The 124,907-nt window shown below is 39.9% G+C and overlaps 1 protein-coding gene across 4 annotated transcripts; it reads left to right on the top strand.

Annotated features, from left to right (window-relative positions):
• The first annotated feature begins 3,339 nt into the window (after positions 1-3,339).
• Positions 3,340-60,932, top strand: GPAT3 (glycerol-3-phosphate acyltransferase 3). 4 transcript variants are annotated; one of them, XM_082653353.1, is made up of 13 exons: positions 3,340-3,402; positions 4,327-4,613; positions 12,198-12,264; positions 41,221-41,491; positions 44,728-44,802; positions 45,333-45,422; positions 47,973-48,066; positions 52,457-52,572; positions 53,420-53,475; positions 54,022-54,107; positions 54,969-55,097; positions 55,598-55,677; positions 59,684-60,932. In XM_082653353.1, the coding sequence occupies exons 2-13, from the start codon at positions 4,473-4,475 to the stop codon at positions 59,793-59,795; spliced, it is 1,317 nt and encodes a 438-aa protein (XP_082509479.1). In that variant the 5' UTR covers positions 3,340-3,402; positions 4,327-4,472; the 3' UTR covers positions 59,796-60,932. The 4 variants fall into 4 exon arrangements, with proteins under 4 accessions (XP_082509479.1, XP_082509477.1, XP_082509478.1 ...); XM_082653351.1 differs by lacking the exon at positions 3,340-3,402 and adding an exon at positions 3,638-3,721; XM_082653352.1 differs by lacking the exon at positions 3,340-3,402 and adding an exon at positions 3,692-3,741.
• Positions 60,933-124,907: the final 63,975 nt, after the last annotated feature.

The following is a 124,907-nucleotide window of genomic DNA, read 5'->3' as shown; positions in this document are numbered from 1 at the left end:
TTCCTACCCACTTTAAAGTTTGAGAAGCTCTGGACTACCTGCTAATCCCTCTTCTTCATTCTCCTATACAACTTCATTTGGCCTCAGATGTTGACAAGGGGTCATGCATGGACTTGACGGTTTTATCAAAAGTCTAATATTTTAAGACTGGAAGGGATCTTAGAAATTATGTAAGAATAAGGGAACCATGTGATTTTTCACTCAAACCAGGACATTTTTGAGAGTGAAAGGAAGCGTCATTAAAAATATATGCCAGGGACTTCTCTGGTGGCTCAGTGATTAAGAATCCGCCTGCTAATGCAGGAGACATGGGTTCGATCCCTGGTCCTGGAAGATCTCACATGCCGTGGAGCACCTAAGCCCGGGCACCACAACTACTGAGCCTGTGTAGAGCCTACGAGCCACAACTGCTGAGTCTGCGAGCCACAACTACTGAGCCTGTGTGCCACAATTACTGAAGCCCGTGCACCTAGAGCCCGTGCTCTGCAACAAGAGAAGCCACTGCAATGAGAAGCCCGCACACCACAACGAAGAGTAGCCCCTGCTCGCTGCAACTAGAGAAAGCCTGCACACAGCAACAAAGACCCAATGCGGCCAAAAAACAAAACAAAACATATATATATATATATATATATATATATACACACACATATGCCAGGACAACAGGTGAAAAACAGGATTGTCTTGAACAACCTCATTACTGAGTATATACTATCAGCTAAAGTTTAAATGTATAATCTCAAGTCCCAATAACAACCTCTCCAGGTAGGTGTTATTATCCCCAGTTTACAGATATGGTAAGAGTAGGGGGGTTGAACTGTAGCCTCCTAAAAGATATGCCCAACTCCTAACCTGCGAATGTGACCTCATTTGGAAAAAAAAAATTCTTTGCAGATTAAGTATAATTAAGTGAAAAATCTCAAGATGAAATCATCCTGCATTCGAATGGGCCCTAAATCCAGGGTGATAAGTGTCTTCATAAGATAAAAGAAGAAAAGGCCATGTGAAGACTGAGGCAGTGAGTATGCTGCCACAAGCCAAGCAACACTGGTAGCTACCCAAGAAGCTGTAAGAAGCAAGGACAGGTTCACCCCTAGAAACTTTGGAGGGAGCTTGGCCCTGTAGGCACCTCCATTTCAGACTTCTGGCTCCTAGAACTGAGAGAATCAATTTGTGTTGCTTAAAGTCACTAAGTTTGTGGTAATTTGTTATGGCAGCCCTAGGAAACTAATAAAATGAAGGGAGTTGTAAGTGCAGGAAGGGAGGGAGGATCCTTCCTAGGTTTAAATGAAAGAGCCTTAAGGTGTGCAAAAAAGGGCAGGTGAGGTGAGTGAAAGGGAGCCTGGGGACCACCACCATTACTTCTTCCCTCTCCCTCCCTCATCACTGTAGAGATGAACCTATCTTGGCTATCCTGTGTTTTAGGTGAGATAAAGATGGAGAGCTTGGGCTTCTCTGGTGGCGCAGTGGTTCAGGGTCTGCCCGCCAATGCGGGGGACATGGGTTCGAGCCCTGGTCCGGGAAGATCCCACATGCCAAGGAGCAACTAGGCCCGTGTGCCACAGCTGTTGAGCCTGTGATCTAGAGTCTGAAAGCCGCAACTATTGAAGCCCATACACTGCAACTACTGAGGCCCCAGTGGCTGGAGCCTGTGATCTGTGGCGGGGGAGGCCACCGCAGTGAGAGGCCCGCACACGGCAATGAGGAGTGGCCCCTGCTCGACATAGAGAAAGCCCACGTGCAACAATGAAGACTCAACGCAGCCAAAAAAAAAAAAAAAAAAAGGTGGAGAGCTTTTACACTTGCACCAAGCTGCCTTCGATGTTTGCACAGAGCTTTGTCCTTAACAGAGCAATTTCAAACTCATAATCACATTTGACACTAAAAAGAATCCATTTTACTGATGAGAAAGCTGAAGCACAGAAGACTAAACGAATTGTTCAAACTTACAAGTGTCTGTGTCAGTCTGGAGTCAGTCTAAGACTTCAGACTCCACGTTATTACCATTCCACCATTCCGTTATGGGACAATAATTCTTTTCTTTTTAAAATTTTTATTCATTTATTTATTTTTTGGCTGCATTGGGTCTTCATTGCTGGCGCGACCTTCCTCTACTTGCAGCGAGCAGGGGCTACTCTTCGTTGCGGTGCGTGGACTTCTCATTGCAGTGGCTTCTCTTGTTGCGGAGCACGGGCTCTAGGCATGCGGGCTTCAGTAGTTGTGGCACATGGGCTCAGTAGCTGTGGCTCGCGGGCTCTAGAGCACAGGCTGAGTAGTTGTGGTGCACGGGCTTAGTTGCTCCGCAGCATGTGGGATCTTCCCAGACCAGGGCTCAAACCCGTGTCCCCTGCATTGGCAGGCGGATTTTTAACCACTGTGCCACCAGGGAAGTCCCTTATGGGACAATAATTCTTACATAAAGAATAAACCAAAACCAAAACCAAAGAAGTAAACCTCGTTCATGAAATTTGGTTATGAACAACAAGAAATCATTGGAGACTGTGGGCACTCAGCTCCTGTCTGGATGGGCAGAAAAAGGCCATCCTTAAACGAAATTACCTGCACTGAGACTTGTTGGGTAAACTTTGGTACAATCATTCAGCATTCCTTAGTCATCTTCCTTTGAGGAAATAAAAGGAGGGTAAGAGCTTTGCCTGAATGTATGGTGTTAAATGAGTCAATATAACCTTTGAAGTTTTGTGCTAAATATTTGTTTGTTTCCAGCAAAGACTTTGGACGAATTTTGGCATGTGTTTTTTTGTTGTTGTTGTTTGTTTTCGTAAAATGGCAGACTATGAAGAGGTTTAATTTTGAGAAGCCAAGCGCCTGACACTTCTTCATTCTCAGCTTGGTTTTTAGGACCAAGTTACAGTTTTTTTCCCTTCCTAGTGGGGTAAGGAGTTGTGATACCTGCCTTGCAGGAGGTGCAGAAGCCAAACATTTACATTCTTTGCAGGGGGTTCTCCTCTCTTCCGCTCTCCATTTCCTCCACACCCTGGGCCGAGGCAGCCTCTTTCGCAGTATTTGTTGTCAACACTCTTTGAATTCAGTTTGCTTGCCGTCCCAGTTTTTCTAGCTTGAAATTACACCCGAAAGAGACCTGTACGAGATTTTGGTCCCATTCAGTGACGATCTGGAAACGGGGGGAGCCTGATTTTCTTATCTACTACATCTCAACATCCCTTCTTATGCTTACTCTTAAAAACAGATCAGGTTTCTAAGAGGCATGAACCGCAGTGAAGTAAATACCCGTACAAGCTTTTTGCCCTTTACTGTTCTAAGAAGGGCTAACGAGGCAGCGATGCGGGCACTGAATTCCCTGGAAGCGCGCGTCAGCTGGATGAAGCTTGCGGGGGCCTGGTGTTTTTCTGTGGCTTCTGTGAGAATCGTGTTGGGTGAAAGGTAGGGGAAGCTGTAGTTGGAATCTTGCCCCAGGAAGAGAGCGACCCTCGGCGGAAGGATTTCTGTGCCAAGGGAACGGCGGCTGAGCCGGGAAGGCGACTCGTGGAGAAAACTTTCCACTTTCAGGAAGAGCAAGATCTCGCCCGGCAGCTCCGTAGAGTAGGGAGGGGAAGGAGGAGGGAGAAGAGGGAGTGGGAGACCTGGAAGCGGAGGAAGCCGCAGCTCAGTAGCGCCGCGGGCATTTCCCTCTCCTTGACAGCCCTGCCGAGAGGTCGTTTTATACACACGCAAGCAGGACCTTCTCAAGCGTTCCGGACACGTCAGTAGTTCATTCCGGGGGTGAGAAAATTCTAACGTGTTGCAGATGAAAACTCTGTTCCCTGAAGAACCTCCGCTGGGAGTGCTGGCGAGGCGGGGCGCGGGGAAGACTGGAGGCCGCCCGGGAGGCTGCGGCGCTTTCCGTGCAGATCCCTACTAGAGCTCCCCGTTGGGTGGCGGAGGAGGTGGGGCGAGGGCAGGGTGCAGAAATTGGGCGCTGAGCGTCCGAGCCAGCCCACCAGCAGCGCAGTCCTGGACCAGGCGTCAGTTCCGCCAGCGGCTGGTGTGAGGTGGTGCGGTGCACGGCGCCGCAGGGATCCTCGTTCCGGGAGGGCCTCCGTGACTCAACGCTGAGTTGCCCCAATCACCACCCAACTGAAATCAGGCACAGGGTGGGACACGTTCCCCGCTGCGCTCGCGTGTCTCCACGCTCACCCCCAGCCCTGGTCGCCTGGCGGGCGCTACCAGGTCTGCGCAAGCGGCAGCAGGGGGCCTGGGCCTCCAGCCCAGAAAGAGTCAGCCGGCCGCGGCGAGGTGGAGCCCTTAGAGGAAGGAAATTGCTGTCCTCCTGAAAGTTTTTCCCGTCCTCTCTTGTTTTCCCTGCAGAGGTGAGAGGCAGGCGGCGGCGGCGCTGACTCCGGGGAGCCGGGCCCCGTACCTCTGCTCCCGGAGCTGCCAACCGACTAGCTGGGGACAGGGAAAGCTGTCGCGCTCGGACCTCCTCCGTGGACCCCTTCTGGGTGCGCCAAGCCATGGATAGCGCGGAGCTGGCCGGGAAGATCGTTTACACCTGGCTGACTCTGGTGCTCGGCTTCATACTCCTGCCTTCGGCCTTTGGGTTGTCTTTGGGCATCTCCGAGCTCTACATGAAGATCCTGGTGAAAACTTTAGAGGTGAGCGCATGGGGGCATGCCGCGGCCCCTCCTCCGAGGGCTTTAGGGAGATCCTGGGGCGATGCGAAACGAAGGTAGAGCTGAAAGACGAGTAGACGCGAGGGGACCAGTAAGTAAAGTCAGTGGTCTGGAGGGGTGTGCGTTTTAGTTTATTCGCGGCTGCATCCCTCCTCTCCCGCAGAGCTGGAGGGATTCGGACTAAAACCACTGGACCACCCTGTTGTTGCTGCGGTTGGAGGCAGAATTACCTCCACCCCCTGCTGTTGTTATTATGATTTTTACTGATAAGAATATCAATGCAACCACCTTTTCTATCACCGAATTTCTTTATATCCTTTCTGCGGGGCAGCTGTCACCTCAGTGTCCTTAGTTTTTACAGCCCCAGGTTTCAGAGGTCCTTTCGTGGACTAAGGCATCCTGTCCAGAAAGGCATCATGTTGTAGTGTATGCTCAATATAAGACACCAATTGCTGGATGGTAGAAAGAAGTCTGATTATATTTTAACAGAGTCATGGAAATTTAATCTAACCAATGGCACTTGAAATGTCATTGAAAATCTACATTCCTTGACCTCAACTCTAAGTGGGCCTGATGGGGAACAACTACAGCTTACCCTTAATACAGGGCTTTATTAAATCACAGAGGGTTCCCTGTTGATCCTCTCATCAGATGCTCCCCAAAGCCTTGGAAGGCAGGGAGAGCAAGTGTTATTCCCCCTTTTACAGGTAGGGAAACTGAGACTCTGACAAGTTCAGTGGTTTGCTTGAATTAAGTGGTGGAGACAGGAGTCTTAACTGAGGAGAGGGCCTGCAGCTATTGGTTAATAGTGCAGACTTTGGATGCAAATTTGCTTTGATTTGGTACCAAAATCCCAGCTCTGCTTCTCAGTATATGACCATAGGGAAGTCACCTACTTCTTGTGCTTCATTTGCCTCATCTATAAAATAGGAGTAACAATAACAACTATTTCCATAGGGTTGTTTAAGTGAGTTAAAATATGTCAAGCATCCTAGAATGGTATCTGTATGTGTTTGCTACTATTAAAAGAATAATATTATTCTTATTATTAAAGTAATAATAAAGTAATAATATTATTACTTAGATTCTAGCATCCTTGTTTCTGTAGCTACTAAAGTACCTTCTAATACGGTTTGCAGTTTTCTGCCCTTATTCTATGTCTGCCCCCAGGCGTGGCTTTATTTGCTCTTCTCCCTCAGGCAGGAGGGTGGCTCCCAGATATACATCTCTAATCTTTTATCTCTTACCTGGAGATTACCAGCAGATCTCCCACCAGCTAATCTCCTGCAAATCTATTCTGGCTGCTTATCTCCTGTTTTACCCCACATTTTTGTTGTACTTCTCTTTGTGGCTATTTTTCTGTCTAGTCTTTGAAGTTATATTTGATTCTTCATCCTCAGCCCTCATGTTTTAAAAGTTCTGTTGTTTCTACTTGGGAGATATTTCACAGTCTTGAACTTATCTTGTTGATGTCACACTCTGAACTTGGTCACATTCTACTGTGAATTTCTTAGCTACCTCTTACTGTTAGATCTTCAGAATACTCTCCCCGTAGCAGTTGATCCTCTTCAGCTGGTGTTCACTCTTTCTCAGAACTGAAATGATTGAACTGTTCTCCCATGTAGCAATGTCTTTTGGAATTGATACCCCAAGTGAAGATAGAGTAAAGTAAGTTGCACACCTGTCTGCCAGCTGCTGACTCCTATATGCTTGCTTGAGTAAGTCAGGATACAGCTAAAGAGATGTCAGGGAGAGAGGCCTGCTAGTTGCTGTTAGCCTGGCAAATAACTATTATACTTTGAAGGGATGTCTCCAGTCCAGGGTCTGGCTTCAGTGTGGCAGGGCCTCAAGTTTTAATTTTTGTCCATCTAGACTTGAAGAGACTTAGAGGTGCACTCCTTGTTAATCAAACTCTCAAGAATGCTAGTTTTCTAATTATAGAGGGAGATACACCACCTAGCTTGGAAACCAGGTAGATGGCAGCATAAGGAACCATCTTCTTAGCTCAGACCAAAGTTATTAGGTCAGAGAGATGCTTGGCATATATGGAATTAGAATGGAGATTCATTTTGTGAGCCAACTCTGACTTGGTGGTAGCTGCCTGGAGTGCCTGTGTTTGGAAGCAGCTGGGCCCCTCAGGAAAGAGCTATCATTCCATAGCGATATCTGCTTTAGGCACAGAAGGGGGAGATGGCAACCCAGGGTTTTCCATCCTCTAACCAGAACAGCGTTAGATGTTTCAGAGACATTTCTGTTAGGCAGAGGTTGGTACAGTGGATTGCTTTTTTTTTTTGCCAACTATGGGGATAATTCTCTTAAAAAGTGTGCTGGTTGTTTAATATTAGAACATCTTTAGATCTGGAAACATACCCTGCCTTTTTGTAGAGTCCATTCAAGGCCCCGCCTTTCTGCTACTCATTATTCTTTAGTATGTTCTCAACTGATTTGCTTCTTTCTTTCTTTTGCATTCCAGTCCCAAGAATATTCTTTGGGCTCTTTGATTGGAATTAGCTATTTCACAGGTTTCCTTGGTCACAATTTACACACCATTTTAAAAGGTCATTTAGTTTGGTACATGATGTGTTTACTTTGATAAGTTTTCTTGACAATGGTTAGATTTTTTGTGATCATAAACTCAAATTCTGGAAGTTGCAATGTGTGTGGGGTACCTTCAGAATAGCTGACTGTGGTAACTGCTAATTGTCAAGTAACTCAGCCAACTATATGCTCTTCTTGGGGCCCTTTCTTAGCTCATCAGTTCAGGTAATAATTATTTATTGAGTACCTACTGAATGCTGCCTTCTGCATTGCTGAATATCTCTAGATGTGTTCATAGGTCCCTGATATGGCAAGCTGCTTGAGGGTAAGGCTTGAATTCTTAGCCTAGAGTAAGTGTAGTGATTCTCTAAACCAGTGATTTTCAAGGGGTATATAACAATTTCTTAGGAGTATATATGCCAATATGGTAGCAGTATATTAGGGAAAATTGTTTTAGGAATACAAACCATGAAAAGTAAAACTTTTGGCTGAGAGGATTTGTAGAGGGTAGTCCATCTGCATGGTGGGATGTATATATCTGAATCTCTGGGAGAGTGTGTGTGAATTTTTTATGTTTGTCAAACAGGAGCATGGATTAAAGGTTGAAATATGCTGTTCTCAGCCCTGCAAGGTTAATGATGCTTCCTATTGATTGACCTAAGGATTGCTATTCATTGGCCTAAGGTTCATAGAGGGAAATAAAGAATGGGAAGAGAATATAGGATTGATGGAGAAGAAGAAGGCAGGGGAATGATATGTAAATTATCTAATCTAACCAGATAATACAAACAATAGACAGAGAAGATAAATGTTAATGGACTGATTTTTCCCTCAACTTTTGAGGAATAAGTTGGATGCATGAACAACTTACTCCAAATTTCTGGCATTGTAACCTTGGGCAAATCACTCAACATCTCCACCTTAGTTTCTACATGTGTGTACAGGAATATGCCTCACAGAGTTATTGTGCAGATTAAATGAAGAAAGGTGAATAAAAGCACTTGATACATAGTAGGTGCTCAAATCTTAGTGGAGTTTGAATTGGAACACTCTTTGGTTGTATTTTTTTGGGGGTTTTTTTGCTCCTGTGTGGCTAAGGTTTAACCTACCTTCAGATCTTTGATGGGTCAGCACACATACATACTCAGAATAGCCTACTCCTGCCTTTTATTTTAGTTATTATTCTTTCCCTTACCATTTCCTCCATCCACCAATTAGTTTTCCGTCATTTTAAAAAGGCAGGTCAATAATTTTCAGGTGATAAACACCTCTTATTATAACACTCAGGTATTATCCCTGGTGTTGGAAATATAATAAATCTGCTAGAAGGCCATGACTCTTTATGACAGAAAGTAATAATAAAAGCTACCAAAGCAATATGCTTTTCAGATAACTTAATTCTACAGCAGCTCTCTGGGTTAGGGTCTGTTATTATTCCCATTGATAGACTGGAGAATGGAGGTTCAGAGAGGTGATTTGTCTGGACAGTGGCATACAGCTGTCAGTGGTAGAATCAGGATTTTAATCTGAATCTGAGTTCTACTCTGCTAAAATGACAGACTCTGCTGAGAGACTTTTGTTTTGCTACAGATGATGGCCAGCTATTATTTGAGTAAGCCTAATATTTTGAATTTTTATATAATTTTATACATTTTTCCTTTCCCTCTATTTAGTCAATTCTTAAATGTCTTTTTAGTGTGAAAACTGAAAGTTGAATTGTCTAGGTGACAGTGTCTCGTTTTTGCAAGCTTTTGGCCTAAGCTTTAAAAATTATACTTAACCCTTTATTTTGGTGAATTGTGGACAGCTACTTATTTTCTTCCAAGAGGATTTTGAAATTAAGTGGGGGTGAAAACCGGATTGAAAGTTGTCATCCTTCTTGGTAGGCGTAGTGAGATGGGGAGTGGTAGCCAGGATTGTTCGAAGCTGCTATCTTCAGGGCCCTTTGCAGACAGAGCTGCGTCTTTCCTGGTACCTTGAGGTAGATGTGTCCTGAGATACCTCAAGAGATTTAGAACCTCTAAAGAGATATTCTTCCTCTGTATTTGGGCTTACCTGATCAGCTAGAGAAGCTGGCGTGGTGAAAGAGAAATAGCTATTTATTGGGAGATGCACTGATGGTCTGGAAAACAAACTGATCATTTTGGCATCTATATAGATGTAGGGAGGGAGGAGAAAGCCAATGTTTTTCTACCTTGTGGCCGATTGTGTGATGGTCGTTGGATAGATTATCTCCTTTAATCTTTACAACAACCCTTGGTATTGTTCAGAGATGATGAAACTTAGACCCCAGGAGGTTAAAGTCTTGTCTGAGATGATTACAGCAAGGAAGTGGCAGAACTGCAGTTCATGTGTACTTCTGTCTGTCCAGCTGCAGAGCATAGGCACTTGGTCATTTTCACTGGAGAGTTAGCCCAAAGAAGAAAACCGTTTTCCAGCACAAATTCCTTTTGGCATTAAGTGACTTCTCCTCCAACCTTAAAACTTGCTAATCTTGAACATTGTAACTACATTTTGGAGGATAGACCTCAGAGTTAGCATTTCAGGAGAGGGTCTGTCTTCTGAAACTTCTGATGATGGCACAGGGAGCTCTTTGGAGCACATCATGTCATTGGAGGAATGCCCCCATATTAGTTTGCTGCCATAACAAAGTCCCATAGACTGGGTGGCTTAAACCATGGAAATTTATTTTCTCACAGTTTTGGAGGATAGAAGTCCAAAATTAGGGTGTCAGCAGCTTTGGTTTCTTCTGAGGGCTCTCTCCTTAGATTTAGATGGTGCTGTCTTGCTGTGACCTCACATGGTCTGTCTTCTCTGTACATGACCCTGGTTCTTTTCCTCTTGTTATAAGGACACCAGTCATACCGGATTAGGGCCTCACCCTAAGGGCCTCATTTTAACTGAATCACCTCTTTAAAGGCCCAGTTTCCAAATATAGTCACATTTTGAGGCACTGGGCGTTAGGGCTTCAACACATGAATTTTTGGGGTGCTTTGTGTGGGACACAATTCAACCCATAATAGCCAAAGAATACTAATGTTTTCCATCTTATAAGCATGGACTAATTGTTCTAGTCTAAGGTAATTACCATTTATATAAAATATAAAATCACATGCCCACAATGAAAAAAGTGAGCTCCAGGATAAGGATGATTGATTGTTGACAAAGTTTTATCTTAATCATGTCTTAGGTCTCCTTACAACTGATAATAGGTAACAGGGCTTTAAAGTGAAAAACTGTGGAAATAAACCTTTACCTCTATTGAGAAGAGATGGGAGGTAAAGTCTGGAGTTTGAGAATTCCTGCCTAGATCAGCAAGGAAGAGAAAAGGACGCAACCAGATTAAGACTCTGAGCCTATTATCATTTGTGACTTGCCACTTGAAGCTGGGAAGATTAAGCCTCTATTCATAGGCTGTTTTCTAAGCACCCATGGCATGTTCCTACTTTGCTCTTTGGGATGTTGTGCAGGGGTCCTGACGTAGTCAGATCATGCTTTGCTCCTTGACCTTCGTGTACATGTTTTAGGTTATTTATTCTCTACTACTTATTTTCTTATTTATTTGAGAAAAAAATGTTTACCTCTCTGCTTGAGCCCTTCAAACCCAGCAACAACTGGGTTTTTGCCTTGACATATTTAATAAATTCTGTCTTTTTGCCCCTTCAAGAGTGCCTAAGTCGTAATTATAATTATAGTGCCTTTTACCTCTTGTTTTGCTCTTCTCCCACCTCCCCAAATAAGGTCAATTTAGACATTGTTAGCTTCTAGAATTGTAGTCATCTACATAATATATATATAGATTTTTAAAATTAAGTTATTTATTTATTTATTTTTGGCTGCGTTGGGTCTTTATTGCTGTGCGCGGGTTTTTCTAGTTGAGGCGAGTGGGGGTTACTCTTTGTTGTGGTGTGCAGGCCTCTCATGGCGGTGGCTTCTCTTGTTGCGGAATACAGCCTCTAGGCGTGCGGGCTTCAGTAGTTGCAGGACGTGGGCTCAGTAGTTGTGGCTTGTGGGCTCTAGAGCACAGGCTCAGTAGTTGTGGCGCTCGGGCTTAGTTGCTCCATGGCATGTGGGATCTTCCTAGACCAGGGCTTGAACCCGTGTCCCCTGCATTGGCAGGCGGATTCTCAACTGTGCCACCAGGGAAGCCCCCACATGTCTTTTTAACTTTTTGTTTGTTTGTTTTTAAAACTTTTATTGGAGTATCATTGATTTACAATATTGTGTTAGTTTCTGCTGTATAGCAAAGTGAATCAGTAATATATATATATCCACTCTTGTTTAGATTCTTTTCCCACATAGGCCATTACAGAGTGTTGAGTAGAGTTCCCTGTTCTATACGTAGGTCCTTATTAGTTATCTATTTTATATATAGTAGTGTGTATATGTCAATCCCAGTCTCCTGGCAGATGTCTTTTTAGTTAGTGATTTCATGGATTCCTTTCCAGCTTTCCCAGTCTCACACTGCTCCTTTTGAAAGCTTTTGTCTGATACAGGCAATTAGGCATCTTTGAGTGTGTCTCATCCTTGAATGCCTAATTTCTTATGAAAATAATATTCTTTGTGCCCTGTGTTTATGTCTTTACATGTGTTAATCTCATTTAATCTTCATAGCAACCCTATGGAATAGGAACTATTATCCTCATTTTACAGATGAGGAAACTGAGGCTGAGAGGGATTAAGTAATTTTAAACCCAGATAGACTTGATGCCATAGTCTATGCTCTTGCCCTTCATGCTTTCTGACTTTTCCAAGGAGTAATTTATTGGGGTACCAGGTGTGTGTGAGGGTTTTTTAATAGGGTAAACATGATCTTTTCCTCCTTTTATTTGGGCATTACCAGTAACTAATATAAGAGTATACCTGGGATTTGGAATACTATTTATATCAGAGATTCAGTGGGGTATCTCTTCAATTCACATAACACCAGGGCTTAATGATTAATTTCACGTCTATATAAGCATGGTTTAAATATCTTGCATTGTGTCTGTGGCACAGTTTACATTAATATTTGTTGTTTTTGAACAGTGGGCCACGTTACGAATTGAAAAAGGAGTCTCAAAGGAATCAGTTCTTAAAAGCTCAGCTTCTGTTGGTAAGTCTTCCTTTTCATTTTAATGGTTAAAGTATCCTTCAAATATGCATAGATTAGTACATTTTATGGGCCTTGGATTGTTCATAATTCTGACCTTTATGCAAAATAGCCGCCTTCTGACTTTTGGATGAGTTTTTACTGTAAAGATGTAATATGTGCTGGTTCATCTACATGTTCTTATAGGGTATTTCTAAAGGTATGTATTTAAAGGTGGTTGCCCATGGTAGTTAATGGTCTTAAGAAAAAAAAGGCTAATCGGACCACCTGGTGTTAAGTTAAACCTATGTTTGAGGTTTCATTAGCACCTTATAACTTGTGGTTCTCAAAGTATGTTCCTCAAAATATTCTTTCCTGCTAAAAACTAATTAGTAACGCATGAAAGAAAAAAAATAACTCCCTTGTGAAATAAGCTTGGGAATCACCACATGCTACACATTCCTTTTGGAGACTAATAATGTATAGTAACAAAGGCTCAGAAAAGTCCTGTAGTAAAGAAACTCACTTAATTTTTGTTAGAAGTGAGTTAACAAGTCAGCCGAGCTAAGCAGTCCCTGCTTCTATATGTGTGCTTTGCCTTTGTCCCAATAAACCCTTTCACTTGGGTTAAGAATTTTAAGAATTTTTAAGACACTGGGTTCAAAGGGGAGTAGAATTCTGTGGAAGTGCTGGCTGTGAAATTAAGGAGAAATAAACCCTTGATTTAATTAAAAGATTAAGGCTTTATGTGTTTTTCAAAAATAATATAGAAACAATTTTGTGCCCATCTGATTTAGGGTTAAAGATGGTCAAAATGTCAAACATTTCACTAGAAGGAATTTATCTTCTGAAGGCTTGTCTAAGAGGAATTGTAGAAATTATATGCTATAGTGCATTTAGGAAATAAAGAATCTGAGTGAAAACATCTGTGCATTTTTGTGTAATTAGATTGTTATGTTCAAATGATTAAAGCAACTAGTAGAGCTTCATGGTGTCCACTTAAACACCAAAGGGTTAGCACCAATAACATGTTAACCAAGATTGGATATTTCTGGCTCTACTTGGTCCTCTTCTTATTGACCTGAGAGATACTTTCTCTCAGGTGTAGCAGATCTACTAAATTTTTTTTCTGGGTTCTTTTTAAATGTGTGCCCTTGTGATTTAAGGAGAGAACAAACTTTATTGCTGATTTTTTGTTGTACTTGGTGAGATTTTGGGCTGTCATTGTTCTTGGGTGAAATTCTATGGGACCCTACAGGTTGGGGTGGTGGTGGCGCATGTCTTGGGCCATGAATTTAAAAGGGCACAAAGTGTTTCAATTTGGTAGGTTAAGAGGATTAAAAAACCACTAGCTGAGGGTGTTTGTAGCGTTGTTTTAGGTTTTTCAGCCTAATGAGAGTGAATATTTCCACTTGTTGGATTTTTTTTTTTTTAATCATGCATCTGTCTTTTCTATTTTTGGTCTTTGCCTTTTTCTTGGTACCTCCAGGAAAGAGTGGAAGTGAGTAGGAGGAGAAAATATATATAATAATGGTTTAGAGTGTGGCTAATGCCTACAGAATTTATCATATTTCATTCAGAGTGGCTGCTCTCCCTTTTAGCCTGTGCAGTTGGGAATTGACTATTGTAGTTACTGAGCATTTGCTACCTGTGAGGTTGACAGGGGATCCCAAGATGATTAAGACATGGCTCCTGTGGGGAGACAGGCATCTGATAGGCCACTGTGATAAATGCTAAAATAGTGGCATAAGCAAAGGATGAGGTGAGATCTCATTTAGGCTCTGCTATGTGCTGCTTTCATCTGTATTAATACCTCAACTGTACATGGTATGCACCTCTACTCCCATCCTGACTTACATCCTGCTTGAGTCGCCCTGTGGCAGGGTGTGTGCCCTGTTGAGAGTCAGTCTCAGCTGACTCTAAACACCTGTACATTCTGGTGTTTAGAGTCAGCCGAGAGGTAGTATCACAGTCCTAGACAGAGGCAGAGGGTGATGAAACACTGAGCACCTGTGTGCCTGGCTGGTGCAGTCGCCTGCCCTCAGAGCATCGTGTCTCTGTACCGCAGCCAACCGAGCACAAGTCAATGTTGAGCCGGCCAAAGTTTAGGCAAGGGTCACTGGCAGACCATGGGTCCCAGGGGTGTGGGTGCAATTTTGAGATGTCGAATGATACAGTGCTGATGATAGGTTTAGGGAATTGAGAGGGAGAGATGAGGTAAAGAGGGACAAGAGTTATGTTTATTTTCTGCACCAGAAAATTCCTTTTGCTGCTCTTCTACTTGGTGAAGCACATTTCTGGAAACAGTTTTCAAGTCTCCCTCTCCAGTTAAACCCCTCTTGTGTTGTACTTCTTCTGTGCTTTTATTGAATAAGCCAACTGAAAGCTGAACCTCGGGAATTATTATCTTTGTGCTTAAATACTTCTTCGCTGTCCTTGGCTGTACTCTACCATGTCTTCGGTTAAAACACTGTCCAGCTCATTGAGCTTCAGATATGATCATGAATAAAAGCTCTTTAAGAAGCTCTATCATTGTACCTTCCTCTTCTGGGTTTAAGGACTTTTTCTCATTGTTAATACAGTGGTGAATATAAATTTTCTCCTCCCTTCAAGTAACTGTGTTATAGGTAAGCATTCAACTTCAGTGGAGAATACAGAGTTACCCTCTACCCTAGTTTTTGTTCCCTGAGAACTGTGTGGTAAAACAAGAAGAGAGAAGGGTATTGGGTCTTTTGCTTTGCATCAGCTGTACTTTTACCACTCTAGCCATAGAACAAATGCATCTTCTCAGACCCTGGCTTGTGGTCTGATGGAGATTTTAGCAGCTTTCATTTTCCTCTGCTGTAACTAGTTCAAGGGACCGTTTGACTCTAAGAAGCCACCAGTCTCGCTCTTTGGGTACCTGATTTCCAGAACTTATGCTGTCAGACTTGAATGAGTCACTAATTTTAATTGTGATTGAAATGAATGTAATTAATTATGTCATTTTCATGACTCAGGATTAATGCCACTGTAATTGCATTACGATGCTAGGACATCACAGTGATTAGCGACTATATGTCGACAGGCAGGAGTTAAGGCCTGAAGGTGCCCTTGCCCGGGGAGTGAGTCCTAAACAATACAGATAAGTAGAGGCCCTGGCTCAGTCCTTCCGGTGTTTTTCCCTGGGTTGTGTTGCTGGCCGGACTCGGCATTGTTGGCAATGGGAAATGCACTTGCTTCCTCAGGTCCTCCACGTTGCCCTGTCCCAGCAAGGATTTGGGGTCACCTGGCCCACCGTTAATTAAGCCCCTGGGCTAAGTTTCTCTTCTGCCCAGTATCTCTTGCCCTCAGCCCCCTCCACCTCTTCCTCCCCTCAAACACACACAAAGGACAAAATGCTACGGTGAAGCCTTTGATGTTGTAAGTGTCCAGAGAGAATTCAGGCTGCCTAACGTTTCTCTCTACTTTTACATTTGGGATTCTTTTTTTTTTTTTTTTTTTTGCGGTACGTGGGCCTCTCACTGTTGTGGCCTCTCCAGTTGCGGAGCACAGGCTCCGGACGCGCAGGCTCAGCGGCCATGGCTCACGGGCCCAGCTGCTCCGCGGCATGTGGGATCCTCCCGGACCGGGGCACAAACCCGTGTCCCCTGCATCGGCAGGCGGACTCTCAACCACTGCGCCACCAGGGAAGCCCTACATTTGGGATTCTTTTGTGAGAATTGACTAGCCATGTTGATGCCAATACAATATTAGTTGCATCAATATTAAGCAGATCTGTGAACTTCACAGAAAGTGTGGGATAATACGTTGTAACAGAAATTTGAGGAGTGTCATGTTCTATACTCATTTTGTCTTGGGCGGGCCGTTTTTGATAGTCTGTTTAAATCAGCTAAGTTGATTTCGTACTATTGTCTTGGTGTAAGTTCTCTGAATATAAATCAGTGTCTGCTGTCCTCAAGGATATGGACTATAATGCATTTAATGGGGTTATCTTGCTCATAAAATCCTAGAACGTGTCTGACTACTTGCAGAGAGAAAAATAATCCAGTTATGGGATATGGAAGGGTTATAGGTTGAGATTTTCTTTATCACAGCCAAATGTCTACCTGCTTTTATTAGTCTATCTGCCTGATGGTGACGATGATGATGATGACAATTTTCAAACATAAGCAAAAGTAGAAAAATAGTATAATGAGACCCATATAGCCAACTTGTTTTTTTTTGTTTAATTGAAGTACAGTTGATTTACAGTATTGTGTTAATTTCAGGTGTATAGCAAAGTGATTTGGGTATACATGTATATATGTGTATATCTCTATCCGTTTTTGCTTTGATTCTTTTCCACTGTAGGTTATTACAGAATGCTGAATATAGTTCCCTGTGTTATACAATAGGTCCTTGTTGTTTATCTATTTTGTATATAGTAGTGTGTATCTGTTAATCCCATACTCCTAACTTATCCTCCCACCACTCGCTGGCTTCCCCTTTGGTAAACCATAAGTTTGTTTTCTATGTCTGTGAGTCTATTTCTGTTTTGTAAATAAGTTCATTTGTGCTAATTTTTTAGATTCCACATGTAAGTGATGTCATATAATTGTCTTTTTCTGACTTATTTCACTTAGTGTGATAACCCGTATAGCCAACTTTTGTCAAGATTTTGCCACACTTGATTCATCTATCACTCCTCAGTTTTTGCTAAAGTATTCAGTGCAGATATAAGATTTCATCTTTTTATACATTTTTTAAAAAAGGACTTTAAAAAAGAACCACAATGCTTTTATCCCTTTTACAAGCTTAATATTTTCTTAATATCATCTAATACATAATCCATATATAAATTTCTCTAACAGTTTCAAAATGGTTTGATAACTGATTGTTTGATTTGACATTCAGTCATGGTCCACAAATACGTTTGCTTATTTATTTATTGACACTGCCTTTATTGGACATATGGAGTACAGTTTCTCTTCTTGGAACAAAAATTACTTGATAGAAGGTGTTTCTGAAAAAATTCACTAGCATACCATGTATTTTAATCCTAATATGTTAATATAGTTCTGCAGAAGGCAAAGGTTTGATTCTTTTTTGTTTGCTTGTTTTAAAACCGTAAGATCAGTCATCTGCATTTCTAAGTGCAATATAATGAAAACTTAGTTCAGGGACACTTTGGAGAGCAATTTGGCAATTCGTAGCACTGTAACCCCACAATTCCACTTCTCCTAAGGTACCAGACCTACCCAAACTCTCAGCATATGTGTGTTAGGAGACGTGTTACAGGTGCATACAAATAGTGGCAATGTGGAGACGACCCAGTCACTCCTTAGGAGGAAAATTATGTAAGCTGCTTTATTTGTACTGTACAGTGATCAAAATGAACTAACTGGATTTACAAGAAGAAAACAAAATGGACAAACATTGAGAGAGAAGAAATGTATAGTATAATAACATTCATTTAAAATTTAGTACCTTAAACAGATAACTATATATTTATGTAGAGGTATGTAGATAAGTATAAAATACATGTGGAAATGATATATCTGCTAGGAGGGAGGAGAACAGATGGGGAGGTGGGCTTTAACTGTACCTATAATTTTTTTCTTCAAAAATATCTGAAGCAGATATGACAATGGAATTTTTTCTTTGTTGAACTCATATTTTTTGGTTAAACTTGTATTTTAAACATAAACATTAAGAAAACCAACCAAATAAAATATCATTAAGCCTTCAGCTAGAGTCTGTAGTCTGATAAATGGAACTAGTTTCATATGAATAGAAAATAGGTACCTGTCTCAGGGGTGTGATTGATGCTTACATGCTCCAAAATACATCTCTAGTCAGCATGCCTAGTGCCTGGAATAGAAACTTAAACCTGTGGAACAAAGGAGTTGTTAACTGAAATATATTACCTCTTAGAGCTGGGTTTCACAACCTCAGTACTACTGACATTTTGGGCAGAATAATTCTTTGTCACAGGGAGAGGTCCTATGTGTTGTAAGATGCTTAGCAGTGTCCTGGGTCTCTACTCACTAGATGACAGTAGCACACCCCTAATGTGACAACCAACAGTGTCTCCAGATATTGCCAACTGTCCCCTGGGGGCAAAACCCTCCTCTTTCCCACCCCCCCCCCTCCTTTGGGACCATTCCTTCGGGAACCACCTCTCTTAGTGAATAATGCATTAATCTATTATGCCACTCTCACTGGCATAATTATGCATAATTTATTCTAGCTTTCTAACTAATAGCCCCTTGAAGGAGCAGAACTTGATTTCTACAGTTTTTGGTGGCTGGTTTGGGGGAAGATAGAATGCAAGGTAAGGCATGGGAATCACAGTGTTAACAGGGTCTCTGGATGGTGGCAGAGGAGGCATGTTCCTTAAGGAAAGGTAGAGGTGAGACAAACTTCAAACTTCACCTCGTAATCCGAGGAAAATAGACTGCTTCTTTAGGAGAAACTTTACTTTAGAGTGGGTTAGAGACTTGCATATGAGTATGTGCTCTCACCTCTGAAAGTAGATGACTTAGCATGTAATTCTGGCCAACAATGAGTAAGCGAGATGGAGTGGTTCTGGCAGGAAAGAGGAAGGCAGAATGTCAGAGCAGCCTAATACTTTTAACTGCATTGTGAGGGATGGGTGGAGAAAGAGCAATTTAAGTGGTAAGTCACAGAAAGAAAGGCTCCCATGCTAATAAACCAGGTTTTCCGGTATATTTTAGCCCATAAAACATACTCTCTACTGTTTTTCAGATTGTTTTTCTTTTCATACAGCTGTAACAAAGTGGATGACTTGCCCTGTGCCCTGTCCCTATTTTCTGTGAAATTAGTTTTTAAAAAACTGTACCTAATATAAACAGGTTTTAAATCTTTCTATCCTCAGCAGTAACTAGTTGGGGATCTTGTTGGTGATTTAGCTCTCTTAGTCCCAAATACCTCAGTAGTTTAGAAGAGGGTACCTTCATCTCAGAACTGTGGAGGTTTGAAAAAGCTGGGTGAAAACTAAGACACAAGGATTCTTTGAGAGTGAAAAGATAATAGGATCAGATTATAGGACAGTCAACTTGAGAACACATCCCCTGTTTATTTAGAGTTGTCCTTACTGTTGGGAGGAGCAGACATCTCCTCAGGTGCCCATCAAATTCAAAATCCAGTTTGTCATTTTAGAAGTGTTCCCAGGGACTTCCCTAGTGGCGCAGTGGTTAAGAATCTGCCCGCCAATGCAGGGCACATGGGTCCGGGAAGATCCCACATGCCGTGGAGCAACTAAGCCCGTGCGCCACAGCTAGTGAGCCTGCGCTCTAGAGCGCATGAGCCACAGCTACTGAGCCCGCACGCCACAACTACTGAAGCCCGTGCTCCTAGAGCCCATACTCTGCAACAAGAGAAGCCACTGCAGTGAGAGGCCCGTGCACCACAATGAAGAGTAGCCCCCGCTCGCCGCAACTAGAGAAAGCCCGTGCACAGCAACCAAGACCCAACGCAGCCAAAAATAAATAGATAGATAGATAGATAGATAGATAAATAAATAAAAAAGTGTTCCCAAAACCAACCTCCCATTCACCATACCGCTTCTGGCCACCCTACCCCACAGAGAAAACCCTGATCAAAACTCCAGAGCTTCTCCATTTTGTTTCTGCCTTATAGATAAGAACCTATCAATAATAATAATAATCACCACTATTTCTTATACACCAACTCCACTGTGCAAAATTAATTTACATTATTTACATGAGGATAACATCTTGTTAATCCTCATTTTACTGATGAGAAAACTACAGGTGAAGAAGGTCAAATAACTTGCTTCAGATCACATCGCTAGTCAAAGATAGCCTGAAAAGGAATCCCAATTTGTCTTTCCTACTCAGAATCCCTCGCCATCACTTCCTACCCTAAACCATGCCTTCCTTACCAGCCCCTCTGGCCAGTGTCTTCTAATTCTCCCTTTGAAGGTTGAGGTGACTTTTCCACAAATGGAATCTCCTCTGCTGAGTGTTGGCTTTGTCACATCCTAGGAAACTCATAACATTTCAATCCTAAATCATCAACAGAAATTTTAAAGAAAACAAATCCATTAAGACTATCCAGCATTATGATCAAAGATACTGTACATAAATGCCAAACCATAAGGTTGACATTTTAATTGAATTGATGGTTCATTTGATGATGAAGTTTATGGACTCTTCTGTGTTGTGGGATTTCTTGTTTAATCAGACTACTTATGTCCAAATAAACGAAGTTAATGTGGATGTCAGTCAAGATATGGGTCAACAGTGTATTGAATGAGATGTTAAAATGTTAATTGTTAAAATGAAACTCTGCCTGTTATTCTAAATGCCTGTTGGTTTCTCTGCAGTGTTGATTGGCAACTGATTGCAATGTCCATACTTCCACCCCACTTATGCTTTAAAATGGATATACACACATATTTAATTCTGTGATTAGTATTTATATCTGGGGCTAAAATCCTCCCATTTTATAATCAGCATTGATTATTTTATAAGTTTCTGGAGAACTAACTGGGGTAAATAATGATGAAAAAGAAGGTAGATTTTCTCATCCACCTTTCTCAAGAGACTAAAAGTACATCACCAGTACTTCTAGCTTAGTACTTTTAGTCTTGATAACTGAGAGACACTAATAGAAAATTACTCACAATACAAAAAAGGCAAATTATTCTATTATAGATATATAAACCATGTAGAAATCAGGAAAATAGAAGCTTTATTTCAGTAAAGCTTTTGCTTTTATCTTAATCCCAAATAACACAGTCAACAAATCCATTCTACCTGTTACCCTTCCCATGGCCCTGACAGACATCACTAATTGATGACGTCTTTGTCACTGAACCAAGATGTGACCTCAAAAGTCCTCTTTAGCACAAACCTGCAGACAGCTTCTCACTACCAACTGACCTGGGGTTGGCCTTCCTGATGAAACCTTGTCACACTCCTGATCTGGAGATTAGATGGGGCTTCTCACACTGCTCATCAGAGGACCACTAACTGAAAGGAAGGGAACCTGTTGAGTAATTGGGTTTGGCTTAGATTTGGTTGTATTGTTTGAGGTTACATTGATGACTTTGACATCATTGAAGTGCAGTATGGTGGACTGAATACTCTTAAATTAGTCAGGTTTTAAACAGCCTAGGAAACAGGAATAGAATTTAAAGTAACCTTGATGGTTTTGATGAATGAGCCACCAGAGAAAAGGAAAACATTCAAGATCCTTTACCCAAGGAGGATGCTCCAAAATGGGATAAGAAACCAGGCTTGGTTACATACATGATAGGAACTGGCCCCTTCAGAAAGCCACAGGCAGAGTTTTAGATAAGCAGGCAGTGGAAAGCAGGGCACAGAACCTAGACTGATGCTGCAGTGCATAAAAGAGCCAGCATGTTTAACTACACAGTGATGCGCTGCTTTGAATCACTAGCCCTGGTCTTGGCCATGAACAGTGATTCCTGCGTGTCTTCCGTGTGCCTATGTTATATTCGGAACTATGCCCACAAGCAACCCTTAGCCTAGTTAAGGAGATATCACCAAGATCCGGATATCCATGTGGCAGTTGAGAATCAGGCAGCACTGGTGTTATTGAAGTCCACAAACATAGAAATATAATAAATTTGAGGAAGAAACTTAATGAGTGTAGCATGAAAGGAGATCATTTTGGATGGGGGACATCAGAGAGGGTTTTTTGTGGATGTTTGGTGTTGAACTGGCCATGTGGAGGTGGATTGAGGTTAACTAAGGTGATGGCTTTCTAAACTGGGAAAATGAGGGAATCATTTAAATAACAATGGGAGTGAGCTTCGTTTATAGAAGAGACAAAAGATAGAAATAAGATTAAGTTATGAAGGGCCTCAAATGCAAAGCAGTTTAGATGTGATATAAAGGCACAGGTAAGTTGAGGTTTACTGTTTGTATTAAGGGTGGTAAAGAGGAAATTCTGAAGCCTGTATAAAGGGTTTAATGAGATCTGTGAGGGTTGATTATTGAATTTAGAAAAAGAAAAAAAAAGCTGAGGGATTATACATTTTTCAGTTGGTTAATTATTAGAAGGAGGAAGCCATCTCACTTTTCTTCCATATCCATAAAAGATGGAATAAAAAGATTGGCTTAAATTGAAGTCAAAAAATTGATAGATGTAAGAAAGAACTTCTCGTTAGCAAAAAAGGATATGAAAACTGGACCAGACTAGTAGGTAGATTACATATAGATTTTTTGCAAATTGGATAGATAATTGAGAAGTTGGGGAGAGGTATAAATTATATAACAAAACTCTTCATTTTTTAGCAGTGCCTTTTTGTCTTGGTTGTAACAAATTCCCTATAAATATTTTAAGTATTTCAGTTTTCAGTCTGTCTTTATGTGGTGTTTATCTCTGTAACATTGGTGTCTGCTTGTGGGTCACTGGCTCTATGGGTAGAGAAAGCTCTTCATCAGTTCTTTTATTCTGCCAGAAAGTAGCAACAGCTCCTCAAGCCCTCTTCACCTTTTCTCCTTTCTTCAAGAGATTTTGTAATAGCATTTCCCAATTTTCTGTTTTTTTGCTGAAGCACTTGGGGCAGCATAAGTTTTCGAACCAACAAGAAAGTGAGGGGCAAGGGCACCAAAACATGCCTCGTACACGCAAGTTGGGGGAGATAGGGAGCAGATAGTGTGGGTTCTACATTTGTTGAGAATAGGCTCTTGGGCTCAGAGGAAGGAGAGATCCCATTGGACTTGTGATTAGACAGTTTTTCTCACGGGTTGGAGTAGGAAGAAGGCAGTGATGTCTGGATGCCCTGGGGGTGAGCAAAACTCTTAGGCAGGGCCCTCCTCCTTGGTGTGCCAACCTCAGAACAGTGTGATGAAAAGCTCTACTCTGGACCCCTTCCCTCGCTTTTCTAGGTCAGGTGCCTGGTATCTCTGCTTCTCTTCCTCAAAAGCTCTGTTTCCGCCAAAGCTTGGGCTGGCTAGAGAAGAGCTTCTATACCCTGGAGCCCTAGCCCATCTTCCGAAGGTTTCTCAGGGAGCAGAACCAGTAGACCCCTTATGCCTCCTGTAACTTCTGGGATACCTGGTGAATGAGAGTAAAGAACGGGACGCTTTTCTCTTAGGGCTTTAGAGCCTTCTTCCTTTCCAGGTGTTTCTCTCTGGAAACAGGATTTGCCTCTGTGCTTCTCTGGTGTTGAGCACTGGGCAGCCTGCACCTGCTAATTTCACTTGGGAAATAGAAGTGGACCCTGATGCCTGAGGGTGCAGGGGATGCCATGGACAAACTTTGTCGGTGGATCATTTGGCCTTATTATCTTTGGATACCTGGAAAAATGCATTGTATGCAGAGGACAGCAACTTGGAGGAACATGGCTTCAGGCCTTTACAAAATTTAAGGTACTCTGGAGACAGTGCATATACGTAACAAACGACAACCTTCTTCAAGTTGCAAGAGAAAACAGCATTAAGGGCAATGATTTCAGGTATCCCTTTGAAACCAGTGGCATTCTCTTGATTTAAGCAGTGGGGAGGGACTTCCTTGGTGGTCCAGTGGTTAAGACTCCGTGCTCCCAATGCAGGGGGCCCGGGTTCGATCCCTGGGGAACTAGATCCCACACGCCACAAGTAAGAGCACGCACATCACAACTAAAAGATCCCGCATGCCGCAACTAAAGATCCCGCACACAGCAATGAAGATCCTGCGTGCCACAACTAAGATCCGGTGCAGCCAAATAAACAAACAAACAAACATACATACATACATACATACATAAATAGCTAACTAGCAGAGGGGAAGTTGATAATGAATTTCAGAGACCATCCCTTAAACAAAAGGAGAGAGAGAGAAAATGAGATTAAGATTGGATAGAGAGTACAGACGTTGGCTATGTGTGATTAATTCAAGCGTTCACCTGCTTGGTAGACTATGTAAAGTACTCCAAGCCTTTGCAAAGGGTAGGTGTATGTTCTTTTTTTCAAAGTGTGGTAAGTTTTTTGTTTATTAAATTAAGTTGGTATCTGTTAGTGTATCATGCAGATGAATCCTTTCCTCTTCCTGCTTCTGCAACAGCATTAGCACAAATTTACTTGACTAAATGAATGTCCTCATTTTCAGTGACTCATGTTCTAAACGGTGAATTTCCTTGCCAGTCAGTGGTCAACCCGCATGACCCTTGACAACAGACATTGTGTGTGATGCCAGCAGGCATTGCGAAATCCCAGCGTGTGACAGTGCTCAGCCTCTGATGCTTATCTCAATGAGCCTGTGCCCAAGATTGCTAATCAATACAGAGGCATGTGTATCAGGGTATGTGCACAAGAGAAAAACAGGCATTTTGTAATCAACAAAAAAGAACTAACATCTTTTTTTTTTTTTTTTTTTTAAGGGAGGGCATTGCCTTGCCATTTCACCCTCACCCTCATAGGACAAGTCATCCATTCTGTCTTTTAGTGTAAGCCTGATTTAATTTTAGAAACTTATAAGTGATATTTTGTAAGTTTGATGTAACATGGACTTTTCCCCTGTCTTTGCTGATAATCAGTTAAAACAACTCCTGCATCATATAGTGAATGGGGTTGGTGGTTCATGGGCTCAAGGAAAATGAAAAAGGGGAAAATGGAGGTCTGCTGATGTGAAGAATCTTGAGTAATTTTAGAAAAAGGGGTATCAGGTGGAAGAAATTGTAAGCAAAGGCAGGAGAGTAGGAGAGCCTAAGAGATATTAGGGGCCCAAGAACTGATTTAGTCTGGTTGGAGCTAGGATGAGTGAAGATGAGTTGGAGGTGCAAAGTGTCGAGATTGGATATTTCAATCCTAAAAAGCCTTGAAATTCCAAGCCAAGAAATTACTTAATTAAATTCAGGACAAATCTGGTAGCTTTTTGGAAGCAGGTTAGGAAGAGGGTGGGGAAAGTGGAGAAAGGAGGGTGGTAGATGGAAAGCCATTTTGGAAGGTATTGGGGCCTTGAACCAGAGCCATGGGGCTGGTGCAGAGGTGGAGGGTCTGTGCAGCCATATAAAAATGTGACCCTTGGGGCTTCCCTGGTGGCGCAGTGGTTGAGAGTCCGCCTGCCGATGCAGGGGACGTGGGTTTGTGCCTCGGTCCGGGAAGATCCCACATGCTGCAGAGTGCCTGGGCCCGTGAGTCATGGCCGCTGAGCCTGCGCGTCTGGAGCCTGTGCTCCGCAACGGGAGAGGCCACAGCAGTGAGAGGCCCGCGTACCACACACACACAAAAAAATCAAAGCAAAAAAAAAAACATGTGAGCCTTGGGGAAGACGTCAGGACTATAGATGTACATTTGGGAATTATTTGCCGAGGGTGGAAGTTGAAATGGTAGATTGAATGAACTCACTGAGTGAAAGACATTTATAGAGGCTAGAGAAAAAAGGGGGGCAGGAAGAGATAAATGAACAAGATGAAGATCAACCAGGGAAAAGAGAGAGAGTGGAAACTCAGAGGAGAGAGAGTTCTAACTCTATATTTTCTCTCTCCTCATTCCTCTGTCCACTGATACTCTTTTGTGCTATATTTTTCAATAGATGTTTTCTATCAACTCTTTTTCAGAAATAAAAACAGTGAATACCTTATCTGTAAACTGCTTTTCTGTGAGTGTCTACACATGTGAGGTGGTGGTGGGGTTATTAGGGACTTCTAAAGCTAACGTAGAAATTACGTATTTTAGGGTAAGATTTGAAATGCAGGGATGACACTGGTTTATGTGGAAAGTGATCGTAGTACGGTTTCACTTTCTTGCATCTTTGCAGTTCTGCATAGGCTGAGCCATCAGACTGATGGGATTCTGGGAGAGCCAGCAGATGACACACAAAGGATATGTGTGTGCAAGTTCTTGTGTAAACATTTTAAATTTGGGTTTACACATCTTTTAAAAACTTTCTGGCATAGGTAGTATTTACATTCACATGGTACAAAAATCATAGCAATTTAAAAACATGTGCTTTGATACGTGTAGCTTCTAGCCGTTACTTTCTACCTCTATGCCATGTTAGTGTCTTATGGATGTTCCAGTGGTTCTTTATGTGACCTCAAACGTGCTATTGTAATGGAAATGTTTGTTATTTTCTTCAGTTGCTAATACCAAAGATGATGTACAGTAAACACTACTCTGAGCCAGTTTTTCACTTATAGCCTATAGTCCTTTCCATATTATTACTTAGAAAGTTTCTTTTTTTTTAACAGCTACAAGAAATTTCATTACATCAATGCAAATGGTTTCTTACCTGTAGTTCTCCACCTCTTGCTATCAAAAAATATGTGGCGATTCACATTATTTGTAATATGAAATACATGTAACATAAATCTGTGACATGAATGGGATTGCTCTGTCAGAGAGCATTTGTAATTTTGATTGATGGCCAAATCACCCTTCATTAATGGTTGTACTATTTGTACTTCCACTAGGGATGTATGGAAGTGCCTCTTTCCCCACAGCTTCACCAATGCTGTAAATGTATGTTAAACTTTTGGGTTTGTACCAGTCTGATGGGTGAGAAGTGGAAACTCATGTTACTCTTAATTTGCATCTCTTTTATAGAGAGTGTGATTTGGTACACATTTTATACTTAAGGGCCATTTGTATTTCTTTTTCTGGAAACTGTCTTTTGGCAATTTTTCTTTTCTTTTGCCCATTTTTCTCTCTCTCTTGATTTCTGTTTCACTTTGATTTCTGGGACCTTCTCATATATTAAAGTGATTAATTAGCTTTTGTCTGTGCTGAGATAAAAATACTGCTTTCAGTTTGCAATTGTTTTTTCCCCTTTGCTTATCATGCTTCTTACTATGCAGATATTTTCTTCTTTTAATAAATTTATTTATTTATTTTTAGCTGTGTTGGGTCTTCGTTGCTGCACACAGGCTTTCTCTAGTTGCGGCGAGCGGGGGCTACTCTTCATTGCGGTGCGCGGGCTTCTCATTGCAGTGGTTTCTCTTGTTGTGGAGCACGGGCTCTGGGCATGCGAGCTTCAGTAGTTGTGGCACGCGGATTCAGTAGTTGTGGCTCGCAGGCTCTAGAGCACCGGCTCAGTAGTTGTGGCGCACAGGCTTATTTGCTCCACAGCATGTGGGATCTCCTGGGACCAGGGCTCAAACCCATGTCCCCTGCATTGGCAGGCGGATTCTTAACCACTGAGCCTCCAGGGAAGTCCGATATTTTTCATCTTTATGTAGTCAAATTTATCAATATTTTCTTTCTATAGCTTCTGGATTTTTAGTTTTTTTAGTAGAAAAATCTTCCCTCTGCCAAGTCTTAAGGGAATTCGCCAGTGTTTTCTTTGACTACTTTTATGGCTTTAAAAAAAACAATTTAAATATTTGATTCTTTTATTCTGGTGTATTTGTCCAGATGGCTATCCAGATGTTGCCACACTGTCTATTAAAAAGCCCATCTCTACCCAGATGATTTGTGATGCAACCTTAATAAGTTCCTGAATTCTAGTATAGTTTTGGATCTATTCCTGAACTGTCTATTCTGCAGTGTTTACTTGTCTTCTCATGTACTGGTACGTTGTTTTAATTATTGACATTTTAATATCTGGCAGGGATCGTTGTTCTCATTGCTTTTCCTTACAGAACTGTCTTGTGAATTCTTGCTTATGATCCGTATGGTCTTGACATTCAGCTTGTCTATGTTCCAGAGGAAATACAACTATCTATTTTTATTGGCATTGTGGTAAATTTATAAGTTTACTGAGGGTGGTTTGACCTTATCTGTGTTGAGTCTTCTTCTCCAAGAACATTACATCTTTCCATTTGTTTAGGTGTTTCTTTGTACCCTCCAGAGGTGTTTGAAAGTTTTCCTTAGACAGTGTCCATTTCCTCTTAAGTTTATAATTCCAGTAGATATTATAATTGAAGTCTCTTCTTCCATCATATCTTCTAACTGATTGTTGTTTGTATATTGGAAAGCTTTGATTTTAGTAAGGCAGAAGGATATAAAAAAGTAAGAATTCTACTTATGTAGGTTTCAGATTTCCTTTTTTTTTTTTCAGGCATGCAGCTATTTTATCTTAGTAGTGATAGTTTTACCACTTCTTATTCAACTTTAGTTTGTATTTTATTTCTTTTCCAGTTTATACTTCATTTCTTTCCCTTGTCTAATTGTGCTGGCTGCTACCCCAATACAGCATTGACTAGCAGTGGTGTTAGCTGCTGTTCCTGCTGGGGACAGGCTGTAGTGCCTGCAGCGTCTTCCCTGTAAGCGTCAGGTTGGCTTTGATCTAGTTTTCCATCTTATGGGAAATACTTCTTGATGCTTGTTTTGTAAATCAAGAATGAATGTTGAATTTGTCGTGCTTTTCAGCATATTTGGTGATGAGTATTCCTCCCACCCCCTTAGGCATATTATGGTAAATTACATTAATAGCTTAATATTAGAGTCATCTTTGTGTTTATGGACTAAACATTGCTTGGTCATAATATGGTGCTGGAAACTGTGCCAAAATTGGAGTTAGGATTTTTGCAATTGATCCTTATATTTGAGATTAGTGTATTACCTACCTACTTACTTCCCTCCTTCCCCCTTTATGCCCTTTCTTCTCAGATTTAAAGGTTTGGTAAAATTCCTTGTAAAACGGTTCAGGTCTGGGACAGGTAAAGTTTCCTTACTCCTCACAACATTACTGCATTTGTGAAAATGGTTCTCTTTAGAGCAGGGGTCCCCAATCCCCGGGTATGAGGTCCGTTAGGAATTGGGCCGCACAGCAAGAGATGAGCGGTGGTCGCGCAAAGCTTCATCTGCTGCTCCCCAGCACTCACATTACCGCCTGAACCGTCCCCCCCATCGTTTAGAGCATTCATCTCTTGGTGTCAGTATTAGTAATGTTTTCTTAGTTAGAAAGCTATCCATTTTGACTAGCTTTTTATTATATTCATTTGCATAGGACTTTGTGCAACGTTGTTTCTTAGGATTTTTATACTTTTCTGTTTATGTTATTTCTTCTTTGTAAATTCTTATTTTGTATTATATGTGGACTTTCTCCCCTGTCCTTATTTTGTTTTTCTTACTTGGATTAACTAGTGGGATGTGTAGGTGTTTAAAGTAAACTTTACCCCTTTCATGTGAAAAAAAAAAGTTGAATGTGACTCTTAAATGTGCCAACTGGGGAAGCATTACTGGGGGGGGGAGCACGAGTAGTTTCATAACTCTAAAGCTTTTTTAAAAACTAGGCAATCATGATTGAGTAGCTCTTAGGGAACCAAAGGAGATGCTAAGTCAGTATTTATTTTGAGCACATTTCATGTATATCATGGGTCATGATAGTTCTGCTGATTTTGCCCCCTTTTCTTTTTATGGACCTATTATATGGTACATACAAGTCTCATTCTAAAGCAGGGACACTTGTGAAACTTTTATGTAGTGAGGTTTTTTTTCCTTCAGTTTGCATTGTATTCATATTTTTGTTTTTCATCCTTACCGATCTCTCTACTTCCAAGAAGAGATAAACTTCAAACCTTAAAACAGCAACCAAAAAATGACCTAGCCAACAGCAACCCCTCTTACAAGTATATTGCTAATTTGACAATCAAATAGATAAAATATTATCAATAATAGGTGAAACTAAGCAGAAAGATGTTAATGTGTGTCTGTGAACTCTCAGTGTTCTAATACTTGCTGGTAATAACATGTTTCTCTCATCCTAAGTATTTCTTCTTCTAAATCATTTTAGGTTGTAGGGTGAGGGGTTAACATAGATCTGTCGCTTGTAGCAACAAAATGATATTTTGATTCAGAGGTGGGGACCAATCCAGGTTGTGGGGGCCTGAAGCTTATACAATTTGGAGACTCTCTTTAAGAAAAAGAATACACAAAATTAGGTGTGGGAGCTTGGAAGGGGCCGTGCAGGTGAGGAGACTGAAGCTTAACCTTCTTAGTTTTACAGTCAATCTGTCTTTGGCTCAGAGACCTTGAACTCAATGTAGAGTCATGGCTGAGGATATAGCAGGTTGTATAGAGGCTGTTTTCTACAAACCTTGGCTGGGTGACAGTCCAGGATAATGAGGATATAACAGAGGTAAATGACTTTAGAATAAACCCTAACAGTGACAACAATAAAACGTCAAGGGTGATTATCCCTTCTAAACCTTGACTAGCCTGCAAGATGCCTGGGGCAGCTGCTTCTGCCTCAGAGAGGACTTGAAGAGGAAGGATACCGGCAGGACATCTGTGTGCTGAATCACAGATTGGACAGAACAGCCTCCTTGGGCAACTTGGACCTGGCTGAACTACAAACTGAGGGAGTATTAAATGGACCACTGCCCAGGGGCTGTTTTCTATTGGGCTTATTGTAGGAAGACCTAATGGGGTGTGCTCCAGGCTGTAAAAGATTCCTGCCCCAGATGAAAAAAAAAAAAACCAGTGACTTGAGTTCCTGCTTCCTGGGAGGGATGATTAAGCCTAAATCAGTCAGTGACAAGTGCGTGTCCAGATTAATGACAGGTGGAGGCCACTTATAGGTTTTCCCATATCAAAGTTCCATTTCTTCCTTCAAAGGTAGGACAGATACTCAGTAGAAGTGCTACTCAGGGCTTCTCTTTAGCAAGGAAGAACTGGAGCTGATGTGGAGTTGATGGGAAAGATCTTACATCTTTGAGGTTTGTCAAAGAGCAACTGTTGGACAGAGTGACATGGAATTTGAAGGTTTAGAATATGAGAGAACATTTGGTTTTGGAGTCACAGACTTGGTTTCAAATGTTGGTTCTATTCCTTTCTCTCCCCATGGCTCCAGGTAAGTTACCCAATCATCCTGAGCCTTAGTTTCCTAGTCTGTAAAATGGGGATAATAGACAATACCTCATAGGATTATGGGGATTACATGAGTGTACATGTCAAGGGTTTAGCACACAGTCTGGCATCAGGAAGCATTCAATAAATGTCAGTTGTCTTTTTAGTTTAGGAAGGAAGACAAAAATTATTCGTGGGAAGGGTAGGTAGGATTGGCTAGAGCCTCTAATTGGGATTATAGCTAAAAGTTGTGAAGACGCTTAAATGTAACAGTTTTCTTTAAAAAAAAAATTTTATTTATTTATTTAGGCTGCACTGGGTCTTCGTTGCGGCTCACGGGATCTTTGTTGCGTCAGGCAGACCCTTAGTTGCAGCATGCGGGATCTAGTTCCCTGACCAGGGATTGAACCTGGGTCCCCTGCATTGGGAGCGTGGAGTCTTACCCACTGGACCACCAGGGAAGTCCCTGTAACAGTTTTCTGATTTCCCCCCAAAATTGAGGCATAATTAACATACATTAAACTGCACAAATATCAACTGTTCAACAAGATGAATTTTTACATACTTGTAAACCAATGTGACTACCACCCAGATTCAGCCGAACATATTCATGATCTCACAGTTCTCTCAGGCCCTGCCTAGTAGGCGTGACTCATCCCTCAGTCCTCATTGTAACCTCTCTTTTGATTTCTGTCATTATCAATTAGTTTTTCCTATTTTTTTTTGAAATTCACATAAATGAAATCATATAGAATGGGCTCTTTTGTGTTTTTTTCAAGCAGCATAATGTTTATGAGATTTCTCCGTGTTACATGAATCAGTGGATTTTTTTTTAATTGTTGTGGAGTATTTCTTTATATAAATACATAAAAATTTGTTTACCCATTATTGTGTTGATTGACATTTGGGTTATTTTACATTTTTTAGCTGTTAGGAATAAAACTGCTATGACCATTGTTGTGAACCTGTTTACTTGTTTTTCTTGGGTACATACCTTGAAGCGGAATTGCCAGGTCATAGGGTAAACGAGTGTGTTTAACTGTTGGAAACTGCTAAATGGTATTCCAAAATGGTTGTACACTCTCAGAGCTGTGTCTGCATTCTATAGCCTCTTCAGTGCTTGGTGGTTTGGGCCCTTTTAATTATAGCCATGTGGTGGGTAAGTAGTAGTACATATCTCATTTTGGGTTTTTTTGTTTTTTGGTTTTTTTTGCGGTACGCGGGCCTCTCACTGTTGTGGCCTCTCCTGTTGCGGAGCACAGGCTCCTGATGCGCAGGCTCAGCGGCCATGGCTCATGGGCCCAGCCGCTCCGCGGCATGTGGGATCTTCCCGGACCGGGGCACGAACCCGTGTCCCCTGCATCGGCAGGCGGACTCTCAACCACTGCGCCACCAGGAAAGCCCTCGTTTTGTTTTTTAACAATAGCATTTTTAGTACTTTTCTCTCACTATGTAAAATAATACATATACTTGACTGAAAAATTAGACGTTGCAGATGTATAAGAAAATTAAAAGTTACCCACATGAAATCCTATTACCCAGAAAAGACCTAATATTTTGATATCTTTCCTTATAGTTTTTCCCCCATTCCTATATATTTTAAAAAGTGTAGTTATTTTAATTTAGTTGATTTGGGGTTGGACCCTGATGTCTTTACTTTTATAGATTCCAAAGATATTCTAATGTGCAGCCATGCTTGAGAATTACTGAGTTAGTTCAACTCCTTTTTTTCCCTCTCCCATCTGTGTATTGAATATTTTAGTGCCTGGCCTGGAACTCTCTCTGTAATGACTGAATGAACGAATGAATGAGATTTAGATGAGGAAATTGATTCCCAGCTAAACTGACATTTCAAATGAGTTTCTTAAACAGATTAAAAAGAAAATACAGTATTCAGTTTTAAAAAGTAAAGAGAATAGTACAGTTAATTCCCTTATAGCCATCACCCTAATTCAACAAGAATTTGCTTTATCTATCCTTTTTTTCAGTTTTTTCTTTGTGGAAGTATTTTATTTAATTAAAAGTTTAATTACAGATGTAGTATGTGAGCAATGTCGAAAATCAGAGAATACAGATAAGCAATCAGAAACATTGTATTCTCACTTTTGTGTGTGTGTGCTGTCATGTATTTTAATGTATAATTGTAGTGACTCATTTTAAAAATTTTTATTGGAGTATAGTTGCTTTACAATGTTGTGTTAGTTTCTACTGTACAGCAAAGTGAATCAGCTATACATATACATGTATCCCCTCTTTTTTGGATTTCCTTCCCATTTAGGTACCCAGAGAGCACTGAGTAGAGCTCCTTGTGCTGTACAGTAGGTTCTCATTAGTTATCTATTTTACACATAGTATCAATAGTGTTATATGTCAACCCCAGTCCCCCAATTCATCCCATACCCCCATCCCCCGTACTCTCACCTTAATGAATGTCCTTTTGTGGGAGTATTTTAAAACTAGATATTATGTCATTTTGCCTCTAAGTACCTTAGTATGCATCTCAAAAATCTGACTTTTTAAAAACATAATCTGGATACCATTATTACACTTAACTAGTTAATAACAGTAAACTGGATTTTTAAAAAATACTTAGGAAGGAGAACAGTGGTAGTCAGGAACACAAAGGATTCACTGTGAAATAAGCATAGTCAAATCGCCTAATTTATGTGCTGGAAATTGTAACTTGACTAACGGCCCAGGGAATTTTTTGCACATGGTATATCTCAAGCTTAGCCTTGCGATGGTAAATTATTTTGAAAAAAGATGGCAAAAAGTGGACTGGAAACCTGTGTAGTTGGGGGACTGCGTAGTTGATGCGCTCATTAGTGTGTTAATATCTATGATGATTAATGAACTGGAGAAGAATGAGGACAGAGCTCAGTGGTCTGTTCAGGGATCTGTCCTTCGCTCTGGCTTGTTAGAATTGTATCAGGACCTTGAACTATGCCTAAGGGATTGAACATGGGTCTTATCTCTCCGGAGGCTGGCACTGAATATTTCCGCTCTTTAATCCCAGCTGCTCTGATCCACCCCACTCCCCAGCCCCAACCGCATACAGTTAATCTTTTTTTAAAAAATAAAGTTATTTACTTATTTTTGGCTGCGTTGAGTCTTCGTTGCTGCGCGCTGGCTTTCTCTAGTTGCGGCGAGCGGGTGCTACTCTTCGTTGTGGTGCGCGGACTTCTCATTGTGGTGGCTTCTCTTGTTGCAGAGCATGGGCTCTAGGTGCACGGGCTTCAGTAGTTGTGGCGCACAGGCTCAGTAGTTGTGGCTTGCGGGCTCTAGAGCACAGGGTCAGTAGTTGTGGCGCACGGGCTTAGTTACTCCGCAGCATGTGGGATCTTCTTGCACCAGGGCTTGAACCCATGTCCCCTGCATTGGCAGGAGGACCGTCAACCACTGCGCCACCAGGGAAGCCCACATACAATTAATCTTTACAGCTACTTTACCCTGGTCTCTTTAATCAGGCCAATCACATTTATGGATCAGGAAGGATATTGGGGCATGGGAGGGAAGAATGTAGGCCTGGCTTTCTTGCCAAGAACCGGAGACCCTCAGAGGAGATTCTCATAGCAGAAAAAGGACCTTGCCACCACTAGTTGGAGCTGGGACAGGTAAACTCCTTCCTGCCCAATTGCTTAATAATTGGGTAGGGGGATATAGAGTAAACTTTTTTTTTTTAAGGGCCGTATTTATTTAAGTATTTATTTAATACTATTTAGTATTTATTTAATCCTATAATAGGTAAATCATGGAAATAGGGGATTAACAGATATTGTCTCCTTCAATTCTTTTTTCTTCTAAAATTGTGGTAAAAACACTTCACATAAGATCTACCCTCTCAACAAAATTTTAAGTGTACAATACAGTATTGTTAACTATAGGCCATACTGTACAGCAGATCTCAAGTACAATTTTTACAAAATTGAAGCATAATATACATAGACAAGAGTATAAAATTATAAATGTACAACTTGATGGATTTCCCAAAGTAAATGTACTCATGGACCTCTCATCTAGATCAAGAAATAGAACATTAACAGTGTCCCAGAAAGTGCCCCTAACGCCCCCTCTAAGTCACTACAAGACAAGGAAGTTTTTTGTTTTGTTTTTGTTGATTCCAAGCCAGATTTAATTTTTAAATTTCCTGTGGAAATAGTGCTAAAGGAGATTTCTATTTCATGGTACTGCTACTATATGATCACGTATATTTTGGGTTAATTAGGCTTATCATTGGATAGGACTCTAGCTCAAACAGACTAATTCAAAGTTTCCATGAGAGAGTGTGTTTTAAACTCTGAGCTTCTGACTTTTGGAATATAGCCTATTGGTAGGTTAAGGATCAACTTCTATACATAAGCCTGCTGTATCCACCTTTGGTCTGTGGTGGACCCTGATTTTCCGTAATTGCTGACCTAGAAAGCATACTTTACAGCTGGAAGATGGAAGAACTAGTGTGATTTATAAATGGGCAGTTATTCCAATAGTTCACTCAGCTAATTTAGAGTTAATTATATTTGAGATGGTTTTAACTTCAGCCTCCATTTCTTTTAACAGGCCTTTCATAGCTGGTATTATTTATGTACCAGTGACTTGCTCAAGGCAGGTGGCACAGGCAGCTTGTGCAATTCATCTCTTGCATTAGATATAATTGTTCTAATTTTATTTTCATCCAAGCATGAACCTTGTCGTGTTGGCCAAAGCACTGGTTAAGGACAAAGTTCAAATGTTTATGGCTTTCCCTTTTTGAGGTTAACTTGCGAAACAAAAGGAAATATTTTCTAGAATCAGGGTTTTACCAATTTAAGATCTGTGGGTTGCTCTGAAGGATCAGGATTAATTTATTAATAATAACGAGTTTTCCTTAATGACAATAAAACCAGTATAGAAACTGTCTGTGCTAGTTAAATCTGATATGTACTTATATCTATATTTTGAAGACTTTTGGTCTACTTATGATCATTTTTTGGTGTCAAAAGAAATATTTCCTCTTTTTCTAAGGTGTATTTTGATGCCTGATACATAGTGAGTATCCCCTATACGTGGAGTGAATTGAATATTTTTTCCTGTTAGAAGTTCATACTTAGGGTGAATTCAGTCAGTATTTCTGACCCTCCAGTAGTCAATATTTAGGAAGGAAGTAACATTATAAATTCAGTAGTGCTTCTTTTGACATCTAATTTTATAATACCTAATTTCAGATTTTGTGTGCCTTATTAAAGAGCTCTTAAGCTAGTACCTGCTCTCTTACAATATAGAGCTTCATCTTGGGAACAATTGTCAGTTCCATGTAACTTTTCTTTTTCTTTTTCTTGGTTATAGCACATGTGTAGCCACCACCTAATTTAATAAATAAAGCTTTACAGAACAAATTCTCCTGTTTATCCCTCCCTGATTCCATTGCCCTGCCAAATCTGAAACTACTACTCTGATTTTGATGTTTATTATTTTTATGCATATTTTCATACTTCCCCAATACATGTATGTATTCTTAAACAATACATAGTATTTATTGTTTTGCATTATTCAAACTCTATAAAAATATCACCTTTCACATATTACTCTGAAATGTTTGTTCCTTCTGATATTTGCGTATTATCTAATTTGGTAAATTTTAGTTAATTTCTTTTAACTGCTGTGTAGTATATACTTCATACATCCATTTTTAAAAATGAGCTTCCATTTATTTACGTATAATTGACATATAACATTATTTTAGTTTCAGGTGTACAACATAGTGATTCGATATTTGTATATATATATTTTAAATTAAATTAAACTAAATTTTTCTTGGCCACGCCATGTGGGTGGCATGTGGGATCTTAGTTCCCCAACCAGGGATCAAACCCGTGCCCCCTGCAGTGGAAGCACAGAGTCTTAACCACTGGACCTCCAGGGAAGTCCCGATATTTGTGTACATTGCTGTATATCCACCTATTGAATGAACCTTCGTATTGATTCCACTATTTTGCTATTATAAACAATGTGGCAAGATGTTCTTATATATGCCTGTTTGTGCACAATTTTATAAGAAACTCTCTAGAATATAAGGAAAAAGCTCTTCCTTAAAGTGGAATACCAAATAATAAATGTGGAAGGAATGAAGGAGAGAGAAAATACTATTTTAAAAGACACATAGGGCTTCCCTGGTGGCGCAGTGGTTGAGAGTCTGCCTGCCGATGCATGGGACGCGGGTTCGTGCCCCGGTCCGGGAAGATCCCACATGCCGCAGAGCGGCTGGGCGTGTGAGCCATGGCCGCTGAGCCTGCGCGTCCGGAGCCTGTGCTCCGCAACGGGACAGGCCACAGCAGTGAGAGGCCCGCGTACCACAAAAAAAAAAAAAAAAAAAGACACATAATACCAATTTATTTGGGGTGAAAGTGTGAGGAACAGGGTATTTCCGTAGTTTCAAAGCATCTCCCTTTTATAGATACCTATAGGTAATAATTATCCATTTATTAATCAAAAAGAGAAAAATAGTAACTTCACAGTGGGGGAACCTTGTAAGCACTGACTACCTTAAACCAAGTGGTCAAAATTAAACGTCACAAATCATGGGACAAACTGACATCAGTGCCTCCCCATGGGATGCACTGAGAAGGATACAGCATCACTTACATAGTATTCCTGCCCAAAGTGTACAACCTGCATCTAAGCATGAAGAGACATCACGTTAACCCAGATTGAGACATTCTACAAAATAAATGACTTGTGCTCTTAAGAAATGTCAGTATCTTGAAAAACAAAGAAAGGCTGAGGAAACTTTTCATATAATAGGAGACTACAGAGACGACATGTAAAGGTATTGTACAATCCTGGGTTGAATCCTGGACCAGGAAAAAAGTGCTGTGAAAGATATTGGTACCATTGTTAGAATTTGAATAAGGTCTGTAGATACTAGTGTTTCAGTAATGTCAACTTTCCTCATTTTGATAATTGTACAGTGGTTATGGGAGTTCCCTGGTGGTCCAGCAGTTAGGACTTGGTGCTTTCACTGCCATGGCCCTGGTTCAGTCTCTGGTTGGGGAATCAAGATGCCGCAAGCGCCGCGGCAAGGCCAAAAAAAAAAAAAAAAAAAGTACTGTGGTTAAATAAGTGAAGCTCCATGTCCTAAGTAAATCTATGCTGAAATATTTGGGGGTAAGGGGCATGATGTCTGCAGTTTATTCTCAAGTGGTTCAGAAAATAGTATTGTTTTATACATACAGAGATATGACAGTAAAGCAAATGTGACAAAATGTTGGCAGTTCGTGGATCTGGGTAAAGTGAACCATCACTGCAGTTTTTCTGTATATTTGCAATTATTAAACGCAGATCTTCCTGCGGTGTACCTGGAAGTAGAGTTGCTGGGCCTTGGGCTGTGAATATCTTTAAATTTACTAGACAGTGCCAAATTGTTTTCTAGTGTGGTTGTGCTAATTACATTCCATTGTCCCAGGTCTTTACCAACACTTGATATTATTCAATTAAAAATTTCTATCGGTCTTCATGGGTATGAAATAGTATCTCATTGTGGTTTTTGCATTTCTCTGATTATAGGGAAGCTGAACATCGTTTTAAATGTTTATTTAAAAGTAAGTAAGTCATTAAGGCTTACTCTTTTTATGAATTCCTTGCCATATACTTAAGCATTTTTTAAACTGAGTTCTTTGACTTTTTCTTATTAATTTTTTGTATGTTAATATATTCTGGAAATGAATCCTTTGTCAGTTACCCACATTGCAGTTACCCACACACTTTTCAAAAGAGGCTTAAGGAAAATATAAAATTGAGTTATATTTTATTTGAGTTACGCAGAATAAAGTAGGTCAGAGGGCAGAGAAAACATTGCACATCAAATGTGTAGTGGCTAAGGGGTTGGCTTCTGTTTACAGATCTCTTCTCTCTTGGCTCAGTTAAATAATATTAGGCAACTTGAACTTGTATTTTTATCTCTGGTCCTTCTGAAAAAGGTTATTTTTTTAGAAGGGCAGTCTCCTGTCTCCAGTGTATTTCATTCAGCGATTTCCCAAGTAACTGTTCTTCTCTTCCCTTCTAGACTTAATAAAAAAAAGTCTATACATTGCTAAATAATGAAACTCTTGCACTGCTAAATATTGGCCAGTGCTTGGATTGAGTAACCTGCTCTCAGTGGTACTACATTACCTACAGAGCAAGAGGGTAATTCAGTAGCAAAACTATTTGGTTCATTTTCTAATACTGATTAAACCCTTTGCAGAGATGAGGAGAGATTAAACCACTTGGAGTACACTACTGAAAAAGATAATCTAATGATCATTCAAGAACTTACTTTAGTGCTGGCCTTCTTAAGGTGGTTAGGTATTAGCTTTGCATGTGGGCAAAACCAAACAAAACCCACCAAAAAACTCAAAAGTAAAATCAGAAAACTTTAGCCTTTGTAAGGACTTTCCCAGCCCCCTGCCCCCCATTTTATAAAGGAGGACACCAAGTGAGGTGACTTATTGGTTACCCCTGGTCATAGAGCAAGCTGGTGGTTGTCCTAACAGAACTTGACTTTGGATTCCAGATCCTCTTCACTTTCTGCTCCAGTGCATTATGCTGCCATTCCTTCAAAAAATGGGTATATTACAGCTCCTCCTACAGAGGCACATCCAAGTTCTCCAGAGGGTAGATAACATAGCTGTCTCCACTTTCCTCATTGATTTCCTAGTAAACTGAAAAATGAGAAAATCAAAGGGGATCTTCTTTCAGGGAACTTAATGTCTTAAGTCTTGACTTTTCTAATTAATGTAAGAAGTAAATTCATTTGTGATATGCCCCATAGGGACAAATGGATAGCCATGTCACTGTGTATATAGCTACTTTTTATTTTGAAGATCTTCTCATCTATTATTTTTATTCAGTGGGTAGAACTGGGTGGCAGTAGTCATTTTTCAATCTACTAAACTTATGCTACTTTAAAAAATCTTTGAATTATTTTCTTTATGGAAAATATAATAACAGTATAAAGAGGAAAACCTAGTCCTATTGCCCAGAGATAACCACTTAATGTTTCCTTCTGGACATTTTTACTATATATATATTTCATAGAGTTAAGAGTAAACCATAGTTTTAGATCCTGACTTTTTTCACTTAACATTATAGTTTTTATTAATGGATATACTATATCTCATTGTCTGGGTCTATTTTTTAAAATTAATTAATTAACTTTTGGCTGCATTGGGTCTTCATTGCTGCGAGCGGGCTTTCTCTAGTTGCGGTGAGCAAGGGCTTCTCATTGCGTTGGTTCCTCTTGTTGTGGAGCACGGGCTCTAGGCATGCGGGCTTCAGTAGCTGTGACTCGCGGGCTCTAGAGCACAGGCTCAGTAGTTTTGGTGCTTGGACTTAGTTGCTCCACGGCATGGGGGATCTTCCCGGACCAGGGCTCGAACCCATGTTCCCTGCATTGGCAGGCGGATTCTTAACCACTGTGCCACCAGGGAAGTCCCTGTCTGGATCTATTATAATGAAAATGCTACAGTGAACACTCTTGCCTGCGTTTCTGATTATTTTCTTATGACAGGTTCCTAGAATTGGAATTATTGACTCATCAGCAAAACTACTTTTAGTTTCTTCATGCCAAACAGATTTTGACAAAATTGCTTCCAGTTCCACACTCGTACAAATTGAGTATGAGAGTACCTGTGTCATTTCTGTCTTTGAACTTTATCATTAAAGAAACATGTTGCTGATTTGATCATGCAAATAGGCCACTCTTTGTCTGATTCATGTTTCTTTGATTACTAGTAAAAAGGCTTTGAAATATTTATTAACTATTTATCTTTTTTCTATGAATTCAGTTCATGAACTTTGCTTACTTTTTTGCAGGAGCCTATGTTTTTCTTATTAAATAATTTTTACATATTAAAAACATCAAACTTTTGCTATTTGTGGTAATACCTTCTGCCATTTTGGTTGCTTTATGGCTTTATAGTTTTTATCTGGGGAAAACATAAATTTGTTTCTACACAGTCTAGATTTATACTTGGGGAGAGTTTGTTTCTGTGAGTTCTTTTGCTAATGATTCGTAGGGAGAAGATGCAAGCAAAAGGGTTATTGAGGACCAAATTCCTCTGTAATGAATTGAAATCATTGGGTAGAAGCCATTTCATGCAGACTCAGGGATTTTTACCTCTTTTCCCACTTCAGTTGCTTGTCTTTTATTTCTGAAATCTGCTTCATGTTACCCATTAGAGTTATTTGTCTTCTGCACAGTTAAAGTAGCCTCTTTGATCAGTTGTTCTTCTGTCCTATGGCATTTTCTCATGTCCTGATGCTTTCTTTTAAGGTATTATCCAAAGAGATGAGTCACCCATGGAAAAAGGGCTGTCTGGTCTGCGAGGAAGGGACTTTGAGCTGTCTGACGTGTTTTATTTCTCCAAGAAGGGATTGGAAGCCATTGTGGAAGACGAAGTGACCCAGAGGTTCTCCTCAGAGGAGCTAGTGTCATGGAATCTCCTCACAAGGACCAATGTAAATTTCCAGTACATCAGTCCGAAGCTCACCATGGTGTGGGTGCTGGGCGTCATAGTGCGCTACTGTGTCCTACTACCTCTGAGGTACGTCTCCTGCCCAGTAACTTGATGGTACAGTTGGTTCAGCTTTCTTTTTAAATCATGTATGTAATGGCCACCTGAGAGTATTAATGATACTAACCCACCCCTTCCCATTTAGAAAACACCACTAAACGTGACCTCCACAAAAACATATTATTCTCTCACATTTTTCCCAAATGGAAGTGTGTATTCAGAATCCAGTATATGTTAACTGCATCCATGTTGCTCTTTCAGTCATGGAAAATTTGAGGATGGATAGAAAAAGGAAGTTAGAAAAAAGAAGAGAGAGTATTTACAGTTTCACATTCACCAGAGTGTCATCCAAACTGTGACTGCCTCTCTTTGCTGGTCTGTAGCCATTCATAGCTGCACAGGAGAAAAAAAATTCCTCAGAGTGGTTACCACACAGGAGAGGGATATTTGGAAAGGTGAATTTGTTCCACCTAGTTCAATTTTGATCACTCACTTTTCTTATTAAAAGTTCACCAGTTGGGCCCCGTTTTGGTTCTGAGTTTGCATGCTCCCTCATGAGGAAGTAGCCTCAAAGCCCAGTTTACTGGAGCCACAGTGTGGATTGTGAGTTGAAGAGGTGACACTGGGCAGTGGGATGAAGTGGTTATGGTCTGTTTAGCGTGGTGATGGCAGGTAGTAGCACGGGTGCCAGGCATGATATTGCTGTTGATTGTCTTGCTTCATTTCCCTGGACATGGCCTTGGTGTGCTCTCAATACAGCCTTCCAGGCAGTTGCTTCCAGCCGACTAAAATTGGCACATGAGTTGAAACCTCTTTACCATCCCTAGGGTGGCCTATCCTTGCCTCATTCCGACTTATTATGCGGAAAGAGATTGCTTAAGTGTAGGCAAAGGCACATTTTTAAGAAGCTCTCTCTCTTTTCTTGTGCTCATGTTGCCACTGTGTAGATGTTGCGGTATGTCTTTGGAGAATCATTTCAGCTGTGATAACAAAGTGAAATTAGGACACACTTGCTTGAACATTAAGCCAGTGTTCCCAAAGTGGGGTTCATGCACTCTGGGGATGCACAAGATTATCCATTGTTGTGTTTGGGAAATGTTTCAGCTTTTATTTATTAGAAGTTTCTAGTCTATTTATAATTAGTGCTTCCATTGATTTTATTTTTATTCTTATAAAGAAATGAAATTTCAGTAAAGTTGAATATATAGATGAGCTCTTACATCTTCACTTGGTCCATGGGTCAGGCACCGTATCCAAGGCAACCTGAAGAAAGAGTGAGGATTTTACAGCCCAGAGTACTTGAGATGCCCTCATATGTTTAGCTTTCACTTGCTGGGGGTACCCACCAAATAGTGATATGATTCTATTATCTAGTTTAAATTAATGCTCATGAAATAGATACGTGACATAAAAGATTCTTGCAAAGCAACCACAGATTTAGGATAATCCAGTAATATAAGCAGCCAAGAACAAGAAGAAAATGGCAGAATTGAGGCTCCTACTCTTAGTACATACTCTTCATGGGAAAGAATTGCTTTGTAAATGCTTTTTAAAAGAAGCAGTTGCTGCAAAGTGAGCATTTAAAAAACAGATTGTGCTAAAATTGTGTTGATGGTTGAATAACTCTGTGAATGTGGCAAAAACTATTGAATTGCCACTTTAAATGGTGAATTGTATGACATGTGAATTGTATCTCAGTAAAGCTCTTAAGCAACACAGATTGTGGCAGAAAACTTGTGTCATCTGTGAGAACTCTCATGTTGGCTCACTGAGACTGGAAAACAGAATTTTCTGTTAATTTAGCAAATAAAAATGTTCAATAGTTTTGAACCCAGTTGTTAAACATGTTAAAATATATAACCTCTTCTGATTTAATGTGTAGGAACAAGTGATTCTCATTAGGACAAGATGGCACAACATTATTTTAAAACTTTTGTGTAATCGATGGATGAGATTAAGCAGTCATTTAGTTATTGCGTTAGTGACTGACATGAAAATATGGCATCCAAAGAAAAACTGAATCAGACCTTCAAATCGCTGTGTCAAAAGGTGTTAAACCAAGACTTTAACAAGGTTTAACAACTTAACAAGGCCTTTATAAGGAAGCCCCATTTATTTTGAAAGGTATAAAATCTCAGCTTTTTCTTTTTGAGTAATTCTATTTACATTTCTAAGAATGACTCTTTCCTTTTGGAAGTAAAAGCATTTTTCAAAAATGAGAAAGTGTCTGTGGAAATGAGAGATATTGTCTGTCACCTTGTTTATTAACTTCTGAGCTATCTAGAACCACACAAAGGAACCACACTTAGATTTGCATGGAAGGATTCCTACATGGTGATATAACTTGGTGCTCTTATTATGAAAGAGCCTTTAAGTAAAACTTTCTCGTCATTTGCTATAAATTTCTTTGAGAAAAATTTGAATTGTGCCCTTTTCCCCCCATCATTAAAAAGCATAGAAAAACAAGTTATTTTCAGACCTTTGCAAGGTATTTTCCTTTTACAACCTCACCATGCCACACCAAAGTATCTCAAACAAAGTAAGTTAACTACTTTCAACCTGAAATGACTCCTTTATACAGCATAAAACTCTTTTATTATATAAGAAGTTAAGGGCTTCCCTGGTGGCGCAGTGGTTGAGAGTCCGCCTGCCGATGTAGGGGACACGGGTTCGTGCCCCGGTCCGGGAAGATCCCACATGCTGCGGAGCGGCTGGGCCCGTGAGCCATGGCCTCTGGGCCTGCGCGTCTGGAGCCTGTGCTCCGCAGCAGGAGAGGCCACAACAGTGAGAGGCCTGCATACCGCATAAAAAAAAAAAAAAAAAAGAAGTAAATATGTGTATATTTTTAAAAATTTTTAAAAATACTTCAGAAAAGCAGAAGGGCAAGACTTTTATTCTCTTCACTAGCCCACTTAACCCTTTGATGATTGCATAGATTGAACGTGGCAGTTTTGTGAACAAATTTCCAGGCCTGCTATATGCATCTATAGACTGGTTATGTGCTTGGTGTTATTTTGAAAATGGTATCATACTCTACACATTATTTTGAAGTTTGCTCTTTTTTTTTTCCTCAAAATGTACAAAGAACCATTCTTCCATGTCAGAATCTATAGATTTGCCCGATTCTTTGAATGGCTGCATCATATTGCATAGCGTAGATGCTCCTCAAGTTATTTACAGTTTAATTTTTTATGAACTTTATATTCCTTCCCTTTTCCCCCTACTGTTCAACTAGGTTTTGCATTACTGTTTCTTTTCCTTTTCAGGGTTACCTTGGCTTTCGTTGGGATCAGTTTTTTGGTTATAGGAACTACCCTGGTTGGACAGCTGCCAGAAAGCAGGTGAACTGTTTCCTTCCTCCCAGCCATTAATAGGATTGTCCGTTTTCTTAGCTGTGTCCACAAAGAGAATATTTGTGTGATTCCTATGTACTGCGTCAAATTTATGGCCTCAGCACGCGTATTAAAATGCCACTCACTTCATCTTCATAGTACTTATTTGATTTCCCATGATGCTTACATTTAAATTGACAGAAGTTGCTTTTCAAAAGGGGAAATGAAGAGAAGGAAGCAAATGGACTGAGGGACTCAAGGAAAGCAAGAGAGTCTTGTAGTATTGTCAAGCTAATGAGGCTGAGACCAAAGAAGCTTCAGCTTTCTTGGGCAGGAATTTTATCATGCTAGTCCTTGGTCAGGATTTATCGTTGGTCAGGGTGGAAGCTATTTTCCATTAGAGTTTTGTCCTAAATTCCTCAGCGAGACAGTGAGAATTGAACTGTATGCTGCTGTCAAGGAGCACATTGAAGCTTTTATTGTATTGTTTCTTAGGAGTGCCCAGAGCTGCACAATAAAATGTTTTCTCTTTCCTTCAGTCTCAGAAACCGGCTGAGTGAACTGGTGCACCTGACTTGCTGCAGGATCTGTGTTCGTGCCCTCTCTGGTACCATTCATTATCATAACAAGTGAGTATTTGCTGGCTTCCTGCCAGCCTTTCTCTAGGTAAATCAGCATGTGATTGACAGTAGTGGGGGGGAGGAAGCAGGTGAAATAAGAGTATTTTCAGCGTGTTCATCCCTACTGCTTAGAGCGTCACAGACATAACAGTGCACAAAAACACTTTTCAAGGTTGTGAAGAACCTAGGGCCAGGACAGGAATAAAGACGCAGACGTAGAGAATGGACTTGAGGACATTCTGGGACGAAGTGAGAGAGTGGCATGGACATATATACACTACCAAATGTAAAATAGATAGCTAGTGGGAAGCAGTTGCATCGCACAGGGAGATCAGCTCGGTGCTTTGTGACCACCTAGAGGGGTGGGATCGGGAGTGTGGGAGGGAGACGCAAGAGGGAGGGGATATGGGGATATATGTATACGTATAGCTGATTCGCTTTGTTTTACAGCAGAAACTAACACACCATTGTAAAGCAATTATACTCCAATAAAGATGTTTAAAAAACAAACCAAAAAAACCCCTACTTTTCAAAAGCAATCCATTTGCAGAGGGAACATAATAATAAACATGTAGTGACCTTAATAAATAGGCATTTATGGTGTGCAGGCCAGGCCCGTACTTCTCATAGGTCATCCCTTTGAGAAGGCGCTGTGTTATCCTGTTTTACGGGGTGAAGAAATGGAAGCTCTGGGTTTGCTTGTCTAGGTTCACGTGGCTAGTAAATGGGAGAGTCAGGTTTTAAACTGGATCCATGTAAAAATTTTTAAATGGTGAAGGTGACAGGCCTGCAGAATGGTGGAAAGAGGACTAGACTTGGGAATCCTGAGTCTGGTTTCTAGTCTCAGCTCTGCCACTTCTAAAATCCCACAACTGAGCCTTAAAACAGAACCCAGCATTCTGCTTACCTCACCCCTCATCAGAGAGGAGAAAGGTAGTAAGTGAAGTTATTAACTACATGGAGGTCATTTTGATTGTTTTTGAATTACATTTCTGGAAACTAAATTTTATTTTTTTATATTTAATATCATTATTTAAAAAGTTCTAGGACAAGCGTCTCTTTTTTTACTGACTGGATCTTTTAAAAAAAATTTAAAAATTTTTATACAACTTTTAAAGATTACTTGCCACTTACAGTTATTATAAAATATGGGCCATATTCCCCGTGTTGTACAGCACATCCTTGAGCCTGTCTTTCGCCCAGTAGTTTGCACCTCCCACTCTCCACCCCTGTGATGCCCCTGCCACACACACTTTTTTTTTTTTTTTTTTTTTTTTGCGGTACGCGCGCCTCTCACTGTTGTGGCCTCTCCCGTTGTGGAGCACAGGCTCCGGACGCGCAGGCTCAGCGGCCATGACTCATGGGCCCAGCCGCTCCGCGGCATGTGGGATCTTCCCAGACCGGGGCACGAACCCACGTCCCCTGCATCGGCAGGCGGACCCTCAACCACTGTGCCACCAGGGAAGCCCAACACACACTTTTAACCACTCGTTTGCTCTCTATATCTGTGTGACTGGATGTTTGTGTCTTTTTTCTAGAAGGGAAACATTTCATCATTTGGCTTTACCATGTGTTACCAACATAAAAGGCCCCTTAAATTTCTAAAATTACAGGATTTGTGATTGGGCTGTGAGTTTTGGGGTGAGGATTAGAAGAAAATGGTTTGTGAAAAGTATGATTAGAGGAAACATCTTCTACAGAAAAGGAGCTTTAATTACACGGAGAGGAGTTCACAACTTATTGTAGAATTACTTCTAATTTTAAGGAAAACATACTAACATTGTTATGCATTTGGTTCGCTTTCTTCTCTGTATGGGTCCAAAGAAAACCACTTTGCTTCATTAGTGTGAAATACCATTTGAACTTTAGGACAGAAGTTGGCACACTAAACTATGGGCTTGTAGGCAAAATGTGGCCTGCCATCTGATTTTTGTAAATAAAGTTTTATTGGAACACAGCCATGCTCATTCATTTAGGTATTATCTGTTACTGCCTTTGTGCCAAAACCACAGAGTCCAGGAGTTTTGACAGGGATTGGCTGGCTTGTAAAGCCTAAAGTATTTACTCTCTGGCCTGTGATAAGAAGAGTTTGCCAACCTCTGTTTTAGGGGGATAGGAGGGAGGAAACTACAGTGAATTTACTCTGGATCATCCTGAAGCCACTGAAAGTGATACTTATGAAGATTGAAATTATGTGAAAATAGTTATGGTAAAATAAGTAAAACTTACATATCACAAAGTTTATTAAAGTTATGGAATCTTTGTAATTCAGTCTAATGTTTTAAAATTATTTTTTCATCATAAAAGGACAATATGATCATTACAGAAAAGTGATATAAATGTATGTAAAGGGAAAATCATGGGCCCCTCCTCCTATACTCTTAGCCCCCTCCCATCATACTGCCTGGAGACAACCTTTTTAAGATGAACCCGTATACTTTGAAACTTTATTTTTTTAGTGTACTTTTAAAAACAAAATAGCGTGAATTTCTACATGCTGTTCTGCAAAATAGTGCCCATTTTTCAAGATTTAGTATTAACCGTTGTTTGTAATTGCAGGCAGTACAGACCCCAGAAGGGAGGCATTTGTGTTGCCAACCATACTTCACCGATAGATGTTTTGATCTTGACAACGGATGGGTGCTATGCTATGGTAAGAACAACGCGTTGATATTTCAAGTAATTGCATGTGTTGTGGATTGTTCAAACTTTTGTTTTATTTTGGCACAAATTAGAAAGTTAGTTTTATATTAGAAAGTGACGTGTTATACTATGTAAGTATATAAGTTATCAATATTAATATATTTACATGAGGAATATATAGTGCAAGAAAAAGAAGGAAAACAGCCATTATATTTAAGGTAGTCAGAAATTAACTTAATGAAATGTAGACATACTTGAGCATGATTGGACTTTATAAAGTTGATACCATCTTGCTTGTAAAATCCCTGCAATGTTTAACAAGCAATAAAAAAAGTTAAAAAAAAAATCCCTGCAATGTTTAATGACACTTTGAGATGTTAAAGTCTTCCTCCTTAGAGCTGTACAAATCCCTTACCAGCCAATTAGTTCTGTCTCCCTTCAGGGAGTCATATGCAATTAAAGAAAAAAACCCTGTCCCTTTAATGAAGGTCAAGCAAGGAAGGCAGATATATATACCACATTGCCTTTCTCAGTTCTTGCCTACAGCCGCAAAAGAAAAGAAAAGGAAAAAAACCCATCAACAAACCACAAAGTCCACAGTAAAAATCAGACACCTCACAAGACCTTTCTGTGGCATTTCTGGCATGTTTTCAGTTCAAAGGGTGTTTTCTGTCACCCTGAAGAACTTGTCAAGATTTTCTTCCTCTCTTTTATTTGGAGGATCACTAAAGATGTTCTTTCCTGCTGGTGGTAAATATGCCCTAAACTGATGTGTGAATAGAATAATGAGAGAGGAATCCTGGGGAATCTTCTTTTCATATCTCATGGTGGTGGCTTGCGCTTCAGAGAGAACAGATGGATTTTATTTCACGTGTCAGCTCTAGTGACTGTTAGTCATAGTCTGGTGTGCTTTCCTGGGAAGGCATTTGAAGGGAGCCGTTATTTAATTTATTTATTTATTTTGAGGTATAGTTGATGTACAGTATTATATAAGTTTCGGGTGTACAGCATAGTGATTCACAATTTTTAAACGTTATACTCCATTTATAGTTATTATAAAATATTGGCTATATTCCCTGTGCTGTACAACGTATCTTTGTAGCTTATTTATTTTCTACATAGTAGTTTGTACCTCTGAGTCCCCTCCTCCTATGACTGATACTCATGGTCTGGTGTGCTTTCCTGGAAAGGAAGGCATATGAAGGGAGCCATTGTTGATTTAAGGGTCTGCTGCAGATAGGCAAGTAGGGAGTGCTGGCATGTGTGTTGGTAGCTGACAATCTGTGGCTTATACAAGTCATTGAGGGGGGTTTGAAGACCTTTGTAAAAGCTCCTAGCTCATTGCCAGATATTTAATCTAAGACACAAGTTCATATATATAACTCTTGGGCAAACACATTTTAACATGTTATTAAATTTCTCTAAGTTGTGGAGCTCTTTCTGAATTTAAGGAAGCTTTAACCACCACTCTGAAAAGACTTAATGGGAATTGGTAGTTCTTAACCTTTTTTAGGTTAGCAATCAGTTAATATTTATGTATCCTTTTTTTAGAAAAACAACAACATACATTTGCATCATACAAACAAAATTTTGTGTATAATTTCAAGATGTTTATGGATCCCAGAAAGCCCATCCAGAGACGCCAGAAAGCCCGTCCAGAAACCCTCATGTTAACAATCCTGGATAGACCCCACCCATTTCTGGGTGTATATAATAATTCCTTGCATTTATGTGGACAAGCACGTTCACATCCATTGTGTTTGACCTTCCCTGTAATCCAAAGGGGTTAGGGCTGAGATGTTGTAGTTGAGAAAGCAGAGGTTCAAGCGTCTTAACCAACTCGCCTAATCATGATTTTGTGTTTCTGATACAATATTCATTCCCTGTCCTGGTCAACAAAGAGTTGAGTATAACTCATTTGTGACTGAAGGCCTCAGAATTTTGTTAGCATTTTCCATGCTTCTTGATCATATATAACTGCAATTACAGGTGCAGTATACAATTGTATAAGTTACAGTATTAGCCAAAGCTTAGAAAAGCATAGAACCTGCGAACTTTCTGATGGGTTGAGTGATAGAAACCAAAAGCCAGTTGGATTTATTTATTTATTTTTTTAGTTTTAATTTTTTAATTGTAGTTGAGTACAATGTCATGTTAGTTTCAGGCGTACAACATAGTGATTCAACACATATACATTATGAATTAATCACCACTATAAGTTTAGTAACCATCTGCCACCATATAAAGTTATTGCAACATTATTGACTATATTCTCTATGCTGTATATTACATACCATTCCTTATTTATTTTATAATTGAAAGTTTGTACCTCTTAATCCTCTTCAACTATTTTGTCCCACAACCCCTTCCCCCCATCTCCATCCTTTCTAAGCCAACCAGATTTATATCAGAGGCAGCAGAGGGCAGAAGTGGGAGGAACTGTACAGCTAACCTCCAGAGGTTGTATTTGTCCTCTTTTGGCTAAATATAAACTATACATCAAGATCTCCTCTTAGTGCCTTTTCAGAATTTTTTTTTCTTCCTAAACAAAGCTCTCTACTTTTTTTTTAAAATCTAGAAATATTTTCTAACTTAGAGAGAAATTGTAATAATAAGAATGTTGCATGGAACATCCATATGCCCTTTATCCACATGTACCTGTTGGTAACATTTTGTGCCATGCTTTATTATTTACATTCTCATGTGCTGCTTTCTCTCTCTCTATGTAAAAATGTGTGTAAAATATTTCTACTTTTAATATGTTTATATGTCATATTTATGTGTAATACTAATATAATATTAGAAATCTGAATCTGTAACAATTCATTCAATTCATCAAGTTCTTTCTTAGTTTTCTGCAACCTATATTTGTATCTCCCTTTTCTTCACAGTGAATACCCTTTTTCCCAACAATATCAACATGTTTACTCATTTTCTCAATCCTATAATACATCTAAAATTGCTTCAGGATTGCTTCACCTGTTTTACTACAAAAAGAAAAATATGTTGTAAAAAGAATCAGGGTATTTTGCATTTCTTGGTACCCCACCCAAGATGGAGCAGATGTGGTCAAATACTATCTTTGTAAATTTCTTAGATTTTTTTTTTCCTCCCCCTTCCTTCAGTGTTCTTTTATTCATTTGAAATACAGTTGGGTTCATTTGTTTAAATTTGCTTTCACTTTGCTAGTTGCATCCTTTTTGATTTATTTTTTAAATTTGTGAGACATTAATATGTTTTGAAATGTCAAAACTAGACAGAAAACTACACTCATAGAAGTCACTCCACCCATGTCCATTCTACCCCATTCCCTCCTATCCTTGTAGGTTTCCAACTACATTGGTTTTGCATATGTTTTCTTTTTGTAGAGGTAAACAAATACATGTGTATATTTCCCCTTCCATCTAACACAAAAAGTGGCATACTTTATTTGCTCTTTTGCAATTGCTTTTTTCACTTAACAATATCTCCTAGAAATCACTCCTTATCAGTCATAGAGATCAACCTTATTCTTTTCCTAGCTGTATAGTACTCCATTGTGTGCATGTACCATGGTTTATTCATCTAAGTTCTTATGTTTGGACATTTAGGTATTTTCCAATATGTCGCAATTACAAATAATGCAGTTATAACTTTGTGCATATATATTTCCATTTTGTTGGAGCTATATCTTCAGGGTAAATTCCTAGAACTGGAATTATTGAGTTGAAGGATAAATGTATATGTAGTTTTGATAAATTTGCCAAATTTCCTGCTATGGGTGTTATAATCTCCTCATCCCAAGTAATGTGTGAGAGTGCCTGTTTCCCACAGCCTTGGCTCAGAGCGCATTGTCAAGCTTTTGAATCTTTGTTGATTTGAATGGTCAGAAATCATATTTCAGTGTAGTTTTTTTTTTTAATATTTATTTATTTATTTGGTAGTGCCGGGTCTTAGTTGCAGCAGGTGGGCTCCTTAGTTGCAGCACTTGGGCTCCTTAGTTGTGGCATGCGAACTCTTGGTTGAGGCATGCATGTGGGATCTAGTTCCCTGACCAGGGATCGAACCTGGGCCCCCTGCCTTGGGAGTGTGAAGTCTTAACCACTGCACCACCAGGGAAGTCCCTCAGTGTAGTTTTAATTTGTATTTCCCTTATCTTGGCTGAGTTGAAAGACCTCTACTTTTTAAAGCTAGAGTAAAGCTAGTATAGCAACATAGCTTAAAATTCAAAGGCGCTACTAAGAATACTTTGTGCTAATATTTGGCCAGTCATGTCCTTTGAACAGACTAAGAACTTCAATCAGTAGAAGAAGGCCAATCTTTTCTCTGAGTGGGGAATAGGAACTTACTGGTACTAAAAAGAAAAAAAGGCTTTCTTTGGACAGCTATGCCTTTGCATTTTTTTCTCATGGTCCTTCTAGGTTGGCCAGGTTCATGGTGGATTGATGGGAATTATTCAGAGAGCTATGGTCAAGTCTTGTCCACATGTCTGGTTTGAACGCTCAGAAATGAAGGACCGACACCTGGTTACTAAGAGGTAAGCAGCATCATTACACAGTATCCATTGGGGTAGCATAAAATCTTTCAAGCCTTGGTCTTCCTGCCAAAGAAGGCAGAGCAGTACTAAAGGTTAAAACTAAAACATATGGAGCTCTATTTGTGGTTGGCCTTTTCTGGTGAATCACCTGTCTTAGCTAGATTTTAAAATTTTTGAATTCTGTAATCATAGTGGGATACATGATGAGATTAGAAGGCCCATACATTTACATTGCCATGACTTAGATATAGTCCAGTCACTGAATTTTTAAAGTTGAAAATTACTACCTTGAAGGTAATAATTGGTAACCATTGGCTGAATAAATAGATGGTGGATTAAGTGTTTGCTGAATGACCGTTATCACTTAAATCCATGTAGAGACAGACAGAGCTAATGCTATTTATGGAACAGGAGAAGGAACTCCTGGGGCTTGGGGTACAGTTGCTTACCAGAAACCTTTGTTTGGAAACAGCTTTTACCTGAGGCCTTTAACTGAAGGCACTCTGATCATTGCTGTAAAGATGAAGGTGGGCCATGCTTTTAAAAGTAAAATGGAAAGTACCTGTTGAAATCTCTTTAAGGTTAGAAAACTGTTCCCCATCTTGAGATTACTGAGCAGCAGTATATACTCTGGCAGCTGTAATCTCTCTATCTCAGCTTTACCAACCTTTACACATTTTTTAGAAAGGGACCAACTTGAGTTTATTTTCTTTACTTGTATCTTATTTCTTTCCTCCTTATTGCTTTACAAGTATATCTGTGTTAGTAGAGAGTAAAGAATACCAAAAAGGATTCCCACCTCTCTCTTTTTTATGGTATAATTTTGATCCTTTTTGTTTCTTCACAGACTAAGAGAACATATTGCTGATAAGAAAAAATTACCCATATTAATCTTTCCTGAAGGTAAGAAGGGACAGTGCTTATTACCAAGCTATAGTTGCTAACAAGTACCGAAAGTATATGAGGAATTGGATTGTTCTAGAATTGGCATTCTTAGTTCAGATCTATGCTGTCCTGTAGGGATGGGACGGCCTCTGAGCTAGTAATTCCCTGCTTTCTTTTGAGATCTGATGGAAGTCCTGGTACCTTTTTGACCTTAGAAGTTGTTTCTGGGTAATGAACTTAGAAAGGTATTGTCCATAACTTTTTAAAGTCCTTATTTTAAGATGTGCTGAAATTGTCACCTGTCATGAGGAAATTGTATCTTTAGAGTAACCAATAATAAAGTAAAAGTTCGTTATTAAACCTGCTTAGAACTGTCGAATTACTACTACTTAAGCGGGAATTGATTTGTAAAATGATAATAAAATATCTGTAATTTTTTTTCTTTTTAAAAAAATCTGTAATTTGATATGACTTGAATATTTTAACTTATTTTATATCAAAATGATTCATTTTAAAAATGGCTGCTTTAAAAAATATTCACCCTCTTCTCCCATTTCCTTATAGGAACTTGCATCAATAATACTTCAGTCATGATGTTTAAAAAGGGAAGCTTTGAAATTGGAGGAACCATATATCCAGTTGCCATTAAGGTAAAATGCCCTCACCCCCCCAAAAGAGGGCAGTGACTTGGTAATGTCATTTTGATATAATTTCAAACTTAAAATTTGCAAGAATAAGGAATACTTGTGGACTCTTTACTCAGATTGACCAATTGCCCCATTTGCTTGATCACTTTTTCTCTCTACTGAGTTATGTATATAGATATGTGGGGTGGTACTGTGTGCCAGGCCAGTGTCTGAGTACTGAGGACGCCATGATAAGCAAAACAGATACTGTTCCTTCTTTCACCCACCTTCTAGTTAAGTGGGAAGACAGATATTTAAGAGTCATGTCAATAACCCTCCTGTATCAGTGCTCTCTGGCTCTAGTCAGGTGAGTTATATGGCCTGGGTTGCTCTTTGGGTTTTTTGTTTGTTTGTTTTTTAAATTTTTAATGGAGTGTAGTTTTTTAAATTGTTCTTTTAATTTTTATTGGAATATAGTTGATTTACAATGTTGTGTTAGTTTCAGGTGTATAGCAAAGTGAATCAGTTACACAAATACACATATCCACTCTTTTTTAGATTCCTTTCCCATATAGGTCATTACAGAGTATTGAGTAGAGTTCCCAGTGCTATACAGTAGGTCCTTATTAGTTAACTCTTTTATATACAGTAGTGCATATCTGTCAACCCCAATCTTCCAATTTCTTTCTCCCCCTCTTACCCCCTGGTAACCATAAATTTGTTTTCTACATCTAGTTTGCTCTTTGGATCCTTTCTGTCAAGTAAAGTAGCTTCTCTTTTTTGGGGTGTCTGATAGAGATGTTTGGCTTATCATCCATTGACATGGATAAGAGAAACTGCCACTTAATTCCTAACTGGAATGCATTTTCTTTTCTCTTTTCTCAGTATAATCCTCAGTTTGGTGATGCATTTTGGAACAGTAGTAAATACAACATGGTGAGCTACCTGCTTCGAATGATGACCAGCTGGGCAATTGTCTGTGATGTGTGGTACATGCCCCCCATGACCAGAGAGGTATGCCATAGACAGCTGGTCTTTGGTGCTTTATCTAGTCAGATAAAGGCAAGAAAACCTTTACCTGAAAACCTGGGTGTCTCCCTTCCTCACATTAGCTACAGTTGGACTTTCTGCTTTCTCAGCATTAGTCATTAAAAAGTATATATACCTAGCTCTCTTCAAAATCAAGCTGGTTTTATATTCAGAGACTCTTTTCCATAATAGTTTTTACAATTGCCATTGGTTTCTTGAACCTGCAGGTATTGTAGAATTTTGTATCTTGAATAAGGCTAATATAGAGCATAATAAACATATATACACGTGATAAAAATATTAAACAGTACAGCACTGCATTTTCTTAATAGAACAAATGATACTTGCTATGATTCAGAATAGAGCATATTTGAGCTAAAATATGAATCTTATACTTTAAAACAAATCTAAATGATTGTGAGACATTTGAAAGCATTATTTGAAAACTCTGTCTTAAGAAAGTACTTGTGATTGTTTTTTTCCAGGAAGGAGAAGATGCAGTCCAGTTTGCTAACCGGGTTAAGTCTGCTATTGCCATACAAGGAGGGTTGACTGAGCTTCCCTGGTAAGAAATTTTTCAGAAGTACTATCACTTTTTTTTAAATTAAAAAAACTCAATTTTAATAATGTCATTTATTATGCTTGTTAGCTGGAGATTTAGCTGACACTGACAGTGGCTCATACAGCATAACGATGGCTTAACTAAGAGAGAATTTCATCTCCCATACATAAACATAGGCAGTCTAGACTGCTATAACAGCTCATTCTGTATTGGTCTACCATCCTTGGTGTGTTTCTACTTTATGGTCCAAGATGGCTGCTCCACCTCTACCCAGTGAGTAGAGCAAAATGGCTAGCAGGGAAGAACTAAAACAAGAAGGACAGATTCATGTCTTTAAGAGTACAGGCTGGAAATTGGACAAGCCACTTCCACTTGTATCTGTTTGAACTGACACCTTGCTGCAAAGGAATCTGGGAAATGTAGTCTTTGTTCTGCATGGCCACGTGTCAAGCTAAAATTTAGGGTTCTTTCACTGAAGAAGAAAGTGAGAATGGATTTGGAGGAATGGGCCCTGGGAGGCAAGGGGCAACTTACAGACTTGTTCATATTTAACTCCAGCTATAACTATATTAAAGAAAAGTTAAAAACTTGACAGGAAATAAGCAAAATATTTTAGGTATGGATATCTATGACTTCAGTTTTTTGTTTCTTTGAGCAAGATTGAATGTAGGTGGGAGTATTAGTCTGCTCAGGCTGCCATAACAAGCTACTATAGACTGGGTGGCTTAAACAACAGAAATTTATTTTGTCACAGTTCTGAAGGCTGGAAGTTCTCTGTTGTGTCTTTTTAAAAAAATTAATTAGTTAATTTATTTATTTTTGGCTGCGTTGGGTCTTCGTTGCTGCACACGGGCTTTTCTCTTTAGTTGCAGTGAGCGGGGGCTGCTCTTCGTTGCGGTGGCTTCTCTTGTTGCGGAGCACGGGCTCTAGGCGTGCAGGCTTCAGTAGTTGTGGCACATGGGCTCAGTAGTTTTGGCTCACGGGCTCTAGAGTGCAGGCTCAGTAGTTGTGGCATGCGGGCTTACTTGCTCCGCGGAATGTGGGATCCTCCCGGACCAGGGCTCGAACCCTTGTCCCCTGCATTGGCAGGCAGATTCTTAACCACTGTGCCACCAGGGAAGCCCTGGTGTGTCTTCTTATAAGGGTACTATTCCCATCTTGAGGGCCCAACCCTGATGACCTCATTGAAACCTAATTAGCTCCCAAAAGCTCCATCTCCAAATGCCATATTATTGGGAGTTAGGGCTTCAGTACATGAATATTGGGGGGCACACAAACATTTAGTCTGTATCAGTGAGGGTTATAATAGGAGATTGATTCTTACACACACACAGACATAGGATTTGCAAACTGGCACAAAATAGTCCATACTTCAAGTCCTGTAAGTGTAATAAAGTCCTGCTGTCTTTTTGGTGTTTGAAAAGTTCATCGGAGGCAATTTTGGCAATGTTGTAGGAGCAGGATGTGGCTCACCAAGTCAGGCTGTCAGCCAGGCAACCAAAGCCTTCTGAACCCGCAGAGGAACGTAGGACTATTTAGGGATTAAGCCTCCTGAAGAAGGGCTGGCTAGATTCTTATATACGCTTTAATGCAAGGGTGGGGAATGTCTCTAAAATATTTTATCCATTCACATACCTTGAATACAACTAATTTCACCTAGGAAAGCCTGTCTCTGGCATCTGTCATGCTAATGAACAAACTCCTAATTTCTACAGTGAAAACCCATTTCTAAAATTCATTATGCTAATTAACAAAGCTTGGGAGGTTGATGGGAGATCAAGATAGCTGAAACCTTATAGTGGCACCTCTGGAGGGTGGCCTTCTGATTAAATACCTAGTTGACCACTCTGGGAGTATGAGTTCTTGATTTAGGGCAACTCACTTTAGGGCCCTAAAGTCAAGACTAGGGTTAAGACAGGTTAAGACTAATATTTGTATTACACTCTCTAAACTGGAATATGTGAAACTAAATTGCAGACATCCTACCATCATGAAATGACAGGCTTACCAATGTCCTAATTTACAGATGTCCTAGTGACCCACCCATGTTCATATGTGTAATGGGCTTCCTCTTCCTTGTTCATTGTTCTCTACTCTTTATCCCCCTTCCTCTTACCTGACATCCCAGCCCCGCTCCTGCCCTGAAGCCATTATGAAAAGCTTAGAGCTTTGGATCTATAGTCTCAGATACCAAGGAAAGGAAGAAACCCTTTCGAAACAAAAATAACCTAAGGGAGTTAGCTCCAGGACAGACTCCCAGTCAGATTGGCTTGAACGAAATGGCACAAATGATCCTCAGAGTTTTAAAATTTCCTTTTATCAGGCCATCTGCAGTTTAATAATAAAAAGTTACTTTTAATTACCTGGCCTCTTCTTTAAAAAGAAAATAGGCTCACTGCCTTTCCAGATGTGTTTGTCATTTGGATATGAATTAACATGTCTAGATTTTTTTTCCCCCTAGATTAAATGAGAATTTAATTGTGTCATCTTAAAGTGGCTTTTATATATGGCTACTGCCCTCCTTAAGAGCTAAGATCTGCTGTCATTGCAAAGGGGAATTAGGTAAAACTTTAAAGTCTCTGGGGGTGGCAAGTCACAGCTGGGGTGCTCAGAGCAGCATGAGGTTTACTGGAGTGCTTGGGAGGGAGAATTGTGTAAAAATAATGTCAGGATGCTCAAGGACAAATGTTGCTGACTGTGAATTTTTATCTGCTTTGGCCTGGACCTCAGGAAAGGAGGAATGGCCTTTCTTCTGTCTCTCCCTCCCTTCCCTAGTTCTTACTATTCAGAATTCACAAAGATGCTCTGAATAGTTAGAGGCAGCTCATGTGGATAAAAGAGGCTCTTGTGGACAATTCTGGAGACCTAACGACAACTTATAACCTTATTTCATGGAAATTTCCTACAACTGACCCCCTGGAAGATTTGTGGACCGAAGTCTATTTTTAAGTTGAGGACCTCCTGGTGGGCCGTGTCTTAGTTTTGACTTTAGAGGCCAGGACATGGCAGTTGTCTCAGGCGGCCGTCTGTTTGTAGGTCACTGTCTTCATGGCATTGAGTTCACTGGCTAACCTATGATCCATTCATCATCATTAGAGAGCACTTGGTAAACATTCATGCTTAGCTGGGTTAGCAGAGTATAAAGTAAGCAAGTTCTTGGTCCATGCTCTCCTAGGAGTTAAAATCTAAAACTTGAGATTAGGAGAGAGAGAGTGGCCCTGACAGTCCAGTCCCCTTCCAGCTCTTCCAGCTTGTTGTTTCTTTATGTTGTCTAAAGAAGGAAGAGCGCACAGAATACTTATAACCCAGGCAGGTCTGTTTTCTCCACCCTGGAGAGAGTTCAAAGATTCACAGGCTCTGAATTAAGGAATGCTGCTTACATAGGCACTATTATTGGTTGAATGCAGTTTATGTTTTTGTTGCTTGTTTTATTTTGAGTCTGTTTTGGAATATGGAAGATTATAGTACTTGAAATATAGTGGTTTGAATCAAAACATGATTTGTTAGACATAGGATTAGATTTGAATAATGATGAACCCATTTCTCTTTAAGGAATTTACCCACACATACTCAGTATCCTCGCCATTTCTTGTGTGTTTATTTAGAATTTTCCATATGGCTTTCTAGTAAGATATAGGTCGATTTAGATTAAAAATACCTAGTACTTTACTTTCCTTGGGGAAAAAGATAGGTAAACAATCCTAGTTTTAATACAGTATCCAAATATTGAATATAGCAGCCCTAACTTATAAAAAGAAACTGAGCAGAGAGATTGTTTTATGTTAATCAAACATCAGAGAGATTGTTCCTGCCTTAAAGTAACACAAGTCTGATTGAGTGGCAGAGCAGAGATTGAAATCTGGTTCCTTCTGCTTCCAAATCCAGTGTTTTTTTGCCTAATCTCTGACCAGCTGCTAAATGTCATGGCACCGTGCAGCGTGTATTAATAGGTAACACTTTTAAATCGCTGCTGGGAGTATCTTTTATTTATTTGTCTTTCTGTTCTCAGGGATGGAGGACTGAAGAGAGCCAAGGTGAAGGACACCTTTAAGGAAGAGCAGCAGAAGAACTACAGCAAGATGATTGTGGGCAATGGATCTCTCAACTCAGAATTAGACTGAATGCCACCCAGGCTTTCCAGAACTAGTCCTTAGAAATGGAATGTGGTGGAGTATTTTTTTGGGGGGAGGGTGTGTTGTTTTGTTTTACCGTTTTTGTTTTTATTGTTAATCTTTTCTACCCAGTGATTGTCTCTACCTCTTGATGCCAGAGGCAGAACCCACGGTGCCCTTTTGGCTTTTGTTGTTGTTATAGCATTGGCCTCATGAACTGTAAGGTAGTTTACTGAGTTTGAACAGATTCTCTTTTGTAAAATGATTATGTCATTGTAGATTGAATGAAATATTTGTACAGGAAAATGTGCTTCTAAAACACTTTGGGAACTTGTTGTGTTTAGAACTCATTGATATGGTAATTCTCAAGAAAATACCCCAAACTTTGTTCACGATTAGCTTTCTCACGCTCTTTCCTCCCACTCTCTTTAATCACTGAAACAGGGATTACACACGAGTTTGAGTTACTATCATGGTTTTGTTCTACTACAAGGTTGAAAAGAAAAATGGAAGACAGTATTTAGGAGAAAGGACAGCTTTGTGGCCACTTGATCTGAAAGTTGAAAGGAAATTAAATATTTTTTACTAGCGTGTTAGAAGAGACATCCTGTTTGGTGAGCTTTACCAAAGGAAAGTGAGTCCGCATGACTATGTGTGCACACTTATCCGCAGGCAACTTGCAAATAAACATACGTTAGCCAGCAACTAGTGATAAAGTTTTTGGTTTTCCCGTTTGTTTACTAAAGGTATATACCTAAGGCCTCTCCCATCTACTGATTTGTTTGATCTTGTAACTAAACACATTTCAGATAGGAGGAGCCTTTGACAAAACCACAGATCACACTGAGTGTCTTCAGCGGGGGTAGGAGTGAGTGAAGTGTGTGGCACTGTCCTTCCTCCTCCACCCCTTTGTCCTTTATTTCAGAACTTTCCCAGTTCCTTAAACAGGAAAATAAGTTGTAAAATTACCTTTTGGAAACTGAGCCTTAAGTTTTTTAAAGGAGAAAATACATGTTTCCCGACTCCGCAGAATAAGCAATATTGATAGCAATCTAGTGCAATCAGAGTGTTATTCCTCTTCTGGTAGCCATGTACAAAATGTGACACTGTCTTACGGTGAATATAAATAAACTCTATATTTCTAAATGTCTGTTGCATTATTTTCCCTGCACCTCTACCCTCTTACCCTCTTCTGATTTTGAGTAAGTTAAATTCTTTTCCATTACAAACAAGGATTGTTTGTTGTTTTTCATTTCAATGACAGAGTTAGATTTTCTGGGGCTGGAACATCTGGGAAATGAGAAACATGAACCGCTGGTTTTGGTGTGTTTTTTCTTTTTTTTTTATTAGCCTAGTTGTCTGGACTCTGACCCTTGGATTCCGTTCTTTTGCAGGTGAACTCAGGCAACTCTCTCTTAACTGACTCTAGGTAGGCCTGCCCCAATGCTATCAGTGAGTATTCTTCTTATCAAGCTATAGGAGTTTGATCCCAAGGGAAGATTTGTGGAACAGTTGACCATCTTGGTCAGCTACCCTTCTTTTCTCACTTCCTCCCATCTTTTCCCTTTGTTCTTGCTTTAACCTTTGCCCCCACCCAAAACAAACAAAAACTCTCCTGAGGGTGAACTTGACCGAAAATCAGCAAATCCAAATATGTATGTTGGGGTGACTCTTTGTCTTATTTGTTTTTTCTCAGAAGATTTCCTTTTCCGTTTTCCTTTTCATATTCAATATAGCTTGAATTAATAAATGCATTTTATTAATTGGGTCAGTTCTCAGAAAAGCTGATAGAACAACTAACAGCTGTTTTGTTTGGACACTGATAATATGTATCTTTCCAAGGGCACTGTGAAAGTAATAATGCTGTCATGTATTCACTAGAAAATCTAATGCTATTTTAATCAGAACCTTCTTGTGGGTCTTTGACTTACACAACTAGTTTTCAGGTTGTTTTAGGAATTACGGTGTTACTGAAAACATGTTTTTAGAAAGCAAATACTGCTCAGATTTAGTTTATACTCCTTCTTTGGACTTGCCTTCCCTAATATTATTTTATACCCACTTTAGAAATATTGTGCCCGAAATATTGTGTGTATTCCTGAGTCTTCTGTAACTGTATTGGGATATCAAGGGTAGGCAGGATTTAGTAGAAAAATCCCATTAGGTAAGAACTTTCATCTAACCCTTGTACAGATTCATTCACTGAGCCTTGAGGTTACCTTTTTTTAGTCCTACCCTTTGTCTTGGTGACATTTATAGACATTGAGTTTCAGGAATGCCAAGGGTTTCTGAAATGTCCTGGCATATTCCGGGACTGGAAGAGCAGCCATGTCTGAATCAGCAAATACACTCAGAGCGTAGGGGGAATAGTCCCAGATCACAGCCTGGGACAAAGAACAGTGGCAAGGAAAGTTTTCTTGTATAAGCAGACTTTCCAAGGCCAACTCAACTTTGTCTTAGTGATTTGCCATTATCCCCTCGGTGCACATGCTGCGTTTGGGTTGTTCTGTTGATACCTGCAAATATATGATAAGGGCTATTGGTTTCTCGTGACTACAGAAAAGTTACTGTGGTCATGAGGGCTGCCTCTTGACCAGAGTTGCTCTCAGTCGTTGTTTCTGAAATATGGTACTTTCTTAAACGTGGTACTGCAGATCTAACCTGCTTCTTGCTGGGTCTGAGTAGCTTGTGCTGGGAGGCTGGCGGGGAGGATGGGATCTGGGATTGGTACCGAAAACTAGGGGCCCTATTAGGAACTTGACAAAAGCTATATGATTGCTTTTGTCTTTTTTTAACACTGGTTTCTAGCGAATTGACGCTACTGGTGTTTGATGTTTTTTTGGAGTAATGGTTAAGATGAGATAAAGAGTCATAAAGACATTTTCTAATTGTGGCTCTAGCACTCATCAGCTTTTCAGCCTTTGACAACTTACTTCCCTGATTCTCACTTGTCTTCTTTCTATTTATTGTGAAATTCTAGAACACACACAAATGTATATGAAGGTGTGCAGGTACACTTTAAGGGCAGTGATAAAAATAGATACCTGCATGCTTGTTACCAGGCCAATAAGTAGAACATGACTGGATCCTGGAAGGTATGAAAAATCACAAACTATTATTCCATTTACCATCAATGGACAGTAGGGTTCCTTTTAGCTTATTGTAAATATGCTTGCATATCTCTTTTTAGGTATGCGCAAGAGTTTCCCTAGTTGTTTGTATAGTAGGAATTAAGGCTGCTCCAGGATAGGGTATGAGCATTTCACCTTTAGCATAGAAGCAGCCAAACATTTCCAAAAAGGTTGTGACATTTTACACAACCTAGCAGCAGTGTATGAGAGCAACACTTACATTTAGTGTAATAACATATTTGGATTTATTTTTAATCTTGTTTTGTGCTTTCTCTTTCTTCCATTTTTAAAAATCTCTCTCCTTGCCCTCTACTGGATTTATTACTTTATCCATTTTCTCTACTTAAATTGGAGTCTAATGGTCTTAATTTATTTTTATTCTGTGGTTACCTTATAAATTTCAACTTGCATACTTATCAAAGTCTAAAATTGATCACTATCCTTACACTCCTGAATAATACAAGGACCTTGAATTCCAGTCATTCATTCCTCCTGCCAATTTATATGATATTATGCATTTTAATTACTTATATAATCCCACAAAATATCGTAGTCATTGTTGTCATCATCATTTTGGTTATTTTATATAGTCAACGTTTACCCACATGTTGACCACTTTCTTTCTTATTCCTTACCTCTTTTATCTCAATCCTTCCATCTGGGATCACGTTCCTTATTGAGAGTCTGCTGGTGGCAAATTCAGTTTTTGTTTTCTGAAAGTTTATTTATTTTGTACACCTTCTTGAAAGTTGTTGCTGGATATAGAAGTTTATGTTTATATCAACAGTTATTTTTCTCTAAACACATTAAGGGTCATTCCATAGTTTCTATTGAGAAGTCAGCTACCAGGCATAAATATTACTTCTTTGAAGGTAATATTTCTTTGAGTGTATTTAAGATTATTTGTTTTTGTTATTTTACCACTTCACTATGATGTATCTAGGTGTGGATTTCTTGTTATTTATCTTGCTTGTGACTTGTTGTTTTCTCATCTGTGGTTTAGTATTTTTCGTCAATTTTCAGTTATCCCTTTCAATAATGTCTTTTTCCCATTTGCCCTCTGCTGTCTTTCTAGAAGTCTGCTTAAACAAATATTAGACTTTCTCACTGTATCCTACCTGTCTCTTAATCTCTTTTTCATATTTTCCATTTCTTTGCCTCTAGCTAGACTTCTTTCTGGACAATCTTATGATTGTACCATTTCACTAATTCTTCAGTTCTAATCTACTGTTCTGTCCCATCATTGAGTCTTTAATTTCAGTTTATATATATATCATTTCTATGAGTTATATTTGATTTTTTTTTCCTAAATTGAAGTACAGTTGATTTACAATGTGTTAGTTTCAGGTGTATAGCAAAGTGATTCAGTTATTCATATATTGGGTTGGCTATAACATCTTACAGAAAAACCCAAATGAACTTTTTGGCCAACCCAGTATAGCTATATACATATAGATAGCTATCTATTTCAGATTCTTTTCCATTATAGGTTATTATAAGATATTGAATATAGTTCCCTGAGTATTTGATTCTTTTTCAGATGTGCTTACTCTTCAATAAGTTTTGAAGCATCTTACATGTATTGATTTTATATGTTTTTCCTACTATTCCAAAGTCTTCGATCTTTTGCGAGTCTGAGTCATTTTATCCCCCTGTGGCTTCTCATTAACGGAGTCATTTCTTTGTGTGGTTAGAGAATTTTTATGATGATGTCATCTTTGGAATTTTATCTGCCTTCAGGCCTTTAGATCAGGGATCAGCAGCCTACAGCCCATAGGCTAAATCCTGTGCTCTGCCTGTTTCTGTAAGATTTTATTGAAGACAGCCACATTTATTTGTTCACTCACTGTCTGTGTTTGCTTCTGCGCTACAGCAGCAGAGTTAAGTAGTTGCAACAGTGACTGGATGGCCCACAAAGCCTAAACTATTCACCCTCTGGCCCTTCACCTGGAATAGTTTGCCTACCCCTACTCTCGGGCACAGTCAATCCAGGACCACTTTAACTTATTGGCTTGAGATTTATTGAACCATGTAAATAGTGAGAATTTAGCCTGTAAACCCAAATGAGGCCATCTGGTGGTTTTGAATTCTCTGCATAATGTTTTTGAGATTCTTCCATGTTGTTATGTTTATAAGTAGTTTTTGCCTTTTAATTGCCAAGTGGTTTTAAATCCTTAGGGGGAATTATTTTTCCCTTTCACTTAGCACTAAGGTTTGACACAGACAATTTATCAGGCTGGCATCTGGGAGTGAGGGATGGATGATTTCTACTTTCTTCTTACTTAAAGGGTGTAGCCCTTTGAGATCCCACCCTTCAGAGAAGGGTTTCTAGTTAGACTTCCCACCTTGGGCTGGCCTTCAACTTTGTCTCTTGTCCCTTAGGTCCTTGAGGCTCTGGAAGCCACTGCTGAAGTTTGCTTGGCTCAGCCAACACCCTCAAGGTGAAAGCCAACAGCTGGCCTCTCTGCTCTGCTTATCTACTGGGATAACCTATCTTCCTTCAGTCTTTGGCTTGAGTGGTCATAACCTTCTTGCTAGTTTATGGAAGCCATCAAAATAATTTTCTTTTATCATATAGAAAGAGGGTGTGTACATGTTGGTAGAAATAAAAGTTCTAGAAAGCAACAACTTTCAAAAGAAATATAGTTTCTCTGAGTCATTATTTTAATATAAAGAACAAAAATACTTCTTTAGAATTACAACTTAATTTGAAAATTAAATACTCTGCTGAAGGCTTTTTATAAGTTGAAGCAATATACAGGAAGATATGGACCAACACAGGGAAAGTTATGAGGTTTTTAGCATCCATACTGCTAAAACCTAACAGCATGAAGGCAGCTGAAAGCAGGTGCAGTGGTATTTTCTGCATATTTGAGTGACTGGCAAGTTCTCTGACTGCCCATGTTACAGCCTTGGCTGGGGTCCCATCAAAGCCTTTGATGGCCCTTCATGGGAGTCAAAAATCCCCATTATGGGTGCCCCCTACTCTTGTAGGAAGCATATAGCAGTTCTGGCTACTTGTTGGCCTCTTGGCTCTATGTCTGGAAAAGATGCCCAAGATAGCTTTGAAAATAGAGTATTTATACTCTGTCTTGATGAACTAAAATATTTTGAATCCCTTTGAGCTCTAAGCTATGATTAGGGTGTGAGATGTCTGGAAGACTGAGACCAAAGAGTCAGTCTCTTCACAAGGTGAAATATGATACTCATTACTATTAAAAATAAGTGAATTTAATTTATTTTGAGTAGAGTTGAAAATTGTGTCCCTTGACTTAAGTTCTTGCCAATTGTAAAAATCAACTGGGAACGAAAGCGTTCTTGGGAAAGCATTCACATTACTGTTTCTCAAGCTGTATAAAGTAAAACACCTGTATTTGGTGACTGCTATGTGTGGCTGTTCTGGGTCTGGGGACACAGCAATGACAAAGGAAGACAAAGTTGATGGGCTTACGGAAATCCACTAAAGCAGGTGGAAAACAGAAAAAATCAAGAAACATGTTTGGACAAAACCATCACAAGGAATTCAGAGTGATCTTTAATTTTTTTATATAAGCCTGGGATAGTAAATGCCTAAGCGTTCTTTAGAAGGAGTTTACAGGAAAGTATACTTCTCTTACAGCTAGAGTATAGCATCAGTGCAATCGAGCTCTGTGACTGGGAGAAGGGGGGGGCCTAATCTCTATGGAATGCACACCTGACAGTGCTCATTGCTGAGCAGACGGAAGGTTTGACCTTGGTTAAAGCTTGCTTATTATAGCAACCATCTGCTGATACAGGCAGCTCTGACATCTGGTTGTTACTAAATCAGGCACAAGTGAAAGAGTTCCAAACTTCCTAACTGGAAGGAATTTTCAGCGCTGATTGTTTAAAGCACGTTCTGAAATTGTTCCTGAAGAGCCAGAATTTTGTTCAGGATGGGGCAGAGGAAGGACTTATCCAGCAGGTTCTACAGTAATTTGGTTAACCAGTAGAGGGACGAATGAGATGCTGTAGCTTCGCCCAATAAATCCGTTGGTTTAATACCTCTCTTTTGAAAATGCTTCTATTAAACAGTGATTTTGTTTAGATATTTAACACATACTTTATGAAATGTATACGATGATTCACTCTGCTGGTACTGAGGCTCTGTGCTGCCCAAGACAGGAATCCACACTGCAGGAACTTAGAATCTGGACCTGAAGACGAACACCACTAACCACAAGAGGAAGTGGCAAGGCAAGGCCTTTTTTTTTTTTTTTTTCTGGCCCAGGAGCAAAATGCTGTGGAGTGTGAAGAAGTGGTTAATGCAGGGGATGAAAGGGGGTGTGGAAGGGAGGACATTTGAGCAGCGAGCTACAGAGGGTAAGTGCTCTCTGATGAAATTAGGGAAAATGCAGGTGACTGGATTCCTTGTTCTGCATGTGCACCTACATGCACCACGCCCTCCCTTCCCCCCGCCCAAACAAAACAAAAAATTCAATAGGAGAGGGTTGTTTATAACCACAGAATTGTTTGCCTCTGAAACGTTTCCTTTTCTTATTTTTGGAGCCATTTATTCTTTCTCACCGCTACTACCTGAGCCCAAGCAGTCATCGTCTTTCACCTGGGCTACAGTAAGAGTCTTCCAACTGATTAATCTGCCTCTGCTCGTCTCTCCAAAATAGTCTATTTGATGAACTGCAGCTGGTCTGATCCTTTAGCATCGTAATCGAATCATGTCATTTCCCCCTGAAATGAGTCCTGTGGGTCCGTCCTCCATGGACGTTCTCTGGCCCCTGCACAGGCTCTGACACCTGCTCTGGTCCACCGCAGGCTTCTGGCCACCAGCATGGGGCCCACCTTACTCTGCACCACCTGTGGCTTTAGGACTGAAGGGTTCAGGAAAGGGAGAAGCAGAGAAAGGGGAAGTAGAAGAGCCATTCCCATCTTTTTGAATTTTGGGACGGTGGGGAGTTGCTTAGTGGTTGCATATTGTATCGTTTTTCAACCTTTACTTTCAATCTTACATGTTTCTTTAAATTACACATACATAAGTATACATATTCCATGTCTCTTTAAATAACTGGGTGACTTTCCTGGATAAATTCTAATTTGGCTTTAATGAACAAAGAATATTAAAGATGTTTTAGGACTGTGCTTTCTTTTGAAAACTGAGGTCTGATACTACTGCGATGCAGAGGGTAAATGTTATTACTTTTACCCGTATTCTTTCCTGTTGTTGCCATGTTACAGTATAGGGCAATCGATTTCCTCTGCCACAGAGGTTGGTACATCCCCCCAAGGATGGCCAGTTAGAGGACTTCCTTTGTTCCCAGGGTGTACACATGACCTACGAGTGTCAAGGAGAGTCTTTTGAAAGAGCAAAAGGGATATAGAGAGATAGCTTCTTATTTTTTCTGAGATTGGAGAAAGAGAACCATGCAGATCTAAAGATCTTGGGGATCTTCTTTGCTGCCACATGGAAAGTACCTTGTGAGAATAAAGCGAACATAGAGGAAAGGAGAGAAAAAGCGAGACCCATCCTGATGGTATAGTTTGATACCCTTCATTCACTCATGCCTGAAGCCAGAAAACCCTATGAATTTCCAGATACAATAGTCAATAAAATCTTTTCCTCCTACTTAAGCTAGATGGGTTCACATTTAGAGTGAGTTCAAGTTTACAGCTATAGTATGTTGAAAATGAAACAGTCTTAAAACAAATGGTTTTATAAAAATGTATGTATAGTATTTTATACGTATACATGTACATACACAAGCACTTTTCTCTTTTTAGCTAGGGAATTCTTTTTTTCCCCCCAACTGAAATTGCCCTTAGAACTTCAAAAGATAATACTTTCATTGGATCAGGGATAGGATTCCAGATACCCAGAGCTCCATTCACTCGGTCTCCTTTTGCCTCCATTGATACTCTGGGGCAACCCTGTGAAACCCTAGGGCTCTGCAAGACAAAAGGGAAAGCTCAGGCTTGGAGCAATGAATACGCATTTTTTAAAAAAATTATTTTTGGCTGCATTGGGTCTTCGTTTCTGCGTGCAGGCTTTCTCTAGTTGCGGCGAGCAGGGGCTACTCTTCGTTGCGGTGCACGGGCTTCTCATTGTGGTGGCTTCTCTTGCGGAGCACGGGCTCTAGGCGCGTGGGCTTCAGTAGTTGTCGCTCATGGGCTCAGTAGTTGTGGCTCACAGGCTGTAGAGCGCAGGCTCAGTAGTTGTGGCATGCGGGCTTAGTTGCTCCGCGGCATGTGGGATCTTCCCGGACCAGGGCTCGAACCCGTGTCGCCTGCATTGGCAGGCGGATTCTTAACCACTGTGCCACCAGGGAAGCCCCTGAATATGCATTTTTAAGGAATTTCCCTTTCAATTAAGTAGGGCCTAATTTTTATTTATTTTTATTTTTTATTGGGGTATAGTTGCAAGTAGGGCCTAATTTTAATGGTTTAAATATAAAGCAAGTTTGGGATTGACATATATAACTAATATGTATAAAATAGATAACTAATAAGAACCTGCTGTATTAAAAATAAATAAAATAAAGCTAGTACAATAAACCTTGCTGACAATGTTTATAGAATTTAAATGTCTCTCTCAGAGTACTTTTTTGGACAGCATCAACTATTGAGCTAATTAAATATTAGCGTAATTAAACCTGAGTCTAGCTAAGATAGATAATTGTGTCCAGGAGCTTCTGGCAGCTTCCTGCTTGATGCAGAACTCCTGTCTGAGGTAGAGAAGCCAGTGTGGGGCGTTACCCCAGACAATGGAGGCCACAGAGGCATGGATTCTTTCAGCAGCTGCAGAGCACAAAATCTCTGGTCAGGGCCAGGGCAGACAGCCAGCCAGTCTGAGGCAGGGCAGAGTTATCACAAACTCACAGGAAGTAGAGGAAGACGTTCCAGAAGTCTCCCTCTCCCCTTTTAGAGTGACCTGGAGAAAAAGAACATTTGAGGCCTCGAATATCTCTCGTTGTTAATCTATACCTGATTCCACCCCTATCGCCTGAGGCAAGTCCCCATGTTCAACAGTAAACACACACATTTTGTAATGCTGCAGAGTGGTAGATTTTGGCATAGAACACAACGCTGACCTGAACATAAAAGGTGTGATTGAATAGACTCTCAAAGGGGTTTAATAATACTGGGAGTTAGAGGTTCCACAATGCTATAGTTACACTTTGAGGGGGACCAGTGAGAAGGCAGGTATCAGTGCTTTTCTTCTGTAAACAAACCCCTATTTTTAGGAGAGAATGCTGATCTGCAGGAATACAACTCTCAGAAAATCTCAGAATGTGTAAACCATGACAGCTTTCCATAAAGCAATGTAGCAAGTAACCCTTTTCCTCACTGTACCCTGGGAATCTCAGTCTGTATTCAAGCAAAACATTTTGGTTTTCTTTTTGACCTTGTTTTCTCTCCATCTTTTCTTTCTTCTATTTATACTGTGACCCCAACACTCAGTCTGGCTTTGGTTGCCTGTGCTCAGTTCATTTTGCTTCGCTATTTTTAGCACATCATTGAGGTAGTTTTGGATGGAAATCATGTGTCTTGGCAGCACAAGTCATTCAGCTAACAAAAGGCATAGTCATCACTGAAATGACACCAAGTCAGATTTTTTTTTTTTTTTTTTTTAAGTGTAGCGTTTTCCAGGTGGTTATGTGAATTCTAGTGAGATTTGCTTTGGAGCAAGAAGCATTTACTTCCTAGTACTGATCTCATTTCTTTCTAAAGTGGTCTCATCAAATAATTGCATACATCATTAGAAGAAAATCCAGTTTCATAGACACAAGCCAAAGTCTGAGGCCAAAAGTTCAACTTCGTCTTCCACTAAGAAGGTAAGTAATGTCATATAAGCAACTTCCTTTTTTTTTTAAATAATGGGAAATTGCTACATGGCCAAAAGGTCTTAAATTTCTTCCTTCTCTCAACTCCTAATAAATTCCAATTCAGGAGATTTTGTTCTGCTGTTGTCATATTATATTTACAGATGAAATTGAGAGAGTGGATCATCTTGTGACAGTTCAAAATACTTTGGATTAATCACCTGTCCTATATCTATAGTTCAACTTTCTGAACAAAAGCTTGGGGACATTGATTCATTCATTCACTCAGTGGTCACTGAAGTAGAACTTTTCCTGACAACCCTCTGATTGGACAGAAACAAATGTTAATTTTCCACGTTGGGTGTCTCACCTGTTGGTCTGTGGGTGTGGCCTTGGGGCAGGTGTTAAGGTTGCCTGCAGATCTTTTTCTGGTCTTGAGGTAGATGTCCCCAGCCTCTCATTGTGGTGGTTGGAGCGTGGCCTGTGAGCTGGCTAGTAGTGCTCTCATGGAGGGACTGGATGCGGCCCCAGCCATGCTGGCAGTTGCCGACACACACTGACTTGTTTGTCAGTGGCCAGTGGAAGTGGTTGGCGTTTGAAGACTCCTGAGTTCAAACAGGGGTAAGGGAGACTGTGTTTCTCTTTGCTTGTCCCCCAGTGTTGGGTTTCCCACTAAAGCCACTAGATTCATGTAATTTCCTGGAAGAGAAAGGAACTTGACCTGCTTCAACAGGTGTCTGTTTGAGCCACACAGCCAGGCATGTGGTCACCTGCCAGATGTGCCTCTCTTAATCTTTTGAATTGAAAAAGTAGGTGTCATTGCTACTGTGAATTCTGTATACCAGGAACTCTAACCCTGCAATGTAAGAATTATTATCCTCATTTTCAGGTGAAGAAAAGTGAGGTCCACAGAGGGTAGGGGGCCTATCTAAGGCCCCACAGCTTGAGAGATGGTATATATTTAAGATATTTCTCTCATACATATTTAACTGCTTTATTTTTCAAATTTACTACCCTCCTCATCATTTGTTTTCCTTAATTCTGGTGGTTTGCCTTGGAGTTCTAATTGCTTTTCTAATTTATTGATACTGTATGTCCTTTGGTTCTTCTGTCTCACCTTTGTCTCCCCATCAACTTGGCTGGCAACATCTGAACCTTCTTTACACTCTCCAGCCCTCTACACACAACTGGATTCTTCCTTTAAGATCACTCCCTTATTTTCTTCTTCTCTGTCATCACCATTCAGGGAGTGTTCAAACCTTTTCACTCTGTTGCTAGATTACAGTAGTCTTAGAAATAAAATTCTCCAAATATGAAGTCACCATTAGATTCAGCTTCCTAAAATACCCTTTTCTATGAAAAGGTGTCCTTGTTCCTTATTAGGTGCCAAATGAAGGCCAGTTCCTTAGCTTGAAATTCTAGGCTCCCCACAATATGTTTCCAAACTACCAAAATTCTTATTTATCGTCTTTCCTCTGGGTAGATGTGTATACTTGATGTTTTCAAAACATCCCACAGCAAAAACTATCTATTGTCCCCACATTTATTTTCTTCCTCCTTCTTATTGACAGAACCCCACTTTTATTCAAGATATCAGCATACTCAACTGAAAACTGTAACTCTCAGTCTCTGTTGTAACCAGGTATAGCTATGGGACTGAGTTCTTGTTAAGAGGACATCAGTCCAAGTATTGGGTGGGACTTCTGGGGAAGCATCTATAAAATAAATTTTTTCTTCCTAGCTGCCTAGTTTGGGGTTGTGCTGGCTGGAGCTCTAGTAACCATCGTGGACCTTGAGGACAAGAGCCACACTCTAGACCAAGCAGACCAGAGATCTGGAAGGAATCTGGATCTCCAGTGACTCTGTGGATCTATATTATGAGCTCAGCTTTCAATGTTATTTGAGCCATCATTTTGTTCTTTTGTTATGTGAAACTGAACCCAGTACCAACTGATACACATGCTTTGTGGAAGACATAGGGTAACATTTAGATGGTCCTTGAAGGAAGAGTAGGATTTAAACAGACAAGAAGAGTAAAGAAACATCACAGTCAAGGGGATAAAATAGTAATAAATACCCATTAAATTTACAGAGTACTTTATAGCTTATAGAGTGTATTCACATCCACTATTTCATTTGTTCCTCATAACAACTGTGTATGTTATATGCAAATATTATCCACATTATCATAGATAATAACTTTGGAATCCAAAGCTGGACACATAATTAAATAGAAGGAACACTAGATTCGTAGTCAGGAAATCTGGGCTTGAGCTTCTTTTTGTGACGGACAAATTTTAAGATAGCCCCCATGTTCCCTTTCCTGATATTCATGTTTTTGTGTAATCCCTTCCCCTTGAGTGTAGGTGGACCTGTGACTTGCTTCTAACCAGTAGGATATAGCAAAGGTGATGAGATTTTACTCCCATGATTACATTACATTGTATATCACTCTGTCTTGCTAGCTGACTTACTCTAGAGTCTTTCTTCATTGCTGGCTTTGAAGAAGGAAGCTGCCGTGAATCCTGCAGCTGGAAGCAACCAAATGATGCTAAGAACCATGTGAGTGGGAAAGTGGATCCTTTCCTAGTTGAGCCTCCAGATGAGCCCACAGCCCACACTGACATCTTGACTGTAGCCTAGTGAGACTCTGAAGCAGAGACCAGTTAACCCATGATCAGATTCCTTACCCAGAGTAACTGTAAGAAAACTAATGGGTGTTGCTTTAAGCTACTGAGTTTGTTGTAGTGTGTTGTGCAGAAATAGATAGCTAATGCACTTACCTACTAGTTGTGCAGGTTTGAGGTAAATACAAAACCTCTCTCTCATGGCAGAGATGATTATTCACCATAAGTTATGCTCTCTCTTCCACCAAATGGCATCATAACTGAGAAGTGGCTGCCAACCAGGAGCTACATTGCTCAGTGACCCCTTGCTTCTAGGTGGAGCCATTAACTGGTTCTCACCTAGGAGATATGAGTGGAACTCATTTGAGTCACTGCCAGGAAGAGGTTGCTTAGAAGAGGGTGGGTTTCTCCACTCTCTCCTTGTCTGTCTGCTAGCTGGAGGCAGGAGACTCCAAGGTCCTAGGGCCTTATAGAGCCACAAGACAGAAGGAGCCCAGGCTCTTCAATCATCTCATGCTGGAAAGCTAATCAGTGTCCAGGAATACCTGCCTTACACTGTTACATGAATATGAAACAAACCTTATTGTGTTAAGCCACTGATGTTTTACAGCTTATTTATTATAGCCCTGCTTTTCCCCTAATACAGCATCAATTTTCTTATCTATAAAATGGGCATAAATTTGTTGTGAATGAAATAATAATATGTTTGAAACACTTACTAAATTGTAAAATATTATGCTAACATGAGGTGTTAAAAGTATCTTCACAGAAAACTCTAAGATGTAAATAGGGAAGGAATTATTTCTTTTTTCTTTTTTTTTTTTTTACCCTGATTACATTTCTTTGTTTTTAACACCTTTATTGGAGTATAATTGTTTTACCATGGTGTGTTAGTTTCTGCTGTATAACAAAGTGAATCAGCTATACATACACATATATCCCCATATCTCCTCCCTCTTGTGTCTCCCTCCCACCCTCCCTATCCCACCCCTCTAGGTGGACACAAAGCAACGAGCTGATCTCCCTGTGCTATGTGGCTGCTTCCCACTAGCTATCTATTTTACATTTGGTAGTGTATATACGTCCATGCTATCTCTCACCTCGTCCCAGCTTACCCTTACCCCTCCCTGTGTCCTCAAGTCCATTCTCTATGTCTGTGTCTTTATTCCTGTCCTGCCCCTAGGTTCTTCAGAACTTTTTTTTTTTTTAGATTCCATATGTATGTGTTAGCATATGGTATTTGTTGTTTTTCTCTTTCTGACTTACTTCACTCTGTATAACAGACTCTAGGTCCATCCACCTCGCTACAAATAACTCAATTTCATTTCTTTTTATGGCTGAGTAATATTCCATCATATATATGTGCCACATCTTCTTTATCCATTCATCTGTTGATGGACATTTATGTTGCTTCCATGTCCTGGCTATTGTAAAGAGAGTTGCAATGAATATTGTGGTACATGACTCTTTATGCATTATGGTTTTCTCAGGGTATATGCCCAGTAGGGGGATTGCTGGGTCGTATGGTAGTTCTATTTTTAGTTTTTTGAGGAACCTCCATACTGTTCTCCATAGTGGCTGTATCAATTTACATTCCCACCAACAGTGCAAGAGGGTTCCCTTTTCTCCACACCCTCTCCAGCATTTATTGTTTCTAGATTTTTTGATGATGGCCATTCTGACCGGTGTGAGATGATACCTCATTGTAGTTTTGATTTGCATTTCCCTAATGATTAGTGATGTTGAGAATCCTTCCATGTGTTTGTTGGCAATCTGTATGTCTTCTTTGGAGAAATGTCTATTTAGGTCTTCTGCCCATTTTTGGATTTGGTTGTTTGTGATTTTGATATTGAGCTGCATGAGCTGCTTATAAAATTTGGAGATTAATCCTTTGTCAGTTGCTTCATTTGCAAATATTTTCTCCCATTATGAGGGTTGTCTTTTCGTCTTGTTTATGTTTTCCTTTGCTGTGCAAAAGCTTTTAAGTTTCATTAGGTCCCATTTGTTTATTTTTGTTTTTATTTCCATTTCTCTAGGAGGTGGGTCAAAAAGGATCTTGGTGTGATTTATGCCATGTAGTGTTCTGCCTCTAAGAGTTTGATAGTGTCTGGCCTTACATTTAGGCCTTTAATCAGTTTTGAGTTTATTGCTGTGTATGGTGTTAAGGAGTGTTCTAATTTCATCCTTTAACACGTAGCTGTCCAGTTTTTCCAGCACCACTTATTGAACAGGCTGTCTTTTCTCCATTGTATAGTCTTGCCTCCTTTGTCATAGATTAGTTGACCATAGATATGTGGGTTTATCTATGGGCTTTCTATCCTGTTTCATTGATCTATATTTCTGCTTTTGTGCCCATACCATACTGTCTTGATTACTGTAGCCTTGTAGTATAGTCTGAAGTCTGGGAGCCTGATTCCTCCAGCTCCGTTTTTCTTTCTCAAGATTGCTTTGGCTATTTGGGGTCTTTTGTGTTTCCATACAAATTGTGAATATTTTTGTTCTAGTTCTGTGAAAAATGCCATTGGTAGTTTGATAGGGATTGCACTGAATCTGTAGATTGCTTTGGGTAGTACAGTCATTTTCACAATGTTGATTCTTCCAGTCCAAGAACATGGTATATCTCTCCATCTGTTTGTATCATCTTTAATTTCTTTCATCAGTGTCTTATAATTTTCTGCATATAGGTCTTTTTTCTCCTTAGGTAGGTTTATTCCTAAGTATTTTATTCTTTTTGTTGCAATGGTAAATGGGAGTGTTTCCTTAATTTCTCTTTCAGATTTTCCATCATTAGTGTATAGGAATGCAAGAGACTTCTGTGCATTCATTTTGTATCCTGCTACTTTACCAAATTCATTGATTAGCTCTAGTAGTTTTCTGGTAGCATCTTTAGGATTCTCTATGTATAGTATCATGTCAACTGCAACAGTGACAGTTTTACTTCTTTTCTGATTTGGATTCCTTTTATTTCTTTTTCCTCTCTGATTGCTGTGGCTAAAACTTCCAAAACTATGTTGAATAAGAGTGGTGAAAGGGGGCAACCTTGTCTTGTTCCTGACCTTAGAGGAAATGGTTTCAGTCTTTCACCATTGAGAACAATGTTGGCTGTGGGTTTGTCATATATGGCCTTTATTATGCTGAGTTATGTTCCCTCTATGCCTACTTTTTGGAGGGTTTTTATTATAAATGGGTGTTGAATTTTGTCAAAAGCTTTTCCTGCATCTATTGAGATGATGATATGGTTTTTATCCTTCAATTTGTTAATATGGTGTATCACATTGATTGATTTACATATATTGAAGGATCCTTGCATTCCTGGGATAAATCCCACTTGATCATGGTGTATGATCCTTTTAATGTGCTGTTTGCTAGTATTTTGTTAAGGATTTTTGCATCTATGTTTACCAGTGATATTGGCCTGTAGTTTTCTTTTTTTGTGACATGTTCGTCTGGTTTTGGTATCAGGGTGATGGTGGCCTTGTAGAATGAGTTTGGGAGTGTTCCTCCCTCTGCTATATTTTGGAAGAGTTTGAGAAGGATAGGTGTTAGCTCTTCTCTGAATTCTTGATAGAATTTTTCTGTGAAGCCGTCTGGTCCTGGGCTTTTGTCTGTTGGAAGATTTTTAATCACAGTTTCAGTTTCAGTGCTTGTGATTGGTCTGTTTATATTTTGTATTTCTTCCTGTTTCAGTCTTGGAAGGTTGTGCTTTTCTAAGAATGTGTCCATTTCTTCCAGGTTGTCCATTTTATTGGCATATAGTTGTTTGCAGTAATCTCTCATGATCCTTTGTATTCCTGCAGTGTCAATTGTTACTTCTCCTTTTTCATTTCTAATTGTATTGATTTGAGTCTTCTCCTTTTTTTTCTTGATGAGTCTGGCTAATGGTTTATCAATTTTCTTTATGTTCTCAAAGAACCAGGTTTTACTTTAATTTTCTTTGCTATTGTTTCCTTCGTTTCTTTTTCATTTATTTCTGATCTGATCTTTATGATTTGTTTCCTTCTGCTAACTTTTGGGGGGTTTTTGTTCTCCTTTTTCTAATTGCTTTAGGTGTAAGGTTAGGTTGTTTATTTGAGATGTTTCTTGTTTCGTGAGGTAGGATGGTATTGCTATAAACTTCCCTCTTAGAACTGCTTTTGCTGCATCCCATAGGTTTTGGGTCTTCGTTTTTTCATTGTCATTTGTTTCTAGGTATTTTTTGATTTCCTCTTTGATTTCTTCAGTGATCTCTTGGTTATTTAGTAGTGTATTGTTTAGCCTCCATGTGTTTGTATTTTTTTACAGATATTTTCCTGTAATTGATATCTAGTCTCATAGCATTGTGTTCAGAAAAGATGCTTGATATGATTTCAATTTTCTTAAATTTACCAAGGGTTGATTTGTGACCCAAGAAATGATCTATACTGGAAAATGTTCCATGAGCCCTTGAGAAGAAAGTGCAATCTGTTGTTTTTGGATGGAATGTCATATAAATACCAATTAAGTCCATCTTGTTTAATGTATCATTTAAAACTTGTTTGGGAAGGAATTATTTCTTTATTTTAGAGGGGATAAACTAAAACAGAATGGTAACAGGATTTGAGGTCACTCTGTGAATTAGTGAGGGTAGGACTAGGACTTCTGATCTATTGTCTAACACTCTTCCATGATGTCACATCCAGTGTTCAGAGGAGTGGAAGGTGTGCAAAGCAGGGGAGGTTGCAGGAAGACATATTTCTTTAAACATGAGTAGATGAATGCAGTGATTTCGGAGCTGTCCCTGTGGAGTTGAACCCAATTCATCTCTCTGCAGAGGCTGTGTATTTGGTTGTCAGTACATTGAAAAGACATACAGCTGCCCTTTATGTATGTTTTAGTTAAATTAAAAGATTGATTTGTATTTATTTTGAGGTGATTGTTGAGATACCTTCCTCATGTGTGATGGAATTTTCTCATTTTGGCAATGCTTAAGACAGTTCATTTAGCTGCATATGTTGTCAGTGAAATTTCCCGAATGCTTACATGAAATATTTGTCTTCTCCAGATGGCCTGTGTAAAGCCCAGTTGTTCTTCCAAATAAATTTATAGTTATGACACATGTGTTATCTCTCTAGACTAGATGAGAGTTTTTTCTTGGAAGAGGAAATGGTCTCCTCCATTCAAATGGGGAAAGTGAGCACCTAATTGAACTGAGGCTGAAACTTGGTGGGGTCTGAGTTTAGAGAAGTCAGTAGGTTAAGGATGTTGCTTTCAACCCCCCTTTACCCACAAAACCTGTGTGGTCTTAAGCTCCCTCCATATAAGAACCCTAAACATAAAAGTTCCTCAGAAAAGAGTCCACATATTTCTAACCTCTTGCTTTACAGCTTTTTTCCACTAATGCCTTCCTTTCTTTGTTAAAAATTCAAACATTTATTATTCAATACATTAATAGAAAAGAATGTCTGCTTCACATATATATTAAGAAGCATACTAATAATTTGAACACCTGTGGGACCACCGATCGGCTTACAAGCCAGAACACGGCTAATGCTATTCATTTAATCTGTGGTTCATTTCTTTCCTCCTCCTCCCCCTCCCACTATGAACCACATTGTGCCTTCCTTTCCAAAATTTTCATGAACTGACTGTAATTATTTATAAAGAGTTTTGAAAACCTTTGTGGGAGAACATGCAATGTGACTTCTGTTGTGTATTTACAATAATTTTTCACCTTGTGCTGAGGGCTTTCTAGTCTACAGTCTTCTTTGAAATTCACCACAGTCCTATGAGCTAACTGGGATGGGCATTTTATGCTTTTGCAGGTAGAGCAGAGAGGCTAACACAGGACTCATAACTGATGAGTGGGTAGCAGAGTTGAGGTTAGAACCAGAACCTTCTGACCCTAAGGCCTGTCATCTTTGCACAAAACGACATTGCCTAAGAGTGAGTAGTTGCTACTGGTAGATTTCCAAGGAGAAATCCTTGTTCCTGACCTGATAGAAATATCACTGCAGGTCACAGTAGCAGACCAATAGTAGCTTGTATTGTCAGCAGATCCAGCAGCTCAGGGCCAGGTAGGGTACCTTATTTTTCCTTCTATTTTCAGCTCTCTGCATTGTATCTGAAACAGTAGGTTCAGGTTAGAATCCTGGGCTCGGGCATCCAACATCATGACATTGAAAACTGGCTCTCCATTTAAGAGCTATATGACATTGGGCAAATAAATTAACCTCTGTAAGCCCCAGTTTCTGCTTTGTAAAATGAGCTGAATCATACCAATTCTCAGGGGTGCTGGGAGGAGTGAATGAGACAATGACTATGTAGTGACAGAAGAGTGCTTGCCACAGAGCAAGCACTGAATAGATTGTAGCTAAAAATAAAAAGGGAGTGTCTGTTTCCATGTCCTTGGGCAAATCATTTGATTCCATCTCTTCCCCGCTTCCCAGAAGCTTCAGTGCCTTACCTGTGTAGTGAGGGGATTAGACAAAGATGAATTCTCCAGATCTTTCCAGCTCTGACTTTCAATGATGCTAGATATAGTTCCCAAGACTTCTGCTGACTTAGTTTAATGCATTATTTGACTTTAGAAAACCATATCCAAATGCCTCCGTTGTTCATTTCCAAGTCCTCATATAACACACAGACTAGGGTGACAAGATAAAATTACAAAATAATAACCAATGCTTTTCTGTCCTGAAATTTTCTTGTTGCCCCATAGGCTACTGCCTATTGGTAGCATTCACTGATTTGGCCCCAAAAAGTGTAAAAATTGAGTTTCCGAATTGACTTTAAAAAAGCCTGACTTTTAAAAATCAGGCTTCCTATTGGAAGAGTCAGACTTTTGAGAGAGAAAAGGAGTTCTTAAGCACTGAGTTTACTTTCTAACTGTAGTCTGGAGAAGGATGTGCAATGGTGTGGGAGTGGTTCCCCATCAGACAGGCATTAAAGTCTAAGTGACTGGTGGGGAGCGAAGTTTCAGAGAGAACATGACTGAGACATCGATGCTACTGAGTGTCTGAGATGGGCGTCCTACACTGAGCCATGTGGTGGAGGTAGAGGATGAGAAAGGAGAGACATTTTTAATACGTCTTGGAGGATGTCAGGGCAGAGAGGACCTGCCCCTTATTTCTCAGGAGAAGCCTGAAGGCAGCAAGCCTTGAAAGAAGTCCTTCTCTTCCAGCCCCACGGTAATGTGGTGCAGCTGAGGAAGAGCAGAATGGTGTGGTGTGCGTAGGCAGAATCTCCTCCCACAGCTCACCCACGTGCACGTGTGCAGTTCCACAGAACAGTTACCAACGGGGGCGTGGAACTGAATGGGAGCCAATGAGGAACTTGGAGAAGTCTCGGAGTGAGGATGAGCTGGACCCACGATGACTTGCATGGGCGTGGCTACTAAAGGAAAGGCGGGGATGCACAAGACACTTTTGCATGCAGTGGGGACTGAGGCCTGTGAAACAAAGAAAGGTAGGACGAATTGTGAACGCGACGAAACCAGCCTGAGAGGAGACAGCTCAAGAAGGGCTGGCAGACTATATTCCTGTGGACACTAGGATAATAGACCACACGGCTTAGTCTGGGAGACAGACACAATTACCAGGAATGCTGTGTGTTATGTGCTGTACTAGAGTGTATCCAAGGTGCTATTGAAACTGAGAGAGACATTTCGGGGCCTTCCTGAGAACAGACCCTCATGTCCCCTGCTTCTTAATATTAAACTATCATATTAATTTTAAAATATTAAACTATTTTCAGTCTGTAACTTCCTCTTGGGATTTGGGTTATCAGACTCTTTGTTCTACCATTAAAAAAACAAAAAACAAGCAAATCCCCCCCTTCCCAAAAGCCCCATTAGTCATCAGGCTTCTGGAATTGAAGAAGGGGAGTGGAGAAAGGGGAGAAAAGCCCTGAAATGGGAAAATGGTTTGGAAATAATACTTTATTAACAATAAAAATGCTATCTTATTTTCCTATGCATGTAAACACATTTGCATATGTTCCCTTAATTGATCCATGTGAATTAGGCTGTTACAGATGAAAGAGACACAGATTTCTAGATTGAAGCTCTTTCTACTACTATTTTGATCAAGAAGACAGCGCCTAGAGGTGTGTGTGTGTGTGTGTGTGTGTGTGTGCGCGCGCGCGCGCGCGCGCACGCGTGCATGTGTTGCTGGGGGAGAAGGGAGATCTTCCTAGAGGGAAATGTCAGTTAAAACAGCATAGTCACTCAACAAAGGCATGATGAATGAAGGAATAGAGGGATTTGGGTTGGACTCTGGAACTGTTCTGTGAACCTGCCATTGTTTATCAAGACATAAATCGTGTCCTGATAAATAATTGCACCTGCTTTATAGTAACTCTCTGTATTTAGGAAATTGACTCAGATTTGTGACACTCTCATTTGTTTACTCATTCAATAAATATTTACTGAATGCCAGTCATTGGTATTGGTGCTAAGTACATAGTGGTACAGAATAGATACAGTTCCTCCCTCATGGAGATAGTAACTGTAGAGAGAGGGAGAATAATATTAAGCAGATAATTAAATAGGAATGTATAATTATAAATTGTGCCAAGTGCTAAAAAAGGAAAATTACAGATTGTGGTCAGGATATAACATATGATGGTGTTTTACTATCAAAGGAGAGGTAATGGAGAAGGACTTTTCCCCATAAAGAGTGTTCAAACGTTCATTCTGGTGGTAGGAACTTTGCATTTTATCCAAGAGGCTTTGTCCTTTATTTTCATAAACTCACATTAAAATACAATTCAGTGATACACTCTGTAAGATGTAGTATATTTTTGTGTTGACCTTATATGTAGTAGGTTGTAACTGAAACCTGAAGGCAAGCTTTAAGAAGACTTCTTGGGCCAATTGGTGGACATTAAATCTGGTTTAGAGATAAGGACATAAACTTGTGACTCTAAGTTGTCAACAGGGAAAACGATTTAAAAATAATATAAAGTTGTGTTTTGCCATGAAAAAAGAACAGATAATCAGGCTAATTTCATGGGTGCATAATAGGGGTTTGGAGATCTCAGCTGTCATACAACTTGTTGATATGACTAAATTTCCCAAACACATTGTAGGTTGACCTGTTATCCTGAAAGAAATGACCAAACCTCACCTTTTTACATTTGTTCAACATTTTGACCATCCACTGAAGACCATTAAGTGCAAGATACTCTGTGAGGTACACTGTAACTACCAGAATGCATATGGAATCATCTAGAATGGAATGATTTTGCAGTCTAATAAAATCTATGTGGGGCATAAACAGGACATTAGACACTGGCAATCATCCTGAGTGGCTGAGAAGTCTTTGAAAGAATGCTTTAGGTGCCATCTTGTGGTCAGTATTATGAATGTATTGAATTCAACTCATTTCAGCTTGCCAGAAAGATTGTTTAAAAAGTTTATGAGGACTTTTGGGCTGTCTGGACTTGAAAACTCTCCCCATAGAACTAGTGTCATGAAGGGAGATTACATTATCTGGCTATGGCAAAGCCCTGGTATATTAATCAGGTCTCTTTCAGTGTCAGGTGACAGATACCTATTTCACACTAGCTTAAATAAGAAAAGGTGTTATCTCACAGAACTGAGGAAGTAGCAGCCATGGCCTTGGAGGCTAGATCCAGGACCCAGTGTGACCAGGACCTGCTCCTCTGTTTCTCATTTCTGTTCGGTTTTATCCTCTCTTGCTTCAGGGAAGAGTGTTGTCAGAGGTCCAGATTTCAAATCATTTCTGCATTATGACTGAGGTACAAACTCTGGCCTGATTTGGGTCACACGCCAAGCCTTGTACCAATCATGCACAAGGCTTGGCATGTGACCCAAATGGGGCACATGCCAAGTGCCATTGGCATGGGGAATGGGGCACCATGAACAGCCACCTTGAATCTGTGATCATGCCTGTGGTTGGCGGTGGAGGAGAAGGGACCTTAGCAACCTGAATATGTTACCGTAGTGACAGAATATGTGGGAATGCTTGCTGGGCAAATGAGCAAACTAAAGGAGCAACCCAACCCACTACATTCCACTACTTGGACACCAGCACACATCCATACCCTTCCCTGTGCACGCAACTCTGAAAGGGCCAAAACACTTTAACTTTCCTGAGTACAATGCGACAGCACAAACTTACCCCCTCTTCAAGATGAGGCAACTCAAAGATGCATTGAGTTGATGAATTCAACACCAAGCTTAGGATTTCTAGACAGTGTGCATTCCTCTTAGGTCCAGATAGAGTGGCTACTCCTGGTCCAACAATCTATTTCCATTAAGGAGAAAAAAAAAAACTTGACCACAAAGTCAGTTCACTTGAATTGATCTATTTTGGGTTCACTTAACATATCTTTGAAAATTTTCAAAAGAAAAGAATCCTCTGAGAAACTTATTTTAGTAAGTCAAACACTTCAGAGACATTCAATCATTTATTCAAATAAGCAGTTATTTGAACCCCTAATATTTGTCAGATATCATTTTAGGTCCTAGGAATATGTCCCTGACTTCTCTGAACTTAAAGACATGAAAAATAATTACAATACTAAGTAGTAAGGGGCTGTAATTGCAGTATGAATTGCATATATGTTCAACTTGTAGCATTTTTAGAATTCTGTACATTTCACAAGTGTTGCTTATGTAAAATTAAAAACCACTGAAATAAGAGAATCTCATTTGTACAGAGAATAGGGGTAAATATTGATAGAACCTCAAAGAGTTAGTGATATTACTGGGATGAATTTCAGAGTGAAAGGTACTTGGCAATGGTTTGTCTAAAAAGATGGAAGCATTTTCTTCCTCTTTCTAGTTTTTCTAGTCTTTTGTTCCAAGCAGAGTTTGGTTTGTTCACTTGAGGGCTAATTAATCATCAAACAATATTGGAATCAATTTACATTATTCATTAGTCAGTTTCAGAGCTCATTGTCCTGTTGGTATTTCTAATTTAAAGCAAATTGAATGATTTATTTTAAGACCCTACATTTAGCTTAATGATTAGAGGAGAAGAATAGGGTAGCGCTTAAGGGCATGGGTTTTGGCACTATATTGACCAAGGTTTGAATTCTGGCTCCACTCTTATTAATTGTCTGACTTTCAGCACATTTTCTAACCAAAGTCTCAGTCTTCTGATCTGAGTAGTGGGAGTAATACCAGTACTCACCTCATAAGGTTATTGTGAGGGTTCAATAAATGTGTAGTGGTATTAGCACCTAGTTAGGGTACAAAAAAAAGCTTTTCTTAAGTACCTTTTATAGGCAGGCACTACATGGCTGAAACCCATTTATTAATGTCTTAGAGACCATTGATTTAATGATCATTGTCTATTCATATAATCAATTACTCTGTTAATTGGGGGCCAGTATCACTTGGAAAGGGTATTGGGAGTGTGGAAATTATAAGGCTTTGTTTTTACTTATTATACTGAGTGGTGTTGTGGAGGAATCATGGGACTAGCAAAACTATGTTAAAGTGCTGTTGACAGGGACGTGGTGTCGGTTGGTGGTGTTGGGGACACTCTGGCCATTGTTGATGTTTCATCCTGTGTGAAGGGAGCTCCTCTGGTATAATAGGTTTGGCCTTTTCGGCCCCTTTGTTCCTCTCTCGATGAGGAGTCTCTTATCTGACTGCTGGATGTGAAAGGATTAACTATGACGCTATGGTCCAGACTCTCCCGTTTTCTCTTGGGAGTGAGCCTGTCTGCAGGAAGCTTGCATTCTACTCTGATCCTCCTTCCCATAAATATACCAGGGACAGGCCCTGTCTCTGTGAGGCTTGTCCCTTTCCAGTGGTGCTTGTGACTCATAAGTAGTTTAACTCTTAGGTTCAGTATAAAGGAATCCCCTTACCTAAAGAGATGAGCCACATCCTCCAGTTTTAACAACGTGATATCCAGTCCCTTATTTGCCTTATTCTTTGATCTTTCTTTTTTTTTTTAATTTGTTTTTTGTCTGCGTTGGGTCTTTGTTGCTGCGCGTGGACTTCCCCTAGTTGCCGCGAGCAGGGGCTACTCTCCCATGCGGTGTGCGGGCTTCTCATTGCGGTGGCTTCTCTTGTTGTGGAGTAACGGCCCTAGAGCATGCGGGCTTCAGTATTTGCAGCACGTGGGCTCACTAGTTGTGGCGCACAGACTTAGTTGCTCTGCGGCATGTGGGATCTTCCCGGTCCAGGGATCAAACCCATGTCCCCTGTACTGGCACGCGGATTCTTAACCACTGCGCCACCAGGGAAGTCCCTGGTCTTTTTTCTTAATCGTCTAACATCATTTGTGGAAAAGATGGATGTTATTTGTAGAGCCTATTGAAATCCCAACAGTTCTATCAACATAATAATTGCATAGGTTCCACTGGGGACCTCTTAAGAGCCTGAGTGGAATACACTTCAGGATTATCTATTGAGGGGCAAGGAAGCTGGCATATTTATCCACCAACTCCCATCCCTCACAGATTGAGGGTTGCTTTGGGGGTGTTAATTCCCTGACACTTTTAGCTGGCCCATTTTATACATAACAGAAGTCCTCAGTTAGGGAGATGCAAGTACTTGGTGTAGAAAAACATCAATGTGGCTACAACTATCTATTGAGGCTACAGTGACTTTCAGTGTGGGTTGAGGGGTTATGGGTGGGTTACAAGCAGTGCCTGCTAGAAAGTTGTCCTTGAATCACCCTTCTATTCTTTCTCCTAGGCTATAATCTCTGTGTGGCAGGGATAAGACCCAGGTTGTTCACTGTGGTGTCAGTAAATATTTGTTGACTGAATGTTCTGATCAGGAATAAAGAAATGTTCACAGCAAAAAAACTAACTGTATGAATATTATTAAAGCTAGTTTTGGTACTTTGTATTTACTACACATGGGATAGTACAGCTGAACTCATTTAACACAAAGACATGAATGCTTGTTTTGAACCCATCTGATGCTGGTGTCAGACGTGAATGAAACTTTTATCTTTTATAATTTTATGGTCAATGAAAAGAGGTAGAGATCAGATATTTTTCTCTTTTTTAACAAATATTGTAAGCAGGGAGTACTTTCCATGAAGGTAAGATACAGTAAAAATTTTATTAAGTTTTAAGTCTTTCTAATCGGTTCTGTTTGTGAAGTTACTTGTCAAAATTTCCCAAAGGGAGAGAGTTCAGCAATTTTGGACGGATTTCAGGGCTGAGAATATGATGGCGCAATGTGACACTTCTGCCAGTAGGTGGTGCTGTTTCACGAAGCAATTGACGCTTTTTGGGTTTGGACTGTATTGAGTTCACAGCATTAATCTCAAAATGAATTAGATTAGTTTCTGAAGGATTGATAGGATTTTAGCATCAGACAAGCAATAAGGCGAGAAAAGCCAGCCACCCCCCTCCATAAGCAAAAAATTCAGAGGGAGATAAAATCTTTGCAATTCATACAACTGCAGCCAATAGTATGGGGAAGAAAAAATACACAAAAATGATGGCTAATTCTAAGTCTATTATATGCTCTGGTGTGGCCTGGATAATTCCAGTTTTGAAAGACTATTTTGGACAGGCACATATGCCAGGAAAAATTCGGATATAATGGATAGCTGTTGCTGTAGGGTCAAGAGTTGCTTAAATATACAGCTTTAAGATGAACTGGGAAGTGCTGGACTTAGCTTTGCGAACTACCTCATATGAAATACATTCATGCTTGCAAATTATTACATCTAAAAACACCTCATAAAGTAATTTTTAATATTCTGATATTGTATAACTTGACAAACTGCTGAGCTATCTTAATATTTCAATTGAATTTAATAAACACGTATTGGGGGTCTACTATGTACCAGGCAGTCGGCCAAGCGCTGGGAATCCACAAATTAGTGAAACAGAGCCCTTCCTTCCATGTTAGCCTTTAGTTCAGCTGTTTTCAGGCCTTATGGAGACTCTGCTTCTCCTCCATCACAGCTAAAGGTCTCAGTCCAAGGGCTGTGGTGCAAGGAGAGGAGGTCAATACTCCCTAAATCCGTTGTCCTTTCTGTAGCAAGGTCCCTGCTTCTCTCATACAGAAACATTCTCTAGTCGGAGGCTACAGAAGAGTGAGAATTGCTCACTCTCTGATTGTGTCCCTTGTACTACCACTCTTCAAACAGGGAAGAACTACGGTCATTTTAGATGTTTATTAAAATCTAGTGATAGATTTAAAAAATTATCACTCATCATACGTGAATTTTATAATCATATCCTTTTCTAGGATGCCTGTAGAAGGTTCAAAGACACAGCGAAATGGTCAAAGTCATATTCTAGGAGAAGGCTTGAAAATGACATCTCTTGTGCTAAGACACTAACAAGATTGCCCCCAGGTTTATCCTCTCCTCATCATCCAGAAAGATACAAGATGGTAAAAGTTGCCCCATGCAGCAGCAGAAAGATACCTAATTACTTTTTACAAGAGTCAAAGCTTTTAGAAGAAATGAGTAGCAATTATATTGAAATGGGTCATAGAACAAGATATCTTTGAAAACACACAGTCCTGGTTCGGATCCCAGCTTAACCACTTATCAGCTCTGTTATTTGGGGCAATTTAGTTAACTACTGTCAGCCTTGGTTTTCTCACTTAAAAACAGGAATTATAATTCCTAGCTCATAAGGTTGTTGCAATTCTTGAAATAGGATAATATACGGGAAAGCAACTATAGTAATTCCTGGCGTATGAGGCATCCAAGACAATGTTAGGATTGTCTTTTCCCTCTTTGGAAGGGGGTATAGGTAGTTAGTCACATGGTCATCAAACAATGTATAAGGATGCTTGGTATCAAAATTGTGTCGTCACCATTGACACCTCGGTTCCTCTTGGTTCACTAGTAATCAATGCTCCTCATTTTGATGGCACTGTCAATAGACAATTTCATGGTAAAGTCAATGAGCAGGTGATCTCAAGGGCTAATTCTGAAAGCATTCATATGCAAATCCAGAGTGGAGAGAGGCCATTTATATTTCTCACATGTGTTCTTGTAACTAATAAACCGGAAAGCTGGCATTCTAAAAGAAACTGATGAGATGACAGATCATGTTGGGGCATCCCAGAGCCTTCTGCTTTGCTGCTCAGCCTGCTGGCTTAAGTGAGGAACAGTTTCTCTTCACATGCCATGGACAATATGGGAGCCCGACTGCTTCTGTTGCTGATGAAAATATTATGGCCTCGGTTCCCTGTAATCAATTTACTGCTTTATGGACCCAAAGTCCTCCAGAGAATTTAATAAATTCACATAATGTTTCTAAGTGCTGCATTGTGCATTTGGAGCACTGACTTAGCTGACAAATATGAAAAATTCGTGTAGCTAGACAAATCCCTTGTGATTAGACATGTGTAGAAGCTAAAGAGAGCACGTTGCTCCTGAGAAGGTCAGCATTAACATATGGCAGAGACCCTTCTCTCTGATCTGCTTTGTGTCCCTCCAGCTCTGACAGGTAATACTGTCTGAACGAATATTTCGGGGTGTTTCCTACTTCCAGTGTGGCTGCACTTTTGGTTCTCTAACAACCTGCAGCTTCTGATCTGGGCAGAGCAAAAAACAACAAAAATAAAGGTGATGGTGGAGCGTGTGACAAGGATGGCACACACTGGATTTATTTTTATTTATTTAATTTTTATTTTTATGGAGTATAATTGCTTTACAATGTTGTGTTAGTTTCTGTGGTACAATGAAGTGAGTCAGCTATATGTATACATATATCCTCTCCCTCTTGGACCTCCCTGCACCTCCATCCCACCCCTCTAGGTCATCACAGAGCACTGAGCTGAGCTGCCTGTGCTCTTCAGCAGGTTCCCACTAGCTATCTATTTTATACATGGTAGTGTATTTATGTCAAACCTAATCTCCCAATTCATCCCACCCTCCCCTTCCCTGCCCCGTGTCCACATGTCCATTCTCTACGTCTGCGTTTCTATTCCTGCCCTGCAAATAGGTTCATCTGTATCATTTTTCTAGATTCCACATATATGCGTTAATATATGATACTTGTTTTTCTCTTTCTGACTTACTTTACTCTGTATGACAGACTCTAGGTCCACCAACATCTCTACAAATGACCCAATTTCATTTATTTTTATGGCTGAGTAATAGTCCATTATATATATGTACCACATCTTCTTTATCCATTCAGCTGTCAATGGACATTTAGACCCACTGGATTTAGATAATGAAATGGCCACTGGATTATGGACATTTGATCCTAAAGATGTCAGAGGGTTCTAAGGGAGCTTTTTATGAGTTAGTATCACAGGTTCCTTGTTTAAAACTGGTTCCACTTAAGTTGTATTGAATCTTTCTCCACATCTCTGTCTTCCATTCTAACTTCCTTCCGAACTTAAATTTACCAAAAAATAATAAATAGTAAACCATTTTTATTGTTCAAAATAATCTGTTTATTAATGTACATATAAGCATTCTGCCTAGTTATAATCAATCAATTGCTTTGTCTTAAAAATACCATTTCATATTCCATTTTTCCTCCTTAATGTTATTTCGTACAAGCAATAATGTTATTTTATATCCATCTAGATGGGTCACAGAGCTGTGGTTTCAGATAGGTTTTTAGTATTGAATTTCTGAAACTTATCTTAAAAGTGGACAAAAGCTGTGTTTTTTCAAAGACCACAGTTGTTCAGAATTACTGCAGATTTTATTGTTGATTTTTAACTTGAATTTTTGATTTTCAGCTTGAGTTAAGATTTAGGATTTAGCTTCAATTCTCAAACTAGGGGAAATAAGCAACAGGTATATGAGAGTGGAGGTTTTGTAATAGTTGGTGGGGAAACAAGCCAACACCTGCCCCATCTCCCCAACCAGCTTCACCTGGCTCAGCTTTTCCCTCTACTCTGGCAGCCTGTGAGGACTGAGTAACTGTTGACTATCTCCTGATGGACCATAAGGTTCAGGGCTGCTTCTGTGGCTCTGGATCTGGGTGGGACAGACACCCAGATGGTTCACTGATGAAAAGGGAATATCGCTTCAGGTATTGGGATGCTGAAGCAATGTCATATGACAGGTAAACTTTCCACTACTCACAAAGCAGTTGAAGAGTTAGGGAACCACAGTATGGTCAGGTATTGACAACCAGTGATAGGACTGGAATGAATACCACTAATTAGTGAATTTGGGGTCATAAATATGTTTCCAGGTGGATTTGGTATTTACTCGAGAAATGAATGTTGCTGATTCGATACCTGGAGTACTGGTTACTAGCAATAGGGCAGGAGGCTGGATAAGTTATAGCTATCTTCTTTGAAGGGTTTACACTTCTCAGCAAGTTTCCTTCACCTGCTTTCATTTATCCGATGTAAAGACTGCGGCATAGAGATGACAGATGACTTGCTTAGGTTCCAAAACCTAGTTAGTGCCTGAGAGACGGTAAAACTCAGCTTCTATGTTTCCCACCCATACTTTTCCCACCAAACTGGTGGTTCTGACCTTTTTCTGTATGAGGACTCTGCTGTGTTAAAAAGTTTAAGCTCTGTGCTTTGTGACCACCTAGAGGGGTGGGATAGGGAAGGTGGGAGGGAGGGAAACACAAGAGGGGAGAGATATGGGAACATATGTATATGTATAACGGATTCACTTTGTTATAAAGCAGAAACCAACACAACATTGTAAAGCAATTATACTCCAATAAAGATGTTAAAAAAAAAAGTTTAAGAACACTTATATGCGACTTCCCTGGTGGTCCACTGGTTAAGACTACATGCTTTCACTTCAGGGGGCATGGGTTTGATCCCTGGTTCGGTAACTAAGATCCTGCATCCCGCATGCCACATGGTGCAGCCAAAACAAACAAACAAAACCAAAAAAACCCTCAAACAACAACAACAACAAAAACCTTATATAATGGTAGCTATATACATACATTTTTCCAATTTTTAAATTGTGCTAAAATACACATAACATAAAATTTAGCATCTTAACCTTTTTAAAGTGTACAGCTCCATGGTATTAAATACATTCATAATATTGTGCAGCCATCACCACCATCCATCTCCAGAACTTATTTTTATCTTGTAAAACTGAAATTCTATACCCATTAAGCAATACTCCTAATTCCTCCATCCCCTCAGCCCCTTGTAATCACCATTCTACTTTTTGTCTCTATGAATATGACTATTCTAAGTACCTTGTATAAGTGGAATCTTATGATATTTGTCTTTTTGAGACTGGTTTATTTCACTTAGCATAATGTCTTCAAGTTTCATCCATGTGGCAGCATTTGTCATAATTTTCTTCCTTTTTAGGACTGCATAATATTCCACTGTATGTATATATGACATTTTGCTTATTCATTCACCTGACGTTGGACACTTGGGCTGCTTCCAGTAGCTATATTTTTAGTATCTATTAATTGGGAAAGTCCAAAATAGAGAACTTTATAGAGACACTGTAGCCTCTTGGGGTGCACAGGATGGGAAATCATTGCATGAGATATTTTAATTTTTTTTTTTTCTGTGTGTGTGTGTGTGGTATGCGGGCCTCTCACTGCCACGGCTCCTCCCGTTGCAGAACACAGGCTCCGGATGCGCAGGCCCAGCGGCCATGGCTCACGGGCCCAGCCGCTCCGCGGCATGTGGGATCTTCCCGGACTGGGGCCAAACCCCTGTCCCCTGCATCGGGAGGCAGACTCTCAACCACTGCGCCACCAGGGAAGCCCAAGAGATTTTAATTTTGAAATACTTTTTAGTGAACTCTGACCTGGATGGCAGCATGATGCAATGATCTTATAAACAAGATGTTTGATTGGGAAGCTCCCTATCACACAGGAATTAGCCGTAGATGGTGAGAAATGGAAAGGTTGGGGGTTTAGTGAAGGTCCCATTCAAGAGGAGATGACTTGCTAATGAACATTTTTTCTAGAGGTTCAACTTTTTATGAAGAATGGCACCACATGCCAAATCTAACTGTAATATATCCCATCACCCATCCTGAAATGGTAGAACTGAAATGCTTATACCAGGCAGACAAGATTCTACATTATTACTCAAATGATAAACGCTTGTGACGTTGTGATTTTATTTTTGCCACTATTCTATTGCTGTCATTCCTGATAAGTATGTCTCTATACTTGTCAGGTTGAATTTGCTGTCAGTTGTAATGCATAAAATGCATACCTCCGTATGTACACATTTTTTTTCATTTTCTAAAACGAACATCATAAAAAAGACAGAAACGTGACCTCAAAAGGCAGGACACAGACTCAAAATATTGTACAGCAGCTTCATCTTTTTATTAGATTTTCTGTGTTTTCTCCCCACTAGTTGCTGGATAAAATCCATACAAATGAAATACTGGCTCACTCAGTAAATAATAATGAAAAGGTAAATTCATTTTACAGAGAAGCCAGTACATGTAAGACATCATCTTGAATGACTGTGATTTTCTTGAACTGATCACCAGGCTATTATAGTCTCTCAAAAATAATATCTGGCTTTTAGGCTCTCCAACTGTGCCTGCGACCTCTCCTTAACCCTTTGGCTCTTAAGAAAAATTGATTTTTTTTAAACATGTGCAGAGTATGCTGCTAAAATTACACAGGTGCCATTAAGTTCACATCACGCTGGTGTTCAAAGAGATGACAGTATACATTGAGGGTCTTCTTTCTGCCATCATTTTTCCCTCAACTACACCCTCAATATTTCATCCTCAATTAAAATACCCAACTATTGTATCTTCAATAGTTATAATACATATAATTATTTCTTTAAAAGAAGTAGAAAAATAAGTAAATTTAGGGCTAAAATCATGTTTTCTTTTAAAGTTTATCTTGTAGCTAATTATGGGTCTACACCTATGTTAGGTTCCATTTTGTGTTTTTTGGAAAAGCCCAGATGTGTTTGTATGATAATTTTGTTCTTTCCTTGGAGTGTTGCCTCAGACTGGTGGGAGGAATGACATTTAAGTAGATGTACATATGTCAGAGAGGATGATAGGGTGACCAGCCATCCCAGTTTGCCTAAAACCGAGGGAGTTCCTAGGACATACAACCTTCAATGCCAAACCCAGGAAAGTTTTGCAAACCTGGATGAGTTGGTGAAGCTAGAGAACGGGTTTTCTCTGGACTTTGTTTCTGGATGAGAGAAAGGTAAAATTCAACTCAACAACAATTTTTTGAGCAATCCCTATGTAAAGGGCTTCTAAGGACAGATGATTAGCAAAACAAATCTGCTCTCAATGAGCTTTCTACCTGGAGGAGCTGGGAGTCATGTGTCCAGATAGCGGCAGTCACGCCTGTGCAAACCAAGTGCCGAAGGAGCATGTACACAGGCTGCGAGCGTCCAAAGAGGGAATGGTCCCCTCAGGATGGAGGTGGTCTGTGCACAGATAGTCCTCTTCTAATTAGAAATAAAATACTTATAGCTCAGAAATGCCATGCAAAACCTCAGTGTTTACTGAGAAGATAAAAATGGGCCAGTCCTTGAGTAGGAAAGTCCTTGAGTAAAGTCCTTGAGTAGGAAAGAGTTTGTCCTTAATTCAAGATGAGACTTAGGCATTCTTAAAAGCTTTATTGGGCTTTATTGAAAACTTTGAAGGTGGAAATAAGTTGGGAACTTTTATGTATTTGTCTCTAATATCAGGTGAGTAGCAGCCTGAGGAAACACACCTGTAACCTCTGAGAAGTGTGTCCAAATTGAAGTGGTCTTGAATTTGAGGGAAGGGCACTGTGAGCTTGGTCGGATAGGCATCCTACCTGCAGAGAAGCCAGGTTGGCGGGGTGAGGGTCTTCAGACAGGAGGCCTCGGGAATTCAGCCAGGTAGTGTGTGGGTGGATTCTGAGGATGGGCAGGCCCTGGCACAGATTATAGTTACTATTAGAAGGAGGAGAAAGCACGGCTGAGTGCAGGATGTCTATCCTGGTTTTTGAAGGTGTGAAAAATGGCCTATGGCCGATGAGGAGAGCCTAAGTGCAGAGTCAGACAGTCCTTTATTGGAAGCCCTTTCCCCACGGCTTTCTAGTTGTGTAACCTGGGGCAATCAACTCAATCCCTGCAAACCTCCATCTTATTTGTGAACAGGGACACAATTCCTTCAAGATAGTTTAGTCATTACGATTAAATAAGGTAATGTAAGAAATTTAGCTCAATTTCTGGTACATAGTTAGTTCCCAATAAATAGTAGCTATGAACATTGTCGTTTATTAATAGTAGGGCAGCCATCTCATTCACTTGCCATGAGGAAATAACACTTGGTACTTCCTTCTCTTATCATTGTATACAATCATTTTTTCTTCCTGAACTAAAATCATCCTTTTATTGATATGTACTGTAATTCTGAGAACTCTTTTCTAGCTGATACACAGATTGAAAGCATAAAGTATCCATTGGATAAATTCCTTAGGATTAAAGTTTGACTTGTGTGACAAACCAGCTGATCCAGGATTTCATCAGAACTAATAAGTTTCTTCCTGGGACTCCTCTGGGATATAGTTTATTCTCTCCTCCAATGGCTGTCTGCTCTCCTCGGCTGACCACCGGGACGGGAAGTAGAAGGCAGACCCTGTGGATAACTGTCAGCACAGCACGTACGTGTGACCGCCGGTGGGAGCAGCCTCACCTGCACAAACCCACACCACCCAGTGTGCTCTGCTCTGCCCTTAGTGCAGCAGTTCACTGACTTTCTGCGCCAGGGAAAGTCATCTTGGGGTCAAAGGTTAATCCTCCTCAAGTGTCTAGCAGATATGAAAGCAGGAAGCAGATACAACGAAGGCCAGGTTTGTGCTCAAGGAGAAGAGAGACACTTCGAAGTACCTACCTTGGCCAGCAGAGCAAATTTATGTCATATCCTCTTTATTGGGAAACTGGAAACTGTACACAGGTCAGATAGTAAATGTGCTGAATTCACCCTCACGTGGTTGAATTCTGCCACTAAGATGATTTATTTGGTTTCAAAGGGAACTAGGAATTCAGTCTTTTTAAAATTACAGCTATAGGGACTTCCCTGGTGGTCCAGCGGTAAAGAAGCCGCCTTCCAATGCAGGGCACGCGGGTTTGATCCCTGGTTGGGGAACTAAGATCCCACATGCTGCGGGGCAACTAAGCCTGCGCACCACAACTACTGAGCTTGCGTGCTTCAATGAGAGAGCCCGCGCACTACAACTAGAGAGGAGCCTGCATGCCGCAACAAAGACCCGGCGCGGCCAAAAAAAAATTACAGCTACAGACTGGGTTGAATGAGACTATTCTCTGCTTAGAAGGTGAATATTTATGCTCACCTCCTACCAGTAAACAACATTAAGCAGTTGATGGTGAAGCCCATGGACTGGGCAAGCGACATTAGCATCAGCTGTGTCGGTAGCTGGGTTTCAGTGGGGCTGATAGAAGTCAATGTGTATAAAGTGCTGGAGAGCCACGTGGGAGAGGACTCACCCCTAGGAGAGGTAGGAACCAGGCTTCATGAGCCCAGTCCTTCACCGAGCCCAGAGTAAGGTTTTGGGAGGAATACTATTTGACCATATTCTACCTCATGGAAGAGTAATGAAAAAAAAAAGCTATAAGACAGAAGCTGATAGAGTCATGATGCTAAAATTCTTACACTAGGTTTGTAAGCAGACTGGAAGTGCTTCAACGATAGAGCATACATAAGAGGGACAGAACTCCTGGGATATAAGGCCATGCTGCTGATGGGGAAGTACAGAAGCTGGGGGGTGCCCACTGTGTTGAGTTGAGATGGGTGTCTGTGAAGACAGCAGTTTTGACATGCAGCAAATGTGGAAATTAAATCTACAGAATGGACGTTGCAAGTTGGATTCCCGGAAAGCTGACTTTAAATCAGAGGTTAGCATGCAAAGAGTTTATTAGGGCATGCTCTTGGGATCCACACCTGCTGGGGAGGGATCAGGCAGAAGGAGGATTTGGGTGGCGATGTGGCCGACCCCATGGCGAGTTCCACGTCTGCAATAGACCTTTGGAGTTGCACCCAGTTGGGGCTTAGAGGCTGGATTTTCATGTCCCTGCATCAACCTGTCACTGAATGCAGGTTGACCCTGGGAAGAGGGTAAGACTGGCTAAGGTGGTTGCATTCTGCCAACTTGAGGGCAATTCCCAAGGGCTGAGAGCTGAGGGCTTTGGAGGGCAGCATGCCCAGGAGTTGGGGGGAAAATTCCTTCAGTCTTGCAGTTGAGATTTAGGTAATATAACAGAGTCTATTTCAAAAGGACTTAATTTTTCAGGGGCCAATGGAATGTACTTCTGGTTTGGGGAGATAGAAGTCAGTGTGGACTATCAAAGCAAACTGTGGTAACCCTCAGATCTGGGAATCAGGGGCCGACTGTGTCTTCAAACTAAGCTTTAAAGCAACTCAGATCGAAATGAATGAGCTCTGATCTGCTCCTGTGGCCTTCTCATTCTGAGAAGAGCATACCCTAAGTTTTTCTCATACTCTAGTCAATAGTAAGTACTCCGTGTACTTCTAATGTTGCGTGGTGCTACAGAAATAAGAGCAGCAATGATACCAACAACCACAGCTAACACAAATTGAGTGTTACTATGTGCCAGCACTCTTCTAAGTGCACTATTTACAATCTTCTATTTAATCCTTATGGTAACCCCATAAGGTAGGCAGTTTTATTATGCTCACTTGAAGGATGAAGAAATCGAGGCTCAGAGAGTTTAAATAGCTTGCCCAAGGTTACGTAGCTGATAAGTAGCAGTGCTGGGTTGCAAACTCAGGCAGGAAGAGCAACACTGAAAAGGTCAGAACCAAAGCAAGGTGATCTTCAAAAGAGATGGTCCCTGATGCTTTGAGAGCTGGTCACATGCAGTTTCTTGAGCAATGGCAGTGGCACGACTGGCCACTTCTGTTTCAAGAAGTGAGTGTGCTGTGTCTGACCTGTTCACAGCTGCATCTCCCATGTTAGCACATGAAGGGTATGGACCCCTGGGAAGCATGGCCAATTTGAGGCGTTCAAAAGAGATTTATTCAGTTATGGATGGAATGAACGTACTGGAAGGATTACTGTTTTTAGAGTTAAACAGAGTTAAAATCCTGGACAATTTCCTTACTCTCTCTGTGCCTCAGTTTTTCATCAATAGAAAGGAAATGATGTCTCGGGGTGATATGAGGTTTGGAAGTAATCACTGATCTAGCATAGAGTCTTGCACAGCATACACACTCACCAGTTGGGAACAATTATTATTATTATTATTAATGATTCTGCTCCACATGATGGAAGGTGTTCTTTGATTTAAAAACTACGAAGAAGAACTAAATGCCTCTCTTTTTCAGCTTTGGAAGGCTTGACTACATTATCTTTAGTGTTCTGTTTTAAAACGAAGTATGGAATCCTAGATTTTCATGTTTCTCGGGTGCAAAGTTTTTAAGCAAATAATTCTTACTGAAGTAAAAATGAAGTTTCTCCGTTCCATCCGGCCCCACCCAGCCCCTTTCCGACGTTTTCAAGGCACGTCTTGGTTTTATTACCCTTGCATTAATAGATCTACTTCAAGGAGCTTACCATGACCCAGGAAATGGAGGCTGACTAAAAATGGAGGAGGAGAGAGGGCAAGGAGACATAAAAGGGATTTTATGTTCTTTTTTAGGAGTCATTAAAGTAGTATAAAAGAAAAAATCCTTAAAATGCCACACAAAGTAGGGTTTAGATAAGACTCAGAGAACGTTTTCTATAGACAGGTGGAAAAAGCAAGGCTATGTGCTTTTGGCTGAGTTAATTCCTGGGTGGAGTTATGGTAAGGGGCTCTATCAGTCAGGGCTTGGTTGGATGTCAGAGAAACCTCTTCAGCTATTTTAAGCAGAAGGAAATTTCACACAGGGAGTAAGTGTGCTTACAAAATCATGGGAAGTATTGGAGGAGCAAGCACCAGCTGGTCCTCCAGGAGCTGCTATCAAAAGAACAACGCACACGGGCCCAGCAAAGGAACAAAGACTTCAGCACAATCGGGAAGTTGGTCCACTGTTGGCTCTGGGGTCATGTTACCTTAGCTGTGAGTCTGGGGTCAGGGTGCCACCGCCTTGACTGTCAGTTCAGAAACACATCACCTGGGCCAAAATCTAGGGGTCAGGAAGCTGGCTCCATCATTGTTGGCTCTGGAGCCCTGATCTTCTGAGAAATCTGAACCAGCAAAATGAGTATCTCCCTCCCTGCTTGACTCAGGTTGGAATCCAATTCTTGCCCAAATTCATCTTCAAACGAGTCAGGGAAATGGAGTTTTTGTCTTTTCAGCTTTGGCAGTGCAGGAAGGCGTGGTAGACACAGGTTAGGATAAATATTGAGCAAATCCATCCACAGTGGTTTACACGGTGGAAAATTGGGAAGGCTTCAGTTTTCTCTTCTCTGTTAAGCTTGTTTTGGCATGTGCATGCAAAGAATGGCACGTGAGCCTTTGGAAGCTTAGAACACACACTGTTATCTTGATCCCATAACTGATTTCAGTGAACTCTAACACAAACCTGAATTATTTGGAGTTTGGCGCTTTGCTAACACCAAATAGGTTTAGAGAGAAAAGACAATTTAAATATCATTGGAAAAAGCAGTCCCTGTCCTTTAAAACTATTTTAAAAAACCCATACCCATTAAAATCTCATTAAGAAATAATTAACAACTCCAATTCTCACTCACAGACAAGCATATTTAATAATGATGAATTTCATGGAGCTGTTTATTTTGTAATACACTTGGAAAACCATCGCTTCTGCAGTGGTTGTGACCAAATAAGTGCCCAAATAGTTTTTCTCCAGACCCTTTGGCCATGCCTAGATGCTTGGATCATAATCAAGTCTCTTTTTAACAAGAGCACCATAGAGCAGTAGTGCTTGGAGCCTAATTGATGAACACAATGGCTTGTAATCTCTATTTTATTTTATTTATTTATTTACTTATTTATTTGTAATCTCTATGAGGTCGGGAACCACATCTTTCAACGCCCTCACCATATGCCTCCCACCTCTGTTGATGCTATTTCCCAGGACCATGGACATAGCAAGTGTGCAAGTATTTGTTGACCAGTTCTTAACTGAAGGATGGAAAGCAGGAACGAATAATTGCTAAAGAGATCACATCTTGGTTTCAAACAGTGGTGAACATTGGGAAACATAATAGAGAGTTTCTGATTTGGCCAAGTATTTTTGATTTCACAGTTCAATTGTTCAGCCTTTCTTTTTTTTTTTTAACAAGAATGCTTATGAAAACAGTCCATATATATCACAGACAATTTTTTTCTCCCTCTGACTTTTATTCCGGAATAGACATAATGATAAATGAAATTCACATGGTGATTATGCTTTGCGCTTTTCATTCCCTGGAAGATATAGCTGTGGACACAAGAGAAGGAACAAGTTCTCCCAGTAGCATCCTTACTCTAGCCTTCTTTTCAGTACTTTGCATGCTTCTCATGCTTTCCTAGATTTCATAATTCACCCCAGAATGACTATGTTCTCAGCATTTTTCCCCACTCTGTACCCTAATCAATGCTGTCCCATTTGACCTTTGCAAAGAGCAGTGGGCAAAGCAAAATTTTCCTCTGTAGATAAATTGCAAATTATTTTCCCCAGAGAGACTGCAATGAATGATTCAGAATAGTGTTCCACAATAGACATTTTCAAGCTGCATTATCATTATAAAGTCAAATACTTTTCTTTTGTATGAAATTTCTGATAGGAGGAAAGACATGAGTTCTAAACAATATGCTCTCATCATGGTGTTTAATTTGTGTGTCTGAAGGAATGTGATAAATTACCAGGTAAAAAGGTCAGAAATTATTTCATCATTAACCATCCCCAAATTATTTTTGGGTACTTGCTCTATGGATGCCAGGTACTGTTTTAGTTTCTAGAAATACAGCAAAGAACAAAATGAACAAAATTCCTGCCTACACAAAACTTACATTCTAGTAAGGTGACATATTAAACACATGTATGCACGTATAATAAATATGATGTCAGGTAGTGGTCATTGGAATGAAGAAAAATAAAGCAGGTCAAGATGAATGTAATAAGGGCTATTGTTTAACCAGATAATGATGTGAAGGGAAAGAGTGTTCCAGGCAGGGGACAGTAAGTGCTAAGGCCCTGGTACCAAAATGAGCAGGAAGGAGGGTGGTTAGGGGTTAGATGATGGAAGGCTTTCTAGGCCATGATGAAGAGTTTGGATTTTATTTTGGGTGTGAAGGGATGCCGATGGAAAACTAAGAGCAGAGGATCAATTGACATGATGGATTTATATTTTAAAAGATGCCTCTGCTACTGTATGGAGAATAGACCACAGGTGGGGTAAGGATGGCAGCAGGCCAGTAATCAGGGGCCATTGCAGTTACCTGGGTGGTGTGAACTAATGCATTGGCAGTGTGAGTGTTGAGAAGTGGTCACAGAACATTTATAAATAGAATTTGGGATTATATTGTTACCGAATTGGTCGAATGGACCCCCCCATTTGGGCCCTAGCCTGGCCCAAGCTGCTTGCCTTGGTGGGGAAGGTTGTTTTTCGTTTGGATTCACACAGCCAATAGCAAAACCGATGCTGAACAGCCCAAGTTTTATTCAATGGCCAGAGAACAGAGAAGCAAGAACGTAGTTTGCAAATCAACTTCTCAACGCTACTCGGGCTGAGACACCATATATAATATATAGGAGGGTCAAGATAAAAGGGAGGGAATTGAGTAAAGAGAGGGAGGAATATCCATATCTTATCTGAAACAGCGGTGTAGTTTGCTCAGAACTGAGGCAAACGCTCTGTTTCAGTCCTTGTAGTGACTCTTCTGGTTATTGTCATGGTAATTATCAGCAGTCTTGGCGCTGGTGGGTGTGTCACTTAGCATGCTAATGTATTACAAAGAGCATATAATGAGGCTCAGGGTCTCCTGAAGGTCACGTTGTCCGCCATCTTGGATTTGTCCGGTTCTAACCAGTTCCGGTGGGCTCTTGTTTTTTTCTTCTGGTGGTTTCCTGTAGGACAAGGATAACACTTCTCGGCAGCTTACATTCCCTCAAGGAAGGAGGAGGGTTGGAGCTCGAGGCTAACAGCCATGGTAACAATATTAAGAAGAGTAACAATGTAGTTTTCATTCCTACTGTGCTGTGGACATTATTGGAGGAAATGTGCTCAGATGGCAAGTGAAGAAATTTAGTTTAAGAGCAGAAAAAAAGAGTGTCAAGGACAAATTTTGGATCGGGTAAATGGAGCTATGTGGAATATCTTTCTTGGAGATATTTTAGAAAAGTGAACTACTGAGTATTTAAAGGAAGAAAATATTTAAAATAAAGTGACCATGTCTTTTTCAGTGTTGAAAAAAATCCCAGCAACAACATGTTTTCTTAAGAAGCTTTCTGCTCACTTGGGCGCCTTCCTTTCATCTCTTTTTCAACTAATTACTTTAAACATGGGATTAGATTTTGTAAAATACGTCGTCAGAACTTTGTCAAGGGAGAGAGGGAGAGCAGGTTTACATACATGTCTAAAAGATTTGGGAAGATTAAAAAAATCTAATTGATTTATGAAAGAATTACAGAAACTTCCGAAATAGAAAAAAAAATTAGAGAAAGCTGAACCTTCAAGGACAAATACCTGTAGAGAGGTTCGTAGAAGTAAGGTCAGAATTACTAAAGCCGGAAATGAAATGCAGATTCCAAAATTGAACTAGAACTTTTTTTTTTTAAACTCTATCAGGAGCAAAAGACTAAAGCTGAGTGTTGTTCTTTAATTAGATAGGACAGCAAGTGACTCAATGATGACATCAAATGGCCACGGGGCATTCAATGTCTTTTTAAAAGACCTTTCTGCATGATCAAGTGAATGGGGCTCTGGAAATAGGTAATGCATACTTTAGGAGAATGAAAAGTGAAAAAAAAGACTTGGAGGAAGATCATTTAAATAAGTGAGATCTGTATCTAAATGTGCAGATCCTGGTAATTTGCATTTGCATTGCAAGGATACTAAAAGAATTGGCTGGAGTATTGTGTACCATAAATTGAATATGAGTCAGCAATTTGTAATGCTGTGTTTTAAAAAAGGGAACAGGATTGAGAGATGTATTAGCAGCAGTATGACATGAAAAGGGCAAGGATACACTTGGCATTGATCAACCATTATTTAGAATATAATTACCAATCTTGGTCACTGTATATTAAAAGATGAAAAGATTCAAGGAAAGAAGCACAAAATGATGAACGGAATAAGAAATAAGTGAGAAAAACTAACGGTGGGGGTAAATGGTTAAATTCTCCACTCTGACGTCATTTTGGTTAAGAATACCAACTTCCAGGTCACACTGACTTGGAACACCCAGCCTTTGCATCTTAAGTGATTGATATCTCAGTAGCCATATCTCAGGTTAAAGGACGTGGGTTGTTTTGTTTAGAAAAGGGACAGCTAATGTATAAGAAGGATTATCATGAAAACCATTCTGGCTAATTTTTCTTATTTTCCAAAGGAGAGTGTGAGAGAGTTGGGATATACTGGTATTACGAGAGCCAGAACAAAAAACCCCCTAAACTAACAGTATTATGTACCAGAATGGAGGGCTCGTTTTTCCCACAAATCCTTAGCATAATAATCCATGGTCCTTAAGCATATGCAGTGGTCCCTGGGTAACTGAGGGGGATTTGTTCCAGGACCCCCCGCCTTAGATACCAAAATCTGTGGATGCTCAAGTCCCTTGTATGAAATGGTGTATTTGCATATAACCTGTGCACATCCTTCCGTATACTTTGTCATCTCTAGATTACTTGTAATACTAGTACAATGTAAATGCCATTTAAATAGTTGCCAATGTACGGCATGTTCAAGTTTCGTGTTTTGGAACTTTCTGGACTTTTTTTGTTTTTTTTTCAGAATATTTTTGGATCCATGTTTGGCTGAATCTGTGAATGTGGAACTTGTGGATACAGAGGGCTGACTGTACTGCTTTCTTGTGTTGTCATAGCACCCTCTGTTCCTTGATTCAGTGGAAGAGCAGTGATTTGACAAGAGTCATCGATAAACAGGTACCTATTTCAATGGGAATTCTGGTATGATGCTGAAATTGCTAAACTGGCAAGATTTGCTTCTTATTTCTCCCAATTACTCATTAATTGTCCCCTTTTTCCATGGACACATCCTAGAACATCTCTTTCCCAGATGCCCAGGACTTTTAAATTGCCCCTCTCTGCCAGTTTAGTACCCTCCTCCTCACTCATGTCAATATTTTCCCTTGGACTGGTGTCTCTGTGATGGCCCTTCATGTCTTGGGCTTCTTCTTCCCCACATACTTGTCAAAACTTCCCTCTCCTTTGTTCCATTATCTAGAAACCTCTACTTGGCTTTCCAAATTGACAGTTTATTAACACCGATAACTCTTTCTAGAGGGGTTAATGTCGGTTCCTCAGTGTCCTATAACGAGTGGCGTGTAGGACTAATGGTACAAGGGAGAACATTTTAAGTGGCCTATGAATGTGGCACTATATAACACTGAATCGCATAGAGTGAAAATTATTCCCTTTTCAATTTCTTCTCAAATCTTTCTAATTAAGGCAAGGGGAAAATTTCATTTTGGTGGTTTTAACAAAGTTTTATCTTTTAACAATTGCTAATCTCCCCTTTTGACAAAGCAAGTATGGTCTTCAGGCTAAAAGCCTTGGGAGGTAAATTATTTCTTAGACTTTTTTTTTTTTGTATTGAGAGCACTGAATCCTAACCACTAGACCACCAGGGAGCGTCTTTTTTGTGTGTGTATTGAGTATAATATATACACTAGAGAGTAAGTAAAAACTGTACACCTTGATTAATTATATTGCCTCCAATTTAAAATTATCATTGTATTCGTCTACATGTTTCCATTTTATTTATGTTAGTGCTACTGGTTTTCTAAGGCCATGAAAACAAAGTTTTTTTGTTTTTTTTTTAAGGCAATTTACTAAGTAAAAATTGATTTAGGGAAAAAAATCACGTTATTTCATAGATTCTAAAGATTCAAATTTCCCCCCAATTTTTTAACCCCTCTGAAATCATGATACATCACACAATTGGTGTCATCTTATGATGCCTGTGGACTAGGTCAGGCAGTGCACTCAGAGTGGTGTAAACCTTCTGGTGACACCTGTGGTCGAATCAAGAAAGATCAACGTCAGAGCATTTTAGATTCAATGAAATATGGTAAATAAATATGATTTGGAAAGAAAGGAGATTTGGTGAAAAAATACCAGAAATATAGGAAACAGTAGCTTAGTGACCTACTCTTTCCATCTGGTGCCTTTATATATACATATATTTTTTTTGCGGTACGTGGGCCTCTCACTGTTGTGGCCTCTCCCGTTGCGGAGCACAGGCTCCGGACACGCAGGCTCAGCGGCCACGGCTCACAGGCCTAGCTGCTCCGTGGCACGTGGGATCTTCCCGGACCGGGGCACGAACCCGTGTCCCCTACATCAGCAGGCGGACTCTCATCCACTGCGCCACCAGGGAAGCCCTGGTGCCTTTGTATTTTAATAGGATCTCTCTAAGGTGCAAAGCATTAGCCCTAAGAGTGATAACAGTGGTAGAAATGTCAGCCCTGTGGCTGGGTTGTGGTGGGTGTCAAGGAAATCCTGGGGAGCAAGGTAGCCTTCTTTTACATCCCTTCAGTGCTCTGTTCTTATCAACCCTGTGTCTGTCCCTGAGGCTTGCCTGGTCCTTTGTGACATATATGTTATCCTCGCTCAGAAATTTTGTGGCATTGCATAATCAGGTTGCAAGCTTATGAATTATAAGGAAATCAGCTTTCATATGCAGAATGACATTATACTAGAATATAGATCCATACCCTTGAATGTTGGGGTATCTGCTTAGACTTGCTCCCTGTACCCTGAAGACTTGCTATGAATACTTATTTGTTAAAGAAACAAATGAAGAAAGCTTACCCTTGGTCTCCCACTTACAGACTTCAGGTATAGCTGTACTGTGTGGCCTGAGTAGCTAGGGGCCAGCAGCAGCCCACCGTTGGCTTCCCCATCCTCCTCTGATGCTCTGGAGGCAATGGCTGGGAATTTGTATGGCACACCATTTGCATACTCTAACAAGATGGGCTATAATTGGTCTTCATTGATTTTGTTTTCATTGAGCTAAAATAGAGTCAGAGCTTCTTAGGCTAGAAGAACTGATTGATTTGTGGTAGAATTCAGGACTATTCAGTTGAAGAAATAATTAATTATGTTCTTATTTAGTAATCATCAGGGCTCAGCCTGTTTCTTAGCAGGAGAACGTGCTGAACAGAATTGGACTTTGCTAAAGCAAGAATGCTTTAACATAGGTACTTCAGCTAGGCAAATGGATACCATACGTAATACTTCTTATTTTTAAAGAAATCTCTGTGCAGATTGGAGACAACAGTGTGTATACATGTATACAGAGAATGAGACATGCATAATATTTTTCCATTCATCATATTACTCCTCATGTGAGCATATTATCCATTTCTTTCCTCTCTCTCCATCTATCCACCATTCATCCGTACTTCTACCTATCCATGCATTTTGAATCCATCCACCTATCTTCCAGTGTTTCATAAGTTCTTTGTAAGTTAATTAAATCTGAATGAATGATGTCTTCCACCTTTGTCTTTCATTTCTTGAGACCTGGCAGTTGGTCCAGATTGGCCACAACCCTAGGGAAACAGACAAGGGAATTTCAGTCTAATTTGGTTACCCTAGAGCTTGGGACAGTAAATTGAGTAGAGGTGTTTGACAGGCCATCCTGTGTAGATAGAGTAGCTTGGAATTTTGAACTGATTATAACTAAAATCTTTCTAAATGTTTAGTTCCATGTCAATCTCTCCTTTTTAAAATTTCTTTTGAAATTATTATATATAACTTTTGGTTATTATCAGTCCTTATTAGGATGAATTCTAGCCTCTAAATTGAGACCTTATATCCTTTGAGGAACAAGGTATAGATATAAACAGCCACATCCTCCTTTCACTCAACATTTATTGAGGCGCTCAGTGTGTAAGGTATTATGGTGCGTATTGTAAGGGATACAAACATGCATAAAACACTATAGCTGCTCTGAAGCATCTTACAAGTTAATATAGCAATATTGGTCAGAAATTCTTTTGTAAGTCAGTTATTTGGAACTATATAGACAATATTACACATGTTTCATAGACTAGACCACAAAAATCTATTAAAGTGTTAGATTAAATCATGAAATTGCCAGTGTTTCACCACTTTTTGCCCTACAAAAGAGGCCACTTCATATGGTTCAACCTAATATACAAGTAAAGCAATATACCTTACTAAAGTGTAAAACCAAGAGTGACTCATGACCATGAATTGTAGTGATTATGTGTGGAAAATGTTTCCAGAAACCTATCTCCTCCAATAGAAGGCCTAGAAATGAAACAAGGGACTCCTACACGGATGTTTCCATTTTTGGGGACAATTGAAATAGGAGTTTGCCTTGCTGCTTGCCTTGGGCAAGAATCCTAACAAAACTGGTGAAGTAGTGGGAATAAGGGGAACAGGGAAGAGGTGAGGAAAGTGGTTCAGTGAGGGAGGCGGGGATCTCCTGTAGGTCTAACTGGTGATGAAGCCTAATGCTTGGGTTGTCACTGCTACCCAATGCTTGGGTCATCACTGCTACTGTCTCTTGTACCAGAACTGTGTTGAACTCGCTATGATTCACACCAGCAAAATAGTGCCCATGCCCTGCCTCTTAAGTCCCATGAAGCTAGTGACGGGGCCCTTGCTAATGCAGCTATGGAAAAACCAAATCCAATAACACCAATGATGACGTAGTTCATGTTAACAAAAATATGGATATAACGTGATTGGCAGTCGTCCTGTACCCACCCCTGTGTGAGAATAGAAGTGCGCTAAAGTCTTCATTCTCTCTTGGGGCAGGTAGGGATGAGGGGATGGTAAGGCCAGGCAGGGAAATCCAGGAAATGGTATCTTGAGAATGTGGTGGTTACAGGGATAACCCCTGCGTCTTTCGTATTCTTCCTAACCCAATTTCTCTGGATGGAGATGACAAAGATGAATACTAACTAATCAGGAAATTTCTGAAATTGCTGCTACTATCTTGGAATTATCATTGATATTAAAGCTGGAAAAACAATTGTCATTGTTGACGCTAAGCTTGAGGTGGGACTGAAAAATTTTAGTTGTGCAGCTAGAGCCTCAGAGCTTCCCAGCTATGTGGGCTTGCTCCAGTCACTACATTCATCTTGTAATAACAGCAGCTTGCATGATTGAAAATTTTGGACCCACTTTTCACATTATGGGGAATTTTGCTGAACCTCCATGATGTGCTTATCTGCAGAAGAAAGCAATAGCTGAGTTTCCACCTACTTCCACCATCCAGATATTGCACAAGTTCATTGGATGGATCAAACCAAAATTGCATCTAGAACTCTAGTTGTTTGTCAATTGTGCTTTTTTAGCTTTTCAGGCTTTGCACTGTAGGAAGACACACTAGGAGGAGGGTGGAATGAATGTTGAGTGCCTATCCATCATATCTACTACAGAGCTATTTCAGTTTTCTAAGGATTTTTAATCCCAGCAACAGGAAGAAATGGACGGAGGGTACAAAACCTATCTATGACCATGACCCTCATCAGTTCGTTCACTTCTCATTTCCAGTAGGAAAAGGCAGCAAATATAGGAGCTGACAATGATTTTTGAGATATACATAAAAAACCTGAAGATTTATTTATGCCCCAGAGGAAAATCCAGACTCAGCAAGTCTCCTAAGCACTCTGTCCCTCCAAGCAGGACAAGACGATGACTCTGGGGAGTGGTATGGGAACAGGACAGGGACTGCGCATGCAGCCCGTGAAGAGGAGGAGCCTTGGGGTGCAGGCTTTCCCTTTGTCTCTCCTTCCCCTTGATGCATCAGGGAGTGTATATATGTCCATGACACTCTTTCATTTCATCCCAGCTTAGCCTTCCCCCTCCTCGTGTCCTCAGGTCCATTCTCTAAGTCTGCATCTTTATTCCTCTCCTGCCCCTAGGTTCTTCAGAATTATTTTCATTTTTTTTGAGATTCCATATATATGTGTTAGCATATGGTATTTGTTTTTCTCTTTCTGACTTACTTCACTCTGTATGACAGACTCTAGGTCCATCCACTTCACTGCAAATAACTCAATTTCGCTTCTTTTTATGGTTGAGTAATATTCCTTGTATATATGTGCCATATCTTCTTTATCCATTCATCTGTTGATGGACACTTAGGTTGCTTCCATGTCCTGGCTATTGTAAATAGTGATGCAATGAACATTGTGGTACATGACTCTTTTAGAATTACGGTTTTCTTAGGGTATATGTCCATTAGTGGGATTGCTGGATCATGTGGTAATTCTACTTTTAGTATTTTAAGGAACTTCTATACTGTTCTCCATAGTGGCTGTATCAATTTACATACCCACCAACAGTGCAAGGGGGTTGCATTTTCTCGACACCCTCTCCAGCATTTATTATTTGTAGATTTTTTGATGATGCCCATTCTGCCTGCTGTGAGGTGATACCTTGTAGTTTTGATTTGCATTTCTCTAATGATTAGGGATGTTGAGCATCCTTTCGTGCATTTGTTGCCAATCTGTGTATCTTCTTTGGAGAAATGTCTGTTTAGGTCTTCTGCCTATTTTTGGATTGGGATTTTTGTTCTTTTGATATTGAGCTGCATGAGCTGCCTGTATATTTTGGAGACTAATCCTTTGTCCATTGCTTCATTTGAAAATATTTTCTCCCACTCTGAAGGTTGTCTTTTCGTCTTGTTTATGGTTTCCTTTGCTGTGCAAAAGCTTTTAAGTTTCATTAGATCCCATTTGTTTATTTTTATTTCCATTTCTCTAGGTGGTGGGTCAAAAAGGACCTTGCTGTGATTTATGTCATGTAGTGTTCTGCCTATGTTTTCCTCCAAGAGTTTTATAGTGTCTGGCCTTATATTTAGGTCTTTAATCCATTTTGAGTTTATTTTTGTGTATGATGATAGGGAGTGTTCTAATTTCATTCTTTTACGTGTAGCTGTCCACTTTTCCCAGCACCACCTATTAAATAGGCTCTTTTCTCCATTGTATATTCTTATCTCCTTTATCAAAAATAGGTGACCATATGTGCGTGGGTTTATCTCTAGCCTTTCTATCCTGCTCCATTGATCTATATTTCTGTTTTTGTGCCAGGATGATACTGTCTTGAATACTGTAGCCTTGTAGTATAGTCTGAAGTCCGGGAGCCTGATTCCTCCAGTTCCATTTTTCTTTCTCAAGACTGCATTGGCTATTCAGGGTCTTTTCTGCTTCCATACAAATTGTGAATTTTTTTGTTCTAGTTCTGTGAAAAATGCCAGTGGTAGTTTGATAGGGATTGCATTGAATCTGTAGATTGCTTTGGGTAGTAGAGTCATTTTCACAATGTTGATTCTTCCAATCCAAGGACATGGTATATCTCTCCATCTATTTGTATCATCTTTCATTTCTTTCATCAGTGTCTAATAGTTTTCTGCATACAGGTCTTTTGTCTCCTTAGGTTGGTTTATTCCTAGGTATTTTATTCTTTTTGTTGCAATGGTAAATGGGAGTGTTTTCTTAATTTCTCTTTCAGATTTTTCATCATTAGTGTATAGGAATGCAAGAGATTTCTGTGCATTCATTTTGTATCCTGCTACTTTACCAAATTCATTGATTAGCTCTAGTAATTTCCTGGTAGCATCTTTAGGATTCTCTATGTATAGTATCATGTCATCTGCAAACAGGGACAGTTTTTCTTCTTTTCCAATTTGGATTCCTTTTATTTCTTTTTCTTCTCTGATTGCTGTGGCTAAAACTTCCAAACCTCTGCTGAATAAGAGTTGTAGAGTGGACAACCTTGTTTGTTCCTGATCTTAGAGGAAATGGTTTCAGTTTTTCACCATTGAGGACAATGTTGGCTGTGGGTTTGTCATATATGGCCTTTATTATGTTGAGGTATGTTCCCTCTATGCCTACTTTCTGGAGGGTTTTTATCATAAATGGGTGCTGAATTTTGTCAAAAGCTTTTTCTGCATCTATTGAGATGATGATATGGTTTTTCTCCTTCAATTTTTTAATATGGTGTATCACATTGATTGATTACATATATTGAAGAATCCTTGCATTCCTGGAATAAACCCCACTTGATCATGGTGTATGATCCTTTTAATGTGCTGTTTGCTAGTATTTTGTTGAGGATTTTTGTATCTATTTTAATCAGTGATACTGGCCTGTAGTTTTCTTTCTTTTTGACATCTTTGGTTTTGGTATCAGGGTGATGGTGGCCTCGTAGAATGAGTTTGGGAGTGTTCTTCCCTCTGCTATATTTTGGAAGAATTTGAGAAGTATAAGTGTTAGCTTTTCTCTAAATGTTTGATAGAATTTGCCTGTGAAGCTATGTTGTCCTGGGCTTTTGTTTGTTGAAGATTTTTAATCACAGTTTCAATTTCAGTGCTTGTGATTGGTCTGTTCATATTTTATATTTCTTCTTGGTTCAGTCTTGGAAGGTTGTGTGTTTCTAAGAATGTGTCCATTTCTTTCAGGTTGTCCATTTTATTGGCATATAGTTGCTTGTAGTAATCTCATAATCCTTTGTATATCTGCAGTGTCAGTTGTTACTTCTCCTTTTTCATTTCTAATTCTACTGATTTGAATCTTCTCCCTTTTTTTCTTGACGAGTCTGGCTAATGGTTTATCAATTTTGTTTATCTTCTCAAAGAACCAGCTTTTAGTTTTATTGATCATTGCTATTCTTTCCTTCATTTCTTTTTCATTTATTTCTGATCTGATCTTTATGGTTTCTTTCCTTCTGCTAACTTTGGGGTTTTTTTCCTTCTTTCTCTAATTGCTTTAGATGTAAGGTTAGGTTGTTTATTTGAGCTGTTTCTTGTTTCTTGAGGTAGGATTGTATTGCTATAGACTTCCCTCTTAACACTGCTTTTGCTGCATCCCGTAGGTTTTGGGTTGTCGTGTTTTCATTGTCATTTGTTTCTAGGTATTTTTTGATTTCCTCTTTGATTTCTTCAATGATCTCTTGGTATTTAGTAGTGTATTGTTTAGCCTCCATGTGTTTGTATTTTTCACATATTTTTTCTTGTTATTGATATCTAGTCTCATAGCACTGTGGTCGGGAAAGATACTTGATTGATTTCAATTTTCTTAAATTTGCCAAGGCTTGATTTGTGACCCAAGGTATGATCTATCCTGGAGATTGTTCCATGAGCACTTGAGAAGAAAGTGTATTCTGTTGTTTTTGGATAGGATGTCCTATAAATATCAATTAAGTCCATCTTGTTTAATGTGTCATTTAAAGCTTGTGCTCCCGTGTTTATTTTCATTTTGGATGATCTGTCCATTGGTGAAAGTGGGATGTTAAAGTCCCCTACTACTATTGTGTTACTGTGGATTTTCCCTTTTACGGCTGTTAGCATTTGCCTTATGTATTGAGGTGCTCCTATGTTGGGTGCATAAATATTTACAATTGTTATATCTTCTTGGGTTGATCCCTTGATCATTATGTAGTGTCCTTCTTTGTCTCTTCTAATAGTCTTTATTTTAAAGTCTATTTTGTCTGATATGAGTATTGCCACTCCAGCTTTCTTTTGATTTCCATTTGTATGGAATATCCTTTTCCATCCCCTCACTTTCAGTCTGTATGTGTCCCTAAGTCTGAAGTGGGTCTCTTGTAGACAGCATTTATATGGGTCTTGTTTTTGTATTCATTCATCCTGCTCCACTCAGGAACCAGCAAGCTACTGTGCTGGACACCCTATGCCAAACAACTAGCAATACAGAACTGCCAACCCACCCATTAGCAATGAGGCTGCCTAAAATCATAATAAAGTCACAGACACCCCAAATCACACCACTGGACACAGTTCTGCCCACCAGAAAGACAAGATCCAGCCTCATCCACCAGAAAACAGGCACCAGTCCTTTCCACCAGGAAGCCTACACAACCCACTGAACCAACCTTAGCAACTGGGGGCAGACACCAAAAACAACTGGAATTATGAACCTGTAGCTTGCAAAAAGGAGACTCCAAGCAGAGTAAGTTAAGCAAAATGAAAGGACAGAAAAACACACAGAAGATGAAGGAACAAGGTAAAAAACCCAGCAGACCAAACAAATGAAGAGGAAATAGGCAGTCTACCTGAAAAAGAATTCAGAGTAATAATAGTAAAGATGATCCAAAATCTTAGAAATAGAATGGAGAAAATATAAGAAATGTTTAACAAGGACCTAGAAGAACTAAAGAGCAAACAAACAGTGATGAACAATAAATGAAATTCAAAATTTGCTAGAAGGAATCAATAGGAAAATAACTGAGGCAGAAGAATGGATAAGTGACTTGGAAGATAAAATAGTATAAATAACTACTGCAGAGCAGAATAAAGATAAAAGAATGAAAAGAATTGAGGACAGTCTCAGAGACCTCTGGGACAACATTAAATGAACCAACACTCGAATCATAGGGGTCCCAGAAGAAGAAGAGAAAAAGAAGGGGAGTGAGAAAATATTTGAAGTGATTATAGTTGAAAACTTCCCTAATATGGGAAAGGAAATAGTCAATCAACTCCAGGAAGTGCAGAGAGTCCCATATAGGATAAATCCAAGGAGAAACATGCCAAGACACATATTAATCAAACTATCAAAAATTAAATTCAAAGAAAAAATGTTAAAAGCAGCAAGGGAAAAGCAACAAATAACATACAAGGGAATCCCCATAAAGTTAACAGCTGATCTTTCAGCAGAAACTCTGCAAGCCAGAAGGGAGTGGCAGGACATATTTAAAATGATGACAGAGAAGAGCCTACAACGAAGATTACTCTACCTGGCAAGGATCTCATTCAGATTCGATGGAGAAATTAAAACCTTTACAGACAAGCAAAAGCTAATAGAAGGCAGCACCACTAAACCAGCTTTACAACAAATGCTAAAGGAACCTCTCTAGGCAGGAAACACAAGAGAAGGAAAGGACCTACAATAACGAACCCAAAACAATTAATAAAATGATAATAGGAACATACATATCGATACCTACCTTAAATGTAAATGGATTAAATGCTCCAACCAAAAGAAACTTTTTTTTTTTTTGCGGTACGCGGGCCTCTCACTGCTGTGGCCTCTCCCATTGCGGAGCAACAGGCTCCGGACGTGCAGGCTCAGCGGCCATGGCTCACAGGCCCAGCCGCTCCGCAGCATGTGGGATCTTCCTGGACCGGGGCACGAACCCGTGTCCCCTGCATCAGCAGGCGGACTCTCAACCACTGCGCCACCAGGGAAGCCCAAGAAACTATTTTTTATACCAAACTCAAGTTCAATAGTTCCTTGGGATGTATCATAATAACAACCCACATCTGACAGTAAGCATACTTTTCAATAGCTTCTAGTTCCTTTACAACAATCTTTTAAGGCATGTGGGGCATGGGTTGTTGTCCCTATTCTACAGACAAGAAAACTCTGGCTCCTAAAGTTAAAGAGACTGCTTAAGGTTTCATCGAAGAAATTAATGTCAGAATTGTTCTCTTATCTCATGATCAATACATAGCACCATATGTATCATTACTTAAGATAAGAATGCCAATTTCTGGGTCTGTTGTATTGCACTGACATTACTGTCACAGGTAATTTTCTGAGGGCATTTTTTGTCTTTTCTACATAGAAGAGGGTACTTGCAAATTTTGATTGGGAGAAACACTTCAGTTACAATTGAAAAAACTTTAGTTTCTGGAATTTCCCCTAGTATTCCAACAACTAATTCTTCTGCAGGAGATTTTATATGTATATAATTATATCTCCTGAGATACACACACCCATACACACGCACACGAGAACGCTGGAGCTGCAGCCCTAAGCCATATCATGGGTTGTTGGCTTTGGGTGAACTTGGAGTGGCTTCTCTGTGCCCTGTCCTCTTATTGGTATGGTGGTACCAGGAGGGGAAATCATGCTTCTGCCAGAGGGAGTCTCCCTACTTTGTAATACAACTAACCGATCACCAAGATCTACTTCTACCCTGTTCTACTGGCAATAAGGGAGAATACCTTAAGCCTTTTAAGTCTGAGTTGGGTCATAGGGTAGAGGTTAAGGGCACAGTACCCAATAAGACTGCATTCACTTCAGATAGCAGCCACAAGTTTAGGGGTCCCTGGGCCACCTGAACTTTTGACCAATTGGCTATAAATTTGGGGGTTCTTATGACCCCTTCAGGTTTGAGAATTCACTAGAATGACTCAAAGAACTCAGGAAAGTGTTGTACTTATAATTCGTTTTATTATGAAGGATACATAGGGTGAAGTTGGGGAGGTTTCCAAACTGTCCTTGACACATAGAATCAAAACACATCACTCTCTGAGCATATAAGTGTGTTCACCAACCAGGAAGCTAACACAGACATCAGTATCCAGAATTTTCATTGGAGTATTATTGATTGAATTATTGGCCATGTGGCTGAACTTAATCTCCAGCCACCCTTTTCTTTGTGGATGTTGGGATGATATCACCTAGCTCAAAGCCCCAAACTTCTCGTCCTATCGTTGTTTTTTCCGGCACGACCAGCCCCTATCCTGAGTCATTTCCTTAGCATAAACCCAGATACGATCCAAGGACCCATGATGAATAATAAAGACACTCCTATCCCTCAAGGAATTAGAGGTGTTTTGAATCTCTCTCCCAGGAATCTGGGACAAAGACAAATTCTTCACTACAACAATACTTCATATAAGTCAATAATCAATAAATTCTTATTAAATGAACACATGGAGGAATGAATAAGGAAATGAATGAATTTGATGGGCTTTCTGAGGGATATGAACTGGGCACTTTAAGGTCTTTTCTAGGGTAATGAACGTGAAACCTCTAAAGTTGCTGCATCCTTGAAGTGTCCTGAGTCTACCAGTCCAAATCCACATGTCTATAGTGGTCATGCATCTTGGATTCAGGGTCTTAGTTGACCCTTCACCTGGGAGTGGTAGTGATGATGGTGATGGTGTCCCCAGGGTGCAGCATACCTTGCATGTGCCACACCACTCCACAAGGTTTTCACTGATTCAACAAATATTTAATGAATGCCTCCCATATCCTAGGCACTGTTCTAGGTGCTAAGGATACAGTGGTGAGCAAAGTAGACAAAAATCCCTGCCATTTGGGAGCTTTCATTCTACCTGGGAGAGACAGATAACGAGCACATAACAATATGATAATCAAGTGGTGATAAATGCTTTGGAAAAAAAAAAATTAATGCCCAGAACCTGTTGCTGTTCCTCTGCAGGCTGGGCAGGTGAGGGCTGGACAAGGATCCAACTATGGGGCAAAGTTGGTAATTTGTTGTTGCTGCTGCATGCCCTCTGGGTTAGAAAAAAATATGTCCCTGAATGTTTAGTGAGGCGGCTTGGCCTTTTGATTATGCAGTGATTAAATGCCAGGCTATTGGGAATTAGTTTTATTCTAATTCAAGGTTAAATGTAGACAAGACCTCCCTTTTCTCCTTCTATCAGAATTCAACTATGGATCTTTTAAGGGTGTCAGCCCCTCTTTTGAAGCCTCCTCTGACCTCCCATCCCCCAATTGCATTTAATCCCTCCTTTCTCTTCTATCATGGAATTTAATTTATAGCTGTCTTGTATCACATTTCATTCTGCCTTATATGGAATTACATGCTTATTGGCTCTGGTTTTCCAATAAAATTTGTAATTTCTTTTGAGACAAAGAGGTTCTTTTTACTCTCTTCTTCACAGTATTCATCTCTCTCCATCCCAAAGAACTTTAGAATTCGTGGTACATGGTTGCTGTTTAATTAATTACTGATTGAAAGAAAGACACCTTAAAGCATGCTCATCTGATTTGCAAATGTGTACACTTCTTATCTAATTTCGGTTAACATCCGGATGAATGGAGTTTTCACTAGTTTCCTTAGGACATTCTTTGTGACTGTTTCTTAAGAAAGTGTTCCACACTTAAGACTTTGGAAGGAAATAACAGTAGGCACTGGGAACAAAAATAACATCAATAAAAAATATATTATTTCTTTTCTCATCCTCAGTGGAGAAAATATAAATGAGCATAAACAAGAAGATAAAAATCACTATCATTCACTCAAAATATATCTGTTGAGCTCTTATGACTCTCTAGGTACATGCAAAGCACTGGGAATATAAGAGTAAATAAGGGGGGACCTTCAAGATGGCGGGGGAGTAAGATGCGGAGATCACCTTCCTCCCCACAAATCCAACAGAAATACATCTACATGTGGAAGAACTCCTACAGAACACCTACTGAACGCTGGCAGAAGACCTCAGACCTCCCAAAAGGCAAGAAACTCCCAACGTACCTGGGTAGGGCAAAAGAAAAAAGGAAAAACAGAGACAAAAGGATAGGGATGGGACCTGCACCAGTGGGAGGGAGCCGTGAAGGAGGAAGGGTTTCCACACACTAGAAGCCCCTTCGTGGGCGGAGACTGCGGGTGGCGGAGGAGGGGAGCTTCGAAGCCACGGAGGAGAGCACAGCAACAGGGGTGCGGAGGGCAAAGCGGAGAGATTCCCGCACAGAGGATCAGGGCCGACTGGCACTCAAGCGCGAGAGGCTTGTCTGCTCACCTGCCGGGGCGGGCGGGGCTGGGAGCTGAGGCTCAGGCTTCGGAGGTCAGATCCCAGGGAGAGAACTGGGGTTGGCTGCGTAAACACAGCCTGAAGGGGGCTCGTGCGCCATGGCTAGCCGGGAGGGAGGCGAGGAAAAAGTCTGGAGCTGCCTTGTGCGCTAGGAGAGGGGATTAAGAGCGCCGCTTAAAGAAGCTCCAGAGACGGGCGTGAGCCGCAGCATAACAGCGTGGACCCCAGAGACGGGCATGAGATGCTAAGGCTGCTGCTGCTGCCACCAAGAAGCCTGTGTGCGAGCACAGGGCACTATCCACACCCCCCTCCCGGGAGCCTGTGCAGCCCGCCACTGCCAGGGTCCCGGGATCCAGGGACAACTTCCCCGGGAGAACGCACGGCGCGCCTCAGGCGGGTGCAACGTCATGCTGTTCTCTGCCGCCGCAGGCGCGCCCCGCATCCGTACCCCTCCTTCCCCACGGCCTGAGTGAGCCAGAGTACCCGAAGCAGCTGCTCATTTAACCCCGTCCTGTCTGAGCGAAGAACAGATGCCCTCAGGCGACCTACACGCAGAGGCGGGGCCAAATCCAAAGCTGAGCCCCAGGAGCTGTGCGAACAAAGAAGAGAAAGGGAAATCTCACCCAGCAGCCTCAGGAGCAGCGGATTAAATCTCCATAATCAACTTGATGTACCCTGCATCTGTGGAATACCTGAATAGACAACGAATCATCCCAAAATTGACGCCGTGGATTTTGGGAGCAACTGTAGACTTGGGGTTTGCTGTCTAATTTTTATGTTTATCTTAGGTTAGTTTTTAGCACTTGTTATCATTGGTGGATTTGTTTGTTGGTTTCGTTGCTCTCTTCTTTTTTTTAATTAAAAATTTTTTTCTTTAATAACTTTTTAAAAATTAAAAAACTTTTTATTATTACTATTTTTTCTTTCTTTTTTTCTCCCTTTCCTTATGAGCCGTGTGACTGACAGGGTCTTGGTGCTGTGGCTGGGTGTCAGGCCTGAGCCTCCAAGGTGGGAGAGCTGAGTCCAGGACACTGGGCAACCAGAGGCCTCCCAGCCCCACATAATATCGATCAGCGAGAGCTCTCCCAGAGATCTACATCTCAACACTAAGACCCAGCTGCACCCAATGGCCAGCAAGCTCCAGGGCTGGATGCCCCATGCCAAACAGCTAGCAAGACAGGAACGTGACACCACCCATTAGCAGAGAGGCTGCCTAAAATCATACTAAGTTCACAGACACCCCAAAACACACCACCAGATGCGGTCCTGCCCACCAGAAAGACAAGATCCAGCCTCACCCAACAGAACACAGGCACCAGTCCCCTCCACCAGGAAGCCTACACAAGTCACTGAACCAACTTCACCCACTGAGGGCAGACAAAAAAAACAACAGGAACAACGAACCTGCAGCCTGCATAAAGGAGAGCACAAGCAGAGTAAGTTAAACAAAATGAGAAGACAGGGAAATATGCAGCAGATGAAAGAGCAAAGTGTAAACCCAACAGACCAAACAAGTGAAGAGGAATTGGCAGTCTATCTGAAAAAGAATTCAGAGGAATGATAGTAAAGATGATCCAAAATCTTGGAAATAGAATGGAGAAAATACAAGAAACATTTAAAAAAGACCTAGAAGAAGAGCAAACAAACAATGATGAACAACACAACAAATGAAATTAAAAATTCTCTAGAAGGAATCAACAGCAGAATAACTGATGTAGAAGAATGGATAAGTGACCTGGAAGATAAAATAGTGGAAATAACTACCACAGAGCAGAATAAAGAAAAAAGAATGAAAAGAATTGAGGACAGTCTCAGAGACCTCTGAGACAACATTAACTGTATGAACATTCGAATTATAGGGATCCCAGAAGAAGAAGAGAAAAAGAAAGTGTCTGTGAAAATATTTGAAGAAATTATAGTTGAAAACTTCCCTAACATGGGAAAGGAAATAGTAAATCAACTCCAGAAAGTGCAGAGAGTCCCATACAGGATAAATACAGGGAGAAACATGCCAAGACACATATTAATCAAACTATCAAAAATTAAATTCAAAGAAAAAATATTAAAAGCAGCAAAGGAAAAGCAACAAATAACATACAAGGGAATCCCCATAAAGTTAACAGCTGATCTTTCAGCAGAAACTCTGCAAGCCAGAAGGGAGTGTCAGGACATATTTAAAGTGATAAAAGGGAAAAACCTACAACCAGGATTACTCTACTCAGCAAGGATTTCATTTAGATTTGATGGAGAAATTAAAACCTTTACAGACAAGCAAAAGTTAAGAAAATTCAGCACCACCAAACCAGTTTTACAACAAATGCTACAGGAGGTTCTTTAGGCAGGAAACACAAGAGAAGGAAAAGACCTACGAAAACAAACCCAAAGCAATTAAGAAAAAGTTAATAGGAACATACATATTGATAATTACCTTAAATGTAAATAGAGTAAATGCTCCAACCAAAAGACATAGATGGCTGAATGGATACAAAAACAAGACCCATATACATGCTGTCTACAAGAGACCCACTTCAGACTTAGGGACACATACAGACTGAAAGTGAGGGGATGGAAAAGGATATTACATGCAAATGGAAATCAAAGAAAGCTGGAGTGGCAATACTCATATCAGACAAAATAGACTTTAAAATAAAGACTATTAGAAGAGACAAAGAAGGACACTACATAATGATCAAGGGATCAACCCAAGAAGATATAACAATTGTAAATATTTATGCACCCAACATAGGAGTACCTCAATACATAAGGCAAATGCTAACAGCCATAAAAGGGGAAATCCACAGTAACACAACAGTAGTAGGGGACTTTAACATCCCACTTTCACCAATGGACAGATCATCCAAAATGAAAATAAATAAGGGAGCACAAGCTTTAAATGACACATTAAACAAGATGGACTTAATTGATATTTATAGGACATCCTATCCAAAAACAACAGAATACACTTTCTTCTCAAGTGCTCATGGAACATTCTCCAGGATAGATCATACCTTGGATCACAAATCAAGCCTTGGCAAATTTAAGAAAATTGAAATCGTATCAAGTATCTTTCCTGAACACAGCTCTATGAGATTAGATATCAATAACAAGAAAAAATATGTGAAAAATACAAACACATGGAGGCTAAACAATACACTACTAAATACCAAGAGATCATTGAAGAAATCAAAGAGGAAATCAAAAAATACCTAGAAACAAATGACAATGAAAACACGACGACCCAAAACCTATGGGATGCAGCAAAAGCAGTGTTAAGAGGGAAGTTTATAGCAATACAATCCTACCTCAAGAAACAAGAAACATCTCAAATAAACAACCTAAACTTACAACTAAGTCAATTAGAGAAAGAAGAACAAAAAAACCCCAAAGTTAGCAGAAGGAAAGAAATCATAAAAATCAGATCAGAAATAAACAAAAAATAAATGAAGAAGATATATTTTTAAAGATCAGTAAAAAGAAAAGCTGGTTCTTTGAGAAGATATACAAAATTGACCAACCAAAAGCCAGACTCATCAAGAAAAAAAGGGAGAAGACTCAAATCAGTAGAATTAGAAACGAAAAAGCAGTAACAACTGACATGGCAGAAATACAAAGGATCATGAGAGATTACTACAAGCAACTGTATGCCAATAAAATGGACAACCTGGAAGAAATGAACACATTCTTAGAAAAGCACAAACTTCGAGACTGAACCAGGAATAAATAGAAAATATAAACAGACCAATCACAAGCACTGAAATTGAAACTGTGAATAAAATCTTCCAACAAACAAAAGCCCAGGACGAGATAGCTTCACAGGCAAATTCTATCAAACATTTAGAGAAGAGCTAACACCTATCCTTCTCAACTCTTCCAAAATATAACAGAGGGAAGAACACTCCCAAACTCATTCTATGAGGCCACCATCACCCTGAAACCAAAACCAGACAAAGATGTCACAAAAAAAGAAAACTACAGGCCAATATCACTGATGAACATAGATGCAAAAATCTTGAACAAAATACTAGCAAACAGAATCCAACAGCACATTAAATGATCATACACCATGATCAAGTGGGGTTTATCCCAGGAATGCAAGGATTCTTCAATATACACAAATCAATCAATGTGATACACCCTATTAGCAAATTGAAGGAGAAAAACCATGTGATCATCTCAATAGATGCAGAAAAAGCTTCTGACAAAATTCAACACCTTTTATGATAAAAATTCTCCAGAAAGTAGACATAGAGGGAAGCTACCTTAACATAATAAAGGCCATATATGACAAGCCCACAGCCAACATCATTCTCAATGGTGAAAAACTGCAACCATCTCCTCTAAGGTCAGTAACAAGGCAAGGTTGCCCACTCTCACCACTATTATTCAACGTAGTTTTGGAAGTTTTAGCCACAGCAATCAGAGAAGAAAAAGAAATAAAAGGAATCCAAATTGGAAAAGAAGTAAAACTGTCCCTGTTTGCAGATGACATGATACTATACATAGAGAATCCTAAAGATGCTACCAGGAAATTACTAGAGTTAATCAATGAATTTGGTAAAGTAGCAGGATACAAAATGAATGCACAGAAGTCTCTTGCATTCCTATACACTAATGATGAAAAATCTGAAAGAGAAACTAAGGAATCACTCCCATTTACCATTGCAACAAAAAGAATAAAATACCTAGGAAGACACCTACCTAAGGAGACAAAATACCTGTATGCAGAAAACTATAAGATACTGATGAAAGAAATTAAAGATGATACAAATAGATGGAGAGATATACCGTGTTCTTGGATTGGAAGAATCAACATTGTGAAAATGACTATACTACCCAAAGCATTCTACAGATTCAATACAATCCCTTTCAAACTACAATGGCATTTTTCACAGAACTAGAACAAAAAATCACACAATTTGTATGGATACACAAAAGACCCCGAACAGCCAAAGGAATCTTGAGAATGAAAAACAGAGTTGGAAGAATCAGGCTCCCTGACTTCAGACTATACTACAAAGCTGTAGTAATCAAGACAGTATGTTACTGGCACAGAAACAGAAATATAGATCAATGGAACAGGATAGAATGCCCAGAGATAAACCCACACAGATATGGTCACCTTATCCTTGAAACAGGAGGCAAGAATGTACAACGGAGAAAAGATATCCCCTTCAATAAGTGGTCCTGGGAAAACTGGACAGCTACATGTAAAAGAGTGAAATTAGAACCCTTCCTAACACCATACACAAAAATAAACTCAAAATGGATTAAAGACCTAAATGTAAGGCCAGACACTATAAAACATAGACAGAACATTCCATGACATAAGTCAGAGCAAGATCCTTTTTGACCCACCTCTTAGAGAAACAAATAAAAACAAAAATAAACAAATGGGATCTAATGAAACTTAAAAGCTTCTGCACAGCAAGGGAAACCATAAACAAGATGAAATGACAACCCTCAGAATGGGAGAAAATATTTGCAAACGAAGCAATAGACAAGGGATTAATCTCCAAAATATACAAGCAGCACATGCAGCTCAATATCAAAAAAAACAAACAACCCAATCTAAAAATGGGCAGAAGACCTAAACAGACATTTCTCCAAAGAAGGTATACAGATTGGCAACAAACACACGAAAGGATGCTCAAAATCCCTAATCATTAGAGAAATGCAAATCAAAACTACAATGAGTTATCACCTCACACCAGTCAGGTCATCTGACGGGTGTGGCCATCATCAAAAAATCTGCAAACAATAAATGATGGAAAAGGTGTGGAGATAAAGCAACCCTCTTGCACTGTTGGTGGGAATGTAATTTGATACAGGCACTATGGAGAACCAGTATGGAAGTTCCTTTAAAAACTCAAAATAGAATTACCATATGATACAGCAATCCCACTACTGGGCATATACCCTGAGAAAACCATACTTCAAAAAGAGTCATGTACCACAATGTTCATTGCAGCTCTCTTTACAATAGCCAGGACATGGAAGCAACATAAATGTCCATCAACAGATGAATGGATAAAGAAGATGTGGCACATACATACAATAGAATATTACTCAGCCATATAAAGAAACAAAATTGAGTTATTTGTAGTGAGGTGAATGTATCTAGGGTCTGTCATACAGAGTGAAGTAAGTCAGAAAGAGAAAAACAAATACCATATGCTAACACATATATATGGAATCTAAAAATAAAAGAGAAAATGGTTCTGAAGAACCAAGGGGCAGGACAGGAATAAAGACGCAGACGTAGAGAATGGACTTGAGGACACGGGGTGGAGGAAGGGTAACCTGGGACGAAGTGAGAGAGTGGCATGGACTTATATATACTACCAAATGTAAAATAGATAGCTAGTGGGAAGCATCCGCATAGCACAGGGAGATCAGCTTGGTGCTTTGTGACCACCTAGAGGGGTGGGATAGGGAGGGTGGGAGGGAGGAAGACGCAAGAGGGAAGAGATATGGGAACATATGTATATGTATAGCTGATTCACTTTGTTATAAAGGAGAAACTAACACACCATTGTAAAGCAATTATACTCCAATAAAGATGTTAAAAAAAAATAAATAAAATCTCTTTCACGATGTATAATTGTATATTTTAAATAACTTTTGTTTTTATTTTTTAAAGTGAATTTGACTAAGGCAGTCGTTCACATGGACACCATTCAGTAACGTGTTCACTTATGATATGAGAAAAATTAATTTTTCTACATCACCTCAGACTTCGTATAAGAAACCATATATTCCATCTTCATTATTCACAATGGCCCTATACAAGTATGACATTCCTTTCCTTAAAGTACAACATAATAAGCGTTGCATTAATATTGAACCAATTTTCCAGTCAAATGAGTATCCTTAGAAGAGAGCTAATAGAAGTCTCAGTAATAATAACACAGACAATTCATAGTATAGAAGGGCCTATTAGTCTGTAACATTGTGGTTTTGATATATTTAACTACTAACCTTCAAATTAATTTGTGGTTCCTCTTATATTACCGTATTCTAAATCAGGCTAGATTCATTGATACTAAAAATATTATGATTTAATACAAAACAATGTAATAGTCACATTGTATTTTCAGTTGCATTCATATAGAGTGAGATTAAAACTTTGTGACCACCTAGAGGGGTGGGATAGGGAGAGTGGGAAGGAGACGCAAGAGGGAGGGTATATGGGGATATATATATACATATAGCTGATTCACTTTGTTATACAGCAGAAACCAACACAACATTTTAAAGCAATTATACTCCAATAAAGATGTTAAAAAAAGAAGAGGTACAAACTACTATGTATAAAATAGATAAGCAACAAGGATATATTTTATAGCACAGGGAATTATAGCCATTATTGTGTAATAACTTATAATGGAGTATAACCTGTAGAAATACTGAATCACTAAACTGTATACCTGAAACTAATATAATAAATGAAATATGCTTCAATGGAAAAATTTAATAAAAAATAAATAACTGCATAGGAAATAAAAACAGAGTTAATAAGACAGGCCAAGTTCTGCTTTCAGAATTTCATAGAAGAGAGAAATTAAATAGATGGTTATAATTTACACGGTTAATTAATGAACTATAATTTCCATAATTGGACTTCCCTGGCAGTCCACTGGTTAAGACTCTGAGCTTCCCAAGCAGGGGGCCCAGGTTCGATCCTCGGTCAGGGAACTAAGATCCCACATGCCATATGGCATGGCCAAAAAACAAAAACAAACAAACAAAAAATATATATATATATGTATATATATATATGTATACACACACATATATATAATATTTCATAGTTCTTACACATGAAGATAGTTAATAGCAACGTTTTTAATTAAAAAAATTTTTTTTATTACAGTATAGCTGCTTTACGATGTTGTGTTAGTTTCTGCTGTACAGCAAAGTGAATCAGCCGCATGTATACATATATCCCTTCTTCCTTGGATTTAAAGGTAATGTTTTAGTATATGTTTATTCAAGCTATTTATGAAAGCAATATATTCATAAAATTTTTTAAAAAAATAACTAATACCGTGATAGTATTTTCTAATCTGCCTTTATAACATTATAAATTTTGTGACTATTTCT

The sequence above is a fragment of the Grampus griseus genome (assembly GCF_964374135.1).
Source record: "Grampus griseus genome assembly, chromosome: 4".
Taxonomy (NCBI): domain Eukaryota; kingdom Metazoa; phylum Chordata; class Mammalia; order Artiodactyla; family Delphinidae; genus Grampus; species Grampus griseus.
Note: the sequence above shows the minus strand (reverse complement) of the source record. Positions and strands in the feature narration are given on the sequence as shown.

What these genes read in the sequence shown, in the direction of transcription:
- GPAT3 (XM_082653353.1), top strand. Translation starts at nt 4,473, where the DNA reads ATGGATAGCGCGGAGCTGGCCGGGAAGATCGTTTACACCTGGCTGACT. An exon ending in ACCATTCATTATCATAACAA is followed by an intron (nt 45,423 to 47,972) that starts GTGAGTATTTGC and finishes TTGTAATTGCAG; the next exon opens with GCAGTACAGACCCCAGAAGG. An exon ending in GGGTTGACTGAGCTTCCCTG is followed by an intron (nt 55,678 to 59,683) that starts GTAAGAAATTTT and finishes TTCTGTTCTCAG; the next exon opens with GGATGGAGGACTGAAGAGAG.